This window comes from Sinohyriopsis cumingii, chromosome 15 (genome assembly GCF_028554795.1).
Source record: "Sinohyriopsis cumingii isolate HCF-2022 chromosome 15, ASM2855479v2, whole genome shotgun sequence".
NCBI classification, from domain to species: domain Eukaryota; kingdom Metazoa; phylum Mollusca; class Bivalvia; order Unionida; family Unionidae; genus Sinohyriopsis; species Sinohyriopsis cumingii.
Genome location: NC_142975.1, coordinates 84,542,653 through 84,686,831, shown reverse-complemented (window position 1 = coordinate 84,686,831; position 144,179 = coordinate 84,542,653). Strand labels below are relative to the sequence as shown.

The 144,179-nt window shown below is 35.4% G+C and overlaps 1 protein-coding gene across 5 annotated transcripts; it reads right to left on the bottom strand.

Moving 5' to 3' along the window:
- Positions 1-34,835: 34,835 nt before the first annotated feature.
- LOC149782234 (uncharacterized) lies at positions 34,836-131,678 on the bottom strand. Of its 5 annotated transcripts, none has more exons than XM_089933612.1 (13): positions 131,459-131,678; positions 81,719-81,781; positions 80,155-80,293; positions 78,221-78,314; positions 74,577-74,760; positions 72,445-72,529; positions 68,651-68,762; positions 67,219-67,254; positions 64,800-64,979; positions 61,142-61,596; positions 53,718-53,908; positions 42,648-42,743; positions 34,836-41,125 (listed from the first exon to the last, which is right to left on the bottom strand). In XM_089933612.1, exons 1-13 carry the CDS (start codon positions 131,523-131,525, stop codon positions 40,941-40,943), a joined length of 1,887 nt encoding a protein of 628 aa, XP_089789738.1. In that variant the 5' UTR covers positions 131,526-131,678; the 3' UTR covers positions 34,836-40,940. The 5 variants fall into 5 exon arrangements, with proteins under 5 accessions (XP_089789738.1, XP_089789740.1, XP_089789736.1 ...); XM_089933614.1 differs by lacking the exon at positions 131,459-131,678 and adding an exon at positions 90,724-90,780; XM_089933610.1 differs by lacking the exon at positions 131,459-131,678 and adding an exon at positions 86,846-87,372.
- Positions 131,679-144,179: the final 12,501 nt, after the last annotated feature.

The following is a 144,179-nucleotide window of genomic DNA, read 5'->3' as shown; positions in this document are numbered from 1 at the left end:
TCAAGCGCGATCATATATCATCTGGCCTGATATGTTCAAGCATTGCGTTGCCAAGTGTAATCTTGTGTAGCCTAGTCCAGCATGACGAAGCATGTTTGGTGTTGTCTAGTGTGGTCTAATCTGGCCTTGTTTGGTGTAGCAAAGTGCAAATTTATGTAGTGATTGAATTCATTCATAGAGAATAGGAATGAAATGTCTCCATTGATATTATAAATGTATCCGTTGTCATTAGACTGATTACCACATTCGCCGTTTGTTATAACTTCGTTAAAAGATCAATTTAAAACTCTTAAAGACTTTTACTAAGCAAAGGTTTTGTTTTCTTATGGAAATTTCATCATGTCTAATAGCACATTAAAATGCATGACACTACAGATTACTGTTGAAGTTTTATGAGATCACGTATTTGGAAATTCGTTTCACTATAAAAGGCACCCTTTTTACCCTGCTCAGTCTAAACTTAGCTGACATCGGGAATATTGCTTTTTATCGTAATACTATTAGTCGGTTGGCCTTGAATAAAACATAACATATATGCAACTCCATGAAAGTGAATCAGAAAATAATTGTTAGGTTTTTCACGCCATGTTTAATAAGGGGAGATAGCTAAGTTACATCAATTTAACTAATAAATACAAGAGGTATTTAAAACGTTCTAATATTTTTTTTTCTTCCTTGAACATTTCAATAAACGTAATGCTGATCGATAGACAAATCAACATTCTATAGAAAGATCTGCAGATGCACGTACAGTACGTCAGAATCCTGACGTAACACAGGAAAACGACATTGACGTAAAATGACAGAGAAGGAACAGTTTTGCTACCGAATCAAGAGCATAATATAAAATCCGAAAGCTATTACGGTACGTTTGAGTGACATCAAGGCTAGCTAAGATAAATGTGACGGATGTAATTTTCTGTCATATTCTAAACATTTTAGGTTGTTTCAACCTTTTAAAGATGGTCGCGAATCCATGGATGAGGGCCCACATCCTGGAACACCGTTGTCTGCAACTGTTAAGTGGAAAGTGCTTGTCGTGAAGGGAGCAACCGATGAACGTACTCGAGACACAGTGGAAGATGTTTCTGCGCAAGATAATTTTATGGCTGATCAAAAACAGACTTGGACTGAAATCACCAAAGAACTTCTCGCCAAATATAAAATAGTGACCATAGACATCTGAAAGAGATTGTCACAGGCGATGAAACATGACTTGACTTTTTTGATCCCGACTCAAGAGAAAGTAAGAGAAACAAGCAGAGGCCACAAAATCGCTTGAAAAATTCGGATTTCAAGAGATTTTAATGCTCATTATTTATCGATGCAAAATGCCCAGTCATCGACGTACCTGTGCCCAGTCATAGACGGACCTGTACCCAGTCATCGACGTACCTGTGCCTGGGTCTGCTAGTAATACTGCAAATTTGTATGCCTCCAAAAGGTTTAAAGGTTTAGGAACACTACCGAAGCACCCGTCCGAGCACTGGTACCCGAAATATCCATATATTTCAAGACAACGCATCGAATCTTAAATCTGCTGTCATGAAAGACCTCCTGAAGGAGCACTTTTGTCCAAGCGTTGCCACGTCTTCCATATAGCTACGATTTAGCGCCAGATAATTTTTGGCTGAAGCCCGTTTTTAAAGATTCAATGATACGAAAACGATTTGAAACCCGCCATGAGGTTGGAGGTGCCGTTTTTCAGTGTACGAACAGACTACCAAAATGTGAGTGCAAAATGACACTTACTGATTGGATAATCAGACAAAGTGTGTTGTGGTGTATGGGGAAGACTTTGAGCGCGATGAAGGGGGCCAGTAATAAAAGAGTTTGTTGAACAGCCCAATACAATTCAGAACGTTTCAAATACGTCATTTATGATCTATCTCAAGCCTGCGGTTCGTAAACTCAGCCTTTAAGCATTCTATAGTTTCTACATCGACGCCAAATAAAATATTGATTTTTTTACTTTTCTGGGAGGTCGAGGAAGAAACTTTGGAGCTTTTTTTATATTATGGATTATGTTCTGTGTTATTCTATTTCTATTAGAGACATCGAACTGTTTTAATTTCTTTCTCATATAATACAATCCTGGTGTTCAAAAGACAACAAAAAATTACCTGAATCGAACTTATTGTTACTAACCTGTTCCTGCATTAAACAGCCATGGCCTTATGAATGGATTGTCGATCCTGTCGTCCGTTATGAATTGCGCATACACAGCGTGATAAAATGCGCATAGAAAAATACAGAGAATACGGAGTGCTGATGCGCTCATTTTCTCTACCATTCAGTCTCGACCTCTGTTGTAAGAATCTTTAAAAATATATGGAAAACGTTTTAAAATGTTTTATTAGATTCATGAATACAACAAAATAATTAATACAGTCATTATTTTCATTTAATAATAAGGAATTTAAATAAATGTCCATGTATAGACGATAGATTAACCATAATCGACGAAGAAAGCATACAACAACCCCCCCCCCCCCAAAAAAATAGTTCACTTTGCGAGTATTAGGTAAGGATACATCTCTTGGCATTTGTTAAAATTTTCCACGAAAGTTCTGAAGGACAGAAAAATTGACTATATTTTACTGTTTGAATATTTGAATTATACTGTATGAATATTTTAATCATACTGTATAATATTTTAATTATACTGCATGAATATTATACTGTATGAACATTTGAATTATACTGTATGACTATTATACTGTATGAATATTTGAATTATACTGTTTGAATATTAGAATTATACTGTATGAATATTATACTGTATGAATATTATACTGTATGAATATTTGAGTTATACTGTTTGAATATTTGAATTATACTGTATGAATATTATACTCTATGAATATTTGAATTATACTGCATGAATAGTATACTCAATGAATATTTGAATTACACTGTATGAATATTTGAATTATACTGTATGAATATTATACTGTATGAATATTTGAATTATATTGTATGAATATTTGAAACTCATTTCAGCATCTGGATGATTTATTTAAATATTTTCTTGTTTGGTCTTCATAGATTACGGCTATACCACGCTATGGCTATGACAGAGTTACAGGAGTGACCAATCACCAATTAGGAGAAGTGTGTGTGTGTGTGTGTGTATGTGTGTGTGTGTGTGTGTGTGTGTGTGTGATTTTCATTTTTTAACGTAGCTTTAACAATTTTTTCAGTCATATCGCTACGATGTCTACAGTGTGACAGTTTATAGTGATGCCTAGCACTGGGACATGTAGCCAATTAGGAGATAGCCACGCCTACTAATCAGAAAAAATATTTCTTTACAGTCAGAGATTTTTGTTATTAAAAGTTTAACCACTTCATAAAAGAGTGGGTTTTCACTTGTATTGAAAATTTAATGAAAATGGGTTGAAAGACAATGAAATTATAAACTTTTGGATTTGTGTATGTTACATAGAAGAGATCATATAAGATCACCAAGTCAGTCTGCCTGATGGTCTGTCAAACCACCACCAAGTCAGTTGCTTGATAATATGTCAAACCATCACCAAACCATTTTGCCTGATAGTTGGTGAAACCACCACCAAGTCGGTCTGCCTGATAGTCGATCAAACCATCACCATGCCAGTTTGCTTGATAATCTGTTAAATCATCAGCAAACATGTTTGCTTGATAGACGTTCAAACCATCACCATGTTAGTCTGCCTGGTAGTCTGTCAACCCATCACCAACTCAGTGTGCATCATAGTCTGTCAACCAATCACCAAGTCAGTCTGCTTGATAGCTCTCAACCAATCACCAAGTCAGTCTGCCTGATAGTATCTCAAGGTTAATACTTAATTATAAACATTATTAATTCTTTTCTTCTAAATTCAACTATCTTAACGGAAGTACAATAGCATGTGTTGAAATGCAGGGTACAAAACATTCCGGTTACGAAACGACGTATGCAACCCGCCTGACTCTCCACCCAGCTTGTATTTCAGTCAACAGAGTATAATTTACTCATATTTTTAAGTGCGTGGAAAAACAGATAGGTCAATTTATAGTCCTTTTATGAATTCAGGACCTTCTTGAATCGTTGCATCCTTTCTGTAACATAATGCCAATGAAATGATGAAGTAGCCTGTGCTCTAACGGGGGTGGGGGGTGGGGGGTGGGGTGTGTGTGTGTGTGTGGGGGGGGGGGCAAACGTTATTGTTTTCACTGTCAGTTAAGATCAGGAAAATTTTTCCGAGATGAGTGGGGCGTTTAAGATAGGATTGTTTTACTCTTTTCAAAATCGGTACCGTTAAACAATTTGTATTATTAAAATGTACTTTATTCTTGTAATTCACTTCCAAAGATTTACAATTGAATCATAGAAAGATCAAATTTTAAAGACAGCAATAACAGCTACAACAAGTAAAATAATAAAAAGGTTATTATGAATAATAATAATAATAATAATAATAATAATAATAATAATAATATTATTATTATTATTATTATTATTATTATTATTATCTTTGCAGGTTAAATAATGCATAGAGGCAGGAACAGTCAATCCAGTCTTCATAACAACATTGTTTCACAACAATTATATAAAAGTCCCTCCTGGACAACACACATATGTTATCAATTAGATAAAGATGAAAACAGCAATAATGTTTACTGAACACGGCATAATATGTTTATCCAAAAACGATGTGGACGGTGGTGCAATGCCTAGTGGGTAGATGACATCATACAGTATTTATAGCTCCCAAAATAACCCTATGGGTCCGAATAATAGACGTTTTAGTACATGGTTCAAATTCCCAGAAAAGTGAAGGTAAGACGTAGATTGGTCATGGATTTGAGCCCAAACAGTGGTGAAGTTTTAAATAAAAAGACTTAATTGATACACTAGAATTTCGAGTGAAGCAACATCATCGTCATCATTGTCATCATGATCAACAACAGCAGCAACAAGAACTAAAGATAGAAGCACCTACCGTTCTCCAATATCTGTGTGAATGTAGGTGAAGATGTTTTTACAAATATTTTAACCGCTCCGGTGGCCTGGTGGTTAGAGCGTCCGCCTCAGATGCGGGAGGTCGTGGGTTCGATCTCCGGGTGAGTCATACCAAAGACTTACAAAAATGGTACTAACAGCTGCCACGTTTGAAACTCAGCATTAAGAGGCTAGAGTTAGGACTGGTCGGCATAGTGTCAGGATAATGCGACTGGGTGGGACATCATGCTACGTGTCTGCGGCATGATGCCTCAGTGCTAGACATCACTATAAACTGCCACACTGCAGACATCTTAGCAATATGACTGAAAAATGGTTAAAGCTACGTTAAAAATCCAAATCACACACACACACACACACACACACACACACACACACATTTAGTACGTACCTTGAGTGATTAGTACTGGTATCCTCACGTGGAATCATGCATCTGACGATCAAACTGGACCACCGCCTATATATAGTGTTGTCTTGGGAAAAGCCATTTTTTTGCATACCATTAACGTTTACTTTTTCCGTGCTAACATTGGTAAATCAGGTATTCCTGACAAGGCATTAACTATGGCACTGACTATATATTTTTTTCCAACCCAATATGGTCCATTTAAATGATCTGAGTTTTGCCAGGCGGCTTTTACTAGGTATTTAGGTTTTTTATAAGCTCTATTTACATCAAACTTCAGAAATACACAACACAAATGATCATTTAATGTTCTTTCTCATTTTATTGCTGATTAGGCAGTTAATCTTTCATACGATGTTTTTTTTTATATATTAACCCGTTGACCTGCAATTATTCTGTATATAGCTTCCCTGCACGTGCGATATAGCTCCCTGTTGACTTAGGAAAACGACATCCTTCTCTCTGTGAATGGCATCTGCTAGATGTTCCTGTCATCTTTTCGTGCTGGCACCGTTAAGGTTGATAAAAAACCAAAATCATAAAAAAAACCAAAAAAACAGACGTAGAAACAAACCAACATCAGAAAAAAATAATACTGGATTCCGTTTCTCCTACTAAGAACACTCAAATGCAACGACTTCAAAAAGGAAACATTAAAACGAGAATTTTACTAGCCTATACATAAAAATATATTCCACGACTAGAAATGTTCCACCGAAAATCACGTACTTCTGAAATACAGTGAGAGTTTTCATAACTTCGACCTTACCTCAATATGATATTTAATTAATCAATTAATTGATAGTACCATTATTATTATTATTATTATTATTATTATTATTTCATGACCTTAACAACATAAAACATTAAGTCATATAGAAAACAAGTAATGATATGCATATTGCCACCTCATCAGATTACTTGACTGATAAAATGGACATTGCAGATACTGCTTTACTACTGGTAGTATTTATACGAAACTTTCATTAGTCAATACTAAATAAAACAGTGATTAAGATTCATGATTTATTTATCTTTATTCGTGCAAGCAGATATTTTAAAATACATAACGTTAGAGTCACCATTATACCGGTATGAGTGAGTAACAATATATTATTAAAATTCCAGATCTTAAACTATCTAAAATAAAGTGAAACTTAGAATTTAAGTAAAAATCAGCAAGCTTTTTATTTCTTTACAATACAATGTGAAATTTGCGAGGGACTTACGGTTTTGTGAATTAAATTCTAAATAGTTCTAAATGTCCTATCACAAGACCAAAAATAACGAATGTTTCTAATGAATTCCAATAGTCTTGAATATGCAAATTTACCACAACGATGCAGAATGTCTTTAAACGAGTTCACAATAAATCCAAAATGATGTGTTAATCCAAAGTCAACGAGATCTGAGATAAATAATTCCTCTCGATTTACATAACAACTGTAAAGAATTCCAAAGACTAAGCTGAATTAGGTTTTAATTATTTGTTTATCAAATTCTATTTATGCTCATTTTCACTGGAACTATTGCGCAATATAATGTGAAGATTTCCAACAGCAAAACTTAGTCTAACCGTAGACAAGACTTATCTTAAACTCTTATATGTAAACATATTGTTTACAACTTACAACCAGGACCACAAGTTAAGCACACACTATAAATTAAATTAACGTGATTAAATGATTCGTATAAAAGTCACTGAAAACACTGAACATAAAGGCCAAAGAGACTACGTATCTACATACGTATAAAGGAAGAACCACTGCGTTACTGATACGGTTAACAGTTATGTGCCACACACTGTGAGGCGCAGACTTTCAACTACTGGGCCATAGCGTGTATATCTTTTCTAAAGAGAACCGTTTTTTTATAATAAAAAATACAAACTGCAAAAAACATAAAGTTCATAAACTTTAGTTACTCGTTTTAATACTGCCAAACTGACCAACAAAATACTAGTATCGACCTTATACGATAGCTGAATTTGCGAATAAAATTCTTACACTGCGGCAAGGGATAGTTTCGCAAAGTGGCCCACATGTGGATGTGGCAATACATTTCTGCATACAAACAGTCCCTCGCACCCTAATGGTTGAAAGCTGGCTGATTCGTTCCATGGTTGGTTCAGACCAAATTGCGAGCTGATTCAGGCCATATGAAATATTATAAAGATTAACAACAACGGAATACACCTATCTGCTTTATTTTAGTAGTTGGCTACAGTTTTCTTCAGGGTGCGGGCCGGAGTGATTTTATATGTACATTTATGATGTAAATTTCACGGATAAAACCAAATCGAAGGCCAAATGCGGCCCGCAGGTTGCATATGCCTGATGTAGCAGCAGAGGGGGCGAACAGACCGACTTTGGAAGCGTCCAAAAACCGAAATGAGGCTTCTAACTAAAAATATTTCGAGCTGAATATTTGCTTGAAATAAATGACTGAGGACTCCGGTTAATTAGACCATTTATTTTTGTAAATTGAAAACGCGTGAAATTGCAAAAAAGAAAAAAAAACAACCAACTTGAGGTCATGGCCCCCTCTGCTGCTATTAATTTATCCAAATATTTTATCAAGTCCGATTCGATATCTTGTTCTAGGATCGTGCAAATTTATTGTTATAAACCCGTGCGGAGTAGCTTGCGCTCGTGAAAAGAAGTTTCTGAATTTAATTATATCCATGTCACCGCTGCACCAGGTTTGATGAATATTTCGCAGCGTGTGTGTATCAACTCCATTAAACACAACTAAAATATTACAGTTATCTCTGATCACTTTTGGTATTTGTATGTATCGTTGAGTAACATAAATGACATCGGTGTTTTTATGTCTACCTCGAGAAAAAATCCTTGATGGATTTGATTGTTTGTCCAGCATCACATCATCGTATACAACTAAATTATTAATAAATCCGTCTATGGAATGAACTGATGGTGCTTCATCAATATCGGTTATAAACTCGATAACATCGTTATCCGCGTTTTCATTAAAATCCTTAAGCACATTATAACATCGTTGATCATCAACTGACGGGGCTACCAAATACAATTTATCCCACTTTAACCATCTCATTATAAGATTAAGTAACAACTGTGTCTTTCCACTTCCAGATGGTCCTATTATTATCATTCTAATTGAATTTGGTAACGCAGGATGGTGCTTGACAGGTTCTCGTTTTCTTGTCGCTGAGAAATCAATTATATCCATGCTGTATAAAATATCTATGGATTTATATTGTGTGAAGTGCAGGACGCGTACCCCGACGGATACACTAACAACTATTACCACAAAAAATAACAGATCAGCGGTTACGGGTAAGTGTACGCGGTGTGCTACAAAGAAGTTTACATTTATTCCTGGTGATAAGCAACGCGGAGGTGATATTGCAGCAAAATTAACAAAATTACCCGGGAATCCGTGGGCCAAATACACAGGAGAAAAACATCTACCAGGATATAATTATTGCGGTCCTGGTACTCGACTCGATATCAGGCTTGATAATCAGAATCAACCAAAACCAGGCGAGGAACCAAAAAACGCTATTGATAAAGCATGTCATGCTCATGATGTTGCATATAAAAGCAATGATCTACAACATAGGCATATTGCAGATGTGAAATTAATTCATGCGCTAGATTCTATAAAAAATAAAAATATCAAAGAAAAATTAGCTAATTTGTTAGTAAGATCCGCGATGAAAGGTAAATTGGCGCTTGGGGCTGGTAATATATAAATGGAATCGATTTATTATTCACCAATTGGATACTGGAAGGGTAAAGCAGCAATTAGTAAACTCGCTGATGCAGCAGCGGTTAAACATTCTACTGCTAAAGCGTGGTTATCCAAACAGGCAATATGGCAAATTTACCTACCGCCACCTAAGCAAATTCGATTTGCACATTTCAGTGTCAGTGTTCCTAATGAAGTTCATCAAGCTGATATTCTGTTTTTACCACATGATACTGTGCGTAAAAAAACGTACAAATACGCGTTAACTGTTGTTGATGTTGCAAGTAGATATAAGGATGCAGAACCGCTATCAACTAAGACAGCTGCTGAAGTTGCTTCTGCGTTTAAACGAATTTATCAACGAGGTGGTCTACGATGGTCATAGCTGCTACAAGTTGATCCTGGCAAGGAATTTCTTGGTCCAGTATCATCGTTAATGAAGCAACATAATACCAAAATACGACGAGGACATACTGCAATTCATCGTGATCAGGCAATTGTTGAACGATTTAATCGAACACTTGCTGAGCGGTTATTTGGATATCAATACGCGAAGGAATTGATTCAGGATATGAGATCTCGTGAATGTGTGGCAAGATTACCAAATGTGATAATTGCATTAAATAATGAGATTACTCGAACAACCAACATGAAACCTATTAATGCAATTGCAAGCGCGCACATACCAATACAACGACGTGATTTTTCAGCACAACCATTATTAGGTAATATCACTGTCAGTTATTTATACGAGCCCGGTGAACTTGAAGGCGGTAAAAAAAGAGCGACTGATCCTATTTGGAGTGTTACCACACATAAGATATCCACCGTGACAAGATCCTCAGGTAGACCCGCAATCTACAGACTGGATTCAACTGCTCCTCAACGTGGATTTGTACGTGAACAATTACAGATAATTCCCGATAACACACAATTACCACCCAAATCACTTAACTAGCACTGGTGCCAGCACTCTGACGTCGATTACATTCAAGACAGGTCAACATGATATTTTCTCGTGTATGACCTAGATTGTTATTTTTTCTATATACGGTAAATTGTCTTGGATCATTTTTTAGATGCCGCCATAACATTATACAATTACAACTTGCACAATGATTATTCTGTTGTTGTTTCAGCGCATTAATAAAATCAACATCAAGATCAAAATCGCGTTTGTTTTTTTATCACACTGTTCATAACCAGATAATTTTTTTCTTATTATATCGCTTTGACATTCGTCAAGGCCTCGACGATCGAAGTCATCACTAATCACTGACGAGTCCATGACGATTCGTTTTAATTGAGATATTTTTCTAACTCGAGACACTGCAAGATAAACTAGGTTCGACCATTCGATACGATCATCAACGATCCAAACAACTGTATCAGTAATAGTTAATCCCTGAGATGAATGAATTGTCATTGCGTATCCAAGCATCCACGGGGATTTATCAGCACGTAGAGCATCTTCAACAACATCAACATCAACTGCAACAATATCATTCAACACAAGATTCTGTTTCCTTGACTCTGTCAAGTGTCCTGGTATATCAACGTCAATATTTTGCCGTCGCGTATCTGCTGGTCGATAAAATAACGGAACTGGCAACGTTGGAAACTTTTCTCGTTGTAACTGAAACAACTCTCGCTGAAGTGTATCACGAACTATCTTTCTACTTGCAACTATCAAATCGTTTGGTCTCCACGCGCGCAAAAAGTCTTTCATGGGTGTTTCTGAAATTATCTCGCGCATTACTTCACACTGAATTTTATTCGGTTGTAGTCTGATTAAAATTTTAAATTCCTTCAACGTTGCATCAAGTGTTCTATGATTATCAGATACTTCTTCGAAGTGGTCAACGAAATTTTTCAGCCATCCATGTGGAGATGGTCCAGCTACGGGTGGTGGTTGACCGTGATCGTCGCACATTATCACAGCAGTATTTCTTGTTAATAACCAATCAAGAAATGTTTTTAGTGTTTCTAGCGGTACAGTGCATATTTCATCCCATATTATAATCCTTGGAATGTATTTCTCGCCCATCCTTAAAGATGTCCATGCATCACCCTTCCATCGAGAAAAGCTGTGATAAGTACATGACTGTACTCCTCGTTGTTTCATTTCTCGCGCGAGTCTGTGTGTAGGTGTTAGCACAATTATATCTGAATTCTGAAATAGTTCTATAGCTCGAGTGGTTTTACCAGAACCTCCAGGTCCGTTTAGATAAACCGTTTTGTGTCTAGTTATTGGATTGTATATCGATGGTAACAACGAAGTTGTCGACGATAGTTTTAATGTTTGATATTTTTTACAGTAAATTTCTTTAACCGCATCATCAGCGGATTCGAAATAATCGAGTATTTATTCCTTTTTTATTCTCCACGAACCCCACGATGCATAAGTGCCTATGCTTAATCTTTCTAACAGTACTGAATATTTTTTACTTATATAAAACGAATCAGTAGCGACTCTGACGGCGAGTGTAGAAACCTTATTTATCATCGATAATAGGTTTACTGAAACATACGCGAGCATCGATGATCTTAAATGAGTATACTGCGGTGACTCACCGTCCATGTAGCTCACAATTGTACCTAGTTTATTTCCATTTGACAAGAAAGCTGTTTCTCGACTTATAAACGTGTTCTTGTTCGTTGTATCAGCGATTATAAAATCTAACTCAGCATCATCCATAATCAATCTTGTACAATGTCGTCTGTGATCATATGCTCCTCCTTGTGTAAACTTGCCGATTATTTTTCTAGCAAGATCTTTTGAATCAGTTTCATCAGAATGCTCCTTTTGTTGTGGTAACCAAACTTCGGTTTGTTTTCGATATGATATAATTGCTTCGCTGATCGTCAGAGATATTAATATCGCACAATCAAGCATATACCGTAATAACACTATTGGTGTCCACATTTTTTCTGAAAAATGTTTTCCAAACCAAACATAACAAATTGGATGAAGTCCTTTAGACATTTCGAATGTCTCGATACGAGCAAATCCAGTTAGGTCAAAATCCGGTAATGGTCCATTTATCGATACTCGCGTCATTTCGTGCATCGGATGACCGAATCGCTCAAAATACACAGAACAATCTCCGTATGCAAGAAAACTTCCGGGATAACATGCAACCATATCAACTGAAATAACATCTCTGTGATTTAGTATTTCCATATTCGACACAACTCAGTATTATGTCATTGAGAAAATCAAACCTAGTTGGTTTCCACGAATTTTTCTTTCTAGCAAAATGAGCCGCAACTGACGGAACAGTAAAACAGTTGCTCAATAGTTCGTCAGTGTCATCAGTATATTGCAGTGCAAGATTTTTCATTTTCTCGTGAAGAAGATCTGTTCGATAAATAACACCATTTGGTCTCACAAACTGATCAAATTGATTTTTTTCTTCCACGCAAGACTGAAATAACCATACTGACACAGGATCGTTTTTACTTATTTCGTTAATAAGATCAAACATGTCTCCGTGGTTAATTTTAACAGTTCGATCTCGTGGAAATATTGTTACTGCGTTAGTCCACGCGTGTGCGTTATGATCAATAATTTCGATCGAAGCTCCTTTTGATCTATATTTTGATTCATACAAAATCTCTCCTGTTATCGTCACTACGGTTATTGGAAATTTTAATCTTTTTCCTAACTCAGAGACATCTTTGATAGACGCACCGGTATCTTTAACCATTTCTTCCCATGTGTTTATTATTTTACGTCTTTTATCTTTTAGACCGTTTGCACAAGTCGAAACGGTAAAATGTTCTGTTACTCGTTCAGCCACACAATTTATTTTTGAAAATTTCATCGGCGCCAGTTTATCAACGCTGAGTTTTTCATTTATCACATAGATTCCATAAATAACCGCGGTCACAGGATATGCTAGTTCATAATACGGTTTGTCAATACCTGTCAATAGACCTGGTTTGGAACCTCTACTTAGTAAGACAGTTTTTTTTATTACCGTGGACAGGATCATATTTGTCACGGATAATCCAATCATCTCTTTCTGTCAACACGAACAATTTTATTCTGAAAAGATATTTGCGATTATCAAGATAGTTAATGGTAATTGCTGCTCGTTTGTCGTTCATCATAGCGTCGATGATATCTTTTGTTGCGTATAATCTTGAACGTTGACCAGACATGAGATGCACCATCTGTGTGAAATTCTTTCTTGGCATCGTGAATTTTATTAATCAAACCTTTGTTTTTCGGATCAACCAGATCTTGCATCGGTAGGTTAGGAGATATTCTGTCGAGATTAAATTTATCTCCGCTCAGGGGCTTTATTCGGGATAATCTATCGAATTCGTTCATATTATAGTTCAAGCAAATATTTAAATTAAAATATTATGTATACAATGTCTCAATGCAAATGGCTCATGGTGGGTTCATTGACTCGTTGTAATAAATCCTGTAAAAAGGAATTCTGCGGACAACACATGCAAAACGTTCACCGTGGAAGCTTAGGACCAATACCATGTCTGCGATGTGGTGCTGGAGTGCGAGGAAAAACACAGTTGTGTGCGTGTTGTTCTGCTAAAAGATACAGAGAGCTTAAAAGATATTATGACAAAAAAAATAAAGTCAATAGCAACGCTATAAAATCCGTGGAGGATTATCTAACTAAGTTTTCAGACAAATTATGATTTAAACAAATAATATTGTATAATGGAGCAAAATAAGTTTATAAAGCATCCTACAATAACAAACTACGAATCAAATATTGATGGTATGATAAGATACTGTCAGAAAAAAGTACCAGTTGGTTGTATTAATAATCATGGTTATCTATTGTTTTCTGCTGGAAAGAAAACTTATCTCTGTCATCGTTTCACATACGAGTGTCACAAGGGGTTGATCAAAGACGGTCTTGTGATCGATCACATTAACGGTGTGAAAATTGACAATAGTTTATCCAATCTTTGAGCTGTTACACAGAGCGAGAATAATGCACATGGTAATACTGGGAGATGTAAAACAATTGTATGGAGGCCGGTAAAATGTACAAACATGGAAACTGGCGAAGAAATTATATTTCAATCGATGAACATGGCTGCGAGATATTTTGATATTAATCCGCCTTCAGTACAATTTGTCGCGGAAAATATATATAAATCCACTTTTTCCAAGAAATATAAACAGAAAATCACCTTCCAATATTGTTAATGAGATAAACTATCATCACTACCTTGAATTATATTTAATAACCATTTTTTGACCATTTATCCTATTTTGTCAGAAAGCCTCATTGTTACACTACTGAATTTTTAATCATGCAAAAAGGGAGAATACTTTTGTAATATATAGTTTTCTTCGTAAATTTCCGATTTTTATGGTCGTAATTGGTTAATTAATCATCTACGTCGTAATTAATTAATACCAAAGAAAGATATTTATGGTTTCTAACTTACAAAATAGAAAAATAAACGTATTTCACATCATACAATATAGCGAGTTATTTTTAAACCTGTTATGAGAAATCGAGGAAAAACACGCTGTTTTTAATGCAGATATTTACAATCTGTTCAGAAATACATAAATATTTAAACCGATCTGTAGGTGGTAAAACGTTTGATGGTGCCGTGGTGGTACAGAACACGCTGTTAGTGCAAGATCTTGGCGGAACACGCTGTTTTTAATGCACAAGTATTCAGAACACGCTATTTATAATACAGAAATTTACTATCTTGGCAGAAACCACTGTTTATAATACAGAAATTTACAATCTATTCAGAACACGCTATTTACAATACAGAAATTTACAATCTTGGCAGAAACCGCTGTTTATAATACAGAAATTTACAATCTATTCAGAAACCGCTGTTTATAATACAGAAATTTACAATCTATTCAGAACCGCTGTTTGTAATACAGAAATTTACAATCTATTCAGAAACCGCTGTTTTAATGCAGAAATATTTACGTAGCTATATAATAACCTTTGAAACATATATGGCTAGATGAATTCGATAGCTCAATTGGTAACGCATCTGGCCGTGATGCTCGAGGCCGCAGGATCGAATCCCATGACTGACAACTGGTCGGTGGTTACGCATATTAGCGATTTTTATAATGAATTGGGGCGCCACCAGCCCCCCTACGCTCAACAGAACCCTCCAACCACATATCACCGGTGGTTGATACATGTTTTTTATCTCCCACGGGCTGATTATTGGGTGGGTGGGTGTTCTGTTGAGCGTAGAAAATGGCCTCATTTCATTTCATTTCATTTCATTTATTCATTTCATTTCATTTCATTCACTCATTTCATTTCATTCATTCATTCATTACATATATTTCATTACATACTTACTGAACCTGCCAAAAGACTCGAATAGAGGTTCATTCATTGAATATATGTTTGTGCCGTCCTCCCTCTTGGGCCTCTAGACCGTTGTTTGACGGGTTAGGGGCTCTCATAGAGGGTAGTATTTCGTGTGCCTGTTGAACCTGGTAGAATGCGGTGGCAAGCTACGAGTTCTGGCTTTTGTGCCGTCCTTAATTAAGATTTCATTCATTGCATATTTACTGAACCTGCTAAAAGACTCGAATAGAGGTTCATTCATTCATTGTGTACCCCTTCCTGAACTTGCTAAAAGACTCGAATAGATGTTCATAGGGGAAATATTTTTTTTTATTTTAAATATATATATACTAAATAATGAACTACGAAAATATTAATGATGTAATTATTGCTATTAAAAAATTGGAAAAAGATGACATTAATATATCCGATGAACTAAATCCTGAAAAAATAGTTTCTGACTTTGAAATTTTACAAGAACGTAAAAACCAAGGAATACACACACTATCATCTGAGTACAAGTTCATGAAACGGATTCAGGCGACGATGTTCCGGTCCCTAGCTACTGTAGAAGATAATCAGGTGAAGGAATTCGTTCCTCTCTCTGCCGCAGTAGAAAAAATTAGATTGGAGTTATCCCACGAGTACGAGGCAAAAAAAAAACACAATTAGTACTCGCATAAGACTATTAAGAAAAATTATGTTAGCGAGTAACCTCGTTACTGGTGAAGTAGTACAAAATAATTCTGGTGAAAATGAAAATGAAAATGAAAGTTTCGGTAACTGGGCCTGACCACGTGTAGATCTTTGATCAGAAATATTATATTTATTCTGAGATTATATTTATTCTGAGATTATATTTATTCTGAAATATTATATATTTATTCTGAAAATATTTTATTTTTTCTGAAATTATATTTATTCTGAAATTATATTTATTCTGAAATATTTTATTTTTTCTGAAATTGATGGGCTAGAGTTGGTACTCAGAATCATGCAAACCAATCAATTTCGTAATTTTGATGGGCTAGTTGGTACTCAGAATCATGCAAACCAATTAATTTTATAATTTTGATGGGCTAGTTGGTACTCAGAACTATGTAAAATGATAAAATTTTCAGAAAAAAAATAAAATATTTCAACATTTTTAGTCAAATTTGTTAAGGAAAATTGATGAATTTTCCAATATCATCAGGTCAAACCTCAAGCGGTTCTCTAATTGATTTATCGATAAATCGTTAAAAATCAGTAAAATTAGCTCAAAAAATGGGATTTTTCATGTGATTTTTGTTAATTTTTCTGGTAATTTTCGAAAAAAATGAGGATTTTAATGATTTATCGATAAATCAATTAGAGAACCGCTCGAGGTTTGACCTGACGAAAAACTGTAATTTGACAAATTTTCCTTGAAAATCGACTTAAATAGCTGAAAAAAATAACAAATTTGACTAAAAATGTTGAAATATTTCTGATAAAATAAAATAAAATAAAATAAAATAAAATAAAATAAAAGATCTATGATAAAATAAAATAAAATATTTCTGATCAAAGATCTATGATCAAAAATTATTATGATAAAAGTCTTTCTACGATCAGAAATCTATGATTTTACATGTAGATTGACAATCAGTTCCTCCCCACGCAGGTCAATTAATCGTCCTATGTGGTCTGTGAGTCTGAAATTTATTTGTGACAAATACTGATTATGTGTGCGTAGATAAACAGGATTGGTTGGTACTTGCACGATCAAATCCCCAGGGGGAACTTGTGGTGTGAACGTGTATAAAATGTATCCTTGTTGAGCCTGATTTGATTTTCCAAGATCTATTTGATAACTTCCTTCGATTACGTCACAAACTAGATTAACCGCGATTGTCGATGTTATATTAACGATTCCCGGAGATACGTGTCTGCCACTGCCGTGTGGATCATTATTATATCTATGAACAGTTGCTGGTGGGGCTATTTTTTTCCACGCATCGAGTATTTTAGGAAAAAACTCATCAATGACATCATTGACAGATTTTCTTAACCTATCTGGATTATAATCAGAGAACTTAAACGTTATAATGTCAGCTTCGGGTATTTTGTATTTGTTTGCGAAACACCTTCTATAATCGCCCGATGATTCAAAAACCAGGTTTATGATTCTGTTATGAAAATATTCAATGGTATCAGCTATATGATTTAAAATTTCTATTCGTTTAATAATTTCTTCACTCGCAGATGTCAAATCAGACAAATATTCATAAAAAAGAACACGTAAATTATCTAGTTGTTCTTCATGGTCTGAATTTATGATATTAATGACATTATTGATATTTATATCGTAAAATGAATTATACAGGTTATTACCGTTATCAGCGTTGTGTAAAAGCCAGTAGTATTCACCAATATTATTGACACGAAATTGATCCCGTTTATCCCATATTCGTTTTTCTATGTTCCACCAAAAACACGTATAATTCATTTTAATATTATGATGAAAACTTTTCGTCGATGTAAAATCAGCCCGAGTTGGTTCTGCTATCTGTGCAGGTATTGGTGGTGATATTTCAGGCCAACCTAGTACGGATCTTATCGTGGACTGATAAATATCAACGACGTAATCAGGCGAGTTTATTTCGATTGCAGAAGATAGCGTCGGCTCATGAATATTAATTGATATTTTTGCTTCTTTTCCGGTTATTGATTTTATTCTACGCGCAAATTCATCATTGATTTGTTCGATCTCATAACTGCCAGTTGGTATTCCAACAACAACCCAGTCAGCTGTTCCATCGGGTTTATTCTTATTAGCAAATACAAGTGAGCTATTTGCTGGTGTACCATTAAATGATCTCGATCTGATATTTGGCCAACTATGGTATACTCGTAATTGTGCTAGTGCAATTTCATTCGCGCGAATTGCAGTTGGAAAATTGATGTTAAATTCAGGATTAATCGAGCTTACCGAGACAATCGTGATCTTGTGCGGGGTTGTGTTCGTCACGATCTGCTGGAGTAATTCCGTCATTATTAATACTCGTACCTTTAATACCAGCGCAGTTGTATATTTTAATCATCTCTGAAAACTCAAAATCGGATATAATTCCATCACTGAGACTCGCTGATAAACAACGAGGATAACTTCGAGTATGCGACAGTTGCTATGTGTAATTTTATCATGTAATCGGATAATTTTTCATTCGTGCAAGTACATATTGTTTTGCAATGATATTAAGCACACCTGCAATCGTTGTTGCTGCTGAAATACAAATAGTCACAGCTACTGGTGCCATCATTGTTACCGCGGATAATATTATTCCAGCTCCAGCAACAACAGCGGATACCGAATAAACAACAACGTCGATGATAACTAATCGTCGTTGATATTTTTTTTATTTTTACTGTATATTGTTCGACTTTATCTTTCAACGCTGCCTGCCATTCACGCGCTTGATTGTACCTAAATTTGTGAACGTCGATTGAGATACTCAGTATATTTTATGCAGTAACCAATTGAGGTGTTTCAGCTACAAATTCCAAACACCACCAGAAAGATGTTGCAGTTGATTTCTTATCAGCTGCTTCCAGAATAAATATTTCCTCGTTTCCACTATTTAATATAACAGATACAACCCCAGAAAACTTATCAGTTGAATGACGCCATGGATACGTTGTAAATATTTCAAATTTTGCAGCACTAAACACAGACAGCCTGTACACGCCAGTGACTGTTGCAGTATATTTGATAGTTTTATTTTGCTGCGACCATGTTGCGAATCCCGATGATACCGTGTATACGATGTTGGTAACATGCCCGGGAGTTATTCCGGCTGGGATTTTAATCAGACTGGTTTTATTAACGATCTCAGGAATCCCCGCTACGATGTTTTGATGTGTTTGTTTGATCGTGTCGATGTTCGTCTTGATATCAACGAGTTTTATGTCAATGGCGTGCGGAGTGCCGAAGAATTTATCTATGGATTCATCTTTTTTTTGAAAATTTCTTCGAAATCTTCCAAAAGCGCCTACGTGAACGTCATACTTGGCCCGCAACGTGGATAATTTACCATCTACGGTGTTGTAGTTGACGTCGACGTATTTTTTTGTTGCTGCGTCTTCGTCGGATGTTGGATCTCTTAAAACTACTATCTTATTTCCGTTCATGCTGAGTTCACCTGTCATTGTGTCACTGGTATTTTTCACGCGATTAGCAACACTTGCTGTAATTTGATTTCTGATGGTTGTAAACGATATACTTGAATCCCTAATTCTGCCGCTGTCAGTAAATACGGGTATATTATCCGTGACCGCGCCGAGTACTCGTCGAATTATATCATTCCATTTGATATTGCTCGTTTTTAGTTTACCATGTCGATCCTGGAAAATAACAACCTCATCTGGGTCAACTCCAGCCAGGTTCATAATATCACTAAGATCATCTTTAGTCTCATACTTCGACAGATCAACGTCATCGGACTATTTCTTAACGCGTGAAGAATATCTTCCGTAAATATCAACCATTATATTTTAAGATCTGTTTAAAACGAAGCGGTTGCTTGTATAATCATGCACGACTTTATGTGGCGGTTTGGATGATTTTGATATAGCGTTAAGTACATTAATTACTTCACGGCCGCATATTGGCGGATCTGTCATTGTTTGTGTGGGTAGCGTTGAATACCAAACTTGCGCGTGAAGTGGTGCAACATACTTGATACATTCAACAGGTGGAACTAACCCGTATGAATGAAAATAAACGATACCACGTGGATCAACCGCGTATGATACCCAATGAGTACCAGGTCCTGAATTCGAGTCAAGATTAATAATACCTGTTTCGAGTCACCATTAGCTGATTAACCAGCACGCTCATTTCTAGTGACGTCACGCGTACAAAAATAGCTGCCAATCGAAATATGTTGGATCTCCGTTATATCAATGCTTCGGCGTTTATTTTGATTTTTGTTGCGTTTTTTAATGATAAAAGTGAGATAATACAAATTATAATCTAATAAAGTATTACAAGATACATATTCGTTTCTAGATCTTCATCAATGTAGACTTCAATTTAAAAGAAATGACCGTAAAGGAATGATGTCGTACAAAATTAACGACTAAATCAGTTTTCAATGGTTTTTAAAATTTATTTTAGCTTTTTTCGATACCTTCGTTTCCATATTTATTCTAATACGGCACTAATTAATCATTTACATTAATTAATCATTTACACTAACGAATCATTTCCATTAATTAATCATTTACACTAATAAATCATTTACAAGAATTGATCATTTAAAACTTGCCCCTGTTTGGAAATTATTATTTCACAGTGAAAAAAATTATTATTGAAAAAAATCCACACCATCTCAATGAATAAGAGAAAGTCATTTTTAGAGATTACCATTTGCGATTTTCTATTATTAGACATAATAATATTATCGTCTATTTTGATTCAAAGACAAAAGTAATTTTTATCAAGGCCCATTTTGCTTCAAAGACCAAATCATTTCTGTCATTGCCTATTTTGCTTCAGACCAAAGCTTGTACCACCGTTTTCATCATGATCACTGAATGGGAGAAACGATTAGTGTTCTTAAAGGAGTTTCTTATCATGTAGATACTACTAAACTGGAGCTATCGAACACCAAATATCCGAAAATTCGATTGAAAAGCTCAGACCAAATAACTATCCCTTTGTTTTTGTGTGTGTTTGTTTGGTTTAATACAGATTTGATTGCCAAGAAGATGACAAGTATGGGTACAGGGCAAATGATTAGAAACAAGTTTTTCAACTTTCAAGCTCCTCTCCGTCATAAACATAAGCAATTAATGAACGAGCACGCAGGAAATAGCTCAATGAAAAGTCAGTGCAAGTGTGGTACGTACTTATAATGAAATGGGAGGGATGAAAGAAGGATACGAGTGGATGGAAGGTGTTTGATACGGTCTGCATTTCATTTTGCTGCAAAATGTTGAAGTTCATTGCCAAATAAAAGCGTGTTGGTATTAATATATGTATTTGCAACATGAATAAATGATTTTAATAATATAAAAATTATTTTTCTCTTAATTATTAGGACCGTACTGATTTTGTATATTAGACTTTCCATTTTTTAAAAAAAATAGAAAACCAATTTCCAATATTAAAAAATATTTTTCTAATGTTAGAAAATTAGCACTACTTTTTGTAAAATTAGAAGCTATTTTCTTGTGGTTTAAAACTTTGAAAAAATGCTCGATGTTGTATTTCATGACTTACGTATCAGATTGAAATAAAACGAAATCCGTTTAAAAGGAAGAAAAATGAATCGAAAATATATGCAGATGAAGTGTGTACTAAAGTAGTTCGAGAAGAAAGAAAGCAAAGCTTGGAACGGACATTTCTAGGTTGCAGTCCATTACCGGTACACTCGTTAAATAAATGTGACTGTACATGGCATTTTTTTCAAAACGTTAGCGCAACATTATCGATAGATAGATCTATTGATAAAACGAGGTAAGGACGGAAGCATGGAGTTTTTACTTTAGCTAAATTTTACCTTCAATTTATGTGTGATTTTTGTGTTTATTTCAATAGCTCAGACTTGTTTAACGACTCAAATCATGATAACATTATCTCATGTATTGGTGTCAAGTTTTCTTTATATATTCTTTATAAATTGTCAGCCTTTGTTGTCATCTCTCTGGCAAAATAATAAAGTCATACACGGTTATGAGTCCTGCAGTTTGACACTGTTGGGGTGGGTGGTGGTCTTCTTAGATCAACAAGAATATATTTTAGAAATAAGGAAATTAGTCATCATCCTCTTGATTATAATGTAATTGGAGGGACTGCTTCATTCTATAAGGATAAACGTTACGATGACAAAATGAACCGTGACTGCTTCATTCTATAAGGATAAACGTTACGATGACAAAATGAACCGTGACGGCTTCATTCTATAAGGATAAACGTTACGATGACAAAATGAACCGTGACGGAACTGTGTCTGACATCAACACCTTTTCAACATTTCCCTGAAAACAGTCAGTTATGAATTTTTGGATCAGCCTCAGTGGAAATGGTGGCTTCGCTTTGATAAATGCTTTTTATTTTTACTTTTTATTTTTATACAAACGTTAAGTATTCTTACAGAAAACGACACGTTATGTTTCATATATATTGTAATTGACTGATATCGTAATTTTCATGCATGTTGTTAAAATGTTTCAGGGTTGAATAGTAAAAACACACCAAAGCAGCACCTACTATATTTAACTTTAAAGAAAAATTAAAAATTACATTCAAGGGATGAAATTACATATTGACGAGGAAGCAAAATCAATTACAGACATACAAATGTATACTACATGTATTCAGCAATGTGAATTTCATCTGATCATTTGTTTGATGTAGTAGTAGTAGTAGTTGTAGAAGGTACCAGGAGGATGAGGATGAGGAGGAGAGTTGTTTAATGTAGAATGTGTTATGTGACGTCATTGCTAACAGCTAGACTTTACAGTCTCACGGTACGGATATGTCGGTAGTTTAAAAGGGTAACATTCCTAACAAATGTATGTTACTATAAGCTAACATTTTGGAGTACAGGTATAATTTAAGTATTCAGCTGTGAGAATTTTCAATTAAAATATATATGCAGTTAAATCATCTAAGCTTTTCTATTCTGGTCTACATATATGCAGTTAAATCCTCAAAGCTTTTCTATTCTGGTCTACATATATGCAGTTAAATCCTCAAAGCTTTTCTATTCTGGTCTACATATATGCAGTTAAATCATCTAAGCTTTTCTATTCTGGTCTACATATATGCAGTTAAATCCTCAAAGCTTTTCTATTCTGGTCTACATATATGCAGTTAAATCCTCAAAGCTTTTCTATTCTGGTCTACATATATGCAGTTAAATCCTCAAAGCTTTTCTATTCTGGTCTACATATATGCAGTTAAATCCTCAAAGCTTTTCTATTCTGGTCTACATATATGCAGTTAAATCCTCAAAGCTTTTCTATTCTGGTCTACATATATGCAGTTAAATCCTCAAAGCTTTTCTATTCTGGTCTACATATATGCAGTTAAATCCTCAAAGCTTTTCTATTCTGGTCTACATATATGCAGTTAAATCCTCAAAGCTTTTCTATTCTGGTCTACATATATGCAGTTAAATCCTCAAAGCTTTTCTATTCTGGTCTACATATATGCAGTTAAATCCTCAAAGCTTTTCTATTCTGGTCTACATATATGCAGTTAAATCCTCAAAGCTTTTCTATTCTGGTCTACATATATGCAGTTAAATCCTCAAAGCTCTTCTATTCTGGTCTACATATATGCAGTTAAATCCTCAAAGCTTTTCTATTCTGGTCTACATATATGCAGTTAAATCCTCAAAGCCAGGGGCGGATTAAGGCTCACTGGTGCCCTAAGCACTCACAAATCTTGGTCCCCCCCCCCTCCTTTCCACGTACACGTGGGAAGATAACCCTAGGGTGCACCATGAGCAAGAAACAGAACATTATGATCAATTTGCACTAGTTTTATCAATATTTTTTTACAAATCTTCATTCTTTTTTTTTCTTTTCACCCTTTTCTCATTACAAATACAGTTCGCATATATACAGTTACCTTGTGCTTCATTATCACAAACAAGTCTGTTATTGATACCGACTTCATATATGCTAAATTATTTTCATCTTAATACTTGTAGTGATTTGCATGAAATCATCCAAGGGATGTGTCATACGGTTATGTATATTTAATCAATATTGTTTGTTAGTTTTGTTTCACCACGATGATGTGTTATGTGTAATAATTTTGGACTTGACCTTATCCAGAATCAAGTTCACTGTGTACCTAATTAGGGACACTGATGTTGTTTTGATTTTGGCAAAGAAATAGTAAATAGTTAATATTTTTCAATGAGAGTGGGCTAAATATTAGGATTATTATCAATATAGGTAACGTTTTATTTGGGTCTAGGTTTTGTTTATCGGAATTCCCCCATGAAGAACCTGTTGTACCTGATGTTTACCACATTCTTTATCATAAGTTTAGTAACAGATTTTTTTTCTGTTTGCAACTTTGAATTTTCTAGAAATGAAATTTGTACCTATATGCTGGCTCATCTTTTGTGTCTTAATTTTTTTATATATATACCTTGTTTACTTGAAAATTAATCAGTCTTGCTTTAAAATCTTGTAGCGGAATCAGCCTTTTTATTGTCTTCAGTATTTCTTATGGTTGGAATCATCTATTTCAATTATTATTAACTGGAAATATAAAGCATTCTTCAGTAATATTCTCCGACAGAAACATTAACTTGGAATCACATTGTATTCAGACAAGGTCGTCTGGGATTATATTATTGTGATTCATCAAAAGACTGTTGGCACATTTCCACGTCACAAGTCACTAAAGGCATATCAAAAGGTTCAGTATTGAATCTTATTTTGAATACCACTGGAATTTAATTAGAATTTTATTCATTAGGACTGGTGATAAAACCTTTTAGACTATTTAAGATTTAATTCACAATAATGTAAGTTTTTTTCAAGTTTTCACTTTGTCTTCTTGGGAAATAAGTTATTTGTTGAAAACTTGTTGGTTTTCGCTCTTTTCCTTTACTTAGTTTAAGAATAGAGAGTCAACAGTATTGTTGTAAAAATGACAAAAACTGTTGATTCAGAAGTTGTATCACCTAGTTCCAGGTGGAACATGTATTATGAAAGAATTAAGAACTGAAGGCAAGTAGACAAACTGTTCAGAAAGAAGCCCAGCCAGTAGACTGATATTTGTTTGCGATATAATTCATTTCATTGGCTGGTAATGTTCTCCACTATTAATCAGGACCTGGCCCTTGATTATGTGTAGTTATACTTTTGTCAGGTCCATTATCGATCAGGTATATATCAGCAACCTCTGAAATCATACTGTGCAATAATTCTACAATTATTACAGATATAATTGTTTTTATCAGTGCTGTTACTTTATTGAAATATTTGAATGCACCATTAGCGGCTAAAATTATTAGTCAAAGATCAGTGTATGCATCTGGAAATAATCGTGAAATTTGTACATTGATTAACCTTACTTTTAAACAAAGTCTCAAAACACTGCTCTGTATCTGTTATGTACAATTTATTTGTATTGTTTGTTGCCTTTTCTTAATGACTGTATGCTCTCTATATCTGTATTTTGTACTCGACCTTGTCCAAAACCAAGCTCATGATGTACTTTACCAGTGACATTTATTTTGTAAACAACAGAATACATAGGTAGATATTTCTCTCTGATTGTGGATTAAATATTCAGATCATTATTAATGGCAAATATGTTTATTTGAATTTGAGATAAAGATGCGTCTTGATCATGACCTTAGAAACGTCTAGAATGCAAAGTTCCATTAAGTATTTTCTGAAAATAGTAATTGCGACCTAGGTCAAGAAGACGGGTATAAAATTTTGTTTACCTACGAATAACTCGTTCTTGCCAGAACTCCGAATCAGAATAACTGCTGAGTTCAGTTTTTAACTTGGGTGGAATTATGTATTCAAATTATGTTTCATAGAATTACAATGTGCTCAATAATATTTCTGGACTAGAACATTAATTTAGAATTATAGTGAATTCAGACAAGAAAACTTTGGATTATATTATGATACTTCAAAAGACTTAGCACATTTCCAAACTAATGGCTACTGGCACATTAGCATGTTCAAGACTACTGGCACATCAACACATTAAATAATGGATATTGTTGAGAATATATCTGGAATTCAATTGGAACTTCATACATTTGGATTTGTGCTGGAACTTTTAGAACTATTTTGGATTTAATTTACAATACTGTTTCTTCCTTTTAAATTTTAACTTTGTATTATAGGTAATAGAATGCTTGTTGAATTTTACAAAACTTGTTGGCTTTGCTCTTTTCTGTTACTTAGGTTAAAGCCATAGATTCGTAACATTGTTCATAGGATCAGTATTCCTAAATGTAAAATTATAGTTATCACTTAAATATAAAGTTTGAATACGAATAATTGAATTTAGTATTGTAAATTTTTTGGTCGCTTGTAGTTACTACGTTAATTTGTTAGTCAATTTATTAAACTGGACTGCAGGACAAGTTTATGATTCTCCTTTAATTTGTTGTCGGACTCTGAAGTGCATTGCCAGAAGAACGAATGTGTTCCATTGCGTGCGCTGCTTGCACGCCCGTGAGAAGTATATTGACAGTATTCTTTATTTTGTAATTTAATTCAAATACAATATGGAATTAAAATAAAGTTTAAAAAAAATGCGTCTTCAAAATTTGTATATCTAGAATTTTTAAGCTGTACATGATTTGAACTTCAAACACGTGGTATAGAAACTGTCATTGCCTTTTATCTTTCAAGAACCCATTTTCATTCTCCTTGATACTATTATGAGCAGGTAAGTATAATCCTGGTACAGTAAAGTTAGGAAGCCAGTCCATTGTTTTAAAAATCGTATTTTAAAGTTCTGTTGCACCATTTTAACATGTAAATGTTTCTGACGTCTGGTAATCGAGCAAGTTGATCCGATGTTTTCTTCCTTGCTTGCTTCTAATGAATTAATGCATATTTGCTGTGAATTTTCCAAGTATCCCTCAATTAGCTTTGCGAGGGTTTACATATTATCTTCAACACATCCCCGATAGTGTTGTGGGAGTTGTACGTAATTGTTGAGAGGTAGTATATGATACAAACTCCCTCACACACAGATACATTTTCTGTTTGTACTTTGTGTTAAATGCTTCCACGTTCTAGTCTTTAGATTTCTGATGAATCTTAATGTACATGATTTTGTCTTATAACTTCAAAAGTATTAAATGCTTTCTTTTAAAAAATTATAATCATCCTATTGTAAAAAAAAACTTTTCCTGAGTAAAACAATATCTTGTCATATTATAGCTCGATGAAGGTTTCATTAAAACCATCGTGTTTGTCATCCCCCTTTTGTCTTCACTGTTCTCAGTCCAGGCGTATGGCGTATTTTATATAACTATTTTTCACAGTCAAAATGGATTCGTACCATATGACTGCCACTCTTTTTTGTATAAATCTTCTCACTGGCATTGTATAGCGTAGGTAGACTGCTCAGTTAACTATTCTTTAAACTCAGTGTATTTTATTTCAGATCTGTGCCCAGTTTAATTTGTTTAAACGATTATTTAAACTTGTATAATCAGCTAGACATTTGGATTCATAGTACACATTTTGGTCTTTGCAACATTTATCGGGGCCATCTGATGCCATATAACTACAGCGGACACTGTAGATTGTAATCAATTCCAACAGATATGATTACAAGTTGCTAATTGCTAATAAGTAAAAAAAATAATGTATGAATTGCCACTAAAACAATCAATTTGTTTTGCTAGTTTCTAAAACTTTCCACAAAAAAAGCAAACTCCTAAACGTTTCAAAACTATTTTGAAACAATCCATATACATATACTGGAGAAAGCATACATAGATGTCATGACACCATGGTGGTAACTGATTCTACTGCTGAGTAACCTAAAAATTACAAATATGAAATTACGGGGTCTTTTAAAAAATAATACGAATGTTTGGGACATTCTTCTGTTGAAGTAAAGAAAACTACATAAACAATAGCAAAGAATACTGAATTATTTACCCTCGTGGCACCTGATATTTTAACATATTTGCAAATATAATAATATAATACAAGACCTAATATCAGCTAAAATTTCAACATGTAGTCTCTATTGTGCTCATCTGAAGTCATTTTGGCCAAAATACAAAGTGTACGGACAAAAATGGGTACACAAAACTTCAGAAGTGATCTTTGTCATGCTCTGGAAAGAATATAATGCCAGTCAATTACAAACGTTAAAAACATTCTGAGAACGCTTTATGCTTGACAAATTATTTGTATCTGTTGTCAACAAGCAATCTAGATTTTACTTAGATAATTATTCAGATTTTCATAAAAGAGTACAAGACCTGATGACCTTTACATAATGTGAGAGGCAATAATATTACTGGATTAATACTCTATGTATTGAATCTGCTATCTTGTGTTAACTTAAAAAATTGAGTGAGGAAATTAATCTAAGTCGGTATTTGTACCGAGCCAAGGAAATCCCAGTCATGAGGTTACATTATTTGTCTCCCACGAGGCAGAACCTCATGGGGAGACAAATAATGTAACCACCTGACTGGGATTTCCTTGTCTCAGTCCAAACCCCAGCATAGAATCTATTAATCTTGAAGCTGTACTATAAATTTAGCTGATTACAGACTTGTGTATTTACTCGCATCAAATATGAAATTTAGTTCTTTGTCCAACTAACCTGTTATCATAGCTGATGATGCTTGTTTCATCAATACATGTGTATGTGTGTGTGTGTTTTGGATTTTTAACATAGCTTTAATAATTTTTCCGTCATATCACTACCATGTCTGCAGTGCGGCAGCTTATAAATCATGTCTAGCACAAGGGCATCAGGCCGCAGACATGTAGTATGATGTCCCATCCAGTCACATTATCCTGACACCATGCCAACCAGTCCTCTTAATGCTTAGTCCTTAGCGAGGCAGCTGTTAATACAATTTTTATAAGTCTATGGAATGACAGAGCTGAGGCGTATGCTCCAACCACTAATCTATCGGAGTGGTTTTAAGACTTTATCATTACATGTAATCTGTAAATCAGCATCTTTCCAAGAAAATTGCAGGATATCATTAGAGTGAACAAGTCAACAAGTTTGTTTTATTGTTGTTTTTTTGTAACACAAATGAAATTGATCATGTTTTATAGTCAAAACTCATAAGCAACTCAGCACAGTAATGACCATAAGGTGTCAATATAATAGTCTAAATGTGTAAATTTAAAAAAATTATTCAAATACTTTAGAAAGACAAACCCTTTTAAAATTGATATAACCATGAATTACTACAACATAATCAAATGCAAATTATCTCTAGATACCAATTTTGTAGTCTTCATGTCAAACTCCTGAAATATACGACACATCTGAAAACTGCAGAATTTAAGACAATACATCTTTGTACCCACACTTGTGATGTGTACCAAAATTTCGCTGTAATAAAGGTCACCGGCCATACGCTAACATTTTTCTTTTTACATTAGATTTGCATTACATGATTAAAATTTGTTATGCTCGCACAAAAGGAATTAATAATATTATCAAGTGTAAAGAAAAAATAATTACTCGAAATAGAAGTATACAACGCTGTTACTTCCCCTTAGCTACGATTTCCCACCTATAGAGGACACAACCGAATATAACGCACATTTATCCCCACAAAATGAAGTACCTGTTTCTTGTCGAAAAATAAAACACCATAAACTATGGATAGGGAACATTTAGATAAACTATTGAAAACTAATTTACTGTTCAGCCTTATATCAATGTGAGTGCAGGACGCACTAGATTGTGTCACTTTCAAAACTGTTCCAATTTATTGTCAAAATTCTCGTTAACAGAGGTAAAAAGAAATCAATTCTGGCTTTCATATGTCAGCTGACTTTGTTAAAAAAAAAAAAAAAGAAATCGGCACACTGAAAAGAATCCAAAGGAATCAAAGTTGGCTTCCTTATGTCGGCCGACTTAAAAAATTAAATTAAAAAAATCGGCACACTTAAAAGAATCAAAAGTCAGTTTCCGGGTTTGGCTTGCTTTATCATAAAATAACCTTTGTATTTGATATCCTGTCGGTCAGTTTAAGCAATGAGTTTGTTGCTTGCTGCCAGTTGTGTTTATTCATCACCCAGGCTTATATTTGTTTGCCATATGTAATCAGAATTGATACATATGGGCATTGATGTTTACAGGGTAGATAGTATACACAGCAATAACTTGTTTTAATAATACTTTTGTAACCCATGCTAGCGAAAAGATTACCGTTTGCACTCGCAGTGAATGTATTTTCAAATAATGAGTTTTATTTGCAAGATACCGTCGAATAGTTAACCTGGATACAATACAATCTTGGTCATTTTGTACCTTATAACATGTCATGCATGAATGACAGGTGCCTTCAAGCATGGGACAGGAAAAATATTATTATTTTATCGTATGCTGATATATTTGATAAATAAGGTATATATATATATATATATATATATATATATATATATATATATATATATATATATATATATATATATGAATGATTCTACAGATAAACGTCCCAGAGCAATACCTCATATTTCTTTTTTTTAAAATCCTTTTGAGTTCATACTGGTTATAATAATGCTAAACAAAAAATTTGTTGTTGTTGTTGTTGTTGTAGGGTTTAACGCCATTTTTCAGCACAAGATAGGCTATACATGGCGGTCAGTATAAATGGTGGAGGAAGAACCCGGGAAACCCTCGGAAACAACCACCGACCCACGAGAAGCTACTGGCAAGCTTTCTCACATAACCACATTAGCCGAATCCGAGACTCGAACTCACGCAGACAGAGGTGAGATGGCAGTGATCCGTAACGGTGAGCGCTTTAGACCACTCGGCTACTCGGGGCCCCACAAAATAATTGATCAAAGTCTACACTCTGCACGTTCAAAAAGTATGATGATTATTTTAAATATTAATATTTTACATAGACATTTACGTGGGCAAATTAAAAACTTGATTGGCTGGGTTGTTTAGAAGGAATAAATGTACATCATATTTGTTTTTGGCACACGGAGACTACTGACTGTTCACGGACATTTTTTCATTTAAAAAGTGGATTTTTAAGTCTACTTAAACATTTGTAAGGTATGCATACATAACAAATGCGTTTTTTTTATGACTATAATAATATCACACGTTTGTACAATATACATGGCCAGTGACCTTTAACTGTCTTCATATTCTGACTAGTCTAGTAATTTCTGTGTCGACTGGTGACATCCTCTTGTATTGCTGGTGTATTCTATGAATATATATAATGTTCTCCTATCCCAATATTGAACATGGCCAAAAATGTGCCCTAGCTTTATCAAAGTATTGTTGCTCTGCTTGTCCCATCTTATATTTCTTATTACTCCGCTGCATGTTTTCTTTTGTAATGCTCATTTTCCCTTTACACCGTCTTTTGAGTTTTATTCCACATAACAGGAATGGGTGTTTAAATCCTAACAACTGTCGGTATGAACGAACTATTTTAAAATGTTTTGCACTTAATGCAAACAAAACCCCAAAACATGCAATTTTCTAGAGGAATCAACTGGATTGGAACACTGATTCCACTACTTATGACAAAGCAATGTCATGAATATAATGTATTATGGATAAACATAACTGTCAACTTTTCAAAAGCCAAGTAGGGATTTATAATGAAAATGGGACCTAAAATGGGCAGCTTTTTCGTGGAATTTGTTAAGCCTTGTCTTCACTAAATATTGACCATCTTCTGGGTCCAATATGCGTGAAATTCTCAAACGACGCATTGTTTCTCCCTATGGTGCACTCTTTCCATATTCTGGTAAGCTATGGCCCATCTACACAACAGCTACAGGTTAGTCTCAAGTAAACAAGCAAGAAAGATGGCGTGACTGACAGTTAATCCTTATTGCTGTTATCTTGTAAAAAGGACTGACCTTCCAACATAATTCAAAGAAACCATGTGCTACATACAGATCGTGCTATGTTAGGCCGATAAATCAGCCCTTCACCCATGATATTGATTTTCGGATGAGGGGCTGATATCACCTATTCATTAGAAGCTGCAATTATCTGCATCCATATTTGGCTGCACACAACGTTGTACATGCTATAAGCTTACTGGTATTTCTCGTGGCTGTGCAGCTACCGTCAACTGTAAGGTTCTTTTGGTGACATGTAGATTATATTTCCTGTGCAAATCATGTTTGGTAACTTGTAAATCCACCTGGAATAGCACAACCATCTGTCCTGTGGCCATTTTGAATTTTGCGCTTGATATGGCCATTACCAATCACCGGTATATGTCTAAAGTGTACGCGGGATTGTTCCGGAATGATTTGCATGCAGCAAAATTGCACGTATTAATGAACAGGTGACATCAGACCCACAACATCGCCCATCAGTATCAACACAGATTTGTGGGGTTGATTTATCTGACTAGTGTTATTAAACACCAGGAACAATGCCCTATTTTATTGTAACTAGCGGTGCCTAAACACGCAGTCTCAAGCTACATGTACCTACATGTGACAACTTATTTTCCCATGTTTTACAACCCTTTTTTATTCTCAACTTGAAAGACAAACACTTTTTACTAAATAACATTTATTCTGAATTTTGTTTAGGGTACATAAGCTGCATGGTATATTTCTCCACTCCTTCTTTAAACTGAATCATGATAATTAACGTTTGTATACGCGGTAATGTAATGTCAGGTGTTCATTGATATAACTTTCATTGTTGGGAATTGTGATAGTACAGCATCACAGTGATCATTCTTGGAATTGCTGACAATTTTATTGTTGTGGTTTATTTTCTGATTTAAGTATTGTTGTAATGTTAGAAACATTCAAAAATTTACTTGAATTATGTTTAAATTTAACATTCTACCTACTGAAAAGAAATGTAATAATCCTTCTCAGATCTTGCGAAGTCCTTTAAACTTCTTTTCATATTACTCTTTTATTTCTCATCATTAGAAAATATAAAGCATTTAGTACATATTTTAATGAAGTCAGAATAGAGAGATTGGATTAAAATCGTAAACAGAAATCTTGAGGTCTGATAAAATGAGGTTTCTGATTTTGGAATGCAACATTTAAGGACACATGTTAATTGTCTGCATGCAGGTCACTGTGACCTTTTATATGTTCTTTTGTGTGAAACCAATGAAGAGCTCCAAATATGGATATTTTGAAAAACTACAAGATCAAAGAAACCAAATGGTTTCATAGATAATCATCAAGAAATATATGATACACTGTACAACATGTCTGAATTTACCTGAAATAGTTGTCAATGATAATCAAGCTTGCCGGAATTCCATACTTTCTGGATAATGTTGCAATTTTCATCTTGCAGGGCAGAAGTCATGTGATACTGCCGTAGCAGAGGCGACTGTGATCCATATTTCAATGGGTATGTTCCCAATACTACACAGGGCATTTTGGTCATATTATATCACAAAACCAGGACTATAATTAAAGGTATGTCCCAAACTTTTAGCAAGTAGTGATCTATGCACTGCAGTCTCTCTCACTCTCTCAAATTCGCTTTGTATGGCCTTGAACACAAGAACTTCAGCTCTTTGAAAAGATGCTTTGGAATGTTGAAAAGTCAACTCATTCAAGGTCTCAACAATATTATTTTGCATAAAAACTTTGAATACAATATGCCAAAGTAAATTTTATGCTGTAAAATGCCGACTTAGGAGGTTTGGCGATCAAGGGACATAACTCTTCTAACTGCTAATGTAAACACTTAAATTTAAACTCATTTAAGGTCTCATTATAGTGTTGCATGCTAAATTTGGCTGAAATCCATCAAAGTTTAGTAATATTATTCTGCAGAAACCAACATCAAGATAATAGACAATCAGGGACACATGTGGCTTTAAATTTATGAGAATTTGGATTGTTATTGTTCAGCTGCAATCAGGAACCATAATGCTTGCAAATTAGGCAGGGGCCATAATGCTTGCAAATTAATCAGGAACCATAATGCTTGCAAATGAATCAGGGGCCATAATGCTTGCAAATTAATCAGGGACCATAATGCTTGCAAATTAATCAGGGGCCATAATGCTTGCAAATGAATCAGGTACCATAATGCTTGCAAATGAATCAGGGACCATAATGCTTGCAAATGAATCAGGGGCCATAATGCTTGCAAATGAATCAGGGCCCATAATGCTTGTAAATTAATCAGGGCCCATAATGCTTGCAAATTAATCAGGGACCATAATGCTTGCAAATTAATCAGGGGCCATAATGCTTGCAAATGAATCAGGGGATATAATGCTTGCAAATGAATCAGGGGCCATAATGCTTGCAAATGAATCAGGGACCATAATGCTTGCAAATTAATCAGGGACCAAAATGCTTGCAAATTAGGCAGCTGAACAATACAAAAATCTCAATCTGAAGCCACATGTCAAATATAGTTGAAGTCCAACAAATACGAGTGAGGGAAACTAGATCAATGTGATCCATGTTCTACTTGAATGGTTCAGAATGATGTAATGAACACCCTGACCAAGTTCCATGAATATATCCAACCACATGCTTGGGCTTATGGCAGGAGAACATAACCTAACCTTGAGGTTGACAATATAGAGGATGATGCCATCAAGGTTGACCAAACAATGGATGATGCCATCGACACCAAGGTATAGAGTATGCTCTTCCTAACTTAGTACAGGTGTCCTGAAGAGAATTAAATTTAGAGAAAATCACCTCATTTTAATGATGCAGCCAGCATCACAAGCTTTATTACGAATACAGGCAGTATTTACCATTTCAATGATTCATCTGTTATGAAAAGTTTAATGAAAACAACAACACTGTGAGGTAAAGATACATCATTATTCAAAATACATGACAAGAATGAATTGCTGAAAACCCTCGAATAAAATGCTGCATTAAAGACGTGAACATTAAATTCGGCGTTAATTTAATTCATCTTATTTTCCCTACGGGCAATATTTGAGACCTTAATTATGAGTATTTACACATAAATATAACATACATTTATAATGTCTATTAAATAATGGCCTAAAAACCCTGTTATTATGTACATAATGCCTGTAGAGAAATAGACCAGATGTATCATAGCTAGAGGAACAGTAATTCAGCAACAAGTGTTAATGCTTGTGAAGATATTCTGCATAAAGAAAATGAGGAAAACTTTTTCTTCAAAATTTAAGTTGCATTAACAATGACAAAAACTCAAACTGTCTTGAAACAATCATCTTTTTAAAACATTTGTCTCTTCATAGTTCATTCAATCAAATTATTGTAGAAAAAAAACATTGATATAGCAACCATCTATGTTGGGAGGCCAGTATTGACTAGACCAATTAGTGGCTGCTTGAAATCTGTTTGACTAAATTCGCTGTGTGTGTTAAATTATAATGTACAATTCACATCGAAGAGCCTTAAGTCAGAGTCATTGTTAGAGGCAAACCTGGGATATAAAAAAATAGATCAACTCATCTGTGTCATTAGTTTCCTCAATGGATGTGAACAGGCCTCTGAATGGACCTTTAAAAAGGCCTCAGAACCGACTTCTGAACCAGTACTTGATTGGTCAATTAGTGTGAATTCATTTATTTTCGTGGTTTTGCAAAAACAATGACATTTGTGTTGGCATTTAAATTCATGGATTGAGAATGGGTGTCCTATTGTTATTTTTTCTGAAGAAGTATCATTGTTTATTGGGATTTGTAACTCCTGGTTTGTAGCAAACATAAAAATGGTACCACTTGAAAAAATTATGAAATTTACATTATGTGCTCATTGTTATGGTAGTCATGCATGGTCTCTCACCTAATTAGGAGCACCACAGAGTTTTAAAACCATGCCTTTAACACTGGAAAGCAAGCTGTACAACATTGCATTTGGACTACATCATAAATGTTAAAGGTAAAATAATTCTTGTACAAGCAGAAAGAGAACAGTATTAGATAATAAAAGAAATAGCATAAGATAATAAAGGAAATATTAGATAATAAAGAAAACAGTATCAGATAAAAATTGAGTATGAATACAACAAGATTGCACACTACTTGACTTGACAAAATCAAACTAAGAAAAATATACAGTACAATCTGGTACATGTGAAGAAAAAAGAAACCCCTTCCATTTGATATAAATAAAACGATTCTAGCAAAAATCATGCTTTGCTTTGGAATCAACATCATTAACCCTAGGAAACATATAAACCATATTAAATACACAGGCATGTAATGAATTTTATTTCAGCTGTTTATGAACATATATTTTGCATACAGTAGTGGAAAAATCAATATTTCTGATACAGATTATTGAAATTTGTTGACTGTACAATTTAGCTGAAATTTGTTGACTACAATTTAGCTGAAATTTGTTGATTGTACAGTTTAGTTGACAGCTGCTCAGATACAGAAATTATTTATTGTGGGCCTTTGGTGGGTGAGTGGTCTAAAGCACTCACCTTTACCAATCAATGCCATCTCACCTCTGTCTGCATGGGCTCGAGTCTTGGACTCGGCCTATGTGGGTTGGTTTTATCACCCTTTATTATTTTCTGACATTAGTGGCCAAGGCAGAGAAAAAATCAACAAGAATGCATTAACAGTTCACACTGGAGTTCTAAAGTCACTGAACTGCTAATTGGTCTGTCTGGCATGTTTAGAAATATGTAATGGTTTGAAAGAGAAAAAATTTGACCTGGGTAAAATGGTCAGTCATTAGTTGATAGCTGCCCAAAATTCAATGTTATTAAGGAGTGGACCAAACATCCACCACTGACTTTTCCTCCATATAGTCAAAATGTCAGAAAAATAAACACAAATATCTCTAGATAAGTAATACTTCACCAAACATAAACACACAACTTTATATGGTATTTATCATGCAATAAGCCCATCATATGCTCACGCTGTATTTAATAGTTCTTTACGCACTAGCTGGGCATGGTTGACTTGGGAGGTTTTTGACCAATGCAGTTATGAATAAACGTACTGTAAACAACCATTACTTCTTGTTTGACTTGCTATAACCTTAAACTTCAGACACAAATTCTAAGGTTTCTTCTTGCTCTAATTGTATGCCATCTACAAAATTTGGTCTAGAAATTTACTATAGTACAAAATAATTGCACAAAACCTGTTTTTCTTCAAGTCAAAACCCCTTTGCCAATGTCAACATGTTCATTACTCTTGGTCAAGGTCAGGAACTAAAGATGTTAAGAGAAGGTCTTGCATTTTCTTTCAGTAGCAGTGACCTTAACCTTTGAACTTTTGACACCCAAACCAACATTTTTTCTTACATAAAATTTGAGCGATTCCACAAACTCCAGTGAAGGGACAGGGTTAAGTTTTGTTCTCAAAAACCATTTTCCTTTCTTCAGCTGAAATGATCCTGACCTTCAACCTTTTAAACTCAAAATCAAGTGATTTCTCAATCCATGTGCAAGCCACCTAACAAATTTATTCTTGCTGTAGAACCAGTGTTATTGTATGGAAACCATTTTTAATTTTATATATATATATATATATATATATATATATATATATATATATATATATATATATATATATATATATATACACACACACACACACATATCCATCCTCCAGAAACCCTTGTATATGCTGGACATGTTTTATAATAATGGTTGTCTGACTGACTGCAAAACACAACTGCTAGACATTCATAGTTACGAACAAAAGTTTTATTTTTCTTCTTTTCAGACCCTTTAACTGATAAAACATGAATGAGATGGCTAAATTGAAAAAACTGCAGAAATACTGTCAACCATTTCATGTCTAATGAATAAATATGATCAACACAGAAATATGGAAAACGGTGACCACTGTGGAGGCAGAAAGTTCATTGCTGAAAGAAGAGAGTGTCTACTTCCAAAAGTGGTGATTCAAAAGAGAGAGATTATGGACAAGTATGACCAATATGCTCCTTAAAGGTATCAATGACAATTCAGCATCAACTGCATGTTTATGTTTTAAACAAATATCGAGTTCAAAAGACACTGACAGTATCTAATTAAAAGAAAACAACAAACAAACAAAGTGGAGCAAAGAAATGTGACATGTCATGATTGAAATCAATAGGAAAAAAATATCTTTCAATAAAATCCAGGTTATAATTAACTTGTGAAAACCATCTAGAGAGACCCACTGAAGAAGCTTCCTGACATGACTGATTTAAAATGCATTTAAATGACACCAAGAGTTCATGATTTGATGATTTGGAGCTTCATTGTGTATCATGGAGTGGTGACTTTGGTCAATATAGATGTTAATAGCAAAACATAAAATTTTAATATGCTGAACTTTCATTTCTCAACATTTTACAAATTCCAAACTTCCTAGTGCATGAGGGCAATACACAATACATGGTCTCATCATGGCAACAGGAAAACAATACTGACAATCTTGTATGGTCAGTGGAGGACAGCGATCACTACGGACCACAAAAAAACTACATAAAACACCATTTCCAGGAGTCACAAAAAGGTAATAAACTCTGGTGGCTGTATTACAAATTGCTGGAAAGCCTAAGTAAGTGTCATACTTAGTTTCTGAGTTATTCTATGTAGTATTACTCATTATATGTTCATGACATCAACATGTCAAGTATGAGCTGTGTCATCTGTGTGACCTCACTGTGTGTGCGTATATATATATATATATATATATATATATATATATATATATATATATATATATATATATATATATACTTTAAATATGAACTTTTGTGGTGAAGAGCATGAAAGAAAAAATCCAAGATGGCAATTGAAAAGCAATACAAAGGAATATGTGAAGGCACTGCCATCACCAATTAAATATACACTACAAAAATGTTATTATACCCCTCAAACTAGAAGGATACAAAAATAAATTTAATAAAATCAATTCATAATATAAGTAAATATTTAATAAAGCATACACATAATTTTCTAGTATGCTAATAAATGTTGCTCCGCTACATACAATATAGCACTAACTTCACAGAAACATTATTTGCACGCATGACTATGTTTAGCAAAATTCATACTCTCTCTCACCAAACAGCAATTATTGGATACCATGTGTAATTTGTTTTCTCAGTATAGTGCAACCTCTTGAGACAGAAATCTCACAAAACCAAAATCATCTTGAAACCATTACATTTTTCTGGTGCTGATTTTTTTCTTTTAATTCCAATAAAAATTAATTAGTAAAGTGAAACCACTCTCCTCTGTAACCAAAACAAATATTCGTTTTGAGATTTCATTTTTACACAGAAATAATCCCATAAACCCAAAACTTGCTCAAAGTTCAGCCATGCAGCTGCTAGACCCTAGATACACTGTTTGAAGTCAGCCAATATTCCAGAAAAAGCCTAGAATCTGGCACACACAGATTACAGCCAGTGTAAACATTAGGTTAATCAGCTGCTTTTACACCTGGCTTAAGTGACAGATTTCAAAGCTGATTGTTTGTAGTATAGTGTCAGTGGCTGTGCAAATCAAAGAAGGCACTGCTTATTAACTGATCATCTATGTCATTATACACCTAAATATTCCACAATCAACCGTTTATTTTTAAACTCAAAACAAGGTTTCCACCCTTGTCTGCCTGTTACACACAATGACACACCCAGCCACATGCATGCACATACACATCTGCACATTGTTGCACTTGTGGTTTATTTCAGTTACCCCTAGTTCCACATTTTTGTGGCCTGATTTAGTACTTTTCTTCAGAGTTCTGTAGCAACACGGTCATTTAAGATACACCAAAGTGGGTGGTATTACAGAAAAGTAGACAGACGTAGCTCTACAAGGATGCCAAATAATATGGACTTTACACTTGCATGGCAAAAGACAGAGGGAAAATGGTATTTTTTTACACCAAAAATTCACCTATTGTAATGATCAGATTTTGTGTTCAGATTTGAGACTTTCTGGTCTGACATCTAAGGCAGACTGGTCTACCTTTGCAAAAAGTAGGATAAGTCGGGGATTTGAAGTAAAACATAACCAGGACATGAAAATGATGGGTCCAGTGAGCAAAAAAAAAAAAAAAAAAAAAAATCCAGCTTTTACCCTTCATGTGTGAGCAAATTAGCCAATGAAGAAATATTTTGACACAACAAGGAATCTGGCTAAATGAAAATCTACCGGAAGCCGATGTATTTGAAGTAGCCTCCAAAATGTGTTTCCTACTCATATTTCAGGGGAAAATGATAAAAATCTACTGGGGTTAATGAGTTAACAGTTTCTTTCTCTCCTCTCTTTTTATCACTGCTCTATTGCTTGCTGTCACCCACTATATTGCTTGCTGTCAGCCACTCTCATACATTTGCAACAATGTTCTCATATTTACTGGCTAGTAACATTTTATCAAATCATGTAAAATTACATGAAAGTAAAAATGGATATGTTCAAACAAAATTAGTGTGAACACTTGTATTATAAACATAAACAGATCACTACATTTATAAAATATAAAGTAGGCACTAACCAATATACACATTATATTATAACCACGAGGACATGACTAATTCCATTTTTATCTTAGGTAAAGTCTCAAAACCTCACTACCTCAAAACCCCCTTAAACTTTCACTTAGCCCCATGGGATTTTGTTTTTTTTTAGAGGTTGCACTATACATCTTTATTATACATTCAAAATGAAAAGAAAACCATAATATCACATCTTTAAGTGCAACAGATTTTTGGCGCTAACTTCAATAGCATAAGTATAAAAAAAATCTCAAGAAAACACATTTATCATACATTCATTTGAAGATAAACTCTTATCAGCATGTATAACAAGGGCCATAACTCTGTCCTACTGCTGCTTACAGCTCCCTTTGTGTTTGGGCCCTGGTGATCCTGGGGGTTGTTGTTTTTTAGACTTTTTACCCCTATCTTGATTTCTTCTCTGACCCTGCACCGGACCCCAGGGGGTGCCTGTTCGTCCGTCCTCATGGAAACCATCTTCTCTTGATGCAAGGGAGTTAATTGTGCCAATATCTGGAATTGATTGTCAACAATTAACTGTAATGAATTGTATTCTCATGAATTTTTACAATGTTACATATGGTGGATTCATTATTATTCATGCTGTATCAATCTTTTTTGAATTTCATGTCAAATTTGGCTATAAACCACAAATCTGAACACTTAACAAGTAAGAATCCACAATCCACAAAGTAACAAGTAAGAATCCACAAAGGATCCATCTGTTGAACTTAAAATCTTCCTCAATCCATGGATTTAAGCCTCAAGGAAAATATTATTCTTTTTCTACACACAACAGTGAAAATTAATACCAACAAAATAAATATATTCACAGTAAATATTCTGAGCATTTTATACAATTCTAAATATTCAAGTTCTAAATTTCTACTCTTAGGTTTAAAAACAGAGAAAGAGTTCTTTATTTTAGAGCATTAAGTTTGATTATCTGTTGGTACTGGATTCTAGATGCCCCACCCCAACTCCCACCCCATGATCATTACCCTAAACTTTTGTTAAATACCCATCCAGATCCACACCTACTCTGTGAGCATCATGATGAGATATATATGTCCCTACACCTACTCTGTGAGCATCATGATGCGATATACATGTCCCTACACCTACTCTGTGAGCATCATGATGCGATATACATGTTCCTACACCTACTCTGTGAGCATCATGATACAATATACATGTCCCTACACCTATTCTGTGAGCATCATGATGCAATATACATGTTCCTACACATTCTCTGAGATGTTTAGAAATGATGTAGAGAATAGAACACAGGGTCTCATATTAATCAATTAACTTAAAAGATAATCAAAGCTTTCTTTTATTTATGTTTATAGCAAATTTTCACCATCATTTGTTCCAGTCTCATTAATACAATTAAATTTTCATTTTCATGAAACATAACAGGCCTTGCATTCTTAAAACATTTTCAGCACAAAACTCACACTCAAATGCCAAAAGTCAAAATCTTGACAGTTAACCTGGAAAACTATTACTGAGTGTTTTAATAACATGTTTAAACCTTCAAGTCTATTTTTAAAAAGTTTAAATCTCAATTTGGTAGTTTTGGCTAGTGCATGAGTTGTTTACTCAAAAAAAGCTTTTAAGAGTACAAAGACAGATTAATGTAAGATACAGAGTGGGACTTAAACAGTTTTAAAGCAACACTGATCATGAGGTTGATGAATAAATAAAACAGGACTGTGTATGACTGCATAGTTTTAAAAGAATTATAGTGAGGTTTGGGTTGGAGTGACTTTTGTAAACTTACATTGAGGTAAATAGAGGTAAAGAAGAGATTTGCTTCAAGTGACATGCTCATGCAACAGAATGGAGCATGTCATGTTGTATAGTGAAATGTTGTCACATTACACAGTGCATAGGATGTCACATGAAAGAGTGGAGCATATCACACAAAGTACAGAGTAGAGTATATCATATGAAGAGTGAATCATTTGACATATTGGAGTGGAGAATGTCACATTATGGAGTGGAGCATATCACTTTAGTACATTCCTACCTGTGTGAGTACTAATGACATTTGGTGGATTCCATGTCATTCCCCGTGGTCTACGCAAGCTACCCCTCAGACTGGGATCCCATTCAAATTCTGTATCTACAAGGGTGCAAGCAACAACACTGCAGACAGTTGCACAACCAGTCACACATTCCAACACAAGATCAGCAAGGGAAGATAACTAAAAGCTAAACCAAGCTCTTAACACTAGGATACTGAATGCATAATTACTTCTTTCATATTTATTTTCATACTATTTATTTAGTGAATTCATAGCAACAAATTTGTTGTTCACAGTTTGCATACAAATGTTAGAATTCTTGACTTAAAAAATTAGCATTCTCAGCTTAAATAGAATGTGCTGATTATAAGTCATTGGACCATTATGACTTTGATCCTTGTTTCGAGTACTGCACTTAAATTACATGGATGCAGAAAATTTTAGGAACTTATGACACAATCTACCTTTAACTTTGATTAACAAGAAAGAGAATACAAATAATCAGCTAAATTATATCTGACTTCAGGTCATGAAGAAAGAAAATACTCATGAATGTCTACACTGTATGCTGTGCAGATTTTGCTTATCACTTCTCTATGTTTCTGCATAGTATGGTATAAAGTCATTGCTTATCACTTCTCTATGTTTCTGCAAAGTATGGTATAAAGTCTTTGCTTATCACTTCTCTATGTTTCTGCAAAGTATGGTATAAAGTCTCTGCTTATCACTTCTATATGTTTCTGCAAAAGTATGGTATAAAGTCTTTGCTTATCACTTCTATATGTTTCTGCAAAGTATGGTATAATTAAAATCTTTGCTTATCACTTCTCTATGTTTCTGTAAAGTATGGTATAAAGTCTTTGCTTATCACTTCTCTATGTTTCTGCAAAGTATGGTATAAAGTCTTTGCTTATCACTTCTCTATGTTTCTGTAAAGTATGGTATAAAGTCTTTGCTTATCACTTCTCTATGTTTCTGCAAAGTATGGTATAAAGTCTTTGCTTATCACTTCTCTATGTTTCTGCAAAGTATGGTATAAAGTCTTTGCTTATCACTTCTCTATGTTTCTGCGAAGTATGGTATAAAGTCTTTGCTTATCACTTCTATATGTGCAAAGTATGGTATAAAGTCTTTGCTTATCACTTCTATATGTTTCTGCAAAGTATGGTATAAAGTCTTTGCTTATCACTTCTATATGTTTCTGCAAAAGTATGGTATAAAGTCTTTGCTTATCACTTCTATATGTTTCTGCAAAAGTATGGTATAAAGTCTTTGCTTATCACTTCTATATGTTTCTGCAAAGTATGGTATAAAGTCTTTGCTTATCACTTCTATATGTTTCTGCATAGCATGCAATGAAGATTTTGCTTATCGCTTCATACAGACTGATATCCATACCAAATAGAAAATTCATGTATCAGTCTCTTCCAATTTAATCAATTTAGTTAAATGTGACATTTTTATGGCCTGTAATTTTGTTTTACACACCTCAAAGAAATACAAATTCCGATGGTGCTTAGCTAGTTTCATTAGTATTTTAACTATGTCTTTTTAGTGGTATTGCACTGTACATGCTTACATCACATAGCATATACATGTACAAGCTTAAATCACATTGCATATACATGTACATGCTTACATCACATAGCATATACATGTACAAGCTTCAAACACATTGCATATACATGTACATGCTTACATCACATAGCATATACATGTACAAGCTTAAATCACATTGCATATACATGTACAAGCTTAAATCACATTGCATGTACATATACAAGCTTAAATCACACTGCATATATACGTACATGCTTAAATCACATTGCATATACACAGTACATGCTAAAATTGCATTGCCAATATACTTATGTACCTTCAATTACATAATACGGTTATTTAAGAAAAAGGTTCATATGTCAAAACTAGCAGTGCGTAATAGGTAATACATGCCTAAAGGTTAAGCAATATAACTATCCTGAAGTTTTGTGCATTCCAGGAGTTATCCAATAAAATACGTAAGTTGCCAATACTTTGCAAGCATAACAGAAAGTTGCAATTTTTCCAATAGCACACATACTTTGCATGCATAAATTAAAGTTGCAATTTTTCCATTGGCACACATACTTTGCAGGCTTTACAAAAGGTTGCAAGTTTACCAACAGCATACATACTTTGCAGGCTTAACTGAAAGTTGCAATTTTTCCATTGGCACACATACTCTGCATGTTTTACTGAAAAATGCAAGTTTACCAATAGCATACATACTTTGCAGGCTTTACTGAAGGTTACAAGTTATGCCATTTCATACTGTATATACTTTGCAGGCATTACTGAAGGTTACAAGTTATGCCATTTCATACTGTATATACTTTGCAGGCATTAGTGAAGGTTACAAGTTATGCCATTTCATACTGTATATACTTTGCAGGCATTAGTGAAGGTTACAAGTTATGCCATTTCATACTGTATATACTTTGCAGGCATTAGTGAAGGTTACAAGTTATGCCATTTCATACTGTATATACTTTGCAGGCATTAGTGAAGGTTACAAGTTATGCCATTTCATACTGTATATACTTTGCAGGCATTACTGAAGGTTACAAGTTATGCCATTTCATACTGTATATACTTTGCAGGCATTAGTGAAGGTTACAAGTTATGCCATTTCATACTGTATATACTTTGCAGGCATTACTGAAGGTTACAAGTTATGCCAATTGGTACTTTATATACTCTGCAGGAATTAGTGAAGGTTACAACTTATGCCATTTCATACTGTATATACTTTGCAGGCATTACTGAATACTGCAAGTTAATTTGCTATAACAATCAAGCCAACATAACTGTAAATTTGATTTTAAAATTCCTTCCAAAGATGTTATTCTTTTAAATTATAACCCTGGGCATTATGTGTTGACTATAGGAACTGTAACCTGTTTCATCTGAGCTTGGATTAGCCTTTCAGTACACAAGTACAAGCAACAAATCAAAAAGGTGAAATATTTTTTCAAATAGATTTTAAGTGCATGTATTTGTTATGAACAGCCAATTACATCCTATACAGCAGAATGTCAATAACTTCAACATCAATCGCTTGATTACTCAGTTTGACTCACATGACTTGCTCAATTCCCGTCTCATGTCTTTGTCCCTGAAAAATGCTCAGGTGCGGAATGCTCAAACTGAAAATTCTGGTCAAGAGTATTTCAGCTCTTTGAAATTCTTTCACATTGAAAAAATAAATTGTGAAGCAGAAGGTAACAAGAGTACCATCAATGGTACTTTATATGGCTAATCTGTATTTAATAGTACCTGATGTAGTACCCTTTGTAGTTAGTAGTACCCTATGTAGTACCCATGAATTTAATAGTGCCCTTTGTATTTAATGGTACCTGATGAAGTACCCTATGTATTTAATAGTACCCTATGTAGTACCCAATGAATTTTACAGTACCCTTTGTATTTAATGGTACCTGATGTAGTACCCTATGTATTTAATAGTACCCTACATAGTACCCCATGAATTTAATAGTACACTATGTATTTAATTATATCTGATGTAGTACCCTATGTATTTAATAGTACCCTATGAGGTACCCCATTCATTTAATAGCACCCTTTGTATTTAATGGTACCTGACATAGTACCCTATGTATTTAATAGTACCATATGTAGTACCCCATGAATTTAATAGTACTCATTGTATTTAATGGTAGCTGACATAATACCCTATGTATTTAATAGTACCCCATGTAGTACCCTTTGTATTGAATAGTACCCTATGTATTTAATAATACCCTATGTAGTACCCCATGCATTTAATAGTACCCTATGTATTTAATAGTACTTGATGTAGTACCCTATTGATTTAATAGTACCCTACCGCATGAATTAAACAGTACCCTATGTATTTAATAGTACCTGATGTAGTACCCTATGAATTTAATCGTAACCTATCAATTTAATAGTAACCTATGTATTTAACGGTACCTATGCATTTATTAGTACCCTATGTAGCACCCTATGAATTTAATAGTAACCTTGGTATTTAATGGTACATATATATGTATTAGTACCCTATGTAGGCACTATTAGAGCAAGACTGTTTCTAGGTATAATTCACCAGTGTTACAATGATCTGGATTCTTTATGAAGGTATGTAACTGTGACCTCTAACCTTGAGACCCAAGAGCATATACATTTCTTTATTATTACAAGTGCAAGTATCTAAAATGATTAAGGAATTTACTCTAGAACAAAAGTTATTGGGCAAAGCCACAATGACCTTGACCTTTAACCTTTTGAACCCCAAATCAGTAGCCTTGTTCCTTACCCCAAGTGCAAGCCATTGATTAAGTTTGGTCTTGGTATGTAAAACAGAACCAAATTTATTGTGCAGAAACCACTATTCTTCTTTTAGTCAATGTGACCTTGACATTTGAGCTTTTGATGGATGTTATCAATAGCCTTCTTCCTTACACCAAATAGAAGTCAACCACAAAGTTTGGTTACAGTAGATGATGAAGACCTGAATTTAATGAGCAGAAAATAAAATTGTAACATATAGAAAGGATTGATGGACATCATCACAAAATGGATTCCTGCAGATGACTGACATGCATAAACTGACAACAAGATGGTGTTTCTCACATCATATTGTACAAGGCTAAGACAAACATCCTTTTAACAACAACACCACCAATAATATTAATAATAACAACAGTAATAATATGGCAAAACTTACATATTGTTTTTTAAAATATATTTTGATTTGTTGCTTTTCAAGATGTGATCCTCCCTTTGGGCAAATATGATTTAAGATAACATACATATGTATTCACACAGTACAATATTAATTTGCTTTTTATAAATATTTGTCCCTTGTCTGATAAATTATATGCTCACAAATTTTACATAGGCACTAATTTTCTTTCAGTTGAATAAACCATGTCTTTGTTACTCTGTTCTTTCTTTAAAGATGGATTTTCTCACAAAAAAAAGTATAATAAAAAAACAAACAAGAAAAACATTTAAGTACTTCTCTTGGTTGATATATATTCTGCAAATTTTGGCACAAACTGCAGTCTTTTTACTTATGTGGCACAAGCTGCAGTCTATTTTACTTATGTGGCACAAGTTGCAGTCTATTTTACTTATGTGGCACAAGCTGCAGTCTATTTTACTTATGTGGCACAAACTGCAGCCTGCTTTACTTATGTGGAAAAAACTGCAGTCTATTTTACTTATTTGCCACCAGTTGCAGCCTATTTTACTTATGTGGCACAAGTTGTAGTCTATTTTACTTACATGGCACAAGCTGTAGTCTATTTTACTTATGTGGCACAAGATGCAGTCTATTTTACTTATGTGGCACAAGTTGCAGTCTATTTTACTTACGTGACACAATCTGCAGCCTATTGTACTTATCTGACACAAGTTTCAGTCTATTTTACTTATGTGGCACAAGCTGTAGTCTATTTTACTTATGTGGCACAAGATGCAGTCTATTTTACTTATGTGGTACAATCTGCAGCCTATTGTACTTATCTGACACAAGTTTCAGTCTATTTTACTTATGTGGCACAAGCTGTAGTCTATTTTACTTATGTGGCACAAGCTGCAGTCTATTTTACTTACTGGCACAAGCTGCAGTCTATTTTACTTATGGCACAAAGTGCTGTCTATTTTATTTATTTGGCACCAACTGCAGCCTATTTTACTTATTTGGCACAAGTTGCAGTCTATTTTGCTTATGGGGCACAAAACTGCAGTCTATTTTACTTATCTGGAACAAATTGCAGTTTATTTTACTTATGTGGCACCAGCTGCAAATATTTTACTATTTGGCACAAGTTGCAGTCTATTTTACTTATGTGGCACAAGCTGTAGTCTATTTTACTTACGTGGCACAAGCTGCAGTCTATTTTACTTACTGGCACAAGCTGCAGTCTATTTTACTTATGGCACAAAGTGCTGTCTATTTTATTTATTTGGCACCAACTGCAGCCTATTTGCTTATTTGGCACAAGTTACAGTCTATTCTGCATATGTGGCACAAACTGCAGTCTATTTTACTTATCTGGAACAAATTGCAGTTTATTTTACTTATTTGGCACCAGCTGCAAATATTTTACTATTTGGCACAAGTTGCAGTCTATTTTACTTATGTGGCACAAACTGCATGTTTTTTTACTTGTCTGGAACAAACTGCAGTCTATTTTACTTATGTGGCACAAGCTGCAGTCTATTTTACGTATGTGGCACAAGCTGCAGCTTATTGTACTTATCTGACACAAGTTTCGGTCTATTTTACTTACCGGTATTTCCAGTCCATGTTCATCTTGTGATTGGTACTTCAGTTTTTTTTTTTTTTTGAGGAGGGACCTACTCCTTTTGTTGATATTCATTCAATATTTAGTTGACTAGAAATACCATAAAACACCAATACCCTACTACCCCTTTTATCACCATGCTGGGAAATTCAGGCCTGAAATTAAGATTTGCTTCACAGAAATAATTTTTTTATTGATCCTGCTTAAATATCACCAATCTATGTGCTTTTGCATTTCTCCAAATACTCGGTTCAAAAACAGTAAAACACCACATCCTTTTCTGGGTCATATTTCTGACATTCATATTGATTTTCATACAATTTGTGGTACTTCCTCACTCTCTTCTCTCCAACTGCTTTAAAAGAATTCCCAGGAATCCAAGATAAAACCATTTCTTCTTATTAAAACTATCCTTGATATTCTGGAACAATAAGATTTTAAAGATGGTCACAAGGCTTTCTTGAATCCAAGATTGGCACCATTTTCAATAAAGACCAACAAGACATCACATGAAGCCATTAGGTGAAAACTCTATGTTGATATGACCAGAGGAGGACTAGTGATAAACTCCATGTTTATATGACCACAGGAGGACTAGTGATAAACTCTATGTTGATATGACCACAGGAGGACTAGTAATAAACTCTGTGTTGATATGACCAGAGGAAGACTAATGATAAACTCTATGCTGATATGACCACAGGTGAACTAGTGATTCACTCCATGTTGATATGACCACAGGAGGACTAGTGATAAACTCCATGTTGATATGATCACAGGAGGACTAGTAATAAACTCTATGTTGATATGACCAGAGGAAGGCTAATGATAAACTCTATCCTGATATGACCACAGGAGGACTAATGATAAACTCTATGTTGATATGACCACAGGAGGACTAGTGATAAACTCTATGTTGATATAACCAGAGGAAGACTAATGATAAACTCTATGCTGATATGACCACAGGATGACTAATGATAAACTCCATGTTGATATGACCACAGGAGGACTAGTGATAAACTCTATGTTGATATGACCACAGGAGGACTAGTGATAAACTCCATGTTGATATGACCAGTGGAAGACTAATTATAAACTCTATGCTAATATGACTACAGGAGGACTAGTGATAACAAGATTTTGAAGATTGCCAAAGTAGTGTAAATACTTGGATGATTCACTGGCACCATTTTCATTTAGGACCAACTAGACCTTGGGATACAAGTGTGTGTCAAGTTTCATAGCAATCCTTCAAAAGCTTTCGATGAAGTAGTGATGGCAAGCTCACACTAATGGCTGAATGGATGACAGAAGACAATCCATCACATAAGCTCTTTTGGTCTATGACCAGTATAACAAAAAGGTAGCTGTACAACTAAACAGAACATTAATAAAAAATTAAAAAGAATGTTCATAACTTCAGACAAGGGACAAACATCTTGAAAATGTGTTAGTGAATATTTGCATCTCAGCTTTATATCAAGCTGTTATGGAAAATATAAGCATTAGTAACAAAAGGTATTGGAAGCATTTTCCAATCATATCAGTTATGAAATGTTAGACCACCGCACCATTTTATGACTTTCATGCAGTTTCACATGCCCATAAGCTCTTTATTATATTAAATTAAACAAGACTACAGTAAAAACTTGTCTTGAAAGATCACCTCTTCTTTCACAAAATGAGGTTGGTGGTTGGCCAATTGGTTGAACACACTTGTTTATCTGATCACTGACATCTCACCTCTGTCTATGTGGGTATGTGAAAAAGTGTGCCAGTAGCTTTCAGTAGGTTCTTCTCAGAGTTTCAAAATTTTTCCTCAAACAGTTATACTGGTCACCATATATATCCTGTCATCTGTTTAAAAATGGCATTAAACCCAAAACAACAGTCACAAAAAATGGTATCTCAAGACAGGTGGTCTCTCATGACAATTCACAACACTATGTAATCAATAAATTTGTGCATGGAGAACTTGGTCTCTCAAAACAGGTGGTCTCTCATAGCAGTGGTCTCTGAAGACAGTTTTTACTGTAGTATAATGCAATCCAACCAAATAATAAGATTTATGAAGATCTGCTTAACAAGAAGATCAGACATGCACCAATTAAAGCCTATACTTAGTTGACCATACAAATTTCAAAAAGGAAAAACTTCCTAACCAATCAGACAATCTCTTTCAAATAGGTTTGGGCTGAGTGGTGGGTATAGTAGATCATTTATGCTGAATGGCTTGATTGATTTTCTTAAGCTTGAATGGTGCAACTTGAGTGGTCAATAGTATGGTCACCAAAACATGACTTTTTATGGAAGCATGCCAGATCTCCATGTAACACAGGTCTGCACTGAAGACTGTTGTATCATGCATAACAATGTACAGATGATGTCCAGTCCATAATGAACCAGTCCACCCTTCTTCAAATATGTGAATATACATAATAAACCATTCTACCTTTGTTTGAATTAGTAGTTCTAATTTCTGGTTGTCAGTGCAAAGGTTTAATATAATGCATTTTTAGGAAGAGTTGATACATGTTGGTAATAAAGTGTGCAGTTTAGTGATTTATGTACAGAAGTTATTACAATCAAGGCATATGTGCTTAAGTTCTTAGAATAAAAGCATATGTGCTGAATTTCCCATCCAGAAATGTAGTGCTATTGGTAGAAAATAAAATGAGTAATAAAGCATTACACATGCCTAAAAATATTTCAGTTCAAAAGGTAATCTTAAAAAGAGAAAGTTACCATCAACATCAAAGAAACTATATATTACCTCCTAGGCCGGTAGGTCGTTAAAATTTTGTTAACATAACTCACACTAATTAAACTAAATCATTTTCATATTTTATTTTCCATTATTTCCAATTTTTTTTATAGAAATAAATCAATGGTATTAATGGTTAGTATCCCATCTAAGTTTATACAATTTGGAATTCAGGAAATGTATCCTATCTAAGTGCATACATTCTTGAATTCAGGGTAAGTATCCCATCTAATTGTATACAATTTATGGAATTAAAGGCAAGTATCACATCTAACAGTATACAATCTATGGAATTAAAGACAAATATCCCATCTAATTGTATACAATCTATGGTATTAAGGGTAAGTATCCCATCTAATTGTATACAATCTATGGTATTACGGGTAAGTATCCCCCATCTAATTGTACACAATCTTTGGTATTAAGGGTAAGTATCCCATCCAACTGTATACAATCTATGGTATTACGGGTAAGTATCCCCCATCTAATTGTACACAATCTTTGGATTTAGGGTAAGTATCCCATCCAACTGTATACAATCTATGGAATTAAGGGTAAATATCCTAACTGTATACAATCTATGGTATTACGGGTAAGTATCCCCTATCTAATTGTACACAATCTTTGGTATTAAGGGTAAGTATCCTAACTGTATAGAATCTTTGGTATTTTAAGGGCAAGTATCCCATCCAACTGTATACAATCTATGGAATTAAAGGTAAGTATCCCATCTAATTGTATACAATCATTGGTATTAAGGGTAAGTATCCCATCTAATTGTATACCATCAATGGAATTAAAGGTAAGTATCCCATCTAACTGTATACAATCTATGGTATTAAGGGTAAGTATCCTATCTAACAGTATACAATTTTTGGCTGTTGTTGTTGTAGTGTTTAACGCCATTTTTCAGCACAAGAGAGGCTATACATGGCAGCCAGTATAAATGGTGGAGGAAGAACCCAGGAAAACTCACGAAATAATCACTGACCCACGAGAAGCTACTGTCAAGCTTTCTCACATATCCACATTGGCTGAACCCAAGATTCAAACCCACACAGACAGAGGTAAGATGGCAGTGATCCGTAACGATGAGCGCTTTAGACCACTCAGCCACTGGAGGCCCCAGAATCTTTGGTATTAAGGGCATGTGTGTGATTAGAATTTTTAATGTAGCTTTAAAAAAATTTCAGTCATAGCGCTATGATGTCTGCAGTGTGGCTGTTTATAGTGATGTCTAGCACTGGGGCATCATACCCTAGACATGTAGCATGATGTCCCATCCAGTCACATTATCCTGACACCAAGCCAACCAGTCCTAACACTAACTTCTTAGTGCTGAGTGCCAAGCAAGGCAGTTGTTAGTACCATTTTTTTTGTAAGTCTTTGGTATGACTCAGCTGAGGATTGAACCCATGACCCCCTGCTTTCAAGGCGGACGCTCTAATCACTAGGCCACTGGAGCGGGTGGTATTAAGGGTAAGTATCCTATCTAAATGTATACAATCTTTGGTATTACAGGTAAGTATCCCATCTAAATGTATACAATCTTTGATATTACGGGTAAGTATTCCATCTAACTGTATACAATCTATGGTATTACAGGTAAGTATCTCATCTGACTGTATACAATCTATGGAATTAAAGGTCAGTATAATCATATAAAATCTATGATATTAAGGGTAAGTATCCCATTTAATTGTATACAATCTATGGAATTAAAGGTAAGTATCCCATTTATCTGCATACATTCTATGGAATTAAAGGTAAGTATCCCATTTAACTGCATACATTCTATGGTATAAACATTCTAACATTCCATCTAATTGTATACAAAAAAAAGATGTTAATTACCAACATCAATTTATAAATATAACAGTATTCCTAATATCTTAGCATTACCCAATATATTTATTATAAAAACACACAAAAACCAGAACGTTTGTAATCTGTACAAAATTTATAATTACCATCATGCAAAGGAAGGGATCTAGACAGAGTCTCTGTCACAGGACTTTTCCTCTGTGTTTCCTCTTGAACCTTAAGTTCATGTCTTCTCCGTGGATATGTTGGGTCGATGGCCTTGGCAATGTTAAAGTTAAATGGGTCACTTACAGCATAACATGGCTCCTCTTTCGTGTGATTTATGCTTGGTTTTGGTCTGAATTGAGAATCCAAAAATATTAAATTGTATATATTGTCTATTGACTTATTTTCCTTGGTAATTTTTTTTTAGTTTTACAAAAAAAAAAACATTTTTAGCTGATACCTCAATGAACAGATCGCAGAAGGGGGACCATTCTTTCCACGGAAGTATCACTGCTTGTTAAGTCTTTCAATTCATAGACTGTATCCAACAAGAAATCCACAAAAATGGGAAGTCGGTCAATAATAGCAATTTTTTAATATAATTTACCACAAAAAAAGACCAACACCTACAGCTTATATGTATTTGTCATGATTCACATGTCAGTCTGATTTGGTCTTTGTTGTGCAGCATTTAATGCAACTTTTCTTTACAAGAATATCTTTTATCAAAAAAATAGTTGATTTTTTTTTAAGATTGACAAGATGAAAAATCATTTATCTCAGTTCACTAAACTATGTAAATAAAAACATGACATTCTTACTTCATTTTAGTTGCATAACTGCATGCTAACACATTAACCCCTAGCGACAACTTAACGTGGCAGGAGGTTATAGCCTACTGCCGAGCTCTGTAGCGTCATGGTCATGCACGATACACTAACGTGGGTGGTATTATAGAAAGGTAGACAGATGTAGTTCTACAATGATATCAAAAAATCTGGAATATCTAGTTGCACTACAAAATATGGATAAAAACCCTAATTTTTTGGACACGACTTTTTTCTACCCAAAATTCGCCAATGGTCAGAATCCGATTTTGTGTCCGGATTTTAGACTTTTTGGTCTCAGATCTAAAGCAAACCGGTATGAACTGCAAACAGATGAGCCTTTGCAAAAAGTAGGACAAGATGGGCATTTGGAATAAAGAGTGGTTTAAATCCAAAAATAATGGCTCCGTTTAGCAAAAAAAAAAGAAAAAAAAGAACTCCAACGTTTACCCTTCTGCTCCTGCACGAGTCAAATAGACAATGAAAAACGATGTTTCTAACACAACTAGGCAGTATGTTATTGAAAGATCACTGGAGATTTGGTGTTTTCAGATCTATTCAGAAATAGCTTTCAAAATGTGTTTCCTACTCGATTTTCAGGCAAAAATGACAAAACCCTCCAGGGGTTAATGTGTTAGAAAAATAAATTCTCTTGTTCGAAAATGAGGTTTACATAGATTGTTCCAATCCCATGGGTGGCAATCTTCATGAAATGACTTGGATCTTGAGAGACCTCCAAGTATGATGAACATATAACCCATTTCAGCCACGAAGCAAGAGATTGAGGGATGATATCCTGTTTCCCAGTTTTCACTGGAACAAAGAGACCTTTGCACATGCCACAGATGGTCTCTGTGCATTTCAAGTAGTACCTGAATATGCAAACAGGACCTTGCATGGCTGCTGTTCTCTGCTTATCTAAGGATGAGAGCAAGTGAATGACAACTCTTTGATTACTGACAGACGGTAACCTATTTTTGGCTACAAAGCCTGGTAGTGTCAATAGGACCACTGAACTGTCCAACCTGAACTGAAGATACCGGCAGTTCAGGTTCGTGGAAAGGGCATGTATCTCGTTCACCATCCATACTAAAGCTAAAGCTATCAAGAAACATATTTTGTATGATAATAACTTTAGCCAAGAGTGGGCTAAAGGCTCAAATTGTACCATGTTAAAACCCAGGAGAGATTCCATTTTGGAAACTGAAGGATTTTGATAAAAATTTGCTAAATGTGTCTGATGGATCTTTATCATGTCCAATACCAAATTTACCAATTTGCCAGAATGTGTCTGATATCATGGAGTGGTAGCCTTTGATAGTAATTGGGGCCAACTGTTTTTCTCTGAAGAGAAAAAGGTCTGCCAGTTGAGTCATTAAAAGGGACAATGTTATTGATATGGCACCAGTCCTTTCCCTTCCACAGTGCCTTTGTGCTCTAAGATCTTCTCCTCAATCGAAGGTTTAAGTTGTTTGTCTTGTAAGGCTGTCTGGACAAGGGCCAAGTGTGAGGAAGAAGATGGTCTGGGCAGTCCTAGAATACCCATGACTGTAGTTGCTCGAGAAGAACCAGGTTGGCCGGAATCTTCCTTGGCAGATCTATTGCTAGATTGAGTAGATCTGTAACCCTGGACTTGACCCATCTGAGAGGGGCTATCAGAATCATCTTGCATTTCTGATCCTGTAACTTCTGGATCATTTTTGGTACCAAGAACGTGGGAGGGTAGGCAAATGCCCACAACCCCTCCAAATCGAGTGTCCATGGCCCAAGCATCTGGGTCTGGAACTGGAGAGACAAACTTGGGAAACTTGTGATTCCACCTTGCCACAAAAAGATTGATCACTGGATGTCCCCAAGACCAATTGATGGAGACACCATTCTGTGTGAAGGACTTGACCTTTTCTAGACAGACTGTCGGCCAAGACATTGAGCCTGCTAGGAATGTGTCTGATTTGTTGTTGTTGTTGTAGGGTTTAACGCCATTTTTTAGCGCATGATAGGCTATACATGGCGGCCAGTATTAATGGTGGAGGAAGAACCCAGGAAAACCTAGGAAAGAACCACTGACCCATGAGAAGCTACTGGCAAGCTTTCTCACATACCCACATTGGCCAAATCCAAGACTTGAACCCACGCAGACAGAGGTGAGATGGCAGTGATCCGTAACAGAGAGCACTTTAGACCACTCAGCCACTCTTGGCCCCATCTGATTTGTATGTTGATATGGAAATCATTGTGCCAACACAGAAACTGCCAAATCAGAACACACGGGTCAGGTGATTTGGAGCCCCCCTGTTTCAGAAGGTAGGCCACCACCAGAGTTGTTGGACATAATAAGGACCATTTATCATGAGAGTTGATCCTTCCAGAAGTGAAAGGCATTGATGACAGCCTTCATTTCTAAAAGGTTGATGCATAGAGGCTGCTCCACTGGCTCCCATGTGACACTGATGTCAGTGAGGTCCAGCAACAGGAAGGCACCCCAAATGTAAGTACTGGTGTCAGTACATGCCATTATTTCCACTTGGGGCTTCTCCAGTGGGATCCCCATAATCAGCTAACATGGTTTACATCATTGATGCAGGAATGATTGTATCTCAGGCATGATCATGACTCTTTGACTGAGGGGACTTGAAGAGGGGAGCCATTGTGTTAGCAACATCATTTGTGAGGGGCATATAAAAAGACTGAGTGGGATCAAGTCTGCAGCCACATTGCCGCATAATCTATGGAGCAGCAAGAACTGAAATCCAAGTCCTGTTGGAAATGGACTCAATGCGTTTTATGATCCTGATTACACATACGTTAGGAAGTCATACCATATTTGGGTTGGTGATAAACTCCATACCCAGAAGAACAAAATATTGGAATGGACAGAGGTCAGACTTTTCATAGCTCACTAGAAAGCCTAGTTGATCTAGAAGCGAGAGATGGTCATTTCTGCCTTGAAATAGAATATAACTTTCCATAAGTTTCTGGAGGATGTTGTCCAGGTATAATGATGTTGTTGAAGATAAAGTTGACTGGAACAGGGTGACGACACAATCTGTAATGCTGATAAAAACCTAAGGGCTAATGTTAATGCCAAAGGGTAGGACTTTGAACTGAATAACCATGTTACCATAAGCAAAACAGAAATTTCGGGTGACAAATGGTGGGAGAAAATTCCCGGGTTTTTCCCGACTTTCATCAATATTAGCAAAATTCAAGGACTTTTCACGGTCGGGAAAAAAATTATCATTTCTCACGACTTTTTCCTGATTTCACGGTAGCGTGGGAACCCTGTAGGAGTCTTGAAGGCATAGCAACTTGGTTTCTATCAGCCTTTCTTTGGTTGTCTCCTAGCTTGGTTAGATTGTTATCTCTCGGTATTGGGCTAAGATCTGTATTTCACATTTGACTGAAAAGATCTTTTGTCCTTAGTCTGTTTATCAACTCTCTCCAGTGGTGGGTCTGTTTTTTTCTAAATGCCTGTGTGGATTGAACAGAAACATGGAGGGGCAGTTCTGCTTTCCTTTTAACTTCTTTAATTTTCCTCCAAAGAGTAACAGTGACCCATAAAGCCAGGGAAGGATGAGGCTTGCGCAACATGGGCCACAGATATTCGTTATCTCGTGTCAGGCTTAACTTGGCCAAAGTAGTCAATGTCTTTAAATCTAACACTGAAGATATAGTTAATATGTTCCTGACTAGCTTGGAACACATTTTTAATCTACTTTAAAACAGCAGAGCAGACATATGACCTGCCGCTAGATTTCTAGTTGTATTATGGGCCAGGAGACCAGTACTGAAGGCGTTGAGTGTTGCACTAGCAAGCTGAGAATGTTGCTGGTACTTGGCTTCCTGAAAGGAAAGCCTCAGGGTCTGCAATTCTACCTGACAGGCAGTCATTGATCTACTTAATTTAAGCTGACGGGGGAAGGAGCTGAAATGACAGTGTTTCTTCCTCCTGGTCGAAATCTACCAAAACTTTAACTTCAAAGTCTTCAGTAGTGGTAGGAGGTGGAGGGCATTCTGAAATTGCCAATACCCTATCAATGTCGTCAACTGCAACCTTGAAGATAAATTTAGTCTGTTCCATGGTAAGATCTGAGTATGGCTGATTTGTAGGAGCTTGTTACACTCTCTGTGTGTCAAGTCCTTACCTGGTTCCACTTGCAGCTCTGGATAAGTCATACCAGGTGGCATCGATGATTCAGATCCGTCCTTTTTGAAAATATCACTAACTCTCCATTGTGGCTAAGTAGTGAACATAAGGAAGTCTGACACTGCCAAAACAGCCAGCTGGTTTGCTTGTTGTATGGTCATCCTGGATGCTGGCAGTATAGAAGATGGTCCAGCCATCACTGGTACTGGCAGTATAGAAGATGGTCCAGCCATCACTGGTACTGGCAGTATAGTAGATGGTCCAGCCATCACTGGTACTGGCAGTATAGTGGTCCAGCTATCACTGGATGCTGGCAGTATAAAAGATGGTCCAGCTATCACTGGTACTGGCAGTATAGAAGACGGTCCAGCTATCACTGGTACTGGCAGTATAGAAGATGGTCCAGCTACCACTAGTACCGGCAGTATAGAAGATGGTCCAGCCATCACTGGTCCTGGCTGCTCCAAGGGCTTGCCTGGATGGACAAATTTCTCACTGAAATCTTCCTCATAGTGATGGTATGTCATTGACGGTATGGCTAAACTGATGGATCTGTCACTAAATCTTATTTGGCTGGATCATCTGATAATAAACGTCCCCATGCTGGTACGGTTAGATGGCTATACTGGTACCAGCCTGTTCAAGGGCCTGGCTGGAAGGACAGATTTCTCACTGGAATCTCCATCATATTAAGGTTATGTTGCTGACAGGACAGTTAAATGGACAGATCTATCATTAAGATCTCAATCAATCCTAGTCTGCTGGACTGTGTCTCAAAAGGCCCCCCCATGACTGACGGACAGTGACAGCTGGATGGCCAGTGATGGCGAGGCCTTATTATAAAATGGATCCAAAGTATCCATTACAAATCCCATGAAGGGCATGTGGGGGTCTTGTGCCCACTGGACTGCCTAAAATTGGAGGATACTCCCCCAATGAGTTGGAATTGCCAGCAATGAACTTTAGGTTCTCTTTGGATGTATACTGAGTTGGTCAATGTTGTCTTCCTCTACTTATTCCATCTTTCCTTCCCTTATGGACTACTGCAATGAACTTTGGATTTCATGCATTTAGTTGACTTTTCTCCTGAAATGACACACGAGAAAACAAGGCATAAATTAACAATTCAGCATGTTACTAACTAGCTAATACTGAAGCCTAGTCTTTTTCTGACCACATATTACACACGCTTCATGTCACAGACGATATACACTTATATATAAAAAACAAGTCATGGTTGACTTCCTTGCTCTGAACTTTTTTATTTCATGCATTTAGACAACAGTTCTGCTGAAACAAAACAAGAGGAGAAAACATAAATTAGTAATTCAGGATGTTACTACTTGCTAATCCACCCCTGTTACTAATGGAGTAATAAAAAATAGTGTTGCACTTAATGCCTTCTAGAATATGCTTTGAACTAATGCATTTTATGCATTATCTTGACATTTCTACCGAGATGACACAAGAACGGAAAACAAAGCATAAATTAGCTATGCAGCATATTATTAACTTGTTAAATCCAACTCTGTTACTAAAAGTGCAAGCAAAAATAGTCTGTGTCATGCTAACTCCTAAAGATAACCCTGAGGTCAACAATAAAGTGGTGTAAATAAACAAAGTCCATAAAGTTGAAAAAGTCACTAAAATTTGGCAGAAATCGTAAAAATTATGTATACAACATGCAGAAGAATGCATGTCCCATAAACCATGGTCCAATATGAAGACTATAATGGCTCGGATTGTCCGAGGTAAAATAAATGATGTTTTATTAGTACAGCAGTGAAGCTAAAAACTAGTGACACCTGGCGGTGGCAAGGGAAGTTAATGGGCAAGAGTTGCCTTTTGTCTATATCAGATGGAAAAAGTTTAAATTTTTAGTAGGGTTGGATTTGAGAGGTAACAGGCAAATATTCTGAATGTAATGTGACTGCGGAACATATCTGAAGGAGAAATTATTGTGAATGAACCATTTATTCATTCCTGATTCACTGGTGGAACAACACCCCCTTAATTATAATATATCATTGTTCTTATGTCTTCTCATGTAAAGAGTAATCAGGGGTGATAACAATGAAAAGTTCTCTCTTCTTCTGAAGTTTTATCATTAGAATGAAATAAACTTGCTCATTCATGCATTTGAAACTATCTTTTTCTTCTGACACATTAAGATTTCTATGATGTTAGTTAATTTTCTGTCACTGTATTCTTACTTTCTTTCAATCCTTTTACATACCATCTGTACCTCTGAGGAAACAAAACTGAAAAGAAAAGCTGGGAGTGTTGTCTTATCTTACAGGAGTTATCTCCCTTGTGGTCACAGTACATGAATGGAGTGAGAACAACTCCAAGAATTTCTAATTGATAATAAGAACATTGACCCTTAAATTGTGATTACGTTTTGAGAGGCTAATCTCTTTTATATTAAATTTTAAAAATCTTCATGTGCATACAATTTTCATATATTATGCAGACAACTGTAATCATGAACAACTCATTCAAGGGCATAAATATAGTTACATCATGCAAAATACCTCTGAATTTTCTGATTTAATAATTTAAAGATTCTAAAATAATACAATTTAAAAGAAATAAATTGTATGCTCATCACCTTTGTGAGACTTCTTCCTCGCTATGATAACTTCCTGGTGGAGAAGTTGGAGATGGTAAAGAATCATGATCCGTTCTTTCTCTAAACAGCCTTCCGTGAGGGTCCCTTATATTGTTAGTACTCCCCACTGGAGAATTTTCCAACCACTCTTCCACGTGTCTCATACTTTTGGAGTTCACTTGATTTTCATTTGGAGACATTTTAGTTTTATTGTTCACAAAACTATCCTGAGAAAACTGGCGAACATTTCCTCTTGATAAATTAGCAGAATTGTTCATTATTTGCCCGTCTGACTGAGGAGAAGGAATGGAACTGTTACTGTGAGTATTGTCACTATCATCGACTGAGCTTGCTGGCCCATTTTGTAAGGACATGATAAAACTGTCTCTTCTAAATCCACGAGGATTTCGAGATTCTGCTCGGTGTGGATGTTGGGAAGGCCTGTCGTCAAGATCCTGCGGTGAAAAATTGAAACAATGACATCATGTGAGTTCATTTATTTTCATCACTATTAATTTTTATTGTGAAAATTTAGGCTGGTTGACTTATAGATTGGTAAGGTGCTTACTGCTTTCACTGCAAGATCATTGTTTGATGGATGCTTCAATTTATGGTTATTGGGTAACCATGCAGCCCAATAAATTGGATTATTTAATTATTTCTATAAAATGTGGCTAAAAGGCTTCAAAAAACAAGTGGGATTAATATTAAGTGATTATTTCCACAGCAAAGTTTACAGTCAAAATACTGTAGTATCATTCATTTTTTTTGGTCGCAATTATTGGGAGGGGGGTTTCTTTTGTAAAAAAGATGTTTTCATGAGTACTTAGATTCTTGGCTGTGCCAGTCAATGTTTGCAAAACTGTAGAGATCTAATTTCATGGATAAACCTCAATAAATACCTCAAATAAATAAAGAAGAACAAAACTATGCCGAAAACAAATGGCTGCTTCAGTCATTATAACCTGTATAAGTACGAATCAAACACCTGTCAAGGAAAATCACTTACACTCAACATTAATGGGAGAAGATGCAGCCAACAACTCTAAGCTAATTGGTTAATAAAGTACATGTGCATGATCTCTTCCTGAAAACAGTTCATAAAGTTGGACCATCAATTACTTTCTGATGACCATGGCATTAACACAGTGGTGGAAGAGTTGTAAAATTCAACTTAGAATCAGTTTGGATAATGTCATTATTCCACATGTGAATCAAACACCTGACCAGCTGCACCTTGCTCAATGCAATTAGCGAGCAGTGTCAACATTGATGTGTTCAGAGCCTATCAAAGGGAAAAGACAATTACTAAATCTGTGTGTGTGTTTTAGATTTTTAAAGTAGCTTTAACAATTTTTCAGTCATATTGCTATGATGTCTGCAGTGTGGCAGTTTATAGTGATGTCTAGCACTGGTGCATCATGCTACAGATATGTAGCATGATGTCCCACCCAGTCACATTATCCTGACACCAGGCCGACCAGTTCTAACACTAACCTCTTAATGCTGAGTGCCAAGCGAGGTAGCTGCCAGTAACATTTTCGTAAGTATTAGGTATGACACGGACAGGGTTCTTACCCGTGACCTTCCGCATCTGGGGCAGATGATCTGATTACTAAATTTAAAACAAAGGCATCACTCCACTGTTTGAGCTAGCCTCATAAACAAACTATCTTCAGCTACTAGACTTGACTTACTCGTCAATCAAGACATTTCATGCTGAATGGGTAATTTCTGCTAATGGCAAAATGTGTAAAAGGATGGACGTAATTATCTGAGGATTTGAGAATGCAGGTCTTGTTTAATTTAATAATTGTAGGATTATTTATCTGACACACATTTGTATGTACCAGCTGACTGGGTTGACATGATATGAATTAAGAAGTTTATTTTCTTCAGAAAATCAGTGAAGTATGAGCTTCCATACTCTGCGTTAATTAGTTTATATAGTTTCACGTTAGTATTTTACATTAATGTTACTGCAATTTAATGTGCACAAGGAATTAAAATTTTCAACAACAGTTTCACTTCAATGAAGAATCAATCCGAATAAGTATTAAATCTAATTTCATTTATAGTATCATTTCTTTTTCTTTCTTTCATTTTCAGTAGTAACCGTGTTTGAATACCTTACGCGTTTACTCATCTTTTCCTATACTTACTTATCTCACAATGTATCAATTTAAGGCAGTAACTGGAAAATACAGCAACTGGATATATATATATATATATATATATATATATATATATATATATATATATATATATATATATATATATGTATATATGAATGCAATGAAACAATACATAATCCTTTTTAATTATTTCTTTAAATGGTTATAAGAAAACAAACATGTAAATGCTAATATTATTTTATCAGACAGAAATAAGGTTGATTTATTAAATAGCTTTGTTGATCTCAAGAATGAAACATGGTAAAAACATGAGGTGTTTTTTTTAGCATGTGTGGCTAATTTATTGTTGGGTCAATATTCGCATTTCAGGTCAACAATAAAATCGATGAAAATTAGTACCTCATGAAAATTACTGGCTCTAGTACTACTTTTTAATAAGTACTGATGGCTGGCTGGCTCAAAATGTAAGGCAGGGAGAAAGCATAGATACTAGTCAACTTTGCCCAGCATTAGAAATGTTAAGCATTATACAAGACTTACATAATCTATGGTGGCTGCGACATTATGATAAGGAAACTGCAGTGATGGGGCTACTTATTTACTTGCCTAGAAGGAATAACCAACAGCAAAACAGCAAACAGCTAACACCCAGATCTACTAATACCAGCAGATCAATGCTTATTACAACTTACTGTGGCACTGTATTGCTTTACATATGGGTTTGTGTATTAGGGGCCATATAAACCCCTTTTTAACAAGCCAAATGCTCCACCTGAAAGTCCTCATTCAGGGAATAACTGACTGGTCCCATGCTTGGCTAAAGGAGTGCTGGACATGGGGCCAGCGACCATACCCCATAAAAACTACACAGCTATGGAAACTTCTACAAGTGAAAATGCTACTTCTGGTGAGTGAGGTAAGGCGTGTGGACTGATATAATAATAATAATTTTATACTTGATGTATAACCCAATGAAATATCAGCCATACTGCTTTTATACTTGATGTATAACCCAATGTAGGAAGTCAGTCATACTACTTTTATACTTGATGTATAACCCAATGTAGGAAGTCAGTCATACTACTTTTATACTTTAAGTATAAGCCCATGTAACAAATGTCAGCCATACAACTTTTATACCTGATGTATAACTCAATGTAGGAAGTGTCAGTCATACTACTTTTATACTTTATAACCCCATGTAGGAAGTGTCAGCCATACTACTTTTATACTTGATGCATAACCCAATGTAGGAAGCCATACACAAAGAGAAATTAAACTTGAACAAAACCAGGTACCAGATGAAGACAGAAAAATCAAACGACAGTACATATATCAATTCCTTTAAAAACAAGGCATACTGTCTATTCTAAAAACATTTCATCTGCAGAATTAAACTGCAGTACTACACAAAAATATGAACACAGGAATAAATCATCACAAAACTTTAACATGTCATAAATAAATGGAAAATTATTACAACTGTTTTGTTCAGTCCTGAATACAAGATGATCTGAAATCACCTGTTGCCTGTGTGATGATTGCTGCTGCTGCTGCTGCTGTTTTTGTTGCTGCAGCTGTTTGCGTTTCTCTTTGACCTTCTTGACCCTAAGTTTTTCCTGCTCATGTATAATCTGTGCCAGTCTTTCATCCTGTTCCTCTATTTCCTTCAGTTTCTGACGATCAACCTCTGCCTTGGTTCTCTGTAATTAATTAATTAATTCATTAACCTTTTCTATTCATTTTAACCTCCTCATTTTCTTGCTGATTAAACTTAAAACAATGTTTATTTGTATCTCTTTATTTCTAATTTCACCCTTAGCAGACTCATGGATAAAGAATAGTTCTGATGCACATTACTACATGACACAAAATGTGACATACATAAATACACACACATACACACACATGTATGCATGCATGCACACATACCATACACATACATTCAGCCAGAGACATACATACATACACACATATGTACGTATGTACGTACATACATACACACATGAATACATAAATGCATACATACATGCGTACATATATACATGCATGCATGCATGCATGCATACATACATGCATACAAACATGTATACATTCATACATACATACACATGTACATGCATACACATATACATACATATACATACATACATACATACATATGTATATACATACAGCCAGAGACATACATACATACATACATACACACACACATACATACATACACATGTGTTGATGTTATAGGGTTTAACACCATTTTTCAGTACAATATAGGCTATACATTGCGGCCAGTATAAATGGTGAAGAAACAGGAAAAACCCCAGAAAGAACCACTGACCAACGAGAAGCTACTGGCAAGCTTTCTCATGTACCCACATACACATGTACATACATACATACATACATATATACATACATACATATATACATAGATACATAGATACATACATACACAGATACATACATACACAGATACATACATACACAGACATACATGCATGCATACATACACACATGTACATACACACACACACACATATATATATATATATATATATATATATATATATATATATATATATATATATATATATATATATATATATATACTATGTATTCACTCAAATATTCATTCACTTGCAATATAAACTGAGCTTCTTTATTCTTCTCATCTTTGGTTTCTAATCCTCAAATATATATTAATCCCCATAATATTATAACTATCTACCTTTGCTACAATAACCTACAATGAATATTTGAAATGAAATATAGAAAACAAATGTTTATAAAATTGCAGCAATTCAGTTCAGTTTACAGTTTCTTTTGACAAAAATAAAATAAGTTGATGTATAAAACTGGCAAAGACTTTCTTCCTTGTAAAATAATCCTGGTTCTTAGTTTTATTTCTTATCTTTAATCACAGCGTTTGACATTTTCTTCTAACAGTGATGACAGTTTCATTGAATCACTGGTCTTTTCATGGTAATCAGTATCAGCCAAAGCTCTGATGTGCTCAACATTGCTTTGTCCATGTAGTTTTACAATTTATTTACTTTTCTTCTAAAAATAAACTAGATAATTCATTTTACTTTTCATCTTAAATCACAGTATTTGAGACATCTTCATTGCAATATAGTGACAAATGTTTCATTGACTCGGCATGGTGTTTTAAAAAGTAATCAGCTTTGATGTGCCAAACACAAGTACAATGCACGGTCTTCCTAGATTCTAGCTTGCACACTGAAAATGTATTTCAGATGTGTCATAATAGTCCCAATATGAAAAACTGGACTTTCACACAGCATCTTCAATCTTGAATCGGACTGCCTATAATCATTTGCTAATTGGCTATGAAATTCTATACTGTGAAAGACAATCTAACCATCATTGCTTATGCAGAAACACATGGTTACACATCTGTTGGGAAGGAGTTCAATGCAGGGGAATCTTCTCTCAGAGAGTGGTGAAGAAAGAAGAATGGGGACATATAGCAACTTTTCAAGAGTGACAAAGACAAGTCATGACTGGGCAGAAAGACCAGAGAAACATTCAAGCACTAGTTTATTGCAAACAATTAAAACATCGTGTGACAAATGGTGACCAGTTCACTATCCGAAAAAGGCTGAATTTGTCCCACTACTAAAATGGAGAGAAATTAACAAGATTTTAAAATCTATTATATGACATGCATGTTATTTTTGCAGAACTGTTTTTTTTTCTTCTTCCCCTCATTCTGGGTTTAAAATTAGGGTGCATGCTATACAACACTGCGCATTATGCACAACAAAATATGGTACACAGTGCTTGGGCATACTGCATTTTGTGGAAAACTAGATAGCTTGTAAAATCAAGAGAAAATAATGCATATTTTATAAATTTTCCATAGAAACTATGGTGAAATCATAGCAGTAAACAACTCTGATGAGATAAAATTGTACCTACCTTATGTTCTTGCTCCTGCAGTAACCGAGCCAGCTCCTGAAATTGAGTGATATATTTGTAGCAGAAAAGTCAAAGATAAAAATCCCACAAGAGCCATGCTTGTCAGACATAGGTAGCCCCATTGCAGCCACAGGTCCCAAAAGTAAAGAACAAGAAGGCCAGGACTTGCAGGTTGTGCCCATGATAAAAGCATTGCTAAAATGGTTTAATCAACTCCTTAACAAACTAATGACAAAGACAATTCTGGTGCCATACAAGATAGTTTTGTTTCTTATGTTCCACTAATATGGGCTCCAAAAAACCAGCATACAGTATAACAAAATCTTGCAAAATTCTTTACATACTTACTTACAAGACAAAACCAACTGCAAAATGCACAGACCCAGATCCTTCACCACATAATGTGCTGGCAGAACTGGGTCTGTGTAGTTGGACATGACTTATAAGTGAGTACATACAGTACAGGCATCAAATGTCTCTTGCACATACCAAGCTGTTTCTGCAATATTGTGATGACAAGTTTTTCTCTAATAATGCCCATGTTATAAAAGAGTAAATATTAAACAGTAAGAAAATTGATTCAGTCCCACGAAAGAGTAATTGGATCAACACAAACAAAGAGAACATGTCTAAAAGAGAATCACTGTGTATATCAAACTGTTTTTGTGTAATGGATATTTGAAGCTGTTTATGTGTGATGTGTATATGAGGCTGTTTTTGTGTGAGGTGTATATCAGACTGTTTATGTGTAATGTGTACATCAAGCTTTTATGGGTAATGTGCATATCAAGCCTTTTACGTGTAATGTGTATATCTGGCTATTTATGTGTGATGTGTACATCAAGCTGTTTATGTAATGTGTACATAAAGCTGTTAATGTCTAAAATGTATGGGAACCAGAGAGGAGCAAGTAGCAGCAAAATCTGTGTGTGGCAATGGGTATCAGGAGGAAATGGCAGTAATATAATCTATACATATTATCTGGGTTGGGGTGGGTTTGGGTGGGAAGGGGTAGCAAATGGAAGTAAAATAATCTGTACATATCTGTCAGGGTTGGGGTGGGATGGGGGAGCAAATGGAAGTAAAATAATCTGTACATATCTGTCTGGGTTGGGGTGGGTTTGGGTGGGAAGGGGTAGCAAATGTCAGTAATATAATCTGTACATATCTGTCAGGGTTGGGGTGGGATGGGGGAGCAAATGGAAGTAAAATAATCTGTACATATCTGTCTGGGTTGGGGTGGGTTTGGGTGGGAAGGGGTAGCAAATGGCAGTAATATAATCTGTACATATCTGTCCAAGTTAGGGTGGGGTGCTGTAGGGTGGGGGAGCAAGTGGCAGTAAAATAATCTAAATTAATAAGCATATTTTATACTTCAATTCTATGCTCAAAACTCAACCTTGGTCATTAATGTCCAAGTTTTAATACCCACCTCATCCTGATATTCCTGTATTGTTTTCCGATGTGAAGGTTCAATATTCTCTGGTAAAACGTAGAAATCAGAAAAATCTCCATCGTCCTCAATTCTTCCTGAAGGAGTGACCCTATAAAATATGGCAATTATTTTTGTTGCAGATTTTTAAAAACAACATACTGAAAAATTAGAGTTTATCCACACAGTTTAACGAAAGTCAACATTCAAGCAGAAAACACAGATATCTGTTTGTAAGGGACACCTCAAACAGGACAACCTTACATATTCAACCTTCAGATAAAAGCCCATATGTTCCCAACATTGTCCCATACAGATTTTTGAATGATGTGAAAAGTCACCATCTACATGTTAACTTTAATAGGTATGCTATAAACCTAGGTGTACTTTTATCTCTGGCAACTAACTTTCCTGATTTCTTAATGTCAAACTATAGATATACAGACAAACAGAAGAAACTTCCAAATTACCCCTTCTTTCCATCATATACACTTATACCAGATGTTTACCTAGTTTAAGCTTGAGCGTAACACCAAACAAGGATGCTCACATTGCAGAGGGGGGCTTAAGAGTAAAAACAACAAGCAAATATGGCTAGCCATTCGGGAGGAGTAGCAATAACAAGATTTTCAATAAGGCTACTAGGATGGCCATACTTGATGTCAGAGAAGCACCTTCTTCAGTCAGAACCTGCTAGACAGCACAAGATTTTTTTTATATATAACTGAAAACCACATGTTGATATGACCATTCATTCAGGTGATGTAGCTATTGGAGATGGACAACAAGACATCCCATAAGCTGTTCTGGACTCTCAACTAGAACAGCTAAAGGTCTGGAAGCTATGAGTTGGTAGGGAACTGGACTTCTAATACAAGGGTCACTGGTTCAATATCTTCCCAGACCATCCCAAGTCAGCTCCCAGTGTGTCATATGGAAAGACACTTAGCTCCCATATCCTTGTCAGGGATAGCCATTCATGTATTTAAAGTACTGTTAAAACCAACAAAAACATAACTACATTACCCACAATGCCATGGCTTGAGGAGCTTTTGGATCCCACGGCAGTTTTTTCATGCATTTCCAGTAACACCTTAGGTCACAGACTTGGTCTTTCATCATAGCCTCTCTCAACAGATTGAAAGAGGACAGGAAGCAAATAATCCATTTCCAACTTTCTTTCAGATGATAACCTGTTCTTGTCGCCAAATCCTGGCTAAATCATAAGGACAACTGAGCCATCCATCTAAACTGGTGATAGTATGGGCATATTGAAAGCGCATGAAACTAGATAGCCCTACTCACACATATGCACTTGGATAATCATGTACAATAATTATGTTCCTTTCTTGGAATAAAAACATTGCAGTGGTGGATAAGACAACCCTACAATTTAATGGGATTGACTGCCATATTTTACACCAGGAGCCACTTAGAGTAAGATGATTATTTTGTCTTTCCATGATGGCTCAAGTCAAGAGATAGCCAAGTTTATTTCTAAACACTGACGTCATTTGGGAATGTATTTGTAGGAGAAACGTGTACCATGGTGCAACTCCAACTATCAAACACTAACTTTTAAGATAAAAAGCAGAAACAATAGCAATCATAAAGACAAGTATTAGAATCTTGTCATATACATGTACAGAAAAAAAGTTTTAACCCTGAATTAACCTGTGCTAATAAAAAACCCAAACCAACATTTTCAAACAACCTAAACTCCTTAAGTGGATTTGGTTCAAAATCCATCACTTAAAAAACTTACTTAGAAAAGGCTTCATTTAAATATTGACAGAAACCCTTCAAAATTATATACTGCCATATAAAAAAGGATTAAATTTTCTTTAAAATCCACTTGTGTCTGCTTGTAATCTGATATAACCAGTCAACAAACCAGTAGTGATACTCACTGGGCTTGTATCATTACTTAAAAACCTAATATAGAATGCAAGGGACAACACTTCTCCCATTTCTCCTGTGACTATTTAAGAATTGCCCATATATTTCAAGCTGTACATCATACTGCATAATAATTTTGTGCCAAAGTTCAGCTCCGAGATTCAACATTTTAGACCTACATCAAATCCGACTTGCTACTCTATTTGTAAGGAATTGCAATCCATTTTTCTATGCTACTGCCAGACTTGGCCACGATCGCACTAACCTAATATGTAAGTGAATAATGATAATAGTCCACAAGAATGAGGTTATCAGCTGGCACAGTATGTGAATTTAGTTGACCAATAAGTTGGTAGATTTCTATCTGTTTAGCAATGTTTGATAGTACAATTCATCACAAAGGTGAGTTGTGGCCAAGGTTACAGCTGACAATAATGTTTAACACCATGTTCCCTTTGCTAACTACCAAATAAGCTTTATCACAATACAATTTTGATAACTCTAGATATGAAAAGGGAAACTGGTGAAGAGAAGATGTACTATTTATCTCTTAAATTTGCCAAGGTTACTTGTCACAGACATGTTGGCATGTTGTGATGATACACTGGTCTTCCTACTTTCTACACAAGAAAAGATACCAATATAGACAATATAGAGCTTTCTGTCAACTAACCAGTCTACAAGATGGATCTAATAGAGCATTTGGATTGACTATACAAATATGTTTAAGGCAAGCATCCAAATGATCCATGCTGCAACCTCTGAATATTCTGGTATGAACTCAATAAATTTAACATACAAACAGTTCTATGTTATCAAGTGGTTTCAGAAAATTTCCTGTTTTTCCCTGACTTTCATCAGTATTTGCAAATTACGACTTTTCCCAACAGATGGGAAAAAAATTAAATTTCTATCAACTTTTTCCTGATTTTCTGTTAGCATGGAAAAGCTGTACACAGAAATATTTGAGCCACTTGTCCATGAAAACATATTATGTAAAAAGCGTGGATTCAACTGCCCATGTGAAAAAACTATAAAGATTAAACACAAAACTTTCACCTACAAGTCCATACATGCAAACAACACTGAAAACTTTGACCCACACACCCATATACATGTATCACATAGAAAGCTCTGACTCACATATTTTCATGTAAACATGCTAAATGGGAAGCTTTTACCCACATGTCCACGTACACATACTACATAAAATGCTTTTGACCAACATGCATATGTACACATACCACATAGAAAACTTTGACTCACACACCCATGCATATATACTACATAGAAAAATTTGACTCACATGCCCATGTTTACATACTATATAGAAAGGCTTCGCCCCACATGCCCATGTCCACATAATACACAGAAAGCTTTGACCCACATACACGTGTACATATACCACATAGAGAGCTTTGACCCACATACACGTGTACATATACCACACAGACAGCTTTGACCCACATACACATGTACATATACCACATAGAGAGCTTTGACCCACATACACATGTACATATACCACATAGACAGCTTTGACCCACATACACATGTACATATACCACATAGAGAGCTTTGACCCACATACACGTGTACATATACCACATAGAGAGCTTTGACCCACATACACATGTACATATACCACATACAGAGCTTTGACCCACATACACATGTACATATACCACATACAGAGCTTTGACCCACATACACATGTACATATACCACATAGAAAGCTTTAGCCCATATATCCATGTACACATAATAGAAAAAAAGCAACTGCACAGTGCCAAACTAACTGGACTGCTTCTGTATTTCTGTGGCAATTAGTAAGGTTTTAGTATAATTAAAGACTATATTTATGTTAATTAGTTAGTAGGGATTGGGTGCTCTACCTGTACATGTACCTAGTTGCTGTTGGTCCGTTCTGCCGTTGGAGGCTGATATTACTAACTCCAATCTCCAACTCCTCTGTGGAACCTGAAAATAAAAGTGTTTTCTGAAGACATGTGCTTCTAACTTTCCTTCTTTGCAATTAACTCCCTTACAATTACTTCCCTTGCAATTACTATCTGCCATCATTAAGAAGATTAAAGCCATAACAACATAATGAATTTATTCTGTGTCCAAAATGTAATCAGGTTGACGGTCCAAAACATAATGTAATTAATCACTAAATAAGAATAAAATTGTTCTGGCTGTCAAAAATATAATGTAATTATTCTGGCTGTCAAAAATATAATTATTCTGGATGTCAGAATTATGTAAATATTTTGGCTGTCAAAAATATAATGTAATTATTCTGAGTTTCAAAAATGTAATTATTCTGCATGTCAGAATTATGTAAATATTCTGTCTGTCAAAAACATAATGTAATTTCTGTCAAAAAATGTGTAATTATTCTGACTGTAAACAAAATTTCAAGATACATTTTACACTCATTCTGTGAAATATCTTTTTGCAGGATCGCCTCAAGATTCAATACTGATATAAATCATGACCATAACTAGCTTAATAAATGGGTTAATAAAAAGGATAATTGGTTAATACAAAATTTAAGAATTGTTTTCAAATCTGCATTTTCGTACTCACATTAAGTATCACAGAAACAGAACCAGTCAATAAATCGTTCAATTTTAAAACTTTTAATACCACCTTATGACCTCTTCAAGGCATCAACTGCGACATGTTACTGACAGCCATTAGTTTCGTAACTTAGAGCCCACTTACTGATTCTATTCATTATGATGGTTATGGTGTCATTAAAAGAAGGCAGTACATGTTTAATGAGATGTAGGTATACTTAATAAAGCCTTGTGAAAAGTAAACTGCATTAGGATCATTCTATTATAATACATGCTAGAAATCTCTATTCTTATTCTTCTGTGATATAGTTTGCCTATGTCAGAAAGCCATGTGGGATACACCCATCTCAAGTGTGCTCTAGTGGCCTAGTGGTTAGTGCATCTGCCTTGGATGCAGGAGGTCATGGGTTCAAACCCCTGCTGAGTCATACCAAAGACTTACAAAGATGGTACCAACAGCTGCCTGTACTAATAATGTAATAATAATGTAATAATGTGACCAGGGTGACATCATGCTACATTTCTCTGACATGATGCCCCAGTGCTACATATCACTGCAGACATTGTAGTGATGCAACTGAAAAAGTGTTAAAGTTATGTTAAAAACCCAAATCACACACACACACATGCACTCAGCGACACTAAAAAAAAACAAACTATGATGATGGCCTCATGAATATCTTCAGCATTTCTTGTGTTTCGAATATTGAAAAGACATTTTCCCCAGAGTATAAATAGAAATACTTTTTTAAACCATATTTGTTATGATCTATCGAAAGAGTAAATGTTTGGAAATAATAAATCTTTCTGCAGCTATACCCAAAGCGATGATCCACTATCTCACATTCCATTAAGCCTTTTGATTAGAATTAAGAAAAAATAATCCTTCTAATGCGCTGGTCTGGGATTTAAAAATGCCATGCTTGGGACCAGAATGTGGGGTTATGTTTCACTGGAATGTATTCTATGGCTCCAGCTCCTGGGATCCTTAGGAGAAGGTTAACATACAAGGAATCCGATGCTGTCTGTCCAATTTTATCAAATTCTGCTGAGATTGTTTGAGAAGAAACTGTTTACAGTTTTGTTTGTTTATTTTAAATTTAAGTAGTGTATGCGACACCTACAGTTAAAGGCAGGTCATGCCATACTCTCACTTGACAAACCTGTACCTATATATGAAAGGTAGGTCATACCATACACCCACTTGACAAATCTTTACCTACATGTAAAGGCAGGTCATACCACACAATAACCTGACAAACCAATACCAACATATCAAAGTCAGATCATACTATACTCTTACCTGACCTACCTGTACCTACACATAAAAGGTGGGTCATACCACACACTCACCTGACCTACCTGTACCTACACATAAAGGTAGGTCATACCATCTACTCACCTGACCTACCTGTAAAAGGCTTATCATACCATACACTCACCTGACAAACCTGTACCTCCACTCCCAGTCCTCTCATGATTAATGACAATGCCGGCTTCTTCTGAATTTTGCTGTAAAGCTTTCTCTAGTTTTTCTCTCTCTCTTTTAAGTTTCCTTTCCTTCTTTTTCTCAAGATATTTCTCATATTTTTTCTTCTCCTTTTCTTGAATATCTTTGGCAATCTCCTGAAAGTGAAATAGAAAGATGAACCTCAACTACTGCCTTTTTAAAATGTTTTAGATCATTTAAGACAAATTTCATTCACATCAAAGATGCAACACCCGACTATATGGAATTAAGTGATGACAACTTTTAATCTGAATTAAATTTATGCAAAAAGGATATAAACAAAAAGAATATAGTTGATTTTTTTTTTGTTGGAAGGGGAATATATATATGGCGCTTATGAAAGGAAAAGAGTGAATTTCCTGAACTATGGAAGCGCTGGTAAAACTGAGGACCAAACATTTTTCTAAGTGATTAGCCCATGATGTACAGTCGGGAATACACTGAATTTGTAACTTTTTTTATAATGTACCTCATAATGTTTCTTAAATTACAAAGAAAACAAAATCCAACTTTTGATTTTTACTCAAAGTACAGAAGAATATTATTTTGTTTATTAAATGTACACCTTTGTAGCACTACAACGGTGTTTTGTTTATTAACTGTATGCCTTTGTAGCACTACAACAGTGTTTTGTTTATTAACTGTATGCCTTTGTAGCACTACAACAGTGTTTTGTTTATTAACTGTATGCCTCTGTAGCACTACAACGGTGTTTTGTTTATTAACTGTATGCCTGTGTAGCACTACAACGGTGTTTTGTTTATTAACTGTATGCCTTTGTAGCACTACAACAGTGTTTTGTTTATTAACTGTATGCCTTTGTAGCACTACAACGGTGTTTTGTTTATTAACTGTATGCCTTTGTAGCACTACAACGGTGTTTTGTTTATTAACTGTATGCCTTTGTAGCACTACAACGGTGTTTTGTTTATTAACTGTATGCCTTTGTAGCACTACAACAGTGTTTTGTTTATTAACTGTATGCCTTTGTAGCACTACAACGGTGTTTTGTTTATTAACTGTATGCCTTTGTAGCACTACAACGGTGTTTTGTTTATTAACTGTATGCCTTTGTAGCACTACAACGGTGTTTTGTTTATTAACTGTATGCCTTTGTAGCACTACAACGGTGTTTTGTTTATTAACTGTATGCCTTTGTAGCACTACAATGGTGTTTTGTTTATTAACTGTATGCCTTTGTAGCACTACAACAGTGTTTTGTTTATTAACTGTATGCCTTTGTAGCACTACAACGGTGTTTTGTTTATTAACTGTATGCCTCTGTAGCACTACAACGGTGTTTTGTTTATTAACTGTATGCCTCTGTAGCACTACAACAGTGTTTTGTTTATTAACTGTATGCCTTTGTAGCACTACAACAGTGTTTTGTTTATTAACTGTATGCCTTTGTAGCACTACAACAGTGTTTTGTTTATTAACTGTATGCCTTTGTAGCACTACAACAGTGTTTTGTTTATTAACTGTATGCCTTTGTAGCACTACAACGGTGTTTTGTTTATTAACTGTATGCCTTTGTAGCACTACAACGGTGTTTTGTTTATTAACTGTATGCCTTTGTAGCACTACAACGGTGTTTTGTTTATTAACTGTATGCCTTTGCAGTGGGGATGAAATGATTCATGCATTCATGCAGTGCAAAACAAGGGTGTGACGGCCATGAGAAGTCTTGAACTTTATCAAATGGGTCATCCTGAAATGAATTAAAATCACTGACAATAAACAGGTAGTTCATTTGACAGTATTTATGTTATCATGTCATGAATGAGAATGCCATATAAATAGATAAGTCTACGTCTGTTTGTAATCAACATATTAGAAATACAACCAGTATGATGTCAACATACATAGAAAGGCACCATCTACCACTGACGGACCCTCTAAATATGAGAAGTCCACCAAGCTGTGATGCGTACTGATAACGTATTGTATTGTAGGCAGTATATCATGAATCGTATCGATACATGGCACAGGTGTATCATTTCACCCTTACTTCATAAATACTAAATGAGTATTGTTTTGTTTGTTAATTGTATGCCTTTGTTGTACCACATGTATAGTAGGTACAGGGGTATATTAGGTACAAGATCACATCAGGTACTGGAGTAAATTGGGTACAAGAGTAAATTGGGTACAAGAGTACATTAGGTACAAGAGCATATTAGGTCCCCAAAAATGTGTACTTATTATTATTGCACTGGTTTCAATATAAGGGTAGGTATTTTTTTTTTCTTTTAACATTATATATATATGGCTCAATTTGATGTACAAATCAGTTTGGGGAATGTTTTTCAATACGAAAAAGAGGGAATATCAATGTAAAATGAAAGAAATGGAATTGGCAAGTGAAAAACACATTCATACTTCAAATTCAAATTTGAGTTTTGATCTTGCAAAGAACATTAGGTCAGTGCCCCCTTTCAGAGAAAGAGAAGTAGACAAATATTTTGTTCATTTTGAAAAAGTTGCTGAAAATTTGAAGTGGCCAAAGGAGCATTGGACTCAGTTATTAAAATGTGTACCCACTGGTAAGGCTATTGATCTTTATAATTCACTGTCAGTTCACCAAAGTGGTGACTATGATGTGGTGAAAGAATGCATCCTAAGGGGTTATGAGTTAGTCCCTGACGCTTATTGGCAAAAATTCAGAAACTATAGAAACTGGGTGCTCATCCAAAGGATATTTGAATTTTGGCGAAAATATTTCAGAAAAGTTTGCATTTTTTAAAATCTGAATTCCCCATGTTTTTGAAATTTTTAGTGAGATTGACAAGCTTTTTCTAAAATGGCATAAAAAGTGCAAATCTTTCTTTCAAATCCTACCCAGGAACAATTAGATCTTTTCAAAAAAGATGATTTGATTCAACTTGCCAGAAAATATGACCTTTCTGAAGTAAAGGCTTATTAACGAAACACGAAATAAGAAATATTTTGGTTCAGTATTTGGTAGAAAAGAAGAATGTTTTGGATAAAAGTGGCTTGGTTCCAGTCAGTAAGTCTGTATCAGGCTCTGACACAACAATGAAGGAATTAGAATGCAAGATGGAATTGGAGTGACAGAGGAAGCTGGAACTTCAGAAAGAAGAAAGAGAAAACCAAATGCAAATGCAGTCAAAAAAGAACAAATGTATTAGGAAACTGAAGAAAAAGAGGAATTAAGACAAATGCTGTTACAGTAGAAGTTGGGTATACAAGGTACAAGATCATATTAGGTACATGTCGATATTAGGTACAATATCATATTAGGTACATGTCGATATTAGGTACAAGATCATATTAGGTACATGCTGATATTAGGTACAAGAGTATATTAGATAAAATACAAAGCATTCAATGTATTTGAATACACCAACCAAACCTGCAAGTCTGGAATTCCAGGCTGATCCAGAAAATTCTTATCACTGAGTCTAATGATGATAAGCAAAGGAGTGAAAACAAAATAAAAAATGAAACTGAAATTATTCAAGGAAGACTTCTCAAGGGAGAAAGTGCAGTGAAGTCTGATCAAGGAAGACAATTAACATATAAACATTGTTTGAAAGATGCATGCATTTATACCTCATCATTCATCTCCCTCATGCGCTTTTCAGACTCTGCTTCACTCTGAATCTGTTGCTGCAGTCTTTGGGCCACATATTCATCCTCTTCTGCCCTTTAATAAACATACCACAATGCCCTTAAATGCTTTTAAATGTATTTATAATGTACACTGCCCTTAAATGCTTTTAAATTAATATACACTGCCCTTAAATGCTTTTAAATATATTTATAATGTAAAGTAAAACACTCATTAAACTTTCTCTTGTCATGGTCATATATCCTTCCCCTGCAAAGATCTGAGGAAATGCATTACTACATAAACTATTACTGATATAATAATAGATCCTAGACAGCAAAACTTATGAAAAAACCCAAAATGCCTGGGCCTGTATATGGAACCCGTGAAGCCATTCTTTAAATGTTTGACCTTGACCCCAGTGATAAAAGGTTGAGTGTGCTGCAGAATGAATTAGCTAGCTTCATCAAGAGTCCTCCTGGTATGCACAAATTCATCAGGAATTACATCAAATAAAAGCAAATGAAAAGAACTGTAAAAAAACAAACATTAATGCAATATTTCTATCATTGTGAACTTGACCTTAAGGTCAATGGGTGCATGAGCATGTTGCAGATGAAATGCCTTTGCTTCATAATGGTTCATGTGAACAGAATCCATTATGAGATTTAAAACTCCAAGTAAATGAATAATAGTGTATCAAATTCTTCTCACAAAGTTTCTCTAACTGTGACCTTGACCTGAAGGATAAGGGGGTCAATGTGTATGTCACAGAATTAATCACCTTAGCTCTATAATTATTCATTCCAAGTTCCATTGTGGTTTTTAGGATACAAAAGCAAATTAAAACAAATGAACCAAAACCTTAGCACAAACTTTCTACTATTGTGATCTTAACCCCAAGGTCAAATGGGCCAGTGAGTGTGTCATATAATGAGCTGTCTTTGCTTCATGATAATCCATGTCAAGTATGCTAATAAGCAATCAAGGGGTTTAGGAAATATATGCAAACTAGGCTATATCTTGTTTCCAAGACTTTAAAAGAAACCCCACAAGACTAAACAAAATCAATAATTTATCTAAACTGTCCAATTAATTTGATCTAAAATTTTTTGAACTAACCTAATTTCTTGGAAATTTCAATATATACCATGCCAAGTCCCTAATTTCCAGTAATGGGAATTCCCCCCCCCCCCCAAATTCCACTTTGCATGTAAATAGATCCATTGAAAATAATACAGTAACAGCACAAACCTAAATCTGAATTGATTCCATTGATGTAAATTTGACCTGAAAAGGCCCATGATTCGTTATTTCATTACTACTTTAAGTAAGACCAATAAGTTGGTTACTATTATTAGTAATACAAACTAAATTTGGTAACACAGAATGGACATTTTGCCACAAACATGGAGGGACTGAGATCCCTCCACAACAAAAACTTAGTTGCAAGATCTAAAACAACAACAACTCCTGTTTCTCACAGACCTTGGGCAGCTGCAGGGGAAAAAAAATTCATGCTGATGCAGACACTGATATACAGAACCAACAGTTCTGAAATCAGCACTCATTAAAAATGTATAAGATCTGTTGTGACCTACTTGTAGTCAGATCTGTTGTGACCTACTTGTAGTCACACACTTCTAATAGTGGAATTACAGGTGTGGTTTGGGGTGCTATATAACCAGTTCAATTTAGCTTGAAATTCTCCTCTTTGTCATATCAGGTCCTTGTCTTCACCCCACACTTCAAGTTGTAATTAAAATAGTTGTCAAGAAATGGATTTATATGCAAATCTTCAACACTGACACCTTGCATAATAACACTCAAACCATAATATCAGTACTAGTGCTGATGGGGAAAAAGTTATGCCACTGTCTCAACAATACTTCAAATGTGAAACAAATAGGATAAAAAGGCTTGGAGGGAAACTCACTGGGCCCTGAGAGCCTGAAGTTCCTGGAAACGCTCCTCCTGTTGTCGAATCTCCTCCTCATCCTGAACGACACGCGCAACAGGGATGTCATCACGTACTGTCCGTCTGTTGTAACGGTTCATCCCATAGTGGTGCTCAACTTTAAATTATAGCATTGTTCATAGGTTAATCGTCTTCACAGTTTTCATACAAAAAGTAAAATATCATACGGTTATTATATATAAACAGATATTTCATCTTAGCAAAATTCATTTTCAATTTAGTAAAATAACAGGAATCATATCTTTTATGATGTCAGTGCAAGAGAGGTATTGCGTTTAGCAAGTTAAAACATAGAATGCACATAAATTACTTGTTCATACAATAAACTAAAATGTGAGGTCAGGCCTTGAAAATATTTGTAATACTGAACAAGAAACTAATATCATGTCTCCCATATTGGCAATTTATATTCAGATAAAAAGTTGTTCATTTTCAACCAGTCACCACTTGTCAGCTCAAGTGGATATCTGATTATTTAACAAGTTGATACCTGACATAGACACCTGACAGTCTGATATGTGCATACCTAAAATGATTTGACAAGTGGATACCTGACAATTTGACATGTGATTCCTAAAATGATTTGGCAAGGAGATACCTGATCATCTGACAAGTGGATACCTGTGGATTTAACAAGCTGATACCTGACATAGTTAATCGACAATTTGACATTTGGATATCTAAAATGATTTGACAAGTGGGTAACTGATGATCTGACATGTGGATGCCTGATGATTTATCAAACAGATACCTGACATTGACACCTGACAATCTGACATGTGGATAACTAAAATGATTTGACAAGTATATATCTGATGATTTGACAAGTGGATACCTGATGATTTAACATGCTGATACCTGACACAGACACTTGCCAATTTCACAAGTGGACAAATGGATACCTAGAATTACTTGACACATGGATACCTGATGATTTAACAAACTGATACAATACATCAATTTCTGACAATCTGACAAGTGGATACCTAACTTGAATACTGTATAATCTGACAAGTGGACACCTGACAATTTTACATTGGATTTTTGAATCTCTGAAGTTAAATGTGTTTCATGCATTTTTTTTTATAAATTAGTTCTGATGTTGCTTCCCATACAGCTACACTAAACAGCTAACCTCTCATTAAGGGAGCTTTGTTTAATACTCCAGAATTTGCATGTACTTCTGTTTTTGGAGTTTTACTAAAATACCTATAAAAGGAATTTTACTAGTGACTTAACAGTTCATCAATGGAAAATTTATCTCATACACAAAGAAATAAGAATTTAAAATTTCAACTGATATTTTCCACAATAGCTCATATTTTGTGAAAATGCTGTGATAAATTCAAGCCCTGCATCCATTTGTGCTTTATGTCTTCTTTTTTTCTTTGAATGGAATTTTATTCCATATGTACAATACATACAGCCACGACTTGAAATTTTAACTTACTGACTGTAAGAAATGACTCAGGATATGAAATTAAAATAAAAAAAAATCAATTTAAAAATTAAACATTCTTACTCTCATCATTCTGGACTTGATATGCATAGGCACCGTCTTCATACACCAACCAATCATTGCACACTGAAATAGTAACAATATATCGCATATTTAAAACTATATTTGTAGATTTCTAAACAATACTGTTTCAAGATACCTTTCCAGTATAAATTAAGGGCTTGATAGTGTTCACCGCATGAACTTAAATTTTCTGAACTTTTTTAAATCAGATAAATGATATTCTGATTAAAATCAGATTTCCACTGTCCTCCATGAAGATCTGACAGCGACTATTCTAGTAGCCTTTGAATTAGCCAATGAAAATGTAGCTTTCAGAAATCTGAAAGTGAACCAAATCATTTGGCACTCTGTAATTCGCTTCAGCCATACTGCTCAGTCTCCCGTATGTGAATGTATAAGAGTTTGTCTGATTGGCTGATAAAATGAACAATTATGGTAATATAATGGGTCATCAGAACATGACCCTTAAGTGGTCATTGTCAGCTCTTCATGTAGGTCAGAGGAGATCTGATTTTAATCAGACTGAGGTGCATGAATACATACAGGATTTATACAGAGCATTACAGATGAGTACAGTACATACAGGATTCATACAATGCATTACAGATAGTACAGTACATACAGGATTCATACAATGCATTACAAATGAGTATATACAGGATTCATACAATGCATTACAGATGAGTACAGTATACACAGAATTCATACAATGCATTACAGATAGCACAGTACATACAGGATTCATACAATGCATTACAAATGAGTACATACAGAATTCATACAATGCATTACAGATGAGTAGATACAGGATTCATAAAATGCATTACACATGAGTACATACAGGATTCATACAATGCATTACAGATGAGTACATACAGGATTCATAAAATGCATTACACATGAGTACATACAGGATTCATACAATGCATTACAGATGAGTACAGTACATACAGGATTCATACAATGCATTACAGATAGTACAGTACATACAGGATTCATACAATGCATTACAAATGAGTACATACAGGATTCATACAATGCATTACAGATGAGTACATACAGAATTCATACAATGCATTTGCACATGAGTACATACAGGATTCATACAATGCATTACAGATGAGTACAGTATATACAGGATTCATACATTGCATTACAGATGAGTACAGTACATACAGGATTCATACAATGCATTACAGATAGTACAGTACATACAGGATTCATACAATGCATTACAAATGAGTACATACAGGATTCATACAATGCATTACAGATGAGTACATACTGGATTCATACAATGCATTTACACATGAGTACATACAGGATTCATACAATGCATTACAGATGAGTACAGTATATACAGGATTCATACAATGCATTACAGATAAGTACAGTACATACAGGATTCATACAATGCATTACAGATAGTACAGTACATACAGGATTCATACAATGCATTACAAATGATTACATATAGGACTAACAGAGAGCAATACAGATGAGTACATACAGGATTCATACAGAGTATTATAGATGAGTATGTACAGGATTCATACAATGCATCGCAGATGAGTACAGTACATACAGGATTCATACAGAGCATTACAGATGAATACATACAGAATTCATACAATGCACTGCAGATGAGTACAGTACATGCAGGATTCATACAGAACATTACAGATGAATACATACAGAATTCATACAATGCACTGCAGATGAGTACAGTACATACAGGATTCATACAATGCATTATAGATCTGTATATACTGGTTTCATACAAAGCATTACATTACAGATGAGTACATACAGGATTCATACAAAGCATTAATTTGATTACATACTGGATTCATACAAATCATTCAAAATGAGTACAGATTCATACAAAGCATTCAAAAAGAGTACATTCAGGATTCATACAAAGCATTAAAGATGAGTAAATACAGAATTCATACAAAGCATTACAGATGAGTACCAGCAGGATTCATACAAAGCATTACATTACAGATGAATACATACAGGATTTATACAGAGCATTACAGATGAGTACATACAGGATTCATACAGAGCATTACATTACTAATGAGTACATACAGGATTCATACAAAACATTCAAGATGAGTACATCCAGAATTCATATAAAGCATTACTGATGAGTACAAACCAAATTCATACAAAGCATTACATATGAGTACAAACAGGATTTATACCGAGCATTACATTACAGATGAATACATACAGGATTCATACAAAGCATTCAAGATGAGTACATACAGAATTCATACAAAGCATTACAAATGAGTACAAACAGGATTCATACAAGCATTACAGATGAGTACAAACAGGATTCATACAAAGCATTAGAGATGAGTACAAACAGGATTCATACAAAGCATTACAGATGAGTACAAACAGGATTCATACAATGCATTTGTAAGTACTCATCTGTAATGCTTTGTATGAATTACATGCACATGTATTATGTACTTGACTTCCAGATCAAGCACTATAATCAAACACTCACAAAGTGGCTTTTTACAATTGGGCAATGATGTTTTCATCAATTATCTAATTAATTATCTAATTAAAAGACATTGTACTAACTGGGCAAGGTTGTTAATGTCAGACATGTTTTCCGTACTTGGTAGCAATGTCTCTGCTGTTACATGTACATGTAGTTCTAATGCATATAACATCTTGCCATTTTGATAAACCTCGACTGACATTGTGCCGACAATGAAGATAAATAACTTCAAGTTTTATCTTTATTCATTGAAATTTCCTTATCACACAAGTTTGTTTCAACAAATATACTAAGGTGGTGGAGGGGTCTATTCACACTGTTCTCATATAAAAAAAACCCTAATGCAATTAAAAACTGAAAATCTATTTATTCTGTTTGAAAATTCTGAAGAAATCATCAACTTTAATGCACATTAGCACATACTGGCAATAAGATACCAACATTTTTATCAAAGTAGCTGTGTAAGATATATGTTTCTGATCCTTCTCAACTATTGTCTGTTATATATCTTGCTTGATAAAGCTAAAAGTACTCCTGGTATGATACAGCTCTAAGTTTATCCAGCTGAATTACAATCAGCTATGTTAACTGACAGAGACTGTAACCCAAAACCTCTCTAGACTTTACATTAGACCTACCCCAATTATGCATATATCTTGCTCCCTGACCTGATAAATACAGGAGCTGAATTGCAAAGTTAGGTGGTGAGTCATATAGTAATTTGTGTGTTCCAGAATATCAACTTGTTCAATTTAAGACACCTGGATCTGTTGATAAGCTTACTCAGGTGTTAATATGCATTATATTAATTGGGGCATAAAATGCATCAACATTAAAAACAGTAGACTGCAATCACAATATATACTTCAACACCTGGGACTATGTTGAAGTCATATAATGCAAGCAGAACAGACAGCAGAGCACTAATGGCTTGAAAAGCCTTCTGTAACCTTGGAACCAAAAGAATGCTGGGTAAACAAGGGCGTCAAGCCACGTTCAAACCCAAACAGCATAGGTCAAATTCCAACATACTTTTACATAGTGAAAGCTGCCTCAAAGGACCACACAAATATGACCTTAATGGGAATGTATCCCAGGTATGGAGGTTGAAAATGACAGGACCATGAAAAAATAAAGAAAAAACCCCACAAACCTGTCCTTAATTGGCAGGTATTCCAGATATGAAGGTTGCTGGAATATGAAATGTAGGTCACTGTGATCTACTTTTGCTGATGATGAGTATTACACTCTAACATGACTACATCAAGTTTCATTATACAATCAATGGATGTGTGAGAGAAACAGATGCAACAGCTTTACATTGATGCCAACAATGACAGTGCTGTCAGAAAAGTGATTCCAAAGCCTTGCAGGCAAGACAAAAATGACCACCTAACAAGATTTCAAGCAACTACTAATGATTAGTAGCAAAGCTTGACCATTACAGACATGACCATGCACTTCACCTTTACACAGCCACTAGGTAACTAATGGCCCATAAAAGTTTCACTTTATGTTCAGGCCACTCACTTCACCTTTACCTAAACATGGCCTGTACAAACTCCACTATGTGCTTAACTAGACAGGTTTTTACATTAATTTAAAACTGGATTCAACAAAATATTCATTATCCAAGTTATTAACTGTAAAGTATTTTTTCCTTTAATCAGTGCAAACTTGTGCTTTTACAAATGGTCATCGCACTGAAAAACTTTTACTTAACCAAATGCTTGATGCTGACTCCAAATTGAAATTCAAGGATGACATAGAAAGCTCTGTTAGTTTTATAAAATTACAATAAATACAAGTTCTGCAAATTGTAATTTTGCACTAAATGAAAAAAAATATTTTTTTAAAAAAAAGCAGGTCATTTTTTAAAAAGTAACATAGGTTAATGCAAATATTGATCTGCTGTGATGGCCATTATAAATTACCGGTATCAATGAATATAACAGTATGCTAATGATTTATGCAGGTAAGAAATTTAAAATGTCTTACACGTATGCAGGTAAGAAATAACATTTTAAATGTATGTAGGTAAGAAATTAAACATCTTACATGTAATCAGGTAAGAAATTATTTGTCTTACATGTATTCTGGTAAGAAATTAAACATCTTACATGTATGCAGGTAAGAAATTAAATGTCTTACATGTATGCAGGTAAGAAATTAAACATCTTACATGTATGTAGGTAAGAAATTATATGTATTACATCAGGGGTGGGCAAACTACGGCCAGCAGGCTGCATGCGGCCCGCCAATGGCTTTCATGCCGCCCGCCAAGGGTTTTCATGCGGCCTAGGAACAAGTCATCATTCGCCTGACTCTGTGTTACTCTGTTTATCAAATAAATGTGCTTCTTTTGAAGTTTAAGTTTTCAAATATTAACAACATATTAACAACTGAAAATTATTTAATGTTATTTAGAAAAAACATTTGTTTTTGCTATTTCAAATATTAATTATTTTACTTAATGAACTATGCGGCCTGCGACAAGGTGTAAATTTGTGTATGCGGCACTTGCACTGGAAAGTTTGCCCACCTCTGTATTACATGCATGCAGATGAAATATTCTTAATGAAAGAAATATCATGTAAAGTTACTCTGAACTCTGTATTTCCGCATCAGTCCTATCTGATGAAGCCGTACTTTCCGCCATTCATACAATGGGTCGCCCATATTAGAATGTGATGTAGGTACAGTGTACATGTGTTATAATAGGTACATGTATTATGATATATACATGTATTATAATATATACATGTAGATCCTCAGAATAAGAAGCTTGCAGTATTCTTAAACAAGTCAACAGACTTTACAATGCACCATAAATCATCTCATTCCAGTCAAAATAATGGAAAACGTTGTACAGTCCACCTGCAGCTACAGTGGAGATAATGGAAGACATCATACAGCCCACCTGTATAATGGAAGACATCAAACAGTCCACTTGTAGCTACATTCAAACTAATGGAAGCCATTAAACAGTCCACTTGAATCAGAATGAAGAAGCAGAGTAAACATCCTTCTCATAAAAATGTAGTATACTTCTCATAAAAATGTAGTAAGTTTCAATATTTAACAAGCACACTTTTTTGGTAAGTAGAACACAGTATACTAGCTTATGCTGGATGTTCAAAAGTAACCACAAGTAAACATTCCTTGTACCTGTCTTTAATCTTTACAACTGCTTCGCACCATATATTAAATAAAGTTCACATGATATGTATTATTTACATATATATATGTAATTTGCATGTATCAAATAACAAATCGTTACTTATATCTCTCATCAGGCACATATCGGTTTACTCCACACAATATTCACATCCCTTGAAATAGCACAGTCTTTGCAAGACACACTGACACCAGAATTTGATTTGCTTTAACTTTCATTCTGTTTGTGTTACAAGCCATTAAGAATTAAAGATTATCAAAAAAAACCAAATAGAACATCTGTGTACAAGTAAGTTTTGTCCAATAAGTGTGGCTGTACATGCATTCATCTATATACATGTACTTAAGTTTGTACAAATTATGAATTTCCATGCATTACTGTATTTAACAATGAACTTAAAGGATCACTTCATCATCAAATAACTCAGTTTTTCTGTCTTCCTTGTGTAATTTTTATGCTGCAATGCAAACGACTTCGAACTAGCAACATTAGCCGCATTACATATGCGAACAAACATTAGTGTGAACCTGATGCGGAAACAACATTATGAATGCCAAATACGGTAGTGCACACCTGATGTGTGAAACACACTGTGAATGCCAACAAATTGTGGCGTACATTTGTACACTTATAGTGGACATGGAATTTAGTATTTTAATACTAAACATGTTAAAATAAATATAAATTATTGCTGTCTTCATATAATGTGCATTGTTATACTCTCCTTAAGAGTGCTTCAAGGGAGAATAGTCCTTGACTAATGAGTCACCCTCTATAAATAAAGCATTATTATTATTATTATTTACAGCTGACACACAAACAACATTATCTATGCCATCATACAGCAGTGTACACTTGATATGTGAACCACATTATGAATGCAGACTTTTTAGTTTACATTGGATGTCTGCTTGCTACTTTTTTGTGTCAACAAGGATTTCACTTTCATGCATTTAATTCCATATATGTGATGCCTTGCAGACATTTCTAAACAGTAGATTCTGCATCAGGATAATAAGTTGTTTATTATACCTAAATGTCTGCACTTACTCCATTAATGAAAGCTGAGTGTAATTCCGTGAATGACTTTCAATTATGCTGAGCAAATCCATCCTGTATAGAATCGCCTAAGCACATTTGAATTTTCTTTAAGTAATCTTGCTCCATTATGCTAAAAGAGTCTTCATCTAACAGCTTTTAGCAACTATAATAGTATGTATTCATCTCATATCTTCCCAAAAAGTATGTATTCATTTCATATCTTCCCAAATTGTATGTATTCATCTCATATCTTCCCAAATTGTATGTATTCATCTCATATCTTCCCAAACAGTATGTATTCATCTCATATCTTCCCAAATTGTTCATCGTAAAGAATTTTGCACAATGACTATGTTCATCTCACTGATTGCAACTCAGTGTTAAGCTTGGGGGATTTTTCTGGCAAATGTGTTCATCTTCTTGAGTTATACAAGCACTGACATCTGACACTTTTTCCAGCAAATATGTCAACCTCTCAAAAAAGTAAATGTCAAGAACTTAATTTCCCAGCAATGAGTTTATCTCACTTGTTTTCAACCAACATCATTCATCTCCAAGAATTTTCCTCGATTTCTGCTTATTTTAGAAGTTTCCACAAATTGTGTCAATCTCAGAAATTTCTTTCAGAGAGTAGGACACATAAAAATAGCTTCTGCACCATTAAAATGTACTAGATATCATGGCCATGTGATTATAGCCACTATTTTGTGGGCTATAACAAATAATAATACACAGATACAAGAAACTCGGTTTGAAAATGTGAGCTGAATGCAACAGCCTTTGTTTGAAATCACAAAAAGTAAACACAGTTATGATATTATGGTCGCTTTCTGACACGGAAACCCATATTTAACCTCTGAGTGATTACTGTGCCAATAAGGTTTGATAAAAGCTTGCCAATCAAACTAGGTTATGTAACCAAGTGAAACAAGAATTCAACAATGGCAAGCATCTACAATGTAGCAAGTAAATAAATCTAATGCATGTGATCCAGGGAGCTGATTTAACTGTTGAGGACACAAGAGGGAGGTAATCCAACTTATGTTTTTTATGGACATCAGATAATAATGTCTGTAATTTATGTGAATAAAATTGATTATTTCTGTGTTGCCAGTTGATACCACTATGTAAATCAAAGCTCATGGTAAATAAATAAAGCTCCTGCTTTATGACTTCCCTTTTCTGGACTATCAGTTTTCATGGACTCTCAGTTTTCAAATCTGGAACTAAAGTTCTTTTTTATTTATTGATTTTAATGTCACTTTTAAAGCATTACTGACTGTATCATGGAGAGGAAATGGGAGCCTTTCCCATAATGACAGTGAGGCACATGGTCTGAGCTGGTATCAAACCTTCAACCCTTAGATTATGAGTTATATGCTCTACCACCTGAGCTATCTTGCTGACTATATTGATAGTCATAATCACATCTACCCTGGAAATCAAAACTCTTATGCCTAAGTTTGAGCCTGAGAATTTGCTGCAACCAATCACAGATTATATAATGTTTCCAAATATTCCAGTCTAACCAAGAACACAACCAATCACAAATTATGTTACAATTATTCTAGTCTAGCCAGGAATATAAAACCAATGACAAATTATGTTACAAGTATTCCAGTCTAGCCAAGAATACAACCAATCACAAATTATGTTACAAGTATTCCAGTCTAGTCAAGAATATAAACAAATCACAAATTATGTTACTTTACAAGTATTCCCATCTAGCCAAGAATGCAACCAATCATACAAATTATGTTACTTTACAACTAAGTCTAGCCAAGGACACAACCATTAACATTATCACTCCAAAATGAATTATTCACTGCATATAAATAATGCAGCTTTCAAATCTGAATGGAACAGAAATCTGAAGCACTGATTTATCCATCTTCCTTTTCATGTATTTTGTTAATACATGTACAAACATACTGCTATGAACTGCATGCTTTTTGCAGGTAAAACCCATTCTTCAGAGCTGGTTATCCAAATCTCCTTGAAATTTGAATTGAAATTTATCAAAAAAATGTTCAGATATCCAGTCTCAAATTATCAGCACAAGTGAGCCAATATATTAATACACAAAATGTGAAGAATCAGGACAAACATTAAAATGCATGATCATGTGACCTTCATCAAAGCAAGTTATGAATAAACTGGAATAACCTGGCAAATACTCATGGTATTAATTACATGTATTTGGATAGGAAGACAGCATAGTAAGCTTTATGTATGGGTGTAGACTATTGAAATATAACAGACCTGGGGTTTCCTGATCCACCAATTATCCCAGATTAGTTCACATTGTACCAGATATACCCATTATCTGACAAGCATAGTGTTAAATACAGAGTGGAGTGTGGAGTGGAGTCTGGAGTGGAGTCTGGTGTCTGGAGTTTGGGACAGTGGAAGTAGTTGTATATATGTTGGTTTTAACACCTGTTTGCATACACTCATGTGTCTTTCATCTGTTTTACATCAATTACTGCTGTCATCATATATCACCATATACATTAATTTAAGTTTTGTTTTGGATGGTGCTTGTGCTTTTACAGCACTGCAACACCTGTAGGTTATTTCGTGTTGAGGCAACTGGAGTGAAGTGCCTTGCTCAAAGACACACCATGGCAGCTGACCAAGGCTGGTCCAATTGTAGGTTATGAACTAGCACCATTTTGTCATGAGTCCAGCATGGTACTTGATTTGGAAAACATACCCTGAATATTAAGATAATTTAATTAGATTGTCAAGCTAGTAAGAAAAGAAAAAGTTTTCTCTTTCCTGTGAAAAATAAGAAGCTCTATGTATAGTATTAAGTTTTCAGTTTGTTTACATCGGCAGTGCTGACAAGAACAAGAACAAGAACAACAATAGACAATAACTTTCAAATTAATAATAATAATAATAAAAATAATAATAATAATGTGGTAAAAAAATTATATTATTGCCATTATTATTATTATTACTGGTGTAAGAAAGAAGCTCATCTTTGCTATGTTCTTATCAATCAAGCTTACACCAAATAGTGTCAAAAAAGAAAATCTGTGAAAATAAGAAAGACTATGTCAGGTGTGTGAAATTACCAAAAACTGTCATTAATATTTTGAATACTTTATTGCATTGTCAAAATTATAACACTTCATTAGTATTTTATTATTGTGCATCATTTTGTTGTGCTATAGTACAGAAAGGAATAACATGTACTCGTGCATATTTTGAAATTGTGTCAGCATATATGAAATAGCAAAACAGGTTCAAGATTAAAAATATTTCAGGGGATTCTAATTAGGTCGAAGGCCCTAGTACTCAATGCTGTTCATAGCCATTTAATGCCCAGTACACAATGGCAATTCATATCTGTGAAACCCCGGAGTCTGGATAGCTGTTCATATCTGTGTAAAGCCCACTTACACAAGGATGTTCATATCTGTCATGCCTGTCAACTTGTACGGTTTACCCATAATTTGTATGTTTTTTTTTCATTTTTGTCAATGTACAGCCATACAACCATTTTGTATGTTTTTTCTTATAAAAATTCATGTTTTTTTAATTTAAAAAATACAATTTTTGTTGTTGTTAATTCCCAGGAGTCTGGATGCAATTTAAAAAAAATAATCTAGTACGATATAGAATCTTTCTAAGCTACAAGCAATCAATGTGGGATATCAATAACTCTAATATGCTTTGGAAAGCAATGGAAACCAGGAATGCCAAAATCTGGTTAAATAAAAGTATCTTTCTTTAATGAAACAAATAAAATTATATTAATATTGAAAAAAGTATTTAGACAGCTTCGTTTCATTTAAGATTCTTATAATCCTTTTAACTGATTTCAATATTCCCAACTTCCACTGCATTCCAGCCAGCTGAAATGTAGGCCAATGGAACTTGAAAACATGTCCATTTGCTTGTGTGTTAATTTGAATTTTTTAGGAAAAAGACTTCAGTGTAAGTAAAGTCTGACTAAAACATCATAACTTTAATTTGTAGAAAAGCGCAGATATGGAATGCCAAGTGCGTGAGATATTCCTGAAAATTTGACTCATCTTTCCAAAGTTAGTCGACATCAGAACACGCTACACAGCACCGTCATTGGGCAACAAAACCCCGACTCCCAAAATATAAATATCAGGTTGAGGTCTTATATTGTAGGACTAAGAGTTTATGGGGGGGGGGATATAAATATGTAATAATGAGACCATGGTAAATCCAAAGAAGTTAATATTACACCTTGAAAATTTGTTTTTCAAAATACCTTGCACATTTCCTTTTTTCCAAAACTAGTAGTAGTAGCGACACTTTCATGTTTGAGTTGCTCCACACCTGGATCATGAAGCACTTAGAGATGAGTTTGTGGATTATTGCATGCTGCCTGATGAGTGTGCACATGTAATAAAGGACGATCACCAGAAAAGGAGCTTTTGTAGCTACTGGTTGGGTATTATTAAATGGCATCTGCTTCCCAAATCTGAAATTTGTTATTCAGTGACTACTTACCTTGCCACACAAAAATGCAGACTGTGAAAGATCTTTTTCTATGATGAAAAAAATACACATATATTGTAGGAAGTCCCTGAATGCAGACACACTAACATCATTTTTACTGTGTAAAATAAACATTGACACCTGCTGCATAGACTTTAAAACCCCTGATTACATTTTGAAAAGTGCATAGGGTGCGTGTGTTGCATATAATGTGTGTTACAACACACTCAAAATCAAAAGAATAAAATAAAATAAAAGTTTCAGAGATGTAAATAATTATGTCAATGTGTGTAAAATTAGTTCATTTATGGCATTTATTGTTTTAAAACTGTTGATCTTATATAATGAGTGATTACATTTTTTCATGTAAGGTTTTTATTGGTTTGGCATACAGGTTTTCATCTCAACTGGTTGACAGGTATGCTATATAAAGACAAGTACACAAGGCTGTTCATATCCGTGTAAAGCCTAGTACACAAGGTTGGTCATAGCTGTGTAAAGCCAAGTACACAAGGTTGGTCATAGCTGTGTAAAGCCTAGTACACAATGTTGGTCATAGCTGTGTATGCAAAACTGTTTATAAGTGTGGAAAGCCCAGTACATAAGACTGTATGTATCTGTGTAAAGCACAGTACACAAGGTTGTTCATATCTGTGTAAAGCCTAGTACACAAGGCTGGTCATAGCGGTGTATGCAAAACTGTTGATAAGTGTGGAAAGCCCAGTACATAAGACTGTTTGTATCTGTGTAAAGCCCAGTACACACGGTTTTTCATATCTGTGTAAAGCCTAGTACACATGTTTTTTCACAGCTGTGTCAAGTCCTGTATGCAAAACTGTTTGTACGTGTGTAAAGCCCAGGACATAAGACTGCTTGCATGTGTAAAACCCAGGACACAAGGTTATTCATATTTGGTTTTTGTTTTTCTAACAAATATATCAGTTGAGAAGGATGGTAAAATAGTAAATAAGTGCTGGGTAATGTTAGATGCAAATGTTACAGCTATATTTCCAAACTCAACTCTTGTTATATAATTTGACATTATGTATAATAACTGGCATGCATGTAAGTGATTAAAAAGTGCCACTGTGACAAATCAATGACACACTGCAAAGCCATATCTGAATGACAATTGTCATCTCATCATTTGCAATACAAACGAGGCCTTGTGTAATTATCTGTAATATAAATTATGTCACATGCCTGGAGTGAATTTTAATGGCTTTATACAAACACTAATTAGTAACTGGGTATTCATCTTAACCCTGCAACACAAAAACTTTCTAACTTCCCATGAAATTATACACTATTAACTTCCTCCTCCTGAATAACAGACCTAAAAAAAACCCACTTCTGAACTGTATTATTCCAACTGTAGGTCATTCCCTATTATAACCCTGTATTATTCCAACTGTAGGTCATTCCCTATTATACCCCTGTATTATTCCAACTGTAGGTCATTCCCTATTATAACCCTGTATTATTCCAACTGTAGGTCATTCCCTATTATACCCCTGTATTATTCCAACTGTAGGTCATTCCCTATTATAACCCTGTATTATTCCAACTGTAGGTCATTCCCTGTTATACCCCTGTATTATTCCAACTGTAGGTCATTCCCTATTATAACCCTGTATTATTCCAACTGTAGGTCATTCCCTATTATAACCCTGTAGCTGATAAAGAATTCTCTTTCATCTTTTGGTCAAGCCACAAAATACTGATTTGTCCAGTCTGAAGAAAATCAAACAGCCATAACATGTTCATTATGAAGCAAGTATTGTTCCAGTCAGAGGAGTCTCAAACCTTCAGAAGGACAATAACATATACTTTCTGAGATGATGAAGTTGTTGTTGTTGTTATTGTAAGGTTTAATGCACAAGATAGCTATACACCATGGCCAGTATAACTGGAGGAGGCTTAGAACCCCTGAAAACCCTGGGAAGAATCATTGACCCATGAGAACCTACTGGCATTTACTCATGTACCTGCATCAGTTGAGCCTGAGACTCAGACAGAGGTGAGATGGCAGTGATCTGGAATGGTGAGCACTTTAGACCACTTTGCCACTCGGGGTCTCCCTAATCTGAGATGAAGAAAAATAGCTGAATTTAAGAATCCTAAGTTGAAGATGCTACAATCTACGAAAAGAATGACTGACACATTTTTTGTGTAATTGTGTAATGTAGAAATATAAAGACCAAATTCCAGTTACTAAGCATTCTCTATTCATGTAAGTTTTAACTGTGGTTGTTGTTGTAGGGTTTAACGCCATTTTTCAGCACAAGATAAGCTATATATGGCGGCCAATATAACTGGTGGAGGAAGAACAATGGAAAAGCCTGGAAGAACCACAGACCCACAAGAAGCAACTGGCAGGCTTCCTCACATACCCACGTTAGCTGAGCCTGAGACTCGAACCCATGCAGACAGAGGTGAGAAGGCATTGATCTGGAACGGTGAGTGCTTTAGACCACATGGGGCTCCAAGTTTAGAGTGCATTATTTTCTTTAGTGCTCAAAACCTGTTTAAGAAGTTGTTTTTACTGGTGTTTATTGGCAATGCTGTTAGAGGTATGAATTTAGATTGTAGATTTGCATAATTATCATGAATGTATGCAATCAATATAATTTTCACCACGTCGTAAGCAACTACTACCTCCATTGCCATCATCATTATGACAACATCTGCATGCAAACAATTCATTTCTACTCCAAACAATAATTATTATTATCATTATTATTATTGATTTATTCTTCCCATTGCTGGCAATAATACTAAATCTGACATATGATCCATACAACTCACATTTTCTAGGAAAAGAAAAAACAGTTTCAATTGCCTGACAATTGTCATCTTCATATTCAAAGAAATACGCTATCCAAAATACACACTGATAAACGACAGCAGTGATTGGCCTAAAAGTCCAAAAGAACCACACAAGCATGCATATATAACCACACAAGCATGCATATATAACCACACATGCATGCAAATATAACCACACAGGCATGCATATATAACCACACACACATGCATATATAACCACACAGGCATGCATATATAACCACACACACATGCATATAATAACCACACATGCATGCATATATAACCACACATGCATGCATATATAACCACACATGCATGCATATATAACCACACAGGCATGCATATATAACCACATATGCATGCATATATAACCACATATGCATGCATATATAACCACACAGGCATGCATATATAACCACACATGCATGCATATATAACCACACATGCATGCATATATAACCACATACGCATGCATATATAAACACATATGCATTGATATATAACCACATATGCATGCATATATAAACACACATGCATGCATATATAACCACATATGCATGCATATGTAAACACACATGCATGCATATATAACCAAATACGCATGCATATATAAACACACAGGCATGCATATATAACCACATACGCATGCATATATAACCACACACACATGCATATATAACCACATATGCATGCATATATAACCACACACACATGCATATATAACCACATACGCATGCATATATAACCACACACACATGCATATATAACCACATATGCATGCATATATAACCACACACACATGCATATATAACCACACAAGCATGCATATATAACCACACAGGCATGCATATATAACCACACAGGCATGCATATATAACCACATACGCATGCATATATAACCACATACGCATGCATATATAAACACACATGCATGCATATATAACCAAATACGCATGCATATATAAACACACAGGCATGCATATATAACCACATACACATGCATATATAACCACACACACATGCATATATAACCACATATGCATGCATATATAAACACACATGCATGCATAAAAATAAATCAACAAGCACATCTCTACTTCCACTTCACCAGTGGTTTCCAACCTTTCTTGCCTACGACCCTAAAAAAAATAATTCTGAGCCTCACAATCTCAGTTTCCACATTTCGGTAAGTTTTTCCACCCTAAAAAAAAAATCCTGGTGGTAAATATATTTCATCCTGATTGGTTATGCTATATAGGGGCGTGTTTCCCACACTATATTCCCCCCATCAAAAATCTAATTAGTCTAAGCTTTGCTGCAAGAGTAAAGGTACAGGGGACTCTGAGAGTGAATTTGGAAGAAATTCTCTCGTGAAACATTTGTCCAAGGGACCGGATATCTGGAAGGTCGACGGACACAATTTTGGCAGTAGAAGCGAGAAACGCTTGAAAGCACAAAGGGGAAAATAGCTCTTCAGACGTATCCACAGACATATCCTCAGATGTTCCTATGCACTGATGTGATGATCCAAGTATATGTGTATCTACATGCTTACATATCCACCTACCCACACAAAGTTTGAGGACTGAAGGGAGGCATTGAACAGTGGGAAGGTTGAAGAGAAAAAGGAAAAGGAAGGAAAAGGAAAGGACAGAGAACAGTCACAGTGAAAGTGGAGTGAACCAGAGATCATAAGCAGGCTATGCAATTGTACAAGGCAACGACTTTGATTGTTCACTCGATCGCATGATGAATAAATTCTATCAGTAAAACAGATTGGCTACTTTTATATACATATTTGTGGTTCGAATTCGGTGAAAAATTTATTCCAAAAGAAGTGTATCTTCCAAATGTTTCTGTATTATCATCATTGTTTATGTAATTGATTAAATTTTGATTTTTAATGTATGGGGGCTTGTGTCATTCTGTTCTATATATCTGCTCAGATCTCTATTTATTCTATCTATTAAGTTTACTTGAACTCAATAAAGCGGACACCTTGAAAGAAGGTACAATCCGCCAATCAACCATCACCCTTTACAAAGAGTGGGGGTATTATATACAATCTAATGTGTTGGAAAAGTAAAACCTGACTTTGCATTTGCATTCAAGGACACATGCTAACAAAGGACAGCATTAATGTTAATAAATAACCATGCAAGGTCCCTTTGAATGTCCTTAAAATGGGGTTCAGTCCTTTATTGACAAAAAGGGGTTCATAAATGCTGTCCTGTATAGACAAAACAGGGTTCATAAATGCTGTCCTATATAGACAAAATGGGGTTCATGAATGCTGTCATTAATTAAAAAAAAGGGGTACTGTCCCTTATAGACAAGAGAGATTTATAAATGTTGTGCTGTATAGACAAATAGGGGTTTGTAAATGCTGTCCTTTTTAGATTAAAAGGGGTTCATAAATGCTGTCCTTTATTAACAAAAAGGGGTTAATTGCTGTCCTTTATAGATAAAAAGGGGTACTGTCCTTTATAGACAAAAGGGATTTATAAATGCTGTGCTCTCTAGACAAAAAGAGGTTCATAAATGCTGTCCTTTTTAGATTAAAAGGGGTTCATAAATGCTGTCCTTTATTGATGAAAAGGGGTTTATAAATGTTGTCCTTTATAGACAAAATGGGGCTCATAATGTTGTCCGTTATAGACCAAAAAGGGGTTTTGTCCTTTATTGACAAAAAAGGTCTTCATAAATTATGTCATTTAGATACAAATGTGGTTTACAAATCCTGTCCTTGTTAGATGAAAAGGGGTTCATAAATGCTGTCCTTTATTGATGAAAAGGGGTTCATAAATGCTGTCCTTTATTGATGAAAAGGGGTTCACAAATGCTGCCTTTTATAGAAAAATAGTGTTTATAAATACTATCCTTTATAGACAAAATGTGTGTAGAAATGCTGTCCTTTACAGACAAAATGTGTTTTGCTGCCCTTTATATACAAAATGTGTTTAAAAATACTGACCTTTATTAACAGGTGTTTTAATTGCACATCAAGATTTGTTTTTACAGTGAGGCATTTTTTTTTAAAACTTGCAGTTTATTTCACTTAATATAGTCCCTTTCTACTTCAATGAAAAGTATACAATTTTAACTTAACACTTTCCACCCACCCACCCATTTCTAGATCAACCACTGCAGAATATTATGTATGTGCTCTCTTAAACCCAAGATTTCTGAACTGCGTCAATCGATGCTTCCCGATGAGGTCACTAGCAGACGATATTCTGCCCATTTTACCTGGACGACGGGCAGCCTGACCATTTCTCCCATAGCCAATTACCAAAATTTACCATTTTTAACAAGGCATACTGAAGCAAGGTAAACTTATAATTCACAAATATAGATACTAACAGAAAGCCCGATTTGCTTTGTTTATGTATGTAAATTTCGTAAAAGTATCTAGAGATTCAGTGAATTTATTTCAACTTCCAAATACCATATAAAGTCAACCGTCAATCTGCCAAATGACTACAAAGATGGCAGCTGATGACATTATTCAGGAACTATCTATATTGAGACTTTAAAGTTTTTCTTAAGCTTCTGCACTTGTAACAAATTACTGGCCCAGGTTTCTGCAGGTATGGAACCTGCAATGTACCTTTTCATTAATTACAGATCTAATGCTATACCAACTAAGTTATTATGGATGACAAAATTCGACACATTTCCTTCATTAAACAGGTATTTTAGACCATAAACAGTGAGCATATACCAGACTGTTGTGTTTATCATTCATGTCTGTTCAATATTACTCTAAGATTGCTTGATAATGACATGCATTTCTCCACACATCCTCCAGAACATAACCATACTATTCCCACTTATCAAAACAATCTGATAAACAGACAACTTGGTAAATGTCAAACAAATTTACAAACATCCATAACTACATCTATTTATGCCTGGGGCGGGCTGATGTTGCTTGTAACCTTGTATGAACTGAAGTTTATGGATAATAAAAGGCATTCAGCTAAAACTCTCCAGAAGCAAACACTGTTCACAGCTACCCATTAGTTCTATGTAATTTTAACACCCTTCAATTTTCATGGATCATCAACTATTTTTTAAATATAAATAATTCCAATTGTTATGAATCAACCAAATTTTCTGCAAAATGACTGGATAAAAAGAGTCATGTGACAATGATCAAGAATTTGTATACATCAGTAAATTATGCAGACTAATTTTGGTTCCCAGTTTCCAGGCAAATTAATGTGAAGCTTTATCTTAACGTTGCGAGTGATTATACAATGTGCACATCGATAAATACCCTACCGTGATCATTTGATCCTATAATAATAGAGTTAGTTGATATTTTGCTGATATGTATTAGTACTGAGAAATTAATATTCCTATTAACATTCTGAACAAATCTGATTTAGCCAAAAATCAAGATTAACGTATTTTAATCACCCCACCCCCAATAACTGATATAAGCATATCAAAGGAGAGAGGATTTCATTGTTATGTACAGGGGCCAACAGATTTTTTTCATTGACCAGCAGGGTCAGTTCACCTGGATATCAACTGACCATTCCAATCAAATCAAAAACAGTTTCTTTAATATGTTAAACTGCAGTATTCTGAAAACACTTTTGCCAAAACAAATAATGTCCAATGAAAATTCATTAATTGATAGAATTTATTTAATAAATACTTCAGAAAATTTAAATGGCCACATGGGCCAGAAAATTCAACTGGTCAGGTGGCATGTGGCAGTCACTATTAACTGGTCTGCCTCAAAACCCACATGGATTTTCATCAGAATTTATATTTAATTTCATTGCAATGACCAAGTTGATTATGAACTCTTAACACTGATTTTAGATCAATGCTCTTTTTGTTTGTTGTTACAGGTTTAATACAATTTTCAGCGTGTGATAGACTATACATGGTGGCCAGTATATTTCGTGGAGAGAAAACCCTGAAAAAAATCCACCAACTCCATTGAGAAGCTACTAACAAGCTCTCTCACATACCCACGTTGGACAAGCCGTAACTCTGGACTGTTTAACAATAGTGGCTTGTAAGCATGATAACACAAACAAGTATGAATGGATTGACATTTAACTTAGTGTGCTAAATCTGTATATTTGAACACAATATCTTGACCGATGAAATTATGATAACCAAAAATTACTTAAAATGTCTTGTGAATATAATAATTCAAATGTTAGAAATACTGGTAGTTCTGGTAGCAGATTTGGTATACATATGTTGAAGGTTCTAAGTAAGATGGTTTCATTACTATGCAGTAAAAAAGAAACAGTCTTGTCTTGGATTCCTAGAAATTCTATTTGGCCACTTGAGCCAGAGTACCTCTACGGGACTCTTATTAATGGAATACTACAAAATTTGGTAAATATTATAGTCATCACCTGAATATGTGCATATTGACAAATTGCTTTGTTCACAAAACTTTCTTAGTTACTTCCCTTTTTGGTTTGTACTTTAATGCAGTGTATGACACGTCCTTTAAAGTACAGCATCTATTCCTCAATTTGTTTTATGGATTACCATGAAACATGTTATCAACATCACCTGAAGATGTGTATATCTTTCAATCAACATGCTCCTATATATATTTATAAGAGTTATTGTTGTGACCTGCAGATGAATGCATCTTTTGATAGTCTTCTGAAACAACTCACTGATTTCAATGAACTGACTTGAAACTTGTCAGATTTCAATGAAATGCCTTGAAACTTGTATCAGATTTCAATGAATTGCCTTAAAACTTGTCTCAGATTACTGATTCTAATGAATTGCCTTGAAACTCATCTTACTGATTTCAATGAATTGCCTTGGAACTTGTATCACAGATTTCAATTAATTACTTTGAAACTTATAAAGTTTTGTTATCAGCATCATTTGCATTTAAGGAACAAGCAGATAACAATATGAACTCTTCAATGAAAACCCACTTTTAAAATAACCATCTGTTCAGGAGCAGTAGTGATAAAAAGATTTTGTGAGGGCCACTGTGTATTGGTCCTGCAGAATATCAGATCAGCACCATTTTTATTTAGGACCAATTATACAAGTCTTTCTTTTAAAACACCATCATGGCATCCATATTGGATGTCTAAACAGCAGCATTTTTATTCATGGCCAAGTCAAGTTTGGAATAAATGTGACTTTACAATTTCATGGCAATCCTACAAGTAGTTTAGGAGAACAGTGATAAAAAAAATTGTGCTATCAGACAGACGGATGGCATGCCATCCCATAAATTCTGCAAGTCTATGAACAGTATACCATATATATTCACTCACGAGTCCAGCTGCAGCCAGCATAGACTCAGATCTGCTGCTGCATAATGCACCAGCAGACCTGGGTCTGTGCAGTTTGTTAGGAATAATCAGTAGAATAAACAACACAGACCCTGATCAACGGGTGCATTATGCTACAGCAGATCAGGATCTTTGTTGCTTGTAGTTTGACTCAACTTATAAGTGAGTATACATGTATATGGTACCGTAGATTCAGTAAAAACTGTGCAAATAAATTGATTTGTTGATATGCACATCTTTAGATGACCAAAATATTTACCAAATTTAACAGTAATCTATCATAAACTGCACAACTATTTGCACTAATGAGATTATCTGTTGGACAGATGGACAGTTGGTGCCGATGTCGGGTTTAAAAATTTTTTCTCAATATATGAAAGTCTTTGCACAGCAGCACAGAAAGATAGATGGATTCGAGGTTTATGATATATGTGTACCCCCACCTTGATAGAATCAGGGTTATAGCAAACATGCCAAGCCTACCATCCACATAATATGAACAAGTGGTCCACATATACAGTCCTGATGTTATTATTCCAGGTTTAAAGTTTGTTTATGGAAAATGTCACTGTACCTCCATTTTCTTTACGTTTCACCTTTTACCACTGAGAGGGAGTTTGAAAACAATATTTCTATTGCTGGTGTTTATCACTAGGCAATCTTATAAGTGTACAAAGTTCAGTGAATTTCCACAAAGTATTTTCGAATAGAAGGAGTTCTGGACAGAGAGACAAAAACACAAACAGTATGACAATATCTCCAGCTAATTAAAAAAAAATTATATTTGTGTCGGGAATTAAATCTGTAGATTGAGCAAACAGTCCTATTTTGCATTGTTTCCAATAAAGGACAACTGTTCATTGAACCTTTAAATTCAAGGTTTGTAGTGACCATAAAATCAATGAAAATTGGTATGCCATGAAAACTACTTAATTCACAGAAATAATAATAATAATAATAACAATAATAATATCTTACTGTTATTATTACTTGTCAGAGGTATAGAAGAAACACAGGTGTTTCCTTTCCTAGCAACTGTCAGCAAATATCATACTTGTTTAGGTGCAATGGCATAAATTATGAGCGCGTCAATATGACTTGATATCATGAAACCCCCAAGGTATGCCAGTTTAACAAGAAACTTAAGTCAACATGCAGTTAATCTTTCATTTAAATATGGACCATGGTCATTTCATAATTCACCGTACTAACAGCATGATCCTACATTGTATCAAGACGTTTATGGCAACGCTAATGATAAAGCAATATTTCAATAGAATGTCTACCTAGGTCATTAGTGGCTGTCATTTCTGGACTGGAAGCATTAATACTGATGTTTGCTAGACAAAAAAAAATGGCTTACAAGAATAATACTTTCCTTGGACAGGATTCAAAATGTTGTTTTTTTACCGGCCAATGTTTACTTTTCTTTGACCATATTTCTGAAATCCAGAAATTCATGGATCATCAACTATTTTTTAAATATAAATAATTCCAATTGTTATGAATCAACCAAATTTTCTGCAAAATGACTGGATAAAAAGAGTCATGTGACAATGATCAAGAATTTGTATACATCAGTAAATTATGCAGACTAATTTTGGTTCCCAGTTTCCAGGCAAATTAATGTGAAGCTTTATCTTAACGTTGCGAGTGATTATACAATGTGCACATCGATAAATACCCTACCGTGATCATTTGATCCTATAATAATAGAGTTAGTTGATATTTTGCTGATATGTATTAGTACTGAGAAATTAATATTCCTATTAACATTCTGAACAAATCTGATTTAGCCAAAAATCAAGATTAACGTATTTTAATCACCCCACCCCCAATAACTGATATAAGCATATCAAAGGAGAGAGGATTTCATTGTTATGTACAGGGGCCAACAGATTTTTTTCATTGACCAGCAGGGTCAGTTCACCTGGATATCAACTGACCATTCCAATCAAATCAAAAACAGTTTCTTTAATATGTTAAACTGCAGTATTCTGAAAACACTTTTGCCAAAACAAATAATGTCCAATGAAAATTCATTAATTGATAGAATTTATTTAATAAATACTTCAGAAAATTTAAATGGCCACATGGGCCAGAAAATTCAACTGGTCAGGTGGCATGTGGCAGTCACTATTAACTGGTCTGCCTCAAAACCCACATGGATTTTCATCAGAATTTATATTTAATTTCATTGCAATGACCAAGTTGATTATGAACTCTTAACACTGATTTTAGATCAATGCTCTTTTTGTTTGTTGTTACAGGTTTAATACAATTTTCAGCGTGTGATAGACTATACATGGTGGCCAGTATATTTCGTGGAGAGAAAACCCTGAAAAAAATCCACCAACTCCATTGAGAAGCTACTAACAAGCTCTCTCACATACCCACGTTGGACAAGCCGTAACTCTGGACTGTTTAACAATAGTGGCTTGTAAGCATGATAACACAAACAAGTATGAATGGATTGACATTTAACTTAGTGTGCTAAATCTGTATATTTGAACACAATATCTTGACCGATGAAATTATGATAACCAAAAATTACTTAAAATGTCTTGTGAATATAATAATTCAAATGTTAGAAATACTGGTAGTTCTGGTAGCAGATTTGGTATACATATGTTGAAGGTTCTAAGTAAGATGGTTTCATTACTATGCAGTAAAAAAGAAACAGTCTTGTCTTGGATTCCTAGAAATTCTATTTGGCCACTTGAGCCAGAGTACCTCTACGGGACTCTTATTAATGGAATACTACAAAATTTGGTAAATATTATAGTCATCACCTGAATATGTGCATATTGACAAATTGCTTTGTTCACAAAACTTTCTTAGTTACTTCCCTTTTTGGTTTGTACTTTAATGCAGTGTATGACACGTCCTTTAAAGTACAGCATCTATTCCTCAATTTGTTTTATGGATTACCATGAAACATGTTATCAACATCACCTGAAGATGTGTATATCTTTCAATCAACATGCTCCTATATATATTTATAAGAGTTATTGTTGTGACCTGCAGATGAATGCATCTTTTGATAGTCTTCTGAAACAACTCACTGATTTCAATGAACTGACTTGAAACTTGTCAGATTTCAATGAAATGCCTTGAAACTTGTATCAGATTTCAATGAATTGCCTTAAAACTTGTCTCAGATTACTGATTCTAATGAATTGCCTTGAAACTCATCTTACTGATTTCAATGAATTGCCTTGGAACTTGTATCACAGATTTCAATTAATTACTTTGAAACTTATAAAGTTTTGTTATCAGCATCATTTGCATTTAAGGAACAAGCAGATAACAATATGAACTCTTCAATGAAAACCCACTTTTAAAATAACCATCTGTTCAGGAGCAGTAGTGATAAAAAGATTTTGTGAGGGCCACTGTGTATTGGTCCTGCAGAATATCAGATCAGCACCATTTTTATTTAGGACCAATTATACAAGTCTTTCTTTTAAAACACCATCATGGCATCCATATTGGATGTCTAAACAGCAGCATTTTTATTCATGGCCAAGTCAAGTTTGGAATAAATGTGACTTTACAATTTCATGGCAATCCTACAAGTAGTTTAGGAGAACAGTGATAAAAAAAATTGTGCTATCAGACAGACGGATGGCATGCCATCCCATAAATTCTGCAAGTCTATGAACAGTATACCATATATATTCACTCACGAGTCCAGCTGCAGCCAGCATAGACTCAGATCTGCTGCTGCATAATGCACCAGCAGACCTGGGTCTGTGCAGTTTGTTAGGAATAATCAGTAGAATAAACAACACAGACCCTGATCAACGGGTGCATTATGCTACAGCAGATCAGGATCTTTGTTGCTTGTAGTTTGACTCAACTTATAAGTGAGTATACATGTATATGGTACCGTAGATTCAGTAAAAACTGTGCAAATAAATTGATTTGTTGATATGCACATCTTTAGATGACCAAAATATTTACCAAATTTAACAGTAATCTATCATAAACTGCACAACTATTTGCACTAATGAGATTATCTGTTGGACAGATGGACAGTTGGTGCCGATGTCGGGTTTAAAAATTTTTTCTCAATATATGAAAGTCTTTGCACAGCAGCACAGAAAGATAGATGGATTCGAGGTTTATGATATATGTGTACCCCCACCTTGATAGAATCAGGGTTATAGCAAACATGCCAAGCCTACCATCCACATAATATGAACAAGTGGTCCACATATACAGTCCTGATGTTATTATTCCAGGTTTAAAGTTTGTTTATGGAAAATGTCACTGTACCTCCATTTTCTTTACGTTTCACCTTTTACCACTGAGAGGGAGTTTGAAAACAATATTTCTATTGCTGGTGTTTATCACTAGGCAATCTTATAAGTGTACAAAGTTCAGTGAATTTCCACAAAGTATTTTCGAATAGAAGGAGTTCTGGACAGAGAGACAAAAACACAAACAGTATGACAATATCTCCAGCTAATTAAAAAAAAATTATATTTGTGTCGGGAATTAAATCTGTAGATTGAGCAAACAGTCCTATTTTGCATTGTTTCCAATAAAGGACAACTGTTCATTGAACCTTTAAATTCAAGGTTTGTAGTGACCATAAAATCAATGAAAATTGGTATGCCATGAAAACTACTTAATTCACAGAAATAATAATAATAATAATAACAATAATAATATCTTACTGTTATTATTACTTGTCAGAGGTATAGAAGAAACACAGGTGTTTCCTTTCCTAGCAACTGTCAGCAAATATCATACTTGTTTAGGTGCAATGGCATAAATTATGAGCGCGTCAATATGACTTGATATCATGAAACCCCCAAGGTATGCCAGTTTAACAAGAAACTTAAGTCAACATGCAGTTAATCTTTCATTTAAATATGGACCATGGTCATTTCATAATTCACCGTACTAACAGCATGATCCTACATTGTATCAAGACGTTTATGGCAACGCTAATGATAAAGCAATATTTCAATAGAATGTCTACCTAGGTCATTAGTGGCTGTCATTTCTGGACTGGAAGCATTAATACTGATGTTTGCTAGACAAAAAAAAATGGCTTACAAGAATAATACTTTCCTTGGACAGGATTCAAAATGTTGTTTTTTTACCGGCCAATGTTTACTTTTCTTTGACCATATTTCTGAAATCCTATAGTGGATACCTCATAAGGAAACTGAATTGGTTGGTTGGTTGGTTGGTTGAACAGCACCTTAAACATTATTGCTGTCAATATCGTACCAAGAAAATGGGAGCTAAGTATCTTTCAAAAGGACACTCAGACACAACTAAAGCTGGCCAGGGTAGGTAATGAACCTGTCACTCTTGGACTACGAATCTGATACTTGACCAAATGAACTACTTAGGATACTAAGGGGGGGGAAGGGGCATAAAACAGTACCCGGGGCTATGGGTGGCAAACTGTGGTCTAAAGTGCATGCCTTTGTCGATCACTGCCATCTCACCTCTGTCTGCATGGGTTCCAGTCTTGGGCTCGGCAAATGCGGGTATATGAGGAAGCTGCCAGTAGTTTCCTGTGGGTCTGAGGTTCTTACCAGGATTTTCCCAGGTTCTTCCTCCACCATTTATAGTGGTCACCATGTATAGCCTACCATGTGCTGACAAATGGTGTTAAACCCACAACAAACAAACATCATAAAACAATACCATTCCAAAAATGAGAACACCCAATATAACTTGTGCTGTCCAGATACATGTAGTTGATTTCTCAAATCACACATCCAAATACAAAGCATGTGTCATTAGTCCAATCTGTGATCTGCACATATCTAGTAAACGATTTAGTCATTTACTTTACTCTAGACAAAAACAAAATAGGTGAGCAATAAAACAATTTAAACCTCCAGTTACTGTCCTTATAATTTTATAAAATAATCTATATCTTTAATAAAGAATCAGATTGGTGGTTATAGGTATCAATACCCAATAAATACCTCGACCGATTTTGTTTCTGGATCCATATACATAGATTATATCTTAGCTTATTCTTAAGCATTAACCTATAGTGTACACTGCTAATAAGTGATAATTAATAATGTCATAGTTACTCAACTCACCTATACTATTCATAATAAACAAAAATTAATAAATGCTCATGAAATCCACAAAGCTTGAAAAACAAATGAAAAGAAGAAAAAAAAAAACCAGAATCAAGGACCAGTTATCTTTGTTCTTGTTCAACAAAATATAACGTCTATAATATACTGTGTATAGTAACTGTCATGCAAATATAATTTACCAGTATAAAAGAACTGGATTAGGTAACAAAAGGGTTCTCAGGGGATAAGAATTATATATACATGTATATATATATATATATATATATATATATATATATATATATATATATATATATATATATATATTCAGATCAAACAAATTCCAACTGGTTATGCCATATAGAAAATTAAGTCATAAAGAAAATTAAATCTGCTGAAAGTCTCCAATACCTAATTAGCAATTCTTTGTAACATGGCAATGTAACTAATATTTAGAAAGAGTGTGACTGTATGCCATAAACCGATATTACATATCAGAATGTCATTTGCCACTTGAAAATACACATCCTGCTGTTGAATACGCCCTTGTTTTAAGGCCAAATTATGCATGCATGAGTCAGATCTACATGGAGGTAAGGATGAACAATCAAAGATTTACCGTAATGAGGCCAGGGGCAAATGATACTGTACAGGTACACCGAGCAACATCACAACACAGCCTGTAGCAAATTGTATTTCAGATTGTGAAAGAGTTTTGGTTCTAATCCAAGCATCCATATTACAAGAAAAGTTTTTTCTTTGAATATTTGTTGATGTTTGTGGTTTGTGAGATTAATGCCATTTTCAGCACAAGATAGCCTATACATGTTGGCCAGTATATCTGATGGAGGAAGAACCTGGGAAAACCCCCAGGAAGAACCACTGACTCATGGGATAGAGGAAGAATCTGGGGAAAACCCCAGGAAGAACCACTGAACCATGGGATGGAGGAAAAACCGGGGAAAACACCAGGAAAACCACTGAAAAATGTCATGGAGGAAGAACCTGGGAAAACTGACCCCAGGAAAAACCATTGACCCATGGGATAGAGGAAGAACCTGGGAAAACTGACCCCAGGAAGAACCACTGACCCATGGGATGGAGGAAGAACCTGGGAAAACTGACCCCATGAAGAACCACTAACCCATGGGATAGAGGAAGAACCTGGGAAAACCCCAGGAAGAACCACTGAACCACGGGATGGAGGAAGAACCTGGGAAAACCCCAGGAAATACCACTGACCCATGGGATGGAGGAAGAACCTGGGAAAACTGACCCCAGGAAGAACCACTGAACCATGGGATGGAGGAAGAACCGGGGAAAACCCCAGGAAATACCACTGACCCATGGGATGGAGGAAGAACCTGGGAAAACTGACCCCAGGAAGAACCACTGACCCATGGGATGGAGGAAGAACCTGAGAAAACCCCAGGAAGAAACACTGACCCATGGGATGGAGGAAGAACCTGGGAAAACCCCAGGAAGAACCACTGACCCATACCCCAGGAAGAACCACTAACCCATAGGATTCAGCTACTGGCAAGTTTCTCAGGTAACCCACACTGGCTGAACAGTGAACCCATGCAGAGGTGAGATGTCAGTGGTTACAAGGTGATCTGTCACACTCAGTACCACATTTGTTGATATATGATAGTGACTATACATGCCATACATGTATGTAGGAAGAACGAATCATGCATACAAAGTTTGCATACATGTATGTTGGAATAACAACTCATGCATACAAGCCTTGTATAGTAACATGTAGTTCATATATTTTTCCAAACACTGATAATGGAATTTTAATCTTTAAATTCTTTCTGCCTTTGGGTTCAAAATCTTTCCTTGTGTACCTGCAAATTTTGAACTTTGCACACCATTAAAAAAAACTATTTAAAAAAAACCTGATGATCTTGTCAGTAAGATTTAGAAATGACTTACAGAAAGGCAAAGAGATTGAAAAATTTGTTTAATTAACAAAAAAAACCATGTCAATTCTCTGAACTACAAAAAGTGTATCGGCTTGCCATTGCAAATCTCCATGCACCAATTACCAGGGGTCCTGTCATTTATATGATGCATCTTACTGCTCACTGTGATTTCATATATGAAGTCTGGTCAGAAATTATTTGAAAATGTCAGTAATTGCAATTTTTATATCTCTGACCCTCCTTCTTGCAGATTTACCACAGGAACAACATTGTACATGAACATAGTTTCAAATAAATTAAGCACCCTAAGATTGGCAGCTGTGGTGATAGACAGATGGAACTGAAAAAGCTATCTCAATATCCATCACACTTTTAACAAGGTGTGGGTATAAAATTAAAATGTTAGCCAGCCCTGAGATAAGTCATTAATATTTATTCTACTCTGAAATCATATTTTTAACTTATGGTAGTTATATCATAAAGAAGCCCACATCTTCTGATTCCTGATTCAACAAACTTACCAGTATTACCCAGACCCAACTTTCCGGCAGTACACTGCTACCAGGGCTAATAAATTTAGAATTAAATAAATATAAAAGAACACTTTATGTAGCCTAGACTAGCCATTCTGGCAGCTCACTGCCACCAGGGCTAATAAATTTTGAATCAAATAAAGATAAAAGTTCACATTATGTAGCCATGACCAGGTATTCCGGCAACCCACTGCTGCCAGCAAAAATAATTCCTAAATAAATAATATTTAAAAAAAATATCAGTACATTTATTGTAGCCCAGACCAAGCAATCTGGTAGATCACTGCTATCAGGGCATAAATTTTTTTTAGTTCAGTAGCCCACTGCTGCCAGGGCTTATAATTTCTGAATTCATTAACATACCAGTAAACTTACTGCAGCCAAGAAAGCATTCAGGTAGCTCCTGGGTTCTGGCCACAAGATTTGTCTAACAGCTCTGGCCATGGTTTCAGGACACACTTTTCTTCCTCAAACTAAGATTTGTAAATATCTTTCTTCTTACTTGGTGTCAATACAATTTTCACAGAACAACCATCAGGTATCAAGGATTACTGTAGTATTATGAACTGTACATTACAGAACCTATAAAGGATTACCTCAGTTCTAACAAATTTACATTATACATGTAGTAGGCCTCAAGAATTACCAGAGTACTAGGAAATGAACACTATATCAAGTATCAAACAATTACCTGAGTACTAGGAAATGAACACTATATCAAGTATCAAACAATTACCTGAGTACTATGAATTGTACATTATAAAAGGTATAATGGATTAACTGAGTACACTGAACTGTTCAGAAGGATAAATGGATTAACTGAGTACACTGAACTGTACATTATAAAAGGTATACTGGATTAACCAAGTATTATGAACTGTTCAGAAGGTAAAAGGATTAGCTAAGTACTGTGAACTGTACATTATAGAAGGTATAAAGAATTACCTGAATACTATGAACTGAACATTAATGCAGGTATCATGGATTACCTGAGTACTATAAAATGTACATAACAGAAGGTATCAAGGATTACCGAGTTCTAAGAAATTTACATTACAGCAGGTATCAAAGGATTACCTGAGTACTATGAACTGTACATTATAGAAGGTATCAAGGACTACCAAGTACTGGGACATGTACATTATAGCAGGCATCAAGGATTAACAGAGTACCATGAGCTGTCATTATACACATGCTATCCCATGTCGAAAAGTTATAGTTCTCCGTCTAGGTACTAGTATGGCATGGTTGACTATGGAGATTACTGTAGTTAATTACTTTATCTTTTGGTTTAATGGCATCTCAGCTCAATATTGGCCATATAAATGCCAATTAAAGCTCTAAAAATCTGAATATAAAGAATCACATAAAAGCATACAGAAAGATAGTCAGCCTTTCCAAATGACTGTAAACATTAATTATTAAACATTCAAAATCAAAAGGTTAAGACCCTAATCTGCTGGTGCTTGATGTGATGGCAAATTAGGGTCTATGTAGTTTGCAGTTGGACTTGACTTAAAAGAAAGGATATATGGTATATGAAAATGGCATTTATATGAAATATAGGAATTATCTGCAAGTTATTAAAATTCCTAGCTGATTGGTTCTGACGAAATATTATCGATCTTTAATTTATATCGATTCTCAAATAGCTACACCATGGAAATTTTCTTTTCATATGCCGAACAACTGTAAAAATAAAATCATTCATTTTCTTCATATTCAGTGTGATCATTTTATTTTTGTGCATTCTTTACACCTGACCGGGTGTAACAATACTCCTGGTATCGGTTTCAGATGTTCAGGTAATCTCCCATTCTCACTGTGATTAAATTCAGCTAGCTTGTTTCCTATAGCCTCTAATTCATTTGCACCAGACAATCATTAGTTATCAATTCAATGACTTTATTCAGACTGTCTTTAATATTTTATGATTCACTCACTTAGTGCTCTATCAAAACATGGGGCAACCTGGATAAATGAGAAGCATTCCGGATATCCAAGTAATAAAAAATTAAAGTGTCTTGATGACTTATTGGAATGCCTAATAATCAAGTCATAGAGCACAATCTTGCAAATGATATAAATGGTTATAATTTGTAAACCTTTTACAATGCAGTGCTTTTGTTTGCCTTCATTTTTATATTTTTCTATATTAAAAGGCCATGGGTTTAGACTGGAGAAAACAATGCACTGCTGGTACAAAGTAAAAATATCCCTCCCCCCCAAACAAAAGCTATCATATAATGAAGAATGCATTGGAAGCATACATGTATACAGAACAACTGTTACTGAATTAGTTCAGTTACTCATACAAACTCAGAATGATTCAGACAGAATATTTTGGGAAATTAACTCTGTATATAATTGCTTACAAGTCCAAATGCAAAGAACACAGACACTGATCTTTTGCTGCATCATGCACAAGCAGATCGGTGTCTGTGTTGTTTCCTTTTTGTTTTTACTGATTACTCATAAGAAACTGCACAGACAAAGATCTGCTATTGCATAATGTGTTGGCAGATCTTGGTCTCTGCAGTTTGCAATTAACTCGACTTATAAGCAAGTACATGCAGTATTACGCAGCAATCAAAAGTTGTGTACAAAGCTGATGATGCAGACAATTAGTTTTAGGAACAAGTGCATGTTATACAGCACTGCTTAATGTAGCACGTGATCATCAAATGCGGTCTCTTTAAAGCTTGGCAGCCCTGATACACAACCTAATGTTAGCATTCTCATGCCATAGTGAATATCAGCGTGACGTCATAGGGCATGATCACATGGGGGGGGGGGGCAGTCTTGTTGGCAGAAAGACCATAGGCTTCCTCCATATCTGACCGAATAAGCTTTTCTTACCAAGAGTTATATATATTATAAAAAACCGTTAAACAGTAAAATTTACTGCAGTAATCATCAATCACAATAAGTTTATACAAAGATGTGCAATTAAAGCATTTCAAAATCAATACACCCGACCGAATTTAAAAATAATAAGTTTCCACGATGGAACCATGATATATATATATACTGTACCTATGATATACTATGAGATTTATAAATTTTTCCTTCAAAGGAAATGAGGCTTGCCGTGTTTCCTTTTGATGAAAATTTAAGCGAGTGGCATATCATTGATACAGCATACAAACTATAGATATATTTTAATTATATCACATGCTAATAGGCATATTTGTCCTTTGAATGGAAAGCAGAAAGGATTGCAATCAAATTGTGTATCATGTTAAATTCATTTAGAATATGGGGACAATTTATATAATATTTCATCATTCTTTTCATGTTCAATAATGATTAATGAGTGGAAATGAATCATTAATCTATAGGCCTAGAATTAACAGTATGCAGTTCCAATAATTATATATACATAGTATCATTAATCTATAGGCCTAGAATTAACAGTATGCAGTTCCAACATTTATATATACATAGTACTGCACATGAGTGGAAATGAATCATTAATCTATAGGCCTAGAATTAACAGTATGCAGTTCCAATAATTATATATACATAGTATCATTAATCTATAGGCCTAGAATTAACAGTATGCAGTTCCAACATTTATATATACATAGTACTGCACATGAGTGGAAATGAATCATTAATATATAGGCCTAGAATTAACAGTATGCAGTTCCAATAATTATATATACATAGTATCATTAATCTATAGGCCTAGAATTAACAGTATGCAGTTCCAACATTTATATATACATAGTACTGCACATGAGTGGAAATGAATCATTAATCTATAGGCCTAGAATTAACAGTACGCAGTTCCAATAATTATATATACATAGTACCATTAATCTATAGGCCTAGAATTAACAGTATGCAGTTCCAACATTTATATATACACAGTACTGCACTTGAGTGGAAATGAATCATTAATCTATAGGCCTAGAATTAACAGTATGCAGTTCCAATAATTATATATACATAGTATCATTAATCTATAGGCCTTAACCTTAACAGTATGCAGTTCCAATAATTATATATACATAGTATCATTAATCTATAGGCCTAGAATTAACAGTATGCAGTTCCAACATTTATATATACATAGTACTGCACATGAGTGGAAATGAATCATTAATCTATAGGCCTAGAATTAACAGTATGCAGTTCCAATGTTTATTTATACATAGTATCATTAATCTATAGGCCTAGAATTAACAGTATGCAGTTCCAATAATTATATATACATTTAAGTATCATTAATCTATAGGCCTAGAATTAACAGTATGCAGTTCCAACATTTATATATACATAGTACTGCACATGAGTGGAAATGAATCATTAATCTATAGGCCTAGAATTAACAGTATGCAGTTCCAATGTTTATTTATACATAGTATCATTAATCTATTGGCCTAGAATTAACAGTATGCAGTTCCAACATTTATATATACACAGTACTGCACTTGAGTGGAAATGAATCATTAATCTATAGGCCTAGAATTAACAGTATGCAGTTCCAATAATTATATATACATAGTATCATTAATCTATAGGCCTAACCTTAACAGTATGCAGTTCCAATAATTATATATACATAGTATCATTAATCTATAGGCCTAGAATTAACAGTATGCAGTTCCAACATTTATATATACATAGTACTGCACATGAGTGGAAATGAATCATTAATCTATAGGCCTAGAATTAACAGTATGCAGTTCCAATGTTTATTTATACATAGTATCATTAATCTATAGGCCTAGAATTAACAGCATGCAGTTCCAATGTTTATTTATACATAGTATCATTAATCTATAGGCCTAGAATTAACAGTATGCAGTTCCAGTGTTTATTTATACATAGTACTGCACATGAGCAGATCACAATTTGACATACCAATAGTATTCCAATGTTATATCAAATTGCTTTATAATAAAACTTTAAAAGCCATGTTATTTTTAGTGTGTTTGTGTATATATATATATATATATATATATATATATATATATATATATATATATATATATATATATATATAAGGAAAATGACAGTCTTAATGACCTAAATTATATACCCAATATCAATATGGGGTATACAATTATGACAGCTAATTCAGTGGCTTCAGCTGATATATATATATATATATATATATATATATATATATATATATATATATATATATATATATATATTTATATATATATATATATATATAAAATAAAATCTCCCTTCTTTGCTAGGGTGGTTATGCCAACTAGAGCTCTGCCAATGCATACCGGTACTTGTGACGTCATACAGGGAATCTCCGATGCTCGCTATTCACTGGACGTTTATTTCTGTTAAATGCCCACATCAATTAATGCATGTACACAAGTGTAACAATGTGAATTTAAATGAATTCACCTCCACAGTATATAAATGTAAATAGCTAAGAGTAATGTTTCACAGCACATCAACACATTGTCAGTTACTGTTATCCAGTGTGGTTGTAATGAATGGCCTAAAGTGCCTTAATTTGCACACACACCCTTCTCCAAGTCTGGCTATCATGTGACTGGATTTGGTCTGAGCAGGATTCGAACCCAAATTCTACTGACTGCAAGTTCAGAACACTAACACCATGCAGACTTGGGATGTAGAACATGCCGATACTCCATTTTGTAAGAGGCAGCTATTATGGAGGTACAGCTATTGTCACTTAACAGTCAGCACGTCAGGCTAATGGATATATAAGCCATGGGGACTCAGTTGTAAGAATGCCAATCTAATGGATGTATAAGCCATGGTGACTCAGTAGTCAGCATACCAAACTAATGGATGTATAAGCCGTGGTGACTCAGTAGTCAGCATACCAAGCTAATGGATGTATAAGCCATGGTTACTCAGTAGTAAGAATGCCAAACTAATGGATGTATAAGCCATGGTGACTCAGCAGTCAGCACGTCAGGCTAATGGATGCATAAGCCATGGGGACTCAGTAGTCAGAATGCCAAACTAATGGGTGTATAAGCCATGGTTTCAGTAGTCAGAATACCAAACTAATGGATGTATAAGCCATGATGACTCAACAGTCAGCATGTCATACTAATGGATGTATAAGCCATGGTGACTCTGTAGTCAGCATGCCGAACTAATGGATGTATAAGCCATGGGGACTCAGTAGTCAGAATGCCAAACTAATGGGTGTATAAGCCATGGTTTCAGTAGTCAGAATGCCAATCTAATGGATGTATAAGCCATGGGGACTCAGTAGTCAGAATACCAAACTAATGGATGTATAAGCCATGATGACTCAACAGTCAGCATGTCATACTAATGGATGTATAAGCCATGGTGACTCTGTAGTCAGCATGCCGAACTAATGGATGTATAAGCCATGGTGACTCTGTAGTCAGCATGTCAGACTAATGGATGTATAAGCCATGGTGATTCAACAGTCAGCATGCCAAACTAATGGATGTATAAGCCATGGTGACTCAACAGTCAGCAATACCAAACTAATGAATGTATAAGCCATGGTGACTCAACAGTCAGCATGTCAGACTAATGGATGTATAAGCCATGGTGACTCAACAGTCAGCATGTCAGACTAATGGATGTATAAGCCATGGTGACTCAGTAGTCAGAATGCCAAACTAATGGCTGTATAAGCCATGGTGACTCAACAGTCAGCATGCCAAACTAATTGATGTACAAGCCATGGTGACTCAACTTAATAGGTGTGGATATAAACTTTACTATTGGGTAAGCCCATGCAAGTTGGTGTCATGGTGAGTCTGTACTAAATAACCTAATTGTGTTGCTGTGTGATAAAACATCAAATAAATATACACATGAGCCATCATCGTTTTAAATGCAGCAGTGTGTGTGTGATTAGGATTTTTAATGTAGCTTTTAAATAATTTCAGTCATATCGCTATGATGTCTGCAGTGTGGCAGTTTATAGTGATGTCCAGCACTGGGGCATCATGCCGCAAACATGTAGCATGATGTCCCATCCAGTCACATTAACCTGACACCAGGCCGAACCAGTCATAACACTAACCTCTTAATGCTGAGCGCCAAGCGAGGCAGCTGTTAGTACCATTTTTGTAAGTCTTTGGTGTGACTAGGCCTGGGATCAAACCCATGACCTCCTGTATCCAAGGCGGACGATCTAACCACTAAGCCACCGGAGTGATCACAGTTTTGATTTTGTAAATATTAGGATCGTTCTATAAGGTTTTTTCCATTAGGTAAGCGGAAAATGCAGTAGTAATGGGAAGTCTCACAATAGCACAAAGTATGTACATTGTATACAGCAGTAATGGAAGGTACTGTATCACAATAGTACAGAGAATATGTACCTTGTATATAGTATTAATGGGAGGTATTGTATCACAACAGTACATAGAGAATATGCATTGTATACAGTATTAAAGGGAGGTACTATATAAATAGAGCATAGAGTATGTACCTAATGTATATGGTATTAAAGGGCAGTACTGTTTCACAATAGTACACAGAGTATGTACCTTGTATATGGTATTAAAGGGCAGTACTGTATCTCAATAGTACACCAGGCCGAACCAGTCATAACATTAACCTCTTAATGCTGAGCGCCAAGCGAGGCAGCTGTTAGTACCATTTTTGTAAGTCTTTGGTGTGACTAGGCCTGGGATCAAACCCATGACCTCCTGTATCCAAGGCGGACGATCTAACCACTAAGCCACCGGAGTGATCACAGTTTTGATTTTGTAAATATTAGGATCGTTCTATAAGGTTTTTTCCATTAGGTAAGCGGAAAATGCAGTAGTAATGGGAAGTCTCACAATAGCACAAAGTATGTACATTGTATACAGCAGTAATGGAAGGTACTGTATCACAATAGTACAGAGAATATGTACCTTGTATATAGTATTAATGGGAGGTATTGTATCACAACAGTACATAGAGAATATGCATTGTATACAGTATTAAAGGGAGGTACTATATAAATAGAGCATAGAGTATGTACCTAATGTATATGGTATTAAAGGGCAGTACTGTTTCACAATAGTACACAGAGTATGTACCTTGTATATGGTATTAAAGGGCAGTACTGTATCTCAATAGTACACATAGTATGTACCTTGTATATGGTAATAAAGGACAGTACTGTATCACAATAGTACACAGAGTATGTACCTTGTATATGGTATTAAAGGACAGTACTTATCACAATAGTACACAAAGTATGTACCTTGTATACGGTATTGTATCACAATAGTACACAGAGTATATACCTTGTATATGGTATTAAAGGACAGTACTGTATCACAATAGTACACTGAGTTAATGTACCTTGTATATGGTATTAAAGGACAGTACTGTATCAAGCACATTTAATTTTAATGCCAAGTGCTTCATAGGCTAATACATTAATACCAATGAAACAAAAATGAAATTCTGCATGTGTGTAGTGCAAAAAAAATGCTACATACAATTTGACACTGAAATAAAAAAGGACACAAAAAAGGTGTGTATGACCTTTAGAAGAAAAAAAAAGAAAAGAAAATTGACCTTTGACCCTTGAACCCAAAATGAAAGGATTCTCCCTAAGTACAAGTTTCAGCCCAAAACTATGATATTCTGCCATGAAGACTGCACCCCTAAATGTGATACATGACACACCATCTACTGACAACGTATAGACTACAATATTTTATCTTTAAATCTCAAATGGCTTTGAAGGTATGGACTATTAGAACGTGTGATGAAAAGCTGTGGCCTTGATCTTAAAAACAGTTCCCTCAGTATGTTACTGGTCACACTTTGTAGTGATGATGTTTAAAGTACATCCACTTTCAGTCCTTAATCTCAAAGATCTTAAAAGTTATAGAATGGACAAAACGTGTGACAAACAGACATCTGGACGGATGAATAATACATGTATCTTATAGGTGCCATACAAACACACAGGAATAGATAGTCCATGTGAATTTGCCATACATAATATATTGTACCTGCTGAGTGCTGTACCAGTGCAGGTGCCTACCTGTTCATTATGTTATCATAACACAAAAACAGGCAAACCTCCAAATGACCTGCAGCTGTTTTGACTCTTTAATGACTATAATGAAATGGACAAAACTTGTTTACAGAGATCGTCCATTACTGAAAAAGTACAACCAATTTTGCTACATCCTTCTCACTGAAGAACACATCTTTCTTCCTTTCTCTGAATTCCCTCTTTGCCATTCACTGAAAAGTCATGCTAACTTGCTATATCATTAGAATGCACAGTTTGAACTACTGGTACATTTGTATAAACTCGTTTATAAGTTGAATCCATCTGCAAACAACATAGACACTGATCTGACATCACATAATGCACCAGCAGATGAGGGTTTACGTTGTTTGTTCTACTGATTCTTCCTAACATACCCGATACATCCAGATCAGATAGCGCATTATGCAACAGCAGATCTGGATCTGTGCTGTTTGGAGTTGCACTAGATTAATAATGGTTTTGTATTTTCTGGATTTTTAATGCAGCTTTAACAATTTTAGGCATATTGCTATGATGTCTGCAGTGTGGCAGTTTATCGTGATGTCTAGCACTGTCCAGGATAATGTGACTGGGTGGGACATCATGCTATATGTCTGCAGCATGATGTCCCACCCAGTCACATTATTCTGACACCAGTTTTACGAGTCCTAACATGAACCTCTTAATGCTGAGCACCAAGCGAGGCAGCTGTGAGTACCATTTTGATACGTTTTTGGTATGACTCAGCCAGGGTTCAAACTCGCAACTTCTCTATCTGAGGTGGATGCTCTAACCACTGAAGTCACTGAAGCAGTACGATTTATAATGGAGTGTTTAAGATACAGGCATGCTTTCTTCACGCTTACACTGGATAAAATACCTCTCAAAGGATTCATTACGCATTATATTAATTTAAAACCCAAATCACACCCAAAACTTTTGTTTTTTCAACACATGCCAACACTATCCAAAATGTCAAATATACTCATGTGAACTATACTGATATATACAGCATCTATATAACATAGATTTCCATATGACTGTGAACATGATGCTGATCGCATGTATGCATCATCTATATTCTAGAGTGATACTGACTGTGAACATGATGCTATCTACATACATCATCCATATTCTAGAGCCATACTGACTGTGAACATGATGCTGATCTACATACATCATCCATATTCTAGAGCCATACTGACTGTGAACATGATGCTGATCTACATACATCATCTATATTCTAGAGCCATACTGACTGTGAACATGATACTGATCTACATACATCATCTAAATTCTAGAGCCATACTGACTGTGAACATGATGCTGATCTACATACATCATTTAAATTCTAGAGCCATACTGACTGTGAACATGATGCTGATCTACATACATCTATATTCTAGAGCCATACTGACTGTGAACATGATGCTGATCTACATACATCATCTATATTCTAAAGTGATACTGACTGTGAACATGATGCTATCTACATACATCATCTATATTCTAGAGCCATACTGACTGTGAACATGATGCTGATCTACATACATCATCTATATTCTAAAGTGATACTGACTGTGAACATGATGCTATCTACATACATCATCTATATTCTAAAGTGATACTGTGAACATGATGCTGATCTACATACATCATCCATATTCTAGAGCCATACTGACTGTGAACATGATGCTGTCTACATATATCATCTATATTCTAAAGTGATACTGACTGTGAACATGATGCTGATCTACATACATCATCCATATTCTAGAGCCAGTAACTGACTGTGAACATGATGCTGATCTACATACATCATCTAAATTCTAGAGCCATACTGACTGTGAACATGATGCTGATCTACATACATCATCTATATTCTAAAGTGATACTGACTGTGAACATGATGCTATCTACATACATCATCTATATTCTAGAGCCATACTGACTGTGAACATGATGCTGATCTACATACATCATCTATATTCTAAAGTGATACTGACTGTGAACATGATGCTATCTACATACATCATCTATATTCTAAAGTGATACTGTGAACATGATGCTGATCTACATACATCATCCATATTCTAGAGCCATACTGACTGTGAACATGATGCTGTCTACATATATCATCTATATTCTAAAGTGATACTGACTGTGAACATGATGCTGATCTACATACATCATCCATATTCTAGAGCCAGTAACTGACTGTGAACATGATGCTGATCTACATACATCATCTAAATTCTAGAGCCATACTGACTGTGAACATGATGCTGATCTACATACATCATCCATATTCTAGAGCCATACTGACTGTGAACATGATGCTATCTACATACATCATCTATATTCTAAAGTGATACTGACTGTGAACATGATGCTGATCTACATGCATCATCCATATTCTAGAGCCATACTGACTGTGAACATGATGCTGATCTACATACATCATCCATATTCTAGAGCCATACTGACTGTGAACATGATGCTGATCTACATACATCATCCATATTCTAGAGCCATACTGACTGTGAACATGATGCTGACCTACATACATCATCCATATTCTAGAGCTATACTGACTGTGAACATGATGCTGATCTACATACATCGTCTAAATTCTAGAGCCATACTGACTGTGAACATGATGCTGATCTACATAATCATCCATATTCTAGAGCCAGTAACTGACTGTGAACATGATGCTGATCTACATACATCATCTATATTCTAGAGCCAGTAACTGACTGTGAACATGATGCTGATCTACATACATCATCCATATTCTAGAGCCATACTGACTGTGAACATGATGCTGATCTACATATATCATCCATATTCTAGAGCCAGTAACTGACTGTGAACATGATGCTGATCTACATACATCATCTAAATTCTAGAGCCATACTGACTGTGAACATGATGCTGATCTACATAATCATCCATATTCTAGAGCCAGTAACTGACTGTGAACATGATGCTGATCTACATACATCATCTATATTCTAGAGCCAGTAACTGACTGTGAACATGATGCTGATCTACATACATCATCCATATTCTAGAGCCATACTGACTGTGAACATGATGCTGATCTACATACATCATCCATATTCTAGAGCCATACTGACTGTGAACATGATGCTGATCTACATACATCATCCATATTCTAGAGCCAGTAACTGACTGTGAACATGATGCTGATCTACATACATCATCCATATTCTAGAGCCAGTAACTGACTGTGAACATGATGCTGATCTACATACATCATCCATATTCTAGAGCCATACTGACTGTGAACATGATGCTGATCTACATACATCATCCATATTCTAGAGCCATATTGACTGTGAACATGATGCTGATCTACATACATCATCCATATTCTAGAGCCATACTGACTGTGAACATGATGCTGATCTACATACATCATCTATAATCTAGAGCCATACTGACTGTGAACATGATGTTGATCTACATACATCATCTATAATCTAGAGCTATAATGAAAGAAAACTTAATGTCCCCTTATACTGATCTGATAAAGAATTTTTTTCATTTTTATTATTTTCAATAAAACAATCCATTTGTGAAAACCAGAATCTGATTAATGTAAAAATGACTGACATTTCTGTATGCAAAAGGAAGTTGGAGCAATTTCAACAGAAATATAAGTGTTAAGCTCTGTCCAACGAAACTTCCATCCTGCACTTTCCCCTCTCATCCCTATCCTCTTGCAAGATCCTGGAAAATTTTCATCCTGTCCTTTCCCTCTCATCCCTACCCCCCTTGCAAGGTCTTCAGAAACCACATTAAGTAATGATTAATTCTTAATATTTCCATTTCCTTACTTGCACTATTTAGTAAGAACTTTTTGAGATCCGAACGTAACATTCTATGGGATTCATGTAATCGTGAAGCATGAAAATTCATTAACACTTTGCACGAACAACAGTAACAAATCTAAGACCAATCATAACAACCGTAACCCATCTAAGTCCATTCATACAACCATAACACATCTGAGGCCATTCCTACAGCTTTAACACATCAATGGCCATTCATACAACCATAACATATTGAAGGCATGCTTTCTTCACACTTACTCTGGATAAAATACCTTTCAAAGGATTCATTACGCATTATATTAATTTAAAACCCAAATCACACCCAAAACTTTTGTTTATTCAACACATGCCAACACTATCCAAAATGTCAAATATACTCATGTGAACTATACTGATATATACAGCATCTATATAACACAGATTTCCATATGACTGTGAACATGATGCTGATCGCATGTATGCATCATCTATATTCTAGAGTGATACTGACTGTGAACATGATGCTATCTACATACATCATCCATATTCTAGAGCCATACTGACTGACATTCTAGTTGTCTGCATCACATGGTGTTAGTTTTAACCAACCAAAATGCTTGTTAAAAAGGCTTCATAACAATGTGTTTAAGAACTGACCTTCATAACTGACACGATTCAAGAAGTCACTTTGACAATTGATTACACACTGCATGAAAAACCATAGTAAGGCCCTACATGTATTATGTAGTCCTGTCTCAAGCTTCACGATAATATGAATCCAACAAATTATGTACTCCATTTTTAAAAATTACAAATAGATATAAAAGAATAATGCATTTCAATAAATAAAAAATATTTCAGTCATTGCTTAAAATTATTGTCAAAGTATACAAGTTATATGAATACTCAAGTAGCTCGGTTTTCTGGTGTTTTAAACTAATAACTTAAAGTTTTCTGTGTCACATGATGCAATTTTAACCAATATTACAAAGGTCCATCATATTTTTTTGATATTTTATAGAACATGAAGCTGCAGCCATTAGATACATTGACTTCATGTTGAAATGTATTCAGACTACATCAAGGTTCCTCCACTAGTATGGTTTAACTGAAGGGGCCATAACTCCATAAAATGCTAACAAAAGTTACACACTTGACTTGGTCTTTACTGTATTGAAGACACAAAACTTAATTCCATGCAGTCCTTCATAATTATTTGTTTAGTGGTAATGAAATTCATATGATAAAGTAAAGCCAACTACTAAATCAAACAGGGCCTATAACTCTACATCACACATAAGTCCATAATTCAAAACGGGTCAACTCAACCAAATGGGATCAATAACTCTAAATCAAACAGGGCAATAATTCTGAATGAAATAGGATTCATAACTCTAAAGCAAATAGGGTACATTAGTGAATCAAATAATGTTCTTAACACTAGATCAAACAGGGTAAATAACTCTAGATTAAATAGGGTCCACAGCTCAATAAAAAAAGACCCATAACTCAATTCAAATTTTGATGGCAGTGAAAAGTCAGGTGGATGGACAAAAGGTGTTACAGTAACCATGACACTAAAATATATGCATACAATTCAAATTTAAACTACCAGTAGGTCAATTTAAGTGCAGGTTGCATGCTAAATTTGGTTTTAAAAAGTATTGGTCAGAAAAGAAATTCACAATTTACATAATGATGGAGGGTATCACAAACATACTTGACACTAAAGTGTGGGCCATGGGGATACACACGTTTATCTATGACACCTTCTAGGGACACAAGGGGAGAAAGCCAAGAATATTAGCCCCAGGAATGATGTGTGAATGGACACTTGCATGGGTAACATTATGTGACCCATTTACAGAACATGGTCTGACCATAAAAGTAGAAAATTTCACTGCAATTAAAAAAGAAGAAAACAAAACATAACTAATCCTGCAATCTATAAAAATATGAAAACCTGCAGATTTAATTTAAAATACCTTCAAAAGAATTAGTTTAAGATACTTGCAACATGAAAATTCATTTAATTTTCATTTTACCAAATTGAAGTTGTGAAAGCAAAAATCAAGTTTCATGGAAATCAGAGTGGTAAATCAATGATGTATGGCCATTGAAACAGCTGACTAATAAAATTAAGCAGCCGTGAAGAAAATTATCCTCAATGATTAACCACTCATCCAACCATTAAGCGATTGATGGCTTTCATTCACACTGTGCACAAATTCATTCACAACCTTCTGAGAAAGGATACACATTTTCAAGTGATCTTGACATTTACATTGCAAACATAATAGTTCTCTTCCGTCATCATTAAGTCAAAAGTGGTCTTGAGAACATACAACAGACTAAATGTGAAAGAGTGAAAACCTGTATGGATTGGATATTTACCATGGTAAAATGCATGCTTTATGTCTAATGTGGACTCTGGTTTAAATCCATGGATCCAGCGTAGTGCCAGTACTAAGGGCCAACATTGTCATGGTTTTCCTTTTTGCAGCAATGATGTAAAATTGTGTGTATTTTTGGCATGGGAGTCCCAAGGATGCATGCAATTTTTGCAAAATACAAAATAAAGGTTGATTATTTGATGATGATCGCATATTCAAGTTCTCAAAGAATACCAACCAATTTCCAGTTTAAATTCAATCAAAAGGATATGACAAATATCTAAGAGGGTTCTTCAATTGTGTATTGTAAATTAAAGCATTATCACCCATCAGTGATCAATAAAACCACAAAATGGAGTTTCCTGTTCCTGACGGTGATTTATTTCAGTTTAAACAACTTTTGTCTTGCAAAAATGAAGTTCAAGGTTGGTCCAGTATTCATCTGAGATGCCAACATTTGCTCAGATGGGAATCCTGAGACTCCTACTTTTGATATCCTAGTGAAACTGCTAAATCTAAAGCAAGTGCATGATTTCCTCTGGGTTCTCCATCTCATCTGTACCACATAATGCCACCACTTGGGCATTCTCCATCTCATCTGTACCACATAATGCCACCACCTGGGCATTCTCCATCTCATCTGTACCACATAATGCCACTACTTGGGCATTCTCCATCTCATCTGTACCACATAATGCCACCACTTGGGCATTAAGTTAAAGATGTCATGCCATAACGTACAATGAATATAAGCTTAAAACAAACAGCTGCAGAGACGGAATTTTTATTCTCAGTAAACTAGAAATCACACAACATAAGCAATATCTTTAATAATAGGCAACTAATGGAGACAGGAGCAGTGGTGACTGAGTAGTTAGCATAATGGATTCATGACCTACTGGGTGCTGGTTTGAATCCCACCACTAGATCAGCCCAACTTTTCTCCAATTACATCAGCTCTAAATAACCGACTTGTGCTGATGAGCCATACAATTGCAAACTAAGCCTAATCGAATGCATGTACTTGTACACTACCGTAATCAAATTTTAAAAAGTCACAGATTTGTGCTGTACATCTATATAAAGACTGTACATGTATATAAAGACTGCAGCCCCACTCCTAAGTGTGAGTCTCTTAGGTTAAGGTCCCTTGGGTAAATAAAATCTACCAAAGGGATAAAACAAGTTTGGTACGAGCTTGTGTCTTTGTATGACAACTTAATTCTTATGAAAACATTAAAGGCTCAGGTGGGAAATACAACAATTTCCAACTTATGATTCCAGAGTTTCATGTCCCTTGGGGATACGGAAGGACCCTTGGGTCTATGCAAGCCACACATAGAAAGTTCTTAGGTGGCTAATGGGTGGTGATCTCAAAGCTTCTTCTTTATGTCCCAGAGACGAAGTACCTGGGAATAAGTCCCTGGGGCACGATCATGATGTACCATTTGTATCAATGGCCACATATGCTGGTTTTCATACATATAAAAGAAACAAGTATTGAATTATTTGAAATTTATGTAAAATCACCAATACCACCTACCCTTAACCCCTGAGGAGAAAAAAAATATTCCAAAATTGTTGATACAATCTTTACTCATTTCGCTATAGCTGACCAAACTTTCAAGGTAAGACTACAAGCCCCTACCTGACTACTTGGCGGGGCATACAATAATTAGGTACACAGATAACAGAAAACCTGTTTTCCCAAATTATATTAATAATTAACTACTAGTTTAGAACTACAATCTAGAGGTCCTAGACTAAGCTGGTACTAAATCAAAGATTTACTGATCACTATAATATAACTGCTGATTATAAGTGAAGTTTTAAACCTAATTCTCTTTAACATAACTCAATTCCACTGTCCCTAATAAATTTGGATCATTCCAGCGAATCTGAAAGAATAATCATCTACAATCTGAAAATGTGATTTTATGCAGAGACTAAAAAAGGATTTGAATGTATGTTTGTAAATACTAAATACATGTACTGTAAATAATTGCTTAAATGTCAAATTCATCTGCAGACAGCACGGACCCACATATATTGTCTTATAATGCACCATCAGCAGATCTGGATTGATTGGCAGGAATAATCAGCAGAACAACAAAATAGCCCCAACCTATTGGCACATTATATGATGGCAGGTAAGGGTCTATGTTTTATTGGAGTCTTAATTGACTTATAAGCAAGTATGTATGGTATCATGTCTAGCTGTATGTATGAATCATCATTAAATACCACAAAGTCAATTGTCCCTGCAGATGTACAACTGTGCATCCATATTTCCATAACACAACACTCCATGCTCTTGAACAATACCAGGAAACAATATTAAACAAGGAACATTTATTGTTACGCTGTTATTACATGTATATCACAGCTCCTGTTTCTCACTAAAAAACAACACTGGTATAAAATGTTTTTAAAGAAAACAAGAACAACTGCAACAGTTTAACATCGCAAATCCACATGCACTGTACTGCATAATCCAACCCTCTCTCCAAAGCATTCACCCCCACCCATCAGGTCATAATGCAAAATCCATCACATACATGAATATGATCCATCTTTCAGTAGCAACACATGTACAGTTTGACTACATGTATGTACAGTCTGACTGCAAGTATGTACAGTTTTGACCTAGGATTCCAAGATAGCGATAAACTTGAGCAGTTCTGACCTAGGATTCCAAAAGACACACATTTTAACAATTCTGACCAAGGATTCCAAAAGGTACACACTTTAGCAGTTTTGACCTAGAATTCGAAAAGACTGAGACATTGTAGCCTCAAAAAATACAAGACAGTACTTAATGCAAAAGCAGTGATTACAAAAAAATTTGATAATTTGCTGAGCTGTCATCTTTATTTCATTGTCAGTGCTGCACTTTCATATTTTTTGTCAACTGCACTATAATCTTTCATTAAAACTTTCATAGAATGCTCAAGTAATTCGTCAAAAACCTTAATGTATGAATATCTGGTTCACCAGTGCACTGTGGAGTTTTCTTTTCTGGATCTTGATCTCACTCACCTACCAGCATTTATTATAATTCTCCTTTTTCCTGAACTATTTTCCTTTTCAAACTAATAGTTCATTGATCAAATTTCAAAATTGTGTATTTCAAAATTAAATTTAGTCCCTTTTGTGATTTATTCAAACTTAATAATACATTTGAGGCAGTCAGTGATTTTGTATTGCAACTCTACAAACTGCTACAAACCATCAATGCGTCTGATTGCCAAATATGTTACTTTAAAATGGATATCAATTACCATTCTACAGTGACTTTGGCCATTAACAACATCAAGACATAATGGAATCTTTAATTTTCCCTGACCAAAAAGAAGCATCCTCAGGGGGTACATTCAAGTCAAGATTTGGGGAACAAAAGAGTGTGCATGTGTGTGCATCATTTGGATTTTTAACATAGCTTTAACAATTTTCCAGTCATATTGCTACGATGCCTATAGTGGCAGTTTATAGTGATGTCTAGCACTGTGGCAACATGCCAAAGACACGTAGAAACCAGAATGATCATTCTAAACACTAACCGCTTCATGCTGAGCACCAAGCATGGCAGCTGCTAGTACCATTTTTATAAGTCTTTCGTAAGACTTGTCTGGTGTTAGAATCCACAAATTCCCACATCCGAGGTGGATGCTCTAACCACTTAGGTCACTGGAGCAGTGTGAGAAAATAAGGTAAAAAAAACTGCAGGAAACCCACAACCATGCTCAGTGTGCAACACTGCATGTCTGAAGTTTTGCCCAACAATATTTGAAAAGGTTATCATAATTTCAATTTCTGTACATATGACCTTTGCCCCTAACCCTTTCTACCTGGAACCTAGGGATACTGGAAGCCAAGGCTAAAACCCCTCTTGCAAGCAGAGATGTGACAATGGACACATAGACAGTATGACAATTTAACCCACAATAAAGCCTAGGGATAACAAGCTATTTTTGTGGTTCCATATCAAGTATTATAACTCTTGCGACACACAAAACAAAGGAGTCATAACCTAGATTCCTTTATATATGAATGTACTAATATACACCCCACCCAAGTGTCATAATCTAGATTCTTTTATATATAAATCTACCCACATATACCCTACCCAAGGGTCATAACCTACTAGATTCATTTATATATAAATCTACCCACATATAGCCTACCCAAGGGTCATAACCTAGATTTCTTTATATATAAATCTACCTGCATACGCCCTACCCAAGAGTCATAACCTAGATTTCATTACAAAATCTACCCATATAAACCCTACCTATTGGTCACAACCTAATTTTCATCACAAAATATACCCACACACCCCCTACCCAAGGGTAATAACCCAAATTCCAGTATGTATAACTCTTCCCTTACACCCTACCCAAGGATCATAACCAAATTCCATTACACATTAAATGTCTTCTTGCTATAACTTCATGTACAAGTTTAACCCCAAAATAAAGCAATATGGGTAACAAATTTTATTACCGCAAATCTCTAGATAAGAATTTAATGAATGGTTTGGAACTATTCTCATTTTCTTTTTTCTTTTTTTATTCAATTTGATGAAGTACTTTGTAAACATCACAAAACACATTTTTCTAGCATAAGAGAATCTTAATCACCAAGATTTTAACCACATTAGTTCAGGATGTGTCACATGTCTCTCTCTCTTTCTGTGAGTGTTCCTATAACCATCATGAGTTATTAGCATTGAAAACAAGAATGAAAATATTCTAAATTGTAGCAAATATATATTTATCTGCTTATCCAGTGGTGTTACTGAATTGAAAACTTTTATTTGTGTCAAATAAATTGTACCAAATATTTATCTCTATATTATTCTACCATCCAGAGACGTATAAAATTGACTGGTCATAAAATCATGTACTAATAAATGGAAAGTACAAAACAAATGTAAATGCATACATTTTGCCAATCAAATATTACCAAGAAATTACAAGAGTTTGTGTGTACATAATCGTGTTAAATCCAGTAGTTGTTCCCACTTTTATTATATTCTTACTTCACTAATAATAAAATATGCCCCAGAAATAGAAAATAATGTGGGTGCAGACTAATTAAAAACAAATGTTCTCTACCTTCTCTTTTTAAAGCATTTGTAGTATAGATGTCTTCATGCATGTATAAGATTCTTAGGGTATTTGTATAAATTATAACATACCCAAAGAACCTAATACATACATGAAAACATCAAAATAAAATTTATTTAACAACGGCAAAGATTAAAACAACAATTCAGCATAAGCTTTCAATCAATTCAGATAATGTTTACCTTTATTCGGCATTTCTCCTATATTATGCCCATAGAGCTAGCGGTACATGAACATGAATAAAGTTGCATGATCATCCAATTAAGTACACCAAACTCCAAACTCACCAAACGCTTGTTTTTTCTGCGTAAAATTAGAAATAATGCTGACGAAGATAATATTTTGTTAATGGAACTTTTCTTTTAGAAACACTTGCCAAAGTGATACAAATAATACTTTTGATTCTCTGCGACACACTCCCCCCCCCCCCCATCACTTTTCATTTTCTTTCAAACTGTCTATCACGGCAAGTGTCCGTTCAATTATCAATAGTACATACCCTTTTTAACTTTCCCATGATGTGGAAGAGTGTCACGGGGTTTCCGTTCATCCCTACCCTCCGCCATATCCACTTTCCATTAGTGTAAGACGAAAGAAGTAAAAACACTAGTGAGAATGGATGACACTCTTATCCAATCGTCATTTTGTCGCTCTTACTCACTGACCGGAAGCGAACTTCCTCGATTTCCAAGAGTTATCCGTGTTGTGTTTTTTTTTTTTTTTTTTTTTTGATAATCTATATATAAAATGGTTTTGTTGTTAATGGCTTAACGGAAAAGTCAGAAGTCAATCCGATTGAGTCATTCATATTCGAGTTAACTCCCATGTATGTTTATCAAGCCCATATGTGCAATATTTATGGTATCACGGTACCAATTGTTTCTCCATATACCTCAATGCTAATGTTTTGTGAAATAAATATATTTTATATCCTTCCTCAGCATGCATGTCACACACTGTCATAGAAAACAATGCTAGATTGTCAATTTGACAAGGACAAAACCAGGTACTCGAGTGTGTTAAAGAGAGATAACTCTGCTGGAACTAGACAAGGGTAAGAGTTATCTAGTCACAACAGAAACATTTTCAGTCAAGTGTGCCACATTAAAAAAAAATCATAAAAAGACAAAATATGATCTAAATATGAATTAACATAATCTCACATGTTGCCAAGAGACTCTACTTCTCAATATGATCTAGATATGAATTAACATAATCTCACATGTTGACAAGATATTCTACTTTTCTAAAGCCTAACAAAAAGTACAACTCTTACATAATGCACCAGTCACAGCTAGTGTTGTTGTTTCTTTCTGAATACAATGTTCATACACCTTAAGCTCCGCCCACCTGGGGTTGTACAATTGGTACCGTTATACCTTATAGGTTAGTGCATTTGTATGGGAAAATATGAACGAGTTCTTCAGATGGATATACTGCACGACATTGGGAGTGCTTTGTTGTTGTTGTTGTTCTAGGGTTTAACGCCATTTTTCAGCACAAGATAGGCTATACATGGCGGCCAGTATTAATGGTGGAGGAAGAACCCTGGAAAACCCAGGGAAGAACCACCGACCAACGAGAAGCTACTGGCAGGCTTTCCCACGTACCCACGCTAGCCGAGCCTTGGACTCAAACCCACGCAGACAGAGGTGAGATGGCAGTGATCTGTAACGGTGAGCGCTTTAGACCACTCGGCCACTCGGGGCCCCGCACATTGGGAGTGCAGTATATCCATCCGACAAAACGAGTTAATATTTTTCACATACAAATGCAGTAACCTTTTTATTATATGCTCATTTTCTTATTCTACACAAGGCTTAATTATATTAACAAAATACGCTACAAGAAACAAAGTAACTGAATTTATGCCGTATTCCAAACTAAATACACAAGCTAAGATTTATAGGTTACTGCATTTGTATGGGAAAATATGAACGAGTTTTGGGATGGAATACTGCACGACCTTGGGAGTCCAGTATATCCTTCCGACAAAACGAGTTCATATTTTCCCATACAAATGCAGTAACCTTTTTATTATATGATCATTTTTGTATTCTACCTAAGGTTTAATTATATAAACACAATACACTATAAGAAACAACGTAAATGAATGTATGCCGCATTCCAAACTAAATATACAAGCGCATATTCGTCATTACACAAATCAACATTATTACTGCGCACATAACTCCGCCCAGATAAATTTGAACTTAGTCGCGCGCTCGACATAACTTTCAAAAGAAAATGGAGTGTCTAGTTAAAATTGAAATTTGGAGTCATATTGTGAATGAATGTGCATTGCAACAACTTTTCCATTTGATCTGGAATGAATAGATTTTGGTATTTTTCTCGATTCTAGTAAATTTCCTGATTATTGACTGGATTTGTATGTGACGATTCCACATGAAATACACGAGATTTAATAAGCTAGGGAGAAGCGTGTTAACATCTGCAGATGTGTTTCTGTTTCTGTCATTGAATGTTTGAAATCATAATGTGGGAAAAATATGAAGTCTTTCAATTGCAATTATCAAAAAGACACTATGGAATTTTTAATGCTTATTTCATTTTGAGTGCAGTAAGGAGGATGCTATTGTACTTATCATCGAAATTACAGCACAATTTCGAAATGTGTAATCCAGCTTGAAAACCTATGACATGGCTCATGTAATTCGGATTTGCAGAATTAAGAAAATACATTTTGAGGAAATTCAGGATGTAAAATTGTAAGTATATTTTATTTTTCCATTCTTATCACCAGCTAAAGAAGAGAGTATATGACTTGTCACTTGTATGTTATTTGTAAGGACCTTATCTTGCGTATGTTTTATACTGTAGCTAGCCTAAATCCGTAACATTGTATCAACGCGGAATGTGCCAAAACAGCTGGTATGTGGCAGTCCACGAAACATCTGTTTTAGTTCATTCTGAAACAAATTTAAACAACCACAACGTAAAGAGCCTCGTACGCGAGTGTACATGATCTGTGTACAAATCAAAAGTGCTGTCGTCTGCGTCCATTGTGTGTTTACAGTAGAAGGTAGTTCCTTTATGCACGTGAATGCTATATGTGTATTGTCGTGCCAGTTCAGTATCGGGTAATACTGAACGATTCTGACAATGTAAAGTTAACGGGGGAAAAAATGAGCATATAATAATCAGCAGTACACAGCAACAACATTATAAATAACTCAGCGCAAATAAATTTGAACTTAGTCGCGCGCTAGACATCACTTTCGAAAGAAAATGGCGTTTTGGTCTACTTAAAATTGTAATTTAGAGTGATGTTGTGAATGAATGCGCATTGCAACAACTTTTCCATTTGTCTGGAATTAATAGATTTGGGTAATTTTGTCGATTCTACGAAATTTCGTGGTTATGGACTGGATTAGCAGCAGGGGGGGGGGGGGCGAATCCGACATTTTGTCCAATCGTTATTTTGCTTAATTAATACTTCTGCACTCAGCGGATCCGGTGTAGTCAGCGCCGGTAAAAAAAAAACGACGACGGTCCATCCTACACGACGGTGACGTCATTTAGTTTGATACACTTTTCTGCGAGCCGATCCCAGCGTCGTCAGCGTCCGGTAAACACAGCGACGACCGCGTCGATGTCATTGCCCCCCCCCCCCGCTGCTAAGAAGTTATTTACAATGATCTTACAAACAGAGTGATCACTAACTCCTCCTCTTGTAGATCAATTAGGTTATTTGACTGATCGGTAAGTCTAAAATTAATTCTCGTTAAAAACCGATTATGGCATCGCATATAGACCGGATTAATCGGGCTCTCAACGATTAAGAATCCGGGAGGGGCTGTTGGTGAAAATGAATAAAGGATATACCCCTGTTGAGCTTGATTTGATTGCTTGGTATCTACCTGGTAACTCCCTTCGATAACATCACACACTAGATTGATTGCTATCACCGATGCGATATTTACGTTGTATGGAGCAATATGCCTACCATCATCTCCGTTATCGTGTTTGAGGATAATTGATGGACCGAGAAAATCATTAAGAGACTTTCTTAGTTCTGGCGCGTTGTATCCTGGAAACTTGAAATCGGGTAAATCGGCTTCTGTGATATTATACTCGGTTAGGAATTTTTGTTTATTACCATCGCTGTTAGCGGATATTATTTTAACGATTCGTTCATTGATATATTCCATGTCTGATATAAGTTGATTTAACACCTCAACGTGTTTTCGTGCTTTTGTTTTCCGTAGTTGTTTTAGTTGAAATTGGTAATTATGATTAATCTCGATAAAAACACTAGCGATATCATTTAAATTAATTGTTAATATGACTTGCGATTCAGGAGTTTCCTTATACGGAAAATACCATTGCATGTATCCCTGTCTTGAAATATAAACTTGCTGGGTAATAACGTGCTTTTTATAATAGACAAATCATCCAGATAACTGGTAATAATTTCATGATACGATTGCGCATTCGTGTGCAAGTCCGCGGGGATTTCATTAGGTGGATTCATGGGCCAACCTAGTATGGTTCTTATTGAACTGTTATAAATATCAACCATATACCCCGGTGTGCTTATTTCAATCGTCGACGATAACGTCGGTTCATGAACCGTAATAGCGATTTTTGATTCTTTTCCTGTGATCGATTTTATCCTGCGTTGAAATTCTTTATTGATTTGTTCTACTTGGTATGACCCAGTTGGTATTGTAACCTCATTCCAGTCTGGGGTCCCATCGGGTTTATTTGTCCATGCAAAAACCAGCGAGTTATTAGGTTGTTGTCCGTTAAATGCTTCCGCTCGGATATTAGGCCAACTGTGATATACTCGCAATTTTGCCAGCGCTATTTCCTTCACTGGAATCGGAGAAGGGAAGTTTACACTGAATTCTGGCTTCGTTGATGTTATCGATATCATATTTGTTTGTACCGGAGTGGTGTTCTCCGCGATCCGTTGAAGTAATTGAAACCCTTCGGGGTTCAGCGACATTATTATTATTCGCTGTTTCTAGTGTTTAATTTCAACACCGAATATTAACAACCTGCTTGTTTTCAGGAGAATGTTTTAAGCCCATTGAAGTGGTTTCAGGAGAATGTTTTAAGCCCATTGAAGTGGTTTCAGGAGAATGTTTTAAGCCCATTGAAGTTGTTTCAGGAGAATGTTTTAAGCCCATTGAAGTGGTTTCAGCGACGTGGTTTCCAGCTTCCAGTTGAAAATCCTCGATTTTTGACATCGCGGAGTCATACAACTGGACCATCGTGGAGAATTCAGCATCGGATATAAATGAATTATCTATCGCCAACGAGATCAACCCGGATAATTTCGAGTACGCGTCGGATACTATTTGATGTTTTACTGTATACTCGTTGAGTTTTTTTTGAGAACACGATGATATCTTTCTAGTGATTGCGTTGGCGACTCCAGCAATTGTTGTCGCCGCGGAGATAGCGATTGGAACAGCGATCGGGGCCATCATGGTCACCGTGGATAAAATAACACCGGTACCGGCTACTATACCCGACACCGAGTACACGACCGCGTCGATGGTGGTTATTTTTCGGCGGTATTTTTTTATTTTTACACGGTATTGTTCGGAAAGCGTTTTCAAATTCGCGGAGAATTCTTTAACGGTATTGAATCGATATTGATGTGACGTCGGTGATACCTCTGATTCAATTACCTTGGTGGTCATTTTTATTTTAAAAGAGCTAGTGTTTTTAATTACTTAGATCCGCTACAAATTCCACATACCATGTAATGTTTGTCCTGATTAAATTTTTATTAACGGCTTCAATTGTAAATTGTTCAATTGCGTCCTTGTCTATAATTGTTGATATTGTATTGTTAAACCCGGATGAACTTGACGATGATATATTAAACTGCATCATTGAAACCAGTGTCAATCGATAAATACCCTTAACAGCTGCGGTGATATTTATTATATTCTGTGTAGGAGTCCAAGTTAATGGTCCATGCCGAATCGTGTATACTGTGTTGATGGTGTTTTCATGAGGGATTTTTATTTTTGTCATTTCCGGTAGTCTGTCTTTAATCGCTGTAACATCAGTTTTGATTGTTTCTGTTTCCAGTGTATACATGTCTATAACACTTTTGCAGCGATCAACATCAAGTTTGATTATTTCTATTTCCTGCCATTTCGCGTGTATATTTTTTTTGTTCGCTTCAACATCATTTTTGATTGTTTCTATTTCCTGTCCATACGCAGTGATATCATTTATAGTTATTGTAATTTCATCCGGTCTGGTATTTTTTTTACCAAAGAATTTATCAATATTGTTATCAGCCCTGTTAAAATTTTTTCGTAACGTGTAAAATTGGCCCGACAGCGTTGTAAACTCCGAAATAGTACTTTTTATCCCCACAAGATTCGGTTCGGTTACCGTCGGGGTTCCAAAAAAACTAGCAGTAGTGAGTTGTATATCGGTGACAGACTTTTGTATCCCCTGATTTGCTTGCGCGTCAAATTTATCATTCAAATTTTTTAACGAATTCGACATGGTTATATAATTGTCGTCTAGTGTACTTATTTTTCCATTTATCGTCAAGATGGATTCACCTGATTTAAGTCGTCCGTCATCGGTATACAACGCGATATTGTTCTCGGCGGCATCACGCTGTCGTATTAAAACGTCATTCAGCGACACATTACTGGATTTCAGTTTACCCTGGCGGTCTTGAAATACAACTATTTCGCCCGGGTCAACACTGGTTAAATTTAACGTATCAGCGATTTCATCCTCGATTAGTTTTTTTTATGTCATCGGTGGCGAGCGTTTCCGTGGGTTTTTTCAGCACCGAAACCGGTCGTCCCCAGATATCAATCATTATTATTGTAAAAAAAAAAACAGTTTTTAATTAACCCGCCGGGCCTCTACGACCCCACTAGTGTATTCGTTTACAACCACATGAGGTGGTTTCCGCGATGATGAAATCGCCGCGAGTACGTTCAATACCTCACGGCCGCATATCGGTGGGTCACTTAATTGTTGTGTTGGCAGCGTGGAATAAAAAACCGGGGATGAACACGCCCGGATATACCGCATGAACTCGTTTGGCGGGGCTAACCCGTATGAATCAAAATAGACGATCGCACGCGGATCAATTGCGTATGCAACCCAATGAGTTCCCGCTCCGGAGGATTTATCGAGGTTAATTATACCGGTTTCAATATTCCTTGGTTTTGTCGGTAATTGATCCCTCATAAAAACACCTCTGAAGTTTTTTTATCGCTAACGCGTTTGCGGCATCTATTAAATCAAAATTAGACATAGGAGTCATTAAACGGTTCCCGGTAGTCTTAGACCCTTCCCCGAGTACCATGAATACGGGGTTCCCGGTAGTCTTAGACCCTTTCCGGCTACGGGTCGTTTTTTTTAATAACCTTTCCCGGTTGCCTTCTTCAATGCCATTCCCGCCGCGGTACCAACGGCTCCTAACGCCGCCGCCTTCGCCACTGCTGGGGCCGCCGCGGCAATCAACGCTGGAATGTCAGCTAACAGCGGAAATATCCCACCGGTCTTTTCCATGTTTTTAATCGCTGCGGCCGAAAAATCTATTTGAACACCCTTTTTATTCTTCATCGCATCATTGAAATGTTTTATTTGACGCGCCGTCAACGATATCTTATGATTACCACCTGCCATCTGTGACGGCTTTAACGTTATTGTGGTTCCACATTGTTTAGCCGACTTTGATCGTAATTTCTTGACTTGACCATCGGTCAACTCTACGCCGACAACATTATACGACATTTTTATTGTAAACGCGTTTATGTTTTCAATTACATGTTTTCCACTGGCGCATCAACGATTCTCATTCGCCCACCAACGCCTTCTAGCAGCATTGATTTATCGCTGAGAATGACAGCAATCGCTCTATAATTGGCAATAACGCCGCGAGTTACATTAGCTCGGAAGTGTATATCAACGACGGATTGTCTTGTTAAATCAAGATGTTCTAGCGAAAAGTAATAGATCGGATATAGTTCTTTGAAATCATGTTGTGATATTTGCAAACCAGTGTCGACGTTTTGATCACGACTCATATACGACAGCAACCGATGGTACACGCGTGCAATATGGTTTTGACCGTAATTAAGTTGTATATCCTCAGATGGTTCCTGCTGGCCGTTTATTCTCAGCGAGACGTCAGTAACGCCTAATCGATCAAATATCATATGGCTGGATAGTTGATTATCAACTCTCGTCATATCCTGCAACGCAACAAATATATGACGTGGAGCCGAAATGCCTTGTTGTGATGCCAGGTTCCATGTAAATATACCATTGATATTTGATTGCTTAGTATCTGTTGTTGTTGTTAGCCAACTTAGTAATGATTTTCCTCCCTGCTCCATAAAGGATAGCAATCGTGCCTCTGTGGTAATGGATGGAGTCATTACTGGCATCCACAATAATATTTTAGTTAAAACGACTTTACCAGGGTCATTATTTGGATTCGCAAGATCCGCTGGAATTCTCCAAATTGCATTTCTATCATCACCTTTTCGCACAAGCACCACGGTATGCTTTGCTCCGTAGATAACTTTTCGCACGTTCCTACAAAATCCAAATATATGATGCAGTGGAATCGCGCATGAGAAAGATCTACGCGGCCCTGTTAACACTGATATGCGTGTTGCAGCTCCGAGGTTAAAATTAGGATCGCTGTTTATAATCATATTCTCAACATCAGCGTTAGCGTTATCAGCATTATTTCTTGGTCGTCTTACCACAAATTGCGAGTTTCCAGCAGTGTTTCTAGTATCCTTTGCAAACATCATAGATGGACCCGCTGATCTTGTATAATCGTCGGAATATCTTGCTAGCCCGATTATTGTTGTAGCCACATCAACATCACGTTCTATTGATTCAATTTCTCGCCCGTCAATGAGATATTTTGCGCTCTCAAATAGCGCCATTACGCCGTTATTGACTAAGCCAACTTTGGTACCATCTGGATACGGTGCTGGTACAGCAGGAGTATCGGCCTCTGTTACAAGTTCTCCTTCGATTTCAATAAACGCTTCACACGGCAAAAAGTATTTACTGGTATCATGGACTTGAAGTTCAATTCGCGATCGTATGTTGGGTTGTACTGCATGATAGGAATAAAATTGATAAATACGGACAGAATCACCCTTGTGCACTGGTGCGTCCATATCAAACGCCGGGTCAGCTGTTCGTTTAAACATTTTATTTAATAATACGCTGATGCATCTAAATCATCGTCGTCGTTTTAAATTCTTCGAATTTTGTCGTGGTTTTAAACCACTTCCCGCTATTATGTTTGCGATGTCATCTTGATTATTGTTTACCAACGACGCTAGTTTTTCTTCCACGGCGTTATTTATTACTTTACTGACATTTGCAGGCATCACTGTCGTTGATGGCATCACCGGTGGTTTCTGTTTTCTTTTTCGTGAAAATCCTTTGGATTTTACCAACGACATTAGTTTATCTCGTGCTGCAGAAAACACCCTTCCGGCAACATCTCCAATAGCACTAATACCTTTATCACGAATAACATCAATGGCCTTCATTCCTAATTGTTTAGCTAACGGCGCCACTTTTGGAGCCATTCTTGTAAATAACCCCGCAATGGTGCTACCGAGACCGTCTCCGTACCACGCGCGGTATACAGGCAATCGTGAGTTTACCAAGTAGACGCTGACTGGTTTATCATGGTTGTAGTGTATAATCATCTTTATTATAAAAAACACCAGTGTTTTCCAATTAGTGATTGATCACCAGTGATTGATCACCAGTGATTGGTCAATCGCTGTAATGACCGTGGTCCACAAGTTCGTCTATGAGCGTTCGATATACATTTATGTCCATGATACCGCCTGCAAATAACCGTCTGCAAATATCAGCGGCCTCATTGATTATTTCCGGAGAGTTATTTCCGGCTCGTTTTCCTCCGATTAGTATTTCTAGCCGTGATATATCACTGAAAACACTACCAGGACAAGTAACGCTAGCGTTGAAACCAGAAGAGTATCCTTTTCCGTGTTTTGGTCTTTCACTTTTTACTTTATTGTGGAATATTATATAAATATTATCACGCGGTGGTAATTCATTTTTATATTTACTTGCCAAATACACTATTCTTGTCCAGTCCTTTAACGACCTTATATTTTTCTCGTAGCCGCTATTGATATGCTCATCTCGTGTGCCCTTATCAAAATTTGTAACAGTAAAATTAACTAATTCTTCGTAGCCGAGATTTCTAATTTTATGTATTGTGCTCTTTTTAAGCACATTACGTGGTATATTCCCCTCTTTCTCTATTTCTTCCGGTATTTCTTCTTCTGGTTCTCTTGCGGTGGCGCCTAGTTCTTCTTCATCGGCTATTGTAACATAAGGTTCTTGTGGGTCCGTTATAGCGAGTGGTGGCGGCCTCCGTGTTGTAGCAACCGCTATTTTCGCAGGGAGTGTTTCCAGAGACTCTTTTGTTTGCTCGGTCTGAGCCGCTATCTTTTCAAGCGCACCGAGGACGGGCACAGTTGCCGCCGTAACATCTTTGGTCGCTTTAGTTACCGGAGCAAAGAGCTGTTCGCTTCCAACAGCAAAATCAGTTTGTAGTTGTTGCCGCGTTTGAAGTTGTTTTCGGACCCTGTCTCGTAACGGTATGAACTTTTTAAGCGCTACTAGCCGCTCTCTGGCTAGCCGAGTAGTAAGTGATTCGCCTACCATTATTGCAATTGCTCCGTAATTTCTAATTTCCCGCCGAGTGTGGCGGGGGGGGGGGATATGTCCCAGGGGCTCCAGGGAGTTTTCGTCTATAATCCTTCTAATGTTTTTGATCTTACTAGAAATCTCCCGCCGTCGTTCAAAAGCCTGTCCGAGTTTTTTTCGTACTGTCTCAACGGCAGTAAATAGTCCAATAAATGCATTTACGTCATTGCCATACAAGTTTTCATTGATCGTATATTGTAATCGCTTTATAAAAGAATACTCGCGTGGCAAGGTATATCGACCTTTCTTTGATTGCTCGTTAATAATTTCATAATCGGACAATATTTTTTGGTTATCAAGCTTATCAGATAATACAATTCCTTGATTTTTTAATTTTAAAATCTCGGTTAATATATTATTGATGTCTTCGATATTCATATTCTTATAAATATCTTTATTTTTAAATTAAAAAAAAAATTATTTTACAAAATGAACCCTGCGTATCAATCCCGAGGTGTGTTATCTAGTATGAAGTATTTCGTCATGGCGACTTCGTCATGGCGACTTCGTCACGGTGACCTTGTCACTCGCTGATTTCTGTTACATATGAAAATCGAATTCTGTGACCCGTCTTTTTTGAGATCGCTGATATCTGTATTCCTTCTGCAACAAATCGTATTGAGGCTCTACAAATATCGAAATATTTTCCTGCCTCATTCATCGACTAAAATATTTTTTCCTCATGAGTTGTTGTATCAAACGATTTGACGCTTTTTGCTTTTTTTGCGTGTTTCCCTGTTTTTCCAAATTTGGAATTTTGACTCGGTGTAACAGCTCTTAAATTACACAGTCTGTTCTTTTGAGGGCATCCATCAATGTGATCAATCACAAGCCCATTCTCGATTAATCCGTTGAATACTTCAAATACCACCCTATGAACATAATAATTCTTCTTTCCGGCACCAAACATCAAATACCCCTGATTATTTACGGTACCAACCGGCTTCTTCAGTCTACAATTTCTAACAACGCCGTCGCGAGATGCCTCGTAATTAACAAGCACATGATGCGGCTGAAATTCTTGGTTCATTTGTATAATAATACTACTTGTCTAATTCATTATTTGGTTTAATTATAAACCTTGCAATGTAGTCTTGAGGAGTTTTGATGACTGAGTCAGCGGTGGGGTCAATGACGGCGTTTTTTATTCGCTTGTCATAATAGCGTTTTAACTCCCTGTATCGCTTTCCGCCACAATTGATACACAACTGTGATTTTCTTCTTACACCAACGTGGCAAACCAAGCACGGTAGGGGGCCAAGAGAACCATTACGAACGCTTTGTAAATGATACCCGCAGAATTCACCTCTACATGATTTATTGCACGGGGTTGTCGACCCAATCATCAACCATTTGCAGTGATTCATTATACTATATTCTTTCATTTAAATACTTGTTTTAATTATATGGAGGAGTTCGAGAGATTAGCAGCAATTAAGCCCTGGAAAAATATTAAGTTCAATCTCGATAGAGTCCTCAAGGACGCACCAAAAGCGTTAATAAACGATAGAACCCTGTTGAATAAAATACGCGACTGTATCAATGAATTCAAGCGTGATGGTGCATCTCATAGTTGGTCAACATTTCGAATTGATGGCGTTGTTGATGCTACCATGAACGACAACCGCGCGGCAACGATAATATCACAACTTGACGGTAAAAAGTATTTTTTCAGAGTAAAATTCATTGTCCGGGTGGAATCAGGTAATTGGATCATACGTGATAAATTTGAACCGGTTCTCAGCGACAAGAAAACAGTTATTGTTAGCCGCGACTCCAAGCCGGGGCTGTTAACCGGAGTTGACAGACCATACTATGAACGAGCGTATCCTGAAACAGCAGTTGTCTATGGAATATACCCGTTAAATAAGAAACCTGATATCGGAAAACTAGCGCCGATGAAACAGTCAACGGGGATAAATTGTGTAGCAGAACGAGTAATAGAGCATTTTACAAATGCGTGTCGAGGAAACAAATTGACTGATTTACGACGTAGCAAAATAAACCAATGGGAGGAGACAGTGCGCGAGCGAGGAGCAACCATCAGCGACATAGCGAGATTAGAAACGTCGCTGAGATTTCCAATAACCGTTACAACGATAACCGGTGAAGTATTATACGAATCAAAGTATAAATCAAATGGAGCCCCAATCAAAATTATTGATCATAACGAACACGCGTGGACGCCCGCGGTCACAATATTTCCACGGGATAGAACAGTAAAGTATATCCCGGGGGAATTCCTGGGAGAGGATGGTTTTCTCGCGGAGAGGAAACTATTTGATGCTATTGCCTGCTTGTGTAAAAACGACCCTGTATCAGTGTGGTTACTTCGCAGCGCTGAAAACGACATGGATACCTTTGATCAGTTTGTAAGACCAAACGGTGAATTATATCGCACTGAAGCGTTTCACAACAAGATGAAAAAAACCGCCATGGAATTTGAAGAGCATGATGAACAACTGCTAACAAATTGT

Bases quoted from the DNA above. Each gene is read 5' to 3' on its own strand.
- LOC149782234 (XM_089933610.1), bottom strand. From the start codon at position 86,951: ATGTACACTGTACCTACATCACATTCTAATATGGGCGACCCATTGTAT. The intron at 74,761-78,220 runs GTATAAATGCAT...TTTCACTTTCAG, and splicing joins TGAGGGAGATGAATGATGAG to GAGATTGCCAAAGATATTCA. The intron at 68,763-72,444 runs GTAGAGCACCCA...CATATTTTATAG, and splicing joins GCAACTAGGTACATGTACAG to GGTCACTCCTTCAGGAAGAA.